The sequence below is a fragment of the Triplophysa dalaica genome, chromosome 9 (genome assembly GCF_015846415.1).
Source record: "Triplophysa dalaica isolate WHDGS20190420 chromosome 9, ASM1584641v1, whole genome shotgun sequence".
Classification (NCBI taxonomy): Eukaryota; Metazoa; Chordata; class Actinopteri; order Cypriniformes; family Nemacheilidae; genus Triplophysa; species Triplophysa dalaica.
In genome coordinates this window covers 5,920,938-6,056,992 of record NC_079550.1, presented here as the reverse complement: position 1 = coordinate 6,056,992, position 136,055 = coordinate 5,920,938, and the positions used below count along the sequence as shown (strand labels likewise).

General features: G+C 39.3%; 7 protein-coding genes across 21 annotated transcripts; 1 reads left to right on the top strand and 6 right to left on the bottom strand.

Moving 5' to 3' along the window:
* Window positions 1-5,060: 5,060 nt before the first annotated feature.
* Window positions 5,061-8,205, bottom strand: LOC130428837 (perforin-1-like). Of its 2 annotated transcripts, none has more exons than XM_056757113.1 (5): window positions 8,103-8,205; window positions 7,375-7,932; window positions 6,457-6,595; window positions 6,161-6,375; window positions 5,061-6,082 (listed from the first exon to the last, which is right to left on the bottom strand). In XM_056757113.1, exons 2-5 carry the CDS (start codon window positions 7,902-7,904, stop codon window positions 5,170-5,172), a joined length of 1,797 nt encoding a protein of 598 aa, XP_056613091.1. In that variant the 5' UTR covers window positions 7,905-7,932; window positions 8,103-8,205; the 3' UTR covers window positions 5,061-5,169. The 2 variants fall into 2 exon arrangements, with proteins under 2 accessions (XP_056613091.1, XP_056613090.1); XM_056757112.1 differs by having other exon boundaries at window positions 8,089-8,145.
* Window positions 8,206-28,255: 20,050 nt separating this feature from the next.
* Window positions 28,256-33,187, bottom strand: LOC130428922 (E3 ubiquitin-protein ligase TRIM50-like). Its single transcript, XM_056757219.1, has 6 exons — window positions 32,780-33,187; window positions 32,403-32,498; window positions 31,952-32,182; window positions 31,003-31,025; window positions 30,697-30,827; window positions 28,256-29,116 (listed from the first exon to the last, which is right to left on the bottom strand). The coding sequence occupies exons 1-6, from the start codon at window positions 33,185-33,187 to the stop codon at window positions 28,557-28,559; spliced, it is 1,449 nt and encodes a 482-aa protein (XP_056613197.1). The 3' UTR covers window positions 28,256-28,556.
* Window positions 33,188-35,314: 2,127 nt separating this feature from the next.
* atp1b3b (ATPase Na+/K+ transporting subunit beta 3b) lies at window positions 35,315-65,708 on the bottom strand. The gene is made up of 7 exons (XM_056756488.1): window positions 65,415-65,708; window positions 47,849-47,977; window positions 44,910-45,008; window positions 44,278-44,465; window positions 43,529-43,579; window positions 40,657-40,743; window positions 35,315-36,320 (listed from the first exon to the last, which is right to left on the bottom strand). The coding sequence occupies exons 1-7, from the start codon at window positions 65,518-65,520 to the stop codon at window positions 36,153-36,155; spliced, it is 828 nt and encodes a 275-aa protein (XP_056612466.1). The 5' UTR covers window positions 65,521-65,708; the 3' UTR covers window positions 35,315-36,152.
* Window positions 65,709-66,651: 943 nt separating this feature from the next.
* Window positions 66,652-94,605, bottom strand: tfdp2 (transcription factor Dp-2). Of its 4 annotated transcripts, none has more exons than XM_056756484.1 (14): window positions 94,470-94,605; window positions 87,094-87,172; window positions 85,055-85,115; window positions 81,152-81,240; window positions 77,515-77,645; window positions 76,593-76,640; window positions 76,452-76,484; window positions 73,304-73,466; window positions 71,639-71,785; window positions 70,652-70,720; window positions 69,740-69,891; window positions 68,783-68,949; window positions 67,835-67,877; window positions 66,652-67,637 (listed from the first exon to the last, which is right to left on the bottom strand). In XM_056756484.1, exons 2-14 carry the CDS (start codon window positions 87,106-87,108, stop codon window positions 67,526-67,528), a joined length of 1,230 nt encoding a protein of 409 aa, XP_056612462.1. In that variant the 5' UTR covers window positions 87,109-87,172; window positions 94,470-94,605; the 3' UTR covers window positions 66,652-67,525. The 4 variants fall into 4 exon arrangements, with proteins under 4 accessions (XP_056612462.1, XP_056612463.1, XP_056612465.1 ...); XM_056756485.1 differs by having other exon boundaries at window positions 71,639-71,782; XM_056756487.1 differs by lacking the exons at window positions 85,055-85,115; window positions 87,094-87,172; window positions 94,470-94,605 and adding an exon at window positions 84,056-84,287.
* A 3,363-nt stretch (window positions 94,606-97,968) lies between these two features.
* rffl (ring finger and FYVE-like domain containing E3 ubiquitin protein ligase) lies at window positions 97,969-113,961 on the bottom strand. 9 transcript variants are annotated; one of them, XM_056756154.1, is made up of 8 exons: window positions 113,858-113,957; window positions 112,962-113,018; window positions 106,673-106,864; window positions 105,841-106,224; window positions 102,988-103,059; window positions 101,168-101,378; window positions 100,094-100,117; window positions 97,969-100,008 (listed from the first exon to the last, which is right to left on the bottom strand). In XM_056756154.1, the coding sequence occupies exons 3-8, from the start codon at window positions 106,847-106,849 to the stop codon at window positions 99,827-99,829; spliced, it is 1,050 nt and encodes a 349-aa protein (XP_056612132.1). In that variant the 5' UTR covers window positions 106,850-106,864; window positions 112,962-113,018; window positions 113,858-113,957; the 3' UTR covers window positions 97,969-99,826. The 9 variants fall into 9 exon arrangements, with proteins under 9 accessions (XP_056612132.1, XP_056612133.1, XP_056612131.1 ...); XM_056756155.1 differs by having other exon boundaries at window positions 106,673-106,861; window positions 113,728-113,945; XM_056756153.1 differs by having other exon boundaries at window positions 113,728-113,944.
* Window positions 113,962-115,227: 1,266 nt separating this feature from the next.
* On the bottom strand, window positions 115,228-124,768 carry eif4h (eukaryotic translation initiation factor 4h). 2 transcript variants are annotated; one of them, XM_056756163.1, is made up of 8 exons: window positions 124,617-124,768; window positions 121,846-122,033; window positions 120,886-120,950; window positions 120,022-120,115; window positions 118,691-118,780; window positions 117,977-118,150; window positions 117,606-117,721; window positions 115,228-116,278 (listed from the first exon to the last, which is right to left on the bottom strand). In XM_056756163.1, the coding sequence occupies exons 1-8, from the start codon at window positions 124,679-124,681 to the stop codon at window positions 116,273-116,275; spliced, it is 798 nt and encodes a 265-aa protein (XP_056612141.1). In that variant the 5' UTR covers window positions 124,682-124,768; the 3' UTR covers window positions 115,228-116,272. The 2 variants fall into 2 exon arrangements, with proteins under 2 accessions (XP_056612141.1, XP_056612142.1); XM_056756164.1 differs by having other exon boundaries at window positions 118,709-118,780.
* Window positions 124,769-128,831: 4,063 nt separating this feature from the next.
* On the top strand, window positions 128,832-131,413 carry si:dkey-35i13.1 (uncharacterized protein C11orf87 homolog). Of its 2 annotated transcripts, none has more exons than XM_056757213.1 (2): window positions 128,832-128,986; window positions 129,494-131,413. In XM_056757213.1, the coding sequence occupies exon 2, from the start codon at window positions 129,632-129,634 to the stop codon at window positions 130,079-130,081; it is 450 nt and encodes a 149-aa protein (XP_056613191.1). In that variant the 5' UTR covers window positions 128,832-128,986; window positions 129,494-129,631; the 3' UTR covers window positions 130,082-131,413. The 2 variants fall into 2 exon arrangements, with proteins under 2 accessions (XP_056613191.1, XP_056613192.1); XM_056757214.1 differs by lacking the exon at window positions 128,832-128,986 and adding an exon at window positions 128,994-129,346.
* The last annotated feature ends 4,642 nt before the right edge of the window (window positions 131,414-136,055 follow it).

Genomic DNA, 136,055 nt, shown 5'->3' with positions numbered 1-136,055 from the left:
TCCATATAGTATTTTGATGAGTTTTCTTTAAAAAACAGCTGCATGGGCACACATGGACAATACTGCACATTGTGTTGGAAGGACGTTATTAAGCTTTAAGAGTCTCATTTTCTGCTGTGGTCATAGCATCACTTAATGAGATGGACTAAGGCGTTGTCATAGTATTACCATGGCAACTGTTTCCAGCCAGATTGAAGGCCAGCGATCGTTTCTTCCTGTGGAGAGGATGAGTGTGATGTGGGAGGAGTGGTGGGTGGAGAGAAACATCATAGAATTCACTGACTTCTTTTTTTCATTTCATTGTTTCAGTCTCTGTTAGCTGGATCGTTTAATTTACTATTTACATACTGAACTGTATGGACTTGGAGCACTTTGTTATGATTTCTGAAGGGAAATAAATAGAATACCTTGGCTTACAGGACATGTTCCTAAATCAACATCTTTGCAGGTCAAACAATCAGATTTAGCATATAGATTAGGTTTAGTTTGAGTTTAAAGCTGGTGTTATGGTGTTTGAGTATCCTAATAACAAATGACACTGATCACCTTTTCAAAAGTTTACAAACCGTATCTCATATTGTATCATTTGCTTCATATAGTGTGAAAACTGCATCTTAACATCATATATCTTATTTATATCATATCAAAAATGCTTAAAAGCAAAGAATGTGGTTTTTGAAGATTCGATCAGCAGATAATGGCACATCAAGACAAACAAGAGACTCAAAACAAATAAAGACCTTCACACTGCCACCTGGCTGTAGTAAAACACATGGATTTAAAGTGACAGTTCACCCAAAAATATGCAAATATCTTCCTTCTGTTTAGCACATCAACGCAATGTATACAGGTTTGGAACAACCTGAGGAGTAAATGAAGACAGATTAGTTATTTTTGGGTGAACTGTCCCTTTAGGCAGGTAAATATAGGACTTGTTAAATGTAGTTGTGCCATGTTGCCTTATGCCAGCTGGTGGCACTTTAACTCGATGTTGACATGTAGATGTGTTTAGTTCAGGATTCTTCTCAAACATGTAAAGTTTGGGGCAGATGGTCTATGCACTTCCACGTTTTGTGGTCAGAACCCAAGGCAGTTTCCACTTGGACAGACTTAAAGCAGAGAGAAAGGGAAAAATGATAAAATAGTTAAATTAGGCTGATGCTGTACATTGCGAGACTCTGCTTTAAGTCTCCCCAACCAGAAACTGCCTAGGGTTCTTCCTGTGAAATGCGTAGAGCCCATTGGATAGTGTTTATGTAAGAACAACTTCCAACCCTGCTGAAAAAAATAGAACCCTGCACAAACACAGTATAATGTTTAATGAAAACTATTATGGTACGTCCTGGTATTCGATTCTGTTGGGGTGTTACAGCAGATAAATCATGCGTGGCATTTTAATGGAAACCATTTCTGTGGTGGTTTCTATTGAGTTTCAATTTTTTCAGAAGGGAAGGCATTACTAACATGCTTTAACATTTAGCTAACTGTTACTAGCATGTTATTAGCATGTCGCTCGAAATGCATGACAGAAGGTCAAAACAACAGATCAAAACAATCACTTGAACAAGAGAATACAAGAGAAAAAAGTAGATGAAAAGATACCATATAAAAGACATGAACAATTTGTCAGTCATAATAAATTATCATAAACTTTACATTTATATTATACTATATTTTATACTATATTTTTTCAATTCCAGAGTTTAAAACTACTAACTCAGTGTAGACAACAATGCAATGTCATATGTGTAAATTAATTCATATTTATTCATAATATGTCACGGCAAAGAGAACACAAAATCCAATAGCAAGTACAACAACGTTTATTATAATAAAATGACCAAAGGCAAGACAATGAATGGATGTTGACAAGGTAAGTCGATTCCAGATGCAGCGATCCAATGGTAAACTGAGGCAGTGAACAACAATCTGACATTGAGCGTGGGAAATTGCAGGGCAGATATAGGCAGCCAGCAATGCACAACAGGTTTCGCCAAGCTGATTGCTAATCAGCACCCTGGTTGCTAGGGCAACATTAAACAGCAACAGACATGAGACAAACAAGCAGAAACAAAAACATGGATCCATGAATCTTGACATAATATTTCAAGTTTCGTGACTTCTTTTGCACACATCAAATCCCCTTTGAACAGGTGTGCATGACATCTGTAAATATGTAAATGCAAATATGATGTTTAAGGGCTCCAATCCCAGAAAATGCACTTTTAAATGTTAATCTACCAGAAATTGAGTCACCAGCGTGTGTGCAGAAACACCCTTTAATCATACAAATCCATCAATTCTTCTTATTGTAATCTACTTTAATCCACAGCAGTGACACAAAACAAGCTGTTGGGACTCCCCTAACAATCTGATGTCACATTGTTTACGCCTGCCCATGACCGCTCGCAGACTCAGACTTATGAATGGGTAGCTCCACCTTCCTCCAGAGACACGCTGTCAGCCATTTTCATGCAAGAGTAGATGTAGCCAATAGCCAGCAAACAATTGTCTAAGAAACCCTAAATGTGTGCTGTTGTTGGATGTAAAATGGAACATAAAAGGAGGCGGTGAGGAGACCTTCCAGACGAGCCCAAGTTTGGCCCACTGCGACCTCGGGGGCCGGTGTTTTTAATGATCGAAAGTCCCGGGCTGACGCCGAGAACTCTTCTTCCGGATTGACAAACCAACATTCACCGGTCCGTATCTCCGGTCCGGAAAGACGTAGAGAAACAAGCCAGGACTAGTTGGAAATGTCTCTATCCAGGGCATTTGAACGACGCTAACCGTGAGTCGATGCAACCCCGGTCGGGAGCTGGAGCTCCCGGTAGTCGGAAAGGTTGAAAAATAGAAGCTCCAGGACCTGGTGGCCCAGCGTCTCGAGGTGCTGCGACCCCTGCTGGTTTGTCGGTTTTGGTTGGATAGGGCATAACAGACGTAATTGTGCTTTCCGCCGTATTGCTTGTGGTGATGTCATCCAAAGCACATGTGTAAGCGCTCTACGTCATATTTTGCATACGGGGAGGGGAGCAGAAGCTCATTTGCATTTAAAGAGACACACACAAAAACGGCGCATTTTCCGTTTTCCACAAATGGCCATGTTCAACATATTGTAAAGAAAGATATGTGGTGTTTTTTCAGCTGAAACTTTACAGAGACATTCTGGGGATAACACTGACTATTTTTAGAATTGCAGAAAACACCTGGATTTGTGGCCTTTTAATGTTTCTTATATTTTATCATTTATTTTATTCTGTAAAATGGGCCTTCATATTTTATTATAATATATCTATAAATACTTATATACTACATATTCTTTGCTGTAGTTTTGCAGCAGGTTTGCCAGCACGTACTGTAGATTGAATTACTTTCCTATTGGCATTAGCAGCAACCAGAGGTTGGGGACTCGAGTCACATGACTTGACTCGAGTCTGACTCGAGTCACAATTTTCAGGACTTGAGACTTGCTTGATTGAAGTGAGAAAATGACTTGACTTTGAGAGCAAGTGACTTGAGACTTGACTTGACTTATAGTGGAAGACACGAGAATGATTTTTAACAAAGTTAAATAAAGTAATACAATTCGTTTTAAAAATAATGATTGCGACTCTGCAGCACTTATAAGCCCCTGTGCCTTTAACGCTGTACAACTCCAACCGTGCCAAACATGACATGCAACAGTCGAGCTCCACAATGGTCACGTTCGGCTATATGGACTTTGAATCTTGAAAATTGAATCTTTTCGGTCACACTGACATGAATAATTCCATCCTTCGAATCTTTAAAGTGTCATATTTGTTTTGTGTAGGCTATACTCACAATAACAACAAAACGTTTGTTGGTGTCAAATAATGAAACCAGTTGAAATAGAAAACAAATATTCTCAGATCATATATTACGTATTAAACGTGCATATTGCGCGTCCACCGCAGAGATGACAAATTCGGCATCAGTCTTCATCACTGGGCTATAGTAACACACATTTTATTTATATTCTGCTGAAATGAAAAAGATCCGTTCATTTTGATTAACAAGATTAAAGATCGATGTCAATAAAATGACCCAAGATTACCATCACTAGATTTAAATTCCCTACTGTGCCCTATAATGGACAGCACAAGTACAGCATCATATATATATATATATAGCATATAATAGGCAGATCTTCAGTGACAATACTTAGTTTGTAAGGTTCATATATAAATGCTTAAGTCTTACATTTTGTCATATACTGTATTTCCATTTCTGTGTCTATGCAAACATTTGAAAATGAACTACTGAAACCAAACTTTGAGCACATACATAGACAAGTGATCGTCACTTGAATGAATTCATATTTACAATTGATTTCCTTAATATACTGTATGTATATAAGTTCATCTTTTCTGCGCAAAAATAAACATGTATAAATGTGTATCATTTTACCTCTGTTTATTTTAGTACTGTGACTTGACTTAACTGGAAACTGATCAGTTCTCGACTTGACTTGCTTAGGGTGAACACTTGACTTGGCTTGACTTTCTTGATTTGTCTGAAATGTGACTTGAGATTTGACTCGAGACTTGATGGTTAAGACTTGAGACTTGCTTGGACTTGACCATATGTGACTTGACCCCACCTCTTGCAGCAACACACTGCAAAAAAATGAACTTCTACCTAAGCATTTTTGTTTTGTTTTCTAGTAAAAATGTTTTTAATTTCCTTTAATTTCCATTCACTTACATAACAAGAACAGTGACCTAAGATATTTAGTTTGTTTCATGAAAGAAAATATAAGAAATAGTTAAGTAAAATCTCCAGTAAGTTACAGCAAAGTTTTACAGTATACATATATTTTTTTGATTATTTTACACTGCCCTGATTCTGATTCAAAGTACTTACCAAAAGGCAATTCTACCTAAAGTTATTTGAATTATTTGAAAAATTTGAATAAGGAAAGTAATTTGATCAAAAAATGTTAATAATAGTTGCTGTCAGAGGTTTCCTCCCCCTCACTCTATTCACAAAAAAGAATGACACACAATTATTTGCATTACTGCTTTTGTTCTTTTATTAACCGCTGAAAAGCTCACACGTTTCATAAAAGTGTAAGGAAACACAGAGTACAAGTACAAATTGAAAGTTAATTATTGCTTATAGGAAGATGCAAATGCTGATGCAAAAAAAGCATTATTTCAGGTTTTCATACATTTTGCGCTTTGCTCCTGGGCCTTCAAAAATTGGGGTTACATTTCTAAGAGGATGACCTATCGAAACAAGGCGCTCATCCAACAGCACCCCCATTTTCACCAGCACATCTTTAGGAACAGGCAGTGCGTGTCGTGACACGTACATATCCTCCAGAGAAGAGGACATCGGAAAGCCGACATAATCAGAACATGAGGTGCCAGATAAACCAGGAGCACAAGTTACTGTGGTACTGTAGAACAGCCTACCATGGTCAAGTGAACAGTAGGAAGGTTTATTGCCAGCTTTAAGTGTAATAGAACATGTCCCCAGTAGATCATCATCCCACCCGCTGTCCCTATCCCAAACCTCTAGTTTCAACGTATCGACCGTTGACAAAATCTTCTCTCCAAGATTAAAGGAATAGCCCCATTTAGGAGAGTTATTATTCCATATTACTGCTGTACTACCTAAAGCTTTTTTGTTATTTGTCAGAACGACATAGCCATCGGTCTGGTCCCAGTAATCTCCACGTAGATCTGTTGCCCTTTCCACAACCACAGCTACCCGAGCAAATCCACGATGTGCAGGGCAACAGTTGGGTGTCACGCCTGGGTTGTGATGGCAGCTGCACGAACAGGGTTCCTTGGAGTTTCTTGCGACTCCGACTTTACACCGGGTAGAGCATTTCTTCACAAGGGCCCTCTGCAGTATGTAGTGACTGATGGCACTACGTAACTGTTTTCGCTTTGGGTTTCGGACCGGCAGCAACCGATGAAGGGGCGCCAATGAATAGGAAATAATATCTGGTTTTTCCGGTACAGACGAGAGCCACTGCTTGTAAGCGCCGGGGTCATTACGGGATGAGAAGAGAATAGAGGGGTCTTGGGTATGACCACCGGTGATCGTCATTAACCTTTTTAAAAAAATGGAAGAGATGAGTTCTTATTATGAACTACTGCATTGCATTTCAAATTGCTGTAATAGCACAAACCTGTCACTAAATTCATGAGAAAAACTGTGGTGGTTGAGCTTTTTGTCTTTCATCTGTTTACACTGATTGACTGCAGCGTCTACACTGACCGGCCCCATGCTTGCAGAAGCCTCCACACCCAGACACGTTTTGACGTCGTCCGCACTGATGTCCTTTAGACTAGCCATGCATTCTTTCACACTGGTCACGGAATGTACAGCTCCACCCAGTTTGACCTACGGTGGAAAGTGACGTACAGTTTGACAGATGCAAAAATATGCTGAGGAGTCTTTAGATGGAATGCATTTTTGCGCTACCTGTGTAATGTAATGAGTGCCAAACTTTTCGACAAGCGACCAGTAGATCGTTTTGGTTTCCTCATTATACATATCTGGAAGGCTGGAAAATTCATGACTCAATTCATGATGAACAGAAGATTTGATGGATGTCATATAGCTGTGGATCAAAGTGTATAACACTCAAAACACACATACAGTCAGTATATGAATGGTTATGTCTGCTAACTCAGCGAGTTATTATTATTATAAAGTATATTATTACATTATGTTATATTTTTTATATACATATATTGGAACGAGTGCTCATATTTTTTATTAAACTAAATAAAATGCAACAATTCTTTATGTATTATTATATATATTTTAAAATACATTTAATGATTTAACATAATTTGCAAAACACATTTTCATTAAATCAGCTTTGTAGTGTGGTCATTCAAGTCGACTTGAATTTTAACAAAATCAAACCTCACAGCAATGTGAAAGACGGGACAGCATGACAAGACACATGACAACTGTGTTAAACATCAAGGTTATGACATAAAATCATTTTATCACTTTTCCTAAACCTATGTAGAAATATGACTGGTATCGTATTGCATAAAAGTGAATATGAACTTCTTTCTTTGCAGTATTTGAGGTCGGAAAAAATATTTTGTATTATTTTCACCCGTTTCTCCGATTGTGATTTTCTGCAAATAAATGCAAACGGAAACCATATTTTTATTGCAAATTTGAGATGAATTAAACTTAGTTTTAAAGAGAAAATGGTGCTGAATGATTTGCTCATGGTTTGTTGTAAAGCATGTTAAAAACCGCAGGAGATACTTTAAATTTGTAACATAAACTACACATTGAAAACATTTCAATTTGTTTTTGACAGTTGCCAGAATCATGACATGCATCACATAGCCAATTAAAAAAATGTTGTCCTACCTGTAGTATTCACAGGACACCCCCTGTTTAACGAAAGTGAACTTATCCTTCTTGGTCTTAGCCATGGAATACTCAGCGAGTTTGGAGTTCGTGCCAGTCACCATCACAGATACTTTCTTTGAAAAGTCACCTACTGACAGGCCAGCCTTCCAGTTGTTCTCTATAGCGGAAGAGCTTGAACTCACCAGGGACTCACTGGAGTCATAAACAGTGCTGGACAATGACATATGGCATTTCTGGACGGCTCGCCAGTAAACCACCGCTATTGGAAGCTTCTGCTTTTTGCCCTGCATGAACGGGTTTGTGCACAGGTAACACGTGTTGTTTTCACGTTCCCATTTGCTCATGTCAATGGCATAGGCCCCTGTACGTTTCATTTTAGTAATGTCGAAGCCTTCCCCACCCAAGTCAGACCCTGGTAGAAAATCTGCATCTTGACATTGGGTTGCTTTGGCCCGAAAGCACGCTGGGCTGGTAAAGGAAGGAAGGGACAGAAGAATCCAAACGCAAAGGGGGACTGGGGGGATCATTGTGATTTTTACGTGTGGTATTATTCAGCTGTGAAAAACAGAAATATCAGTACAAGTTAAGAAACAAAGTAACAGTTACTTTTCGAAATAAACAGCACTTTGGAACTGTGAAACACTCAAAAAAGTCTATGTTTTTAATGCTTTCATCGGTCACACATTTACAATGTAATGAATTGAAGATTACATTTTTATGCTTACCTGGAAGAGCTTTTCAGAATGTCGATCATAACATGAGATTCTCCTGAATGCAGCATAAAAAGAGATGTTGTGTGCTGTGCCCTTATTTATAGTTACATGTCCAACCAATGCAACAGATAAACAAACAGTAAGACTCAAATAGTCATTGATGCATTATGTGTGAACAAAAGGTGTAAAAAGCTTAAAGGTGTGAACCGCTCTGCCTCAAATTAAAATATGTTGTGTCAAGATAAGAATGTGTGTACTTTATGCAAAGAGCTTTCATATACATTAAAGTGCCTTGCACCAATATAGGTAGCCTTGGTAATTATGAGCAAAGACGGCTGTGAATAAATATCTTTATTGTTTAATCTTTTAATTTTTTGGTTAAAAAATGTCTCTCATTCAAAAAATTCAATTGCAAACACAACACAGTTTTATCGGAAACAGATACTGGTTATTTTATAGGAATAAGGCAGAGTACTCTTTATATTAAATAACTGTATGTTTGCATTTTAATTCAGAGTTTAACGCTTGCATTTCAGAATGCTAGAATTGACAAATAATGCTACAAACTATAAAATCAATGTGACTGTTACTTGGCAGAATAGCAATACGTGTGTGTTGTTAGCAATGAAGCATCATAAATACACTGTCAGAAATGTTGTAAGATATGTGTGTTTCAATGCTTTTTGCTGTCACCAGTTCTAAATGTACAGTGCCTTGCAAAAGTATTCATCCCCAGTGGCGGTTTTAGGCACGGGCGAACCGGGCAGCCGCCCGGGGCGCCAAATTTTCACGACACGTGGGGGGCGGCACAAGCACTTGAAAAAGAAAAATAATCCGCGCCGCAAAGCAGGTTTCTATTATGTATAATATAACTGTCTGTGTGGGGAATTGGCAAATCGCCGCCCCTGCTTGCTGAGAAGCGCAGAAGCTGTGTGAAAACTGTAAAGGGGAGGGGCTGATCCCCTGATGGACAGTTCACCTCTCCCAAATGGAGCGGACAAGGAGGGGGGCCCATTTAGTGGGCTAAAATCAGTCACACCTTGACTTTCTTCTAAATAACGCACATTTCATTCATAATTTTAAAGCACAGGCCTATTTTTCCACGTTTTTTTTCTGCATTGTGTGTGAAATGGCTAATAAAAAAAGTTAATCCAAAACGATTATGTGGAGGTGAAGTGGTTTAGTCTTGATTGTCGAGTGCCAGATAAACATGAAAGCGATGGAGAGAAAAAGGTTTAAGCCGTCAGGTGCCCAATATAAGAAAAAATCAAAGTAGAAGCGGAGAAAGGAGCAAAAGATAAAGGTATGTAACTACGTTCTCTCTGTATGATTACGGTGACGTTATCCATCATCAATGAAGGGCTAATGTTAATGGGTGGTAACGTTAACTCTTACGTTTGTTAGCCTTCTTGCTATGATGCTTATACAACAATAATTCGGTCTTAACTCAACAAACACGAGATCTAATTTCACCATAAGATTGTGCTTTGCAACAAAACTGTTACAAGTAAAGTTATTATTTATTTCCATCATTGGGGTTAATGTTGGGCCCTGTAATTAGCCAACGAAATTAACATATGTCTGTGTGACGAGTCTCCCTTAGCACAATCAGCGTCGCCATGGAAACAGAGGGTTTCATTGAGGCGCAGCTGCCGGTCGTTAGGAAATAATGAGAGGCAGCATAAAAGCCTGACAAACCCAAAGCAGGGGGAGGTACGACTCCATGGTATGCAGGCTTTAACGTGTCTCTTCCCTTTTCGTAAGCAGGCTCGGACTAACGACCGGCAGTTCGCCTTGGGATCGAGTCACACAGGAACACGGGGAAGAACACAAACCAGCTGGAGATCACCACGAGCTTTACGAGCTCACCTCACCTCTAAACCTCCCGGACCGAAGTCACCCAGTCACGGACACCTGGGAGATCCTTCACGGCCACGGGAACACATATTCCTTTAAATAAATTCCCCTCCGGGGTGTGTGTGTTTAAGTTCTGGTGTACGTGTCATTTCTCCACCCGCCACACTGGTGGAGAATGCGGGCGTATTGGTGAGAAAACGACACGTACCAAACCATTAACAACTCTTTTCGTGGTTTGTTTTTCCAGATCGGTTCTCTCTCCTATCACCTCTGAATTATGGAAGACCTTGCCCGTCGACTCACGGGGATCAGTGTACGACAGCAACAGCTGGTCGAGGTTCTCACCACGAGACAAGACCGTACTGAGCGGGCCATGGAGAAAATGAGTGAGTGTATAGCAGCGCGGGTACCGTTACCAGAGGATCGGACCAATGCTCACCGTCTGCTAACCAAGTTGACCGAGCAAGATGATGTGGAAGCATACCTTCATCTGTTTGAGGTCATCGCGACTCGGGAGGGCTGGACTCGGGCAAATTGGGCGAAAATCCTTGCTCCATTCCTCGCGGGAGAGGCCCAACGTGCATACTACGCTCTACCGACTCCCGCCAATGAAGACTATGATACCCTCAAGGCGGAAATCATGGCCCGAGTAGGATTATCTCCGATTAGTGCGGCCCAGAAGTTTTTTCAGTGGACGTACGAGGAGAAGCTCCCGGTGAGACACCAAACCACACAACTTTCAAGGATTGCTCACCTATGGTTATTGGCGGACAACCCCTCGGCATCTCAAGTGGCCGAAAGGGTGGTAGTGGACCGTCTCCTAAGAGCCCTCCCTAGACGTCTATGCCACGCCGTTGGCATGCGAGGACCCACCACCATGAAGGAAATGGTGGAGTCGGTAGAGCTTGCCGAGGCATCAGCAGGCCGTGAGGTAGGAGAGAGAACAGGACCACCACCCCGGAGAATGACCCCGCCATGGCGACCATCGGAGGGCACCTCTCGACCAGGCAACAGACCGACAAAACTTAACCTAGAGGACGAACCCATGCCTACAGACCGAACCCAACCAAGCGCTCGCTCCTGGCTGTCGGGATGTGGACAACACGGACCCACCCTCCCTGGAGCTCCCAGAAGAATTGTCCACATTAACGGTCAGGCTATAACCGCCACCCTAGACTCGGGGAGTTCGGTAACGCTGGCCCAACCAGGAGTCCTTCCGGCTCAAGCTAAGAAGACTACAAGAATACCAGTCATGTGCGTCCACGGCGATATTCGACAAGTCCCAAGCTACCGAATTACATTGTCTACTCAACAAGGAGCCTGGGAGATGGATGTAGGAGAGGTCGAAGACCTTCCAGTGCCAATATTGCTGGGCCGGGACTATCCTGCGTTTGACCAGCTGCTGGCGGCATCCTACAAGAACGCCGATAAGGGGATGGGTCGTCGCCACCGTCGCCAACGACCGAAGCCGAAGGAACACCGAAAGGCGCTACTGGCTACGGAAAGCGAAAGGGAGGGTAAGTGGTCAGACCCTAACCTCTTCTCTACACTATTCCAGCAGATAACCGGAGGAGGATCCTTTGGTAAGGAACAGAGAGAGGATGACCGGCTGAGGAACTGCTGGAACCAAGTGAGGATGGTAGAAGAGGAGGTTCGATTACCGGGTCCCCACCCCCTCCCGTACTTCATTGTCCGGAACGGTCTGTTGTACTGCGTCGCACAAAGACGGGGGGAGGAGAAACATCTACTGGTGGTACCGAAGGGGAAGACTGATACTATCTTAGAACTGGCACACACCCACCCCATGGCCGGCCACCTGGGACCCGCCAATACAACGCAACGTATTCGAGACCGATTCCATTGGCCCGGCCTGGAAGCCGAGGTCAAGAGGTATTGCCAGGCCTGCCCAGTGTGCCAGAAGACTTCCCCTAAGAAACCTCCCCCCAGTCCCCTCATTCCATTACCCATCATCGAGGTGCCCTTCGAACGTGTGGGAATGGACCTGATAGGACCGCTGCCTAAGTCTGCCCGGGGACATGAACACATCCTAGTCATTGTCGATTACGCCACCCGGTATCCGGAAGCCATACCGCTGAGGAAGGCCACCTCTAAGGCCATTGCGAAGGAGCTATTTCTTCTTTTCAGCCGGGTGGGTATCCCCTCGGAGATCCTGACTGACCAGGGGACTCCATTTATGTCCCGGTTGATGGCAGACCTCTGCCACCTACTCCAGGTGAAACAACTCCGCACCTCAGTTTATCACCCTCAGACAGACGGCTTGGTGGAGAGGTTCAACCAAACCTTGAAGAGGATGCTGAGGCGGGTGGTGGCAGAGGATGGGCGCGACTGGGACCTTATGCTCCCGTACGTGCTCTTTGGAGTGAGGGAAGTACCCCAAGCATCCACTGGATTCACACCCTTTGAACTGCTGTTCGGCCGACAGCCAAGAGGACTACTAGATGTTGCCAAAGAAGCCTGGGAACATCAACCAGCCCCGCACCGAACCCTCATTGAGCATGTACAGGAAATGAAGACGCGGATAGACCGAGTGATGCCCTTGGTCCGGGAACACCTCTCCGAGGCCCAGCGTGCCCAACGAAGGTGGTATGACCGGACTGCACAGCCTCGAGAGTTCGTACCTGGGGATCGAGTGATGTTACTTCTCCCAACGGCGACTTCTAAATTCCTGGCATCCTGGAAGGGACCATATAATGTCGTCGAGAGGCTGGGGCCGGTCAACTACCGGATCCGTCAACCGGGACGCCGCAAGGAGGACCAGTTATACCATGTCAACTTGTTGAAGAAATGGGTAGCACCACCGACCCAGACGGCGGCGTTTGCGGAGTCAGGACCACCGGAAATACCCATGGGGGAACATCTATCAGCCCTTCAAAAACAAGACCTCAGGTCCCTGGTCAGTCAGTTTGAGGACGTTTTCTCCGAGAGGCCCGGGCAGACAAGGATTATTCAGCATGAGATTCGGACACCCCCCGGTCTCATAGTCAGGCAGCGTCCTTATCGGGTCCCTGAGGCTCGTCGGCTGGCGATAGAGGAGGAGATCACCAGGATGAGGCAGTTGGGGGTTATAGAGGCATCCCGCAGCCCTTGGTCGAGCCCTATTGTGATGGTTCCCAAGCCCGACGGCACCCTCCGTTTTTGTAATGATTTTCGTCGATTGAACGAGGTATCTAGTTTTGATGGGTACCCCATGCCCCGGGTGGATGAGCTTCTGGAGCGTCTGGGAAAGGCCCGGTATATCTCCACCTTGGACTTGACGAAAGGGTACTGGCAGGTACCTCTGGCTCCAGAAGCTAGGGAAAAGACAGCCTTCAGTACGCCCTCTGGACACTGGCAGTACCGGGTACTACCGTTTGGGCTCCATGGGGCCCCTGCCACGTTCCAGAGGATGATGGATGTCCTTATACGTCCTCACCAAGCATATGCCGCGGCCTACATAGATGATCTAGTCATCCACTCGGAGGCATGGGAGGACCACATAGATAGATTACGGAGGGTACTGGTCGACTTAAGGAAGGCAGGGTTGACGGCGAACCCACGGAAGTGTCACCTGGGGCTCGATGAGGCTCAGTACCTGGGTTTTCGAGTGGGAAGGGGTCTGATCCAACCCCAAGAGAGAAAGGTGGAGGCGGTCAAGAAAGCCCTCCGACCTCAGAATAAGACCCAGGTACGAGCCTTTCTGGGGCTGGCGGGATACTACAGATGCTTCATCCCCAACTTCTCATCAATCGCCAGCCCCCTGACCGACCTGACCAAAAAGGGACAGCCGGAGAAGATTCTATGGACGGCAGAAGCGAATCAAGCCTTTCGAGCCCTGAAGGAGGCTCTCTCGTCGTCCCCAATACTTCATGCTCCCGACTATAGCTGTCCCTTCATCCTCCAGACCGACGCATCGGACACAGGCCTAGGCGCAGTGTTGTCTCAGAACTACGGGGGTGAAGAACACCCGGTGGTATATATAAGTAAGAAACTCAACCCCGCTGAGACACGCTACGCCACGGTCGAAAAGGAGGCCCTGGCGATCAAGTGGGCAGTCCTGGAGCTCAGGTATTACCTTCTGGGAAGAAGCTTCACTTTGGTTACAGACCATGCCCCACTTCAATGGATGGCCAAAGCAAAGGACACAAATGCGCGGATCACTCGCTGGTTCCTAGCGCTCCAGGACTTCCACTTCACTGTAATACACCGAGCCGGGGCCTCCCATGGCAATGCGGACGGTCTGTCGAGGATGTGGTCAGGTTGGACATCCCGGTCAGGTAAGCGACATCCACCCCCCTTACAACCACATTCTTCCATGGATAGGAGGTCCCGCCGACCCATGACGACGCTTAGGGGGGGGGGATGTGACGAGTCTCCCTTAGCACAATCAGCGTCGCCATGGAAACAGAGGGTTTCATTGAGGCGCAGCTGCCGGTCGTTAGGAAATAATGAGAGGCAGCATAAAAGCCTGACAAACCCAAAGCAGGGGGAGGTACGACTCCATGGTATGCAGGCTTTAACGTGTCTCTTCCCTTTTCGTAAGCAGGCTCGGACTAACGACCGGCAGTTCGCCTTGGGATCGAGTCACACAGGAACACGGGGAAGAACACAAACCAGCTGGAGATCACCACGAGCTTTACGAGCTCACCTCACCTCTAAACCTCCCGGACCGAAGTCACCCAGTCACGGACACCTGGGAGATCCTTCACTGCCACGGGAACACATATTCCTTTAAATAAATTCCCCTCCGGGGTGTGTGTGTTTAAGTTCTGGTGTACGTGTCATTTCTCCACCCGCCACAGTCTGGATGTGTTCAAAGGCAAACATTTGCTATAACTCTGTTGCGTGACAAAGAATATAATTTGAGGCAGTAACCAAGGAGCTAATTGTTCCTCCCTTAGATTAGATTAATAAAGCGTCTAATGAGTCATGACAGACATTTGGCATGTAAGGGCATGTTTATTTAAATTTGCAATTCATAAGAGTTATACTGTAGCCTACTGTCTTTTGATGTCAATTTCAATTGCAAATTCATGGGCACTTCTAAAGTATTTTGGAGAATCCTCTGTCACTGGTCAGCCATCAAAAACCATCAGCCTCCTTGAATTTTATCACTTTTATGCATGATAAGGATCTATCAGAGATCTACCCCAACTTTTGGACTGCTCTCAGGATTACACTTACTCTGCCAGTCACTGTGGCTCAAGCAGAGAGGAGCTTTTCAAAAGTTGATCAAGTCATACCTGAGGTCAACCATGTCTCAAGAACAGCTCACTGGCCTTCCTATCATCAGTATCAATAACTCAATAGGGGGCAGATTTCGTATGATGACATTATTGATGATTTTGCATTAAGGAAGGCCAGAAAGGTCAGGTTTTAGTTTGTGTTTTCTGTTCTTAGTGCAATAGTGTAATAATTAGATTTGCTTTTGTGTGATGAAGGATTTGTGCTATTTAGAATATTTTTTCTATATTTTATTTGTATATTATTCTTAATATTTTAATGTTGTTGTTCTCTGGTCGTGTTACATCATGATACATATGTACATCATGTACATATGTTGCAACATTTATGTACATAGAGTATATTTAAGTTCTGATAACTTATACTGATTTGTGCAGAATTGTGTTTTTAAAATGTTCTGTTGAAGGATTTGTGCAATTGAGAAATATAAGGTTCGTCTTACACTTATATAGTTATGGTAAAACATGGCTTTTTTTCTCTCGGATGGGTGGGAGTAGATGGGGGGGCACCCAGAGCGGATCTCGCCCGGGGAGTGATTCAATGTAGAACCGCCACTGTTCATCCCCCTTCATTGTGATGCTGCCTTATCTCAAACACCCCTTTTTGTTACATTAATCTACTCTCCATGCACAATAGTGTCAAAACAGTCCAGATTGGTGGAGTGTTGAAGTGATGATTGTCCTTCTGCAAGTTTCTCCCATCTACACATATGATCATGGAGCTCAGCCAGAGTTATCATCAGCTTCTTGGTCACCGCTCCAACCAAAACCTTTCTCCATCGATGGCTCAGGTTGGACAGAAGGTCAGCTCAAGTAAGATAACAGGTGGTTCAAAACCTCTTTCATAAAGGATTAACGGAGGCTTCATGCTTCTGAGAACCTTCAATACGTCCGATTTTCAAAAGTCTTCCCCAGATATGTGTCTTCATACAATCCTGTCTCAGAGCTCTTCTGGCAGTTATTTTGACCTCATGTCTTGGTTTTTACTTTGAAATTCCATTTCAGCTGTTGCACCTTATATTGAGAGTATGTGTATGCGGCACAACTCCTTGGCCAAGCCCCTGGTAATCTCAAGGTAGGACTACTGCAATGCACTCCTTGCTGTTCTTCCTGCAAAGGCTATAAAACCACTCCTGCTGGTTCATAACGAAGCAGCACGCCTCGTCTTCCAACAGCCCAAAAGGGCTCATGTGACACTCCTTTTCATCTCTCTCCACTGGCTACTGGTTGAAGCCTGTATCAGATTCAAGTCACTAATGCTTGCCTACAGGACTATCACTGGATCTGCACTGGCATACTTTCACACCCTCCTACACCCCATCAAGATCCCTGCGTTCAGAAAACCAGCGGCGTCTTGAATTGCCTTCTCACAAGGGCAGTAAATCGCTTTCCCTGTGAATCCTTAATAACTCCTTCCTGGTAGAACATTCTTCCTAACTCAATCCGGTCAACCAAATCTCTCAAAACATTTAAAAAACAACTTATAACCCATCTCTTCTGTGAATACTTTACAGCCAAATAAAAATGTAAAAACAAAACACCAACCCTTTCTCATTCTCTCAACAGGTATTGTTCTGGCTTTTGTTGAAACTAGTAACTTTGTATTAGCACCTATTGTATTATTGCTCCTGTATGACATGTCGCTTATTGCTACCTGAACTCTCTGTAAGTTGCTTTGGATAAAAGGTTAACTCCACTCGAAGTGTAGAAACATCAACAAGCAAAACGAAACCGTCTGAGCAAAAATTCAAGTGTCCTAGAAAATAATTTATAGTTAAATAATTAATTTATAATATATAATAATAATTTAGTCATTTGGCAGACGCTTTTATCCAAAGCTACTTACAGTGCTCTTATTACAGGGACTATCCCCCTGGAGCAACATGGAGTAAAGTGTCTTGTTTAAGGACACACTGGTGGTGGCTGCTGGGATCGAACCAGCAACCTTTGATTTACCAGTTCAGTGGTATGAATGAGAAAAGGTATGAGAAAAGGTATGGTATGAGAAAAGGTTATGAATACTTATGCAATGTATTTATTTCAGTTTTTAACTTTTAATACATTTGCAAAGTTATCACAAATCAGTTTTTTGTTTTCTCATTATTGTGCACGGAGTGCAGATTCAATTAAAAAAATATTCATTAATGTAGATGAATATAAGTGTAGTAGAGTAGGCGGGGCGAGACCGTGGTTCGAGTCCGGTGAGTAATTGTGAATTAGCGGCAGCTGTGCGCACACCGGCCTCGAATCACGTAGGAGATGGGAGCATATAAAAGGAACGAGCGACCGGACCGTCGAAGAGAGAGGACTGGGCCCGAACTTGTTTTACGTTTGTATTTATATTTATATTTGTTGTTTATGTTATTTCGCCGGCGGTCGTCCGTGAGGGGCCGCCGACTATTATTATTTACATTAAAACATTGTGTTTAATGTCTGCCGGTTCCCGACTCCTTCCTTCCTTTTAATGAAGGTTGTTACAATAAGATAGCAACAAATGAAAGGGGATGTACACTTTCGCAAGGAACTGTAAGTGAATTTAAGATTTTTTGTCGTTTCTGCGAAAACATTTTCAAAATGTTCTCTCAATAAAAATGTTTTTGTTTTATTCGAAGAAAGAGTCAATTTTAATGTAGCCTCTGACGGCTATAGCAGTGGTGACTACGCCACCCCTTGGACCAGACTGGTAAGAGCAAGGGGAATATTTTACAAGCAGCACACACAGGCTTGGTCAACAAAGTAGAAAAGTACAATCTTTATTTTTGTTACAGTAAAAACATTGAGTCGCTTTTGGATTTCAATAAATAACACACAAATTCATCACTTGACATAACACTAAGCCATAAGGGGGTGGGCCACCGAAGTACAAGTTACTCAGGCCTAAGTTTCCGTACCACACGTGAGCTAGGGCACACCACTTTAGAGTAGAACAAACACTACAAACACTGCACAACAATGACAACCAGGCTCTTTGAGCTATTTCTAAGAATACACACTTCACAGCAGTACACTGCACACGTCGTGCTAAATGAGTGAAACATGCTAAGGAAACCAGGCAGGAGCCCGTTGGAAAGTCTATCCAGTGGGCCCAACCCACACGAGGCTAATGTAATGGGTGAAGACAAACAAACAACAAAAATATATATATAAACCGCTAGCCGGTGGCCACTGTCAGTTCACTACACACAGATATTGTAGCACACCGGCTAGTGAAAAAAAAGAAACAAACAAAACAAATAAGTGTCTAAAAAGCAGCACCTGCCCATTCATTCAAACACACTCAAAAGAACAGCAGCAGACAATCGGATTGGCTGAAGACTCTTTAACAAAGAAAAAGAAACAAGAGTTCTAATTAAGTGCTCTATACGCCTAAAATTCATAATCAGTATACATATAGCTACTAAGACACACTCGCTGACACCAGACCCATTAATCAAATGATCGCTTTACTTTTTGCCCAATACCTTATAATCAGAACCATAACATACCTTTCTGCAATAGCGATTGGGTGAGTAGACAGTGTTCCGACGCTTCACGCATTCACCCGTCACAAATGCTGGCGAGCATAACAACAGAGCCCTATTACACCCAAAACAGTAAACGAACAGGATACGCTAAAAGAACTAGATAAAAGTGTACCTCCTCTGTGCTCGTCAGTCCAGACATTCCATACGCGTTTCGGAAGCACACACACACAAACAGTAGTGCCGTTGGCAATCACTATGCAACCCCTTGCGCTACCAACACATCCCGGAACACTGCTGCCTCCAACACGTTAGCAGCTAACTTCAGTCTCTCGCTACAGGATGAGGACAACAGGTATATATACACCTGCCTGTTAACAATTACCGACCTCTCCCACCCACATTAGATGACGTAGCGATACGAGGAGGAGTGAAAGCGAGCGGGGGCGAAGAAAGAGGGAGATGAGAGACAGAGAAAAGAGTGCCTCAAACCCACAGGCCACAATCCACCCCCTCCAAATGAATCGGCGGCCCGACGATGACACCTCATGTCTGCGGGTCTACATCCTCTACTCCTGATGGACCATCGATGTCACTAATCGGCCGGGGTAGATGGTGGGGGTTGGAGTGCTGCCCCGCCGTAGACCTCGCTGAACGTCGCACGGCAACAGTGTTGTCCTCGGGCACCTCAGCCGTACCCTCAATGTCAATTTCCTCAAACGCTGTGGTGCCGGTTGGTGCCGGCGCAGTTTGGGGCTCTTGTTCTGCACCATACCAAATGATCATATCTCGGATATCACCATCGTTCCCGGCAGGGGGGTCTTTGGGGGCCTCCTCTTCCTGAACTGGACCAGGGACACCCCCTGGCCTGGGCCTCAATCCCGCAGGGACGGCATGCATTTCGGAACGATGCACCTGTCGAACAGTTCCATCCGCATTTGCAGGGTTCACAGTGTATACCGCTCCTACTCCAGAAGGGCAACGTACAACCCGATAGGCCACAGAGTCCCAGTAATCCTGGATTTTATTTCTCCCATGTGGATGGTTCCGCAGATAGATCAAATCCCCTTCTTGGAAGCCGGCATCGTTCACCTGATCATTATGGTTCTGGTTCCGTCTAAGGGCCAGTTCTTCTGATCTCTGTCTGACATGTTCATGAGTTATCCTGACACTTTGCTGGTGCTTTTCGACCCATTCTTCTAGGGTATTGGTATCTGGGGCAGCTTCCCTGGTACCGAGCAGGAAGTCAACTGGTAGTCTGGGATGGTGGCCAAACATTAGGTAATATGGTGTATGCCCTGTGGTCTGGTGTGGGGTAATATTATAAGCAAAGGTGAGCTGGGGCAGATGGTGTTGCCAACGACGCTTCTCTGTCTCAGGTAGGGTACGCAGCAAGTCGTGGAGTGTGCGGTTGAACCGCTCGCACTGTGCATTCCCTTGAGGGTGGTACGGAGTGGTGCGGCTCTTTTGTATACCGTACATCTGGCAAAGTTGCTGGATCAAGAGGCTCTCAAAGTTTCGCCCCCGGTCGGAGTGGATACGAGCTGGGGGACCGAACCTATGAAACCAATGCTGCACTAAGGTCCTGGCCACTGTTGGAGCCTTTTGATCCTTTGTAGGAACAGCCTGCGAGTACTTCGTGAATATGTCCGTGAGGATCAGAACATTCTCTCGTCCATCACTGGCTGGCTCTAGCAGTGTAAAGTCAAGAGCCAAGATTTCATTTGGTCGAGTGGCGTGCATCGTGCTCCAGTACGTACGGACCTTGGGCTGGACGGCCTTCCCCAAAACACATCGCTGGCACTGCTGGCACCACTGTTCAGCATCTTTAGTCATACTGGGCCAAAAACATCGGCTCCGAAGTAGCTGGAGTGTTCTTTCCGTGCCTTGGTGCCCTTGTTCATCGTGGATACTCCGTAGGACTTCTGCTTGCAGGCACTGGGGCAGCAATAACTGGAGAGTCTCTGGACCTCCCCCTGGTGTGTGAATCAGGCGGTACAGAACTCCCTCCTCATCGACCAGGCGATCCCAGTGTCGGAGCAGGGCTCTGCTGAACTTGGGTAACGCTTCACGCTCCGTTGCGCCTGGCCGTCGCCCCTCTTGGTAGTACTTCCTCAAAGGCCCGATGACTGGGTCAGCTTCCTGAAGCGAGCTGAGATCCTGAGGTGTACGTCCCGGTAAGGCCACCACCTCCCGGCATTGGCCCTCTGTGGACTGCATCGGCCCGAGGCTGGTCAATGCGCCCAATGCGGGGACCTCTGTCCCGAAGGTAAAGCGTTCCAAATACTGGCGAGAAAGAGCATCCGCGTTCTGATTGCTTTTACCCGGTCGATATCTGAGGGTAAAATTGAATGATGCCAACTGCGAAGCCCACCGCTGCTCAATTGCGCCCAGCTTTGCAGTGTGCAAATGGCTCAGGGGGTTATTATCAGTGAAGATTGTGAAATGGTTCCCCTGCAAATATTCTCGGAACTTTTCCGTTACTGCCCATTTTACTGCGAGTAGCTCCAGCTTCATGGAGCCATAGTTCTCCATATTCCTTTCAGCAACTCTGAGTCCCCGACTAGCAAATGCAACTGGACGCACTCTCCCTCCATGTTCCTGGGAGAGGACGGCACCCAGGCCTCCATGACTGGCGTCTACCTCCAAGATGAATGGCTTCTTAAAGTCAGCATATGCCAGCACTGGAGCCGAGGTGAGTCGCTCCTTCAGAGACAGGAATGCTCGCTCACATCCCTCATCCCAGGCCGATGCCAGAGGGACGGGGGGGGTCTTTCCCTTCCTTCGAGGCCCACTGAGTCTTCCTACCAGATAGTGGAGTGGGGCTGCCAACTTTGAAAATCCCTCCACGAATCGCCGATAATAGCTCGCGAAACCAAGGAAAGATCGTAATTCGGCCAGATGTCCAGGGCGTCTCCACTCCTTAACAACCTCTATCTTGGCGGGATCCGTGGCAACTCCCTCAGCAGAGACCACGTGCCCCAAGTAACCAACCTGGTGCTGGAAGAAACGGCATTTTGACAGTTTTACTTTCAGTCCCTGTTTTTGCAGACGAGAAAACACCTCTCCCAGTCTCTCCAGATGCTGCTGAACAGTGGCGGAAAAGACGATCACATCGTCCAAGTATAGTAGAACAGACTGGTATCTGCAATCGCCAAACATACGCTCCATCAACCGCTGGAACGTTCCAGGCGCATTACACAATTCAAATGCCATTCGGTTGAACTCAAACAGGCCAAAGGGCGTACAGAAGGCCGTCTTTGACTTATCCTGCTCCACCATTGGAACCTGATTGTACCCACTTGCGAGGTCCAAGGTGGAAAACCATTTCGCTCCAGAAAGTGCATCCAATGATTCTTCTATACGAGGAAGGGGGTATGCGTCGCGGCGAGTTTTTGCGTTCAACTGCCTGTAATCTACACAGAGGCGCAAACTCCCATCCTTCTTTGTCACCAAGACTATCGGAGAAGAATAGGGACTGCTACTTTCTCTGATGACTTTATTATCTAAGAGCTGTTGGATGTGTGCCTTTACAGTTTCATACTGGGAGGGTGGGATTCTACGGTATGGCTGCCGAACAGGAGTATTGTCCAACAGGGGAATCTCATGGCTGATTAAGGACGTACATCCTAGGTCTCCCTCCCCTTGGGAAAATATGTTACTATACTTGACCAGGAGGGCCCTGGCCTCAGCCGCTTGTTGCTGGGTCAAACCCGGGAAGTCTGTCGCCGCGAGCTCGGGGAAACTACCGCCCTCGGCTACCTCCTGCGTGGAGACATAAGCTTGACACTGTTCCCATGAAGGGTCGACTGATATGGAGGCCGCTGTTCCTGTTACAGTCGCCGCCACAACTTGTACAGTGCCAATGGGATGACGTGGGGGCAACCATACCTTTGTATTACCAACATTCACTACAGGTGCATATAGAAAACCCTTTCTAACTGGCACCAAAGTAGGGGACACCAATAGGCCTTCGGGCAACTGCTCCTCGTCAAACCCAAGGGCTCCAGTAACAATACTGCAGACTCAAACTGGGGGCCTGTAACCGGGACCATGGTTAGGGCTTCCGCCTCAAGACAAACTGCCCTTTTCCCCTGCACTTTCACTTTAAACGGTTTCGGTGCATTTACAATGGCCTGGATCTGTTCACAGTGTCTCAGTGCACGTCGGGCTGCCGGTGCCGCCGATTTCACGGGAGGGGAGTGGAAGAGCTGTGACCCATGTTGTTTAAAAAGGACCTGATAGCATTCCCCAATTACATTCATTCCCAGTATCCCGGGTGTTACGAGCTTACGATCTTTAAGAGGGCCACACTCTGGGTCCTTGACAACTAAAATTCCCCTCCCCGGAATGCATTGCCCCAGTACCCACACGTCCAACTCTAAGTAACCGATATAGGGAATATCCAAACCATTAGCGGCCTTAAGCCCAAGCCATCTACAGTCTTTCTTTTGTAAATGATGAAAGTGCTCTCGAAAAAAACTCTCGGTGATGGTGGTCACCATTGACCCTGTGTCAATCAAGCAGGGAACTGTTACATCTCCCATAGAAACAGACCATACCGGGCACGTTTTGACTAACTTATCATATGATTGAGAATACATTGAGCCAGACACCCTCCTCCCCAGCGTGTGGCTCTGCACACTGGGATTGGCTAGTTTCCCGACTGGCTAGGGAGGTTTTCTGGGCCTGGTGCTTGGTTAGGGGGGATATCAGGGGGCAAACGCGAAGCTAATCTACTATCATGGGTAGGGGGAGCTGCCTGACAATAGCGGGCTATATGGCCTGGTTGATCGCACCGCAGACAAATGGGCTGACCATTAGGGGCCCGTTTATATCGCCCACCCCGTTGCGGTGGAGGGGCCTGTGATCTACCACTAGGGTGCCCTAATTGCCTTATGAGCATGTCCAACTGAGCTTGCTGCTTAAGGACCAAGTCTTTTAGCTCAATGAATTCTAATGACTGAGGGGCTGTAACACATTGCGACACAACCTGAGCTTCACTGCTTGCCCCTGGAGCACGGTAACTACGATCTCGGTTGGACTGGCCCTCCTGCACCCACCTTATAGCTTCTTTCCGTACGTCTAAAAGCTTCAACCCGCTATCTGCTCGCACCAATCTCTTGAGTTCCCTGCGTAACATGGGATCACAGATATTTTCACAGAACTGGTCACGCAAAATGATATCAGGGTTTCTGATGGCACCTTCGTTTGACTGTTTTACTTTATCCAACAATTCCATTAAAACATGAGAGAATTCAAACAAACTTTCATTGTCCTTTTGCTTTCTGTTAAAGAAGTGCTGTTGCCAGTACACATATGATTTAGCACAGCCATATACTTCCCTTAAGACTTCAATTATTGACTCCGGGTTTTCACGTGTGGCTGTAGGGCGGTACTTAATCTCGTTTCGGGCTTCGCCCTCTAAGTGATCAAACAAAAACAAGGCTTTGTCAAAATTAGACATATGCATTGCCCGAATACAACTTTTAGCTTCCTCAATCCATTCTTCGACAGACAAAGGCCCTGCGGTTGCACAGCCAGAAAACTTCGGGCACCGCCGCTCTCGAGGTATAAAGAGTACTTGCTCCCATCGGACAGGCTGGGTACTAGTAGCACTACTACCAGCATTACCCGCTGTCCCTCCCCCCGAAAGGCTCTCATTTTCAGCCTGGAGTTGCTCCAGACGTTGTCGCAGCCGCTGTAACTCCGTCGCAGACTCCTCTCCATCACTCATATTGTTGTCAGCTGCTGTTCCCTATACACACCTTCGTACTCTCACACAACACACACACAGGTGCTGCTAAAATAGACTGTCCTAGCGACACAAATGTACCCTGCCGACTACGCCAAATTGTAGCCTCTGACGGCTATAGCAGTGGTGACTACGCCACCCCTTGGACCAGACTGGTAAGAGCAAGGGGAATATTTTACAAGCAGCACACACAGGCTTGGTCAACAAAGTAGAAAAGTACAATCTTTATTTTTGTTACAGTAAAAACATTGAGTCGCTTTTGGATTTCAATAAATAACACACAAATTCATCACTTGACATAACACTAAGCCATAAGGGGGTGGGCCACCGAAGTACAAGTTACTCAGGCCTAAGTTTCCGTACCACACGTGAGCTAGGGCACACCACTTTAGAGTAGAACAAACACTACAAACACTGCACAACAATGACAACCAGGCTCTTTGAGCTATTTCTAAGAATACACACTTCACAGCAGTACACTGCACACGTCGTGCTAAATGAGTGAAACACGCTAAGGAAACCAGGCAGGAGCCCGTTGGAAAGTCTATCCAGTGGGCCCAACCCACACGAGGCTAATGTAATGGGTGAAGACAAACAAACAACAAAAATATATATATAAACCGCTAGCCGGTGGCCACTGTCAGTTCACTACACACAGATATTGTAGCACACCGGCTAGTGAAAAAAAAAGAAACAAACAAAACAAATAAGTGTCTAAAAAGCAGCACCTGCCCATTCATTCAAACACACTCAAAAGAACAGCAGCAGACAATCGGATTGGCTGAAGACTCTTTAACAAAGAAAAAGAAACAAGAGTTCTAATTAAGTGCTCTATACGCCTAAAATTCATAATCAGTATACATATAGCTACTAAGACACACTCGCTGACACCAGACCCATTAATCAAATGATCGCTTTACTTTTTGCCCAATACCTTATAATCAGAACCATAACATACCTTTCTGCAATAGCGATTGGGGGAGTAGACAGTGTTCCGACGCTTCACGCATTCACCCGTCACAAATGCTGGCGAGCATAACAACAGAGCCCTATTACACCCAAAACAGTAAACGAACAGGATACGCTAAAAGAACTAGATAAAAGTGTACCTCCTCTGTGCTCGTCAGTCCAGACATTCCATACGCGTTTCGGAAGCGCACACACACAAACAGTAGTGCTGTTGGCAATCACTATGCAACCCCTTGCGCTACCAACACATCCCGGAACACTGCTGCCTCCAACACGTTAGCAGCTAACTTCAGTCTCTCGCTACAGGATGAGGACAACAGGTATATATACACCTGCCTGTTAACAATTACCGACCTCTCCCACCCACATTAGATGACGTAGCGATACGAGGAGGAGTGAAAGCGAGCGGGGGCGAAGAAAGAGGGAGATGAGAGACAGAGAAAAGAGTGCCTCAAACCCACAGGCCACATTAATATAAGTCCATTTTATGCGTATTGAATAAAAACAGCCTAAACATGTTCTTAACAAATATATTTCTGTTGATACTCAAAAGGTGTCCATATCCTGAACAAACAATTTTATAAACCAAGGGTTTAAATAGATCCAAATTTTCAATATGTCAATAATATTCTAAGAGCCCATGAATGCAACATGGAGATAAAAAGAGTTTATGTGCTAACTAACTTGTATTTAGTTAAATGTTAATAACCAGATAAACAAACATTAACACTTATACTGTCGCTAACAAACTTATGTGCTATATGTGTGAAGAATAAGTGTGTTCAAATGAAAAAATGTGGTAAAGGCTCCTAGGTGTGAAAAGTGCATCATGACGTGGTAAATGTGGTGTCAAATATAACAAGGACTGAAATTTGTATACTCAACAATGCGAAGCAGTTCATCATCACAGATTGTAATGAGTCAGCAGAGTAGTTGATGAAAGACATAAAATTTACACTAAACATAACTTATTTTTTTTAAGAACTCTTAGCATCAGTGTTCTGGTCCTTGAGATCTGCAAATACTGAAACCTTATGAACACACAACCTTGGAAGATTAAAGGAGTAGTTCCCCTTCGAAATGAAAATTCTTTCATCAGCATTTACCTGCCCTCCAGCATCTAATTTTTTTTTTTACTTTCTTATTCGATGCATCCTTGATATTGAGAACACATCCAGGTGGGTTCATGCGTTCTCTTGTTCTTGAGAATTGGAACAGGCTTTGATGGATATTGATGACGTAGAGCGAGAATACGAGGACACATGACCGCTGAAGAATGAATATTGTAAAGCGGCCAATAAGTACCAAGTTTGGTAAAACAACTCCACCATTGCAGCCAAAAGGAGGCGCTACCCTGACCATGTGTAAACTTTTGGACACACTTAGTGGTCAACGGATACTCCTATACTCCCCTCTATGGTTTTTATCCTTATAAATAACCTGAAGGTGAAACATGTCTTTGCATTGACCTGATGTCAAAAACATGTGACAAACAAATTGCTGCCCTGTCAATTATTCAGCTGTCCCAGTATTAAAAGATCTATTATTCAAGAGCGGGCAATGATTGACTGAAAGAGCTGTAAATTAGTCTCGAAAATCAAATATGCTTGTCCTTTTATCACAAAGACGAAAGAGAAGTTTATTCATTACGTCACCTCTCATTGAATAAAGCACCTGAAGTACTTTGATATAAACACGTTTAGTTCCAGATAACCCATACCTTGCTTTAGCCACAGCTGGAAGAGCGTCTGTTTATGCAACTCAATGGAGAGACATGTATAACTAATGGTTCTTCGTTAAGAATTGATGAGTTTTAAAGTATCCCTCTCTATTAAATAATAATGGACTATTGCGTAACCGTTTAAAACAGATTTTTGTGCACCTGCTAATACATCCACACCTTGTGGTAACCAGAGGGAGAGATGTCACCAACTTTCCACAGAGAACTAAAAATATGTGTGATATTGCTCAGAACGCTTCAGACTTTGTTGTAAAGGAATATTTAAACTGAAAAGCATTATTTGATTTAAAAACACTAGGGTAGATGACATGGGGGTCGGAACCATTGCATGTGGGTGGGACAGGACCCTCCCCCTTTTTAAGACAAATGATATTGGACCCATTAACTATTACCGTCTCTAATTTAGGGAATATGTTGTTCGCTTTTCAGAGCTCCGTCAGTCAAATCCATTTCACTTGAAAAATGCTTAATCTGTGAAACTCCAGACTTCCACACTGCTGCTTCCAAAAATCCATTCCACTTGACTCATTTTAGGTCCATATAAATTCAACTCCAAGGAAAAGAAAGTAATGTTGTACAGAATACATTAAACACAAATAATAGAGTATACTTTTTTTTATTTTATTATTGAATGGATGCCAACTTATTGGGACAACAAAGATCTCCCTACTTGCCTAACCCCTATTTTAATTTATATATATTTTCCTGTTATGATATGTGATGTGAAATGTAAAATAAATTTTGTCAAAAGACAGATTCAAATTTAAGTTGATAGCGTCAAAATTACTTTGAAATTAGACGTCATGCGTCTCACTTCACCACTGAAAATGTTGGTAAAGTGGCATTGTTTATACACTCTACATTTTTGTGATATGCTCCCGACGCATATCATGGACGAATAGCATATTTAAACCCGGAATGAAACCAAATAAGATGAGCCCTGAATAGGCAAACTTGTGCTTTAAGTCTTGCTGACACTTGATATAGTATTTAACTGTGTAGTGTATAAAAATTAGCAGCAACTAGTGGTGAGGTTGTGAATTGCAACCAACAGCTCACTCCACTCATCCCATTCAAAGCATTACGGTGGCTGACACAGGACTAAGATGTCGACACGTTTTCATTTCTTTTTCTGAAGGAGATAATGTATTTATGAAACACGTTCTGTAGGGCAGTTTGTCCCTTCACGGCTACTGTAGAAACAACATGGAGAATTCCATGTAAGAGGACCTGTGGCGTATGTAGATAGAAATAGCTCATTCGAAGATATTAAAAACACAGCGCTTCATTATGTAAGCTCTTTATATACCTTTGAAGACATAGTTATGTATATTATATTGCATTTATGTCAATAGATCCTCTCAAAAATGATACACTGGTCCTTTAAGAACCGTAACTTGAAAGCACAGTGTTATTATTGGACAAGTTCTAGCATCAAGCTCTTTATCTGTGAGTGAGTGCTTGTGGCAGGGAGAGGGGCAGCTTGTTGGCTCCGCGCTCATGCCAGCACACATCAAACAGCGGGAACACTTTGCCCTGCAGCTCGGCTTGATACGAGTAGATAAATCCAAGCTCATCTTCGCTGTCCGCATTATAGAAAGTGATCTGTCCGCTCTCGTAGTCCAGAAAAACTCCTAAACGCTGCGGGTGGCTGTTGAGGGGCAGCAATACCCGTGGAGAGGTGAAAGCCTCATAGAAGCGGCCTTCCCTCAGGCCCATCAGCCATACTCCGTTCTCTGGGCTTTTGAAGAGTTTGCCTTTCCGTGACGCGGTTCCTTTGATCAGTCCGATCCGCCATTTGGGTTTGGGGCCCACCTGGACTTCCCAGTAGTGTTTGCCGGAGGAGAAGCCCCGAGAAGCGAGCACACAGTAGCTGTAGCTGAAACGCTCGGGATTATTGGGCAGGCGATTGAGGAGGACGCCACACTCAACCTTGGTGCTGTCTTTACTGAGATGCAGCATGGGGTGGGCTGTCAACGGGTCGAACTTCAAGTGCTCTGGAGCTAGAGGAACAGAGTATATATGAGTACAGGATAAATATTGAATAATAGTTAAGCAGTAGTTTAATACATTTATGAGACCAGCACAGCTGACCTTAACTTAACAGTATTGGTGATAAACAAATCATTTTTGATATCAAGGGGATAAGATTTAGCGGCATCTAGCGGTGAGATTGCAAATTGCACTCAAATTCTCCCTCCACCGCTCACACCTCCCTTTCCAAGCACTACGGTGGCTTACACAGGACTAAGATGTCATCATGCTTTTGCTTCTTTGCCGAAGGAGATAATATATTTATGAAACCCGCTCTGTAGAGCAGTTTGTCCGTTTAGAGCTACTGTAGAAACAACATGTAAGGTGTGTGTAGAAATAGCTCATTCTAAGGTAATAAAAACATGACGTAACGGACATAGATATGTAAATTATATTGCATATCTGTTAATATATCCTTCAGAAAAATATTTAGTCATCCGGTTTCTTATTCTAGTTCCTGCGACAAAAGACATTTTGTAAAGTCAGTTTTTTAGAAAGTAATAGAGTGAATATATAACTCTTTGTGTTTATTATATATGACACCTGCCAATGTCATTCTTTTGTTAAAGTATACAGTTAATTCTGTATAAATCCAGGATACGATGTGTATAATGAAGCTTTGTTTGCCCTTCTATCAATCAATATTAAAATGGTTTCATTCTTTCTGATGCTTATTTCTTTCCCTTTACAAATGGATGACAAAAAAACATTGATTTGCCTGCCAAGTGAAATGAAACTCCAATCTTAATATTTTATTGCATTCTCAGTCAATAGTTCAGTGGAAGCACTTTTATTCTACCATTTAGATTGAATTAAACGCTTCCCACTGATGTATCTGTCACAGCAGCATGTACTCTACAACCAGCCTGAAAACACATGAGTTTTCTCCAAAGCTCACTGTGCTTAAGCTCAACAACTACATTTACACATACCATCGCTGTCCTTCTGAAACCTCTTATGGCTAAATTCACTGGTTTTCAGGAAATGGAAGAAACATTTAAATTATTCTTCATTACTTTTTAAATGATTATATGGTGCCAACGTTGACAAGCTATTTTTAATGCTTTTTTATTGTTTAGATATTTGCAAAACCCAGTCACAAACATAAAGAGTGAGTGACTAATAATAATGATTTAAGACAAAAAATGTAATCACTAAATATGGAAATACAAGGTTTCAGGAGGACAGAAGCGATATACTGTAATTTTTTACTACAGTATATATCTATGGGTCCTTGCTGAAGTAGAAGTCATGTTATTTTTTGTTGCTTCTTTCTTTAAAATAAACTTAAAAGTTTACTGTGTTGTCCCATAAATAATGCAAAGCTGCTTTTAATGTGTAGTTAATGTTAAAAGGAAAATATCAGTTAATGATGGTATTAACTAACATAAACAAATGTTCATATTACCATAGTTCTCATTGTTATAGTTAATTTAGCTAATATATGTTCTAATATTGTGTTTATCTATTCAATCTTATTGTGACGTGTTAGTACAGTCCAAAGATATTGTTCAAAGATATTTAGCACAGTGTGTAAGAAAAGTTTTACCGGGCAGGACTCTCCTGTGAAGTCTTTTCCACACATACATTTTAATATCATTGTGGCTGAATCCAGGATTAAATTGCATAGAGCTGTATATTTTCTCATCTCTTTGCTCCCTCTGCTGGCCTTCACGCAATCTGCACAGCAATAGAAACCGATAACACACAAAAAACAAAGAGATTTTGTTGTCTAAGGATAATATTGCACACTGCAATTACTCTTACTTTGTACCAAAAAAACAACAACACTCAACATCCACTTTTTATTCATTTAAAACAATCATATTCTTTTCTTCAAAATATAGTTTCTTACCTTGGAGCAATGGATCCATATTTCTGTAAGGAAATAAACTTTAATTGAGGCAAAGATTCTGATATGTTCAAAAAATTAAACTATTATTATTTTAAAAACTTAATTATTTAAGTACATAGAGCTGTGGAAAAATTAAGAGACCGTTTGTGTTTCTAAATTTACTATTTATAGCTATGTGTTTAGGTGAAATTATCATTGTTGTTTCATTCTGTGAACTACTAACAATATTAGTTCCAAATTTGAAATTAAAAATGTTATTTCTGTTTGCTTTTATTTGCAGGAAATGAAACTGGAGAAACAGGTGAAAATAACAGAAAAGACGCTCTGCATTTTTCAGACCCCAAATACTGCAAAGAAAAAAAGTTCATATTCACTTTTAAGCAATTTATACATATTTTTTATGTGATAACTTGGATTATTATCTCAGTTTTTATGTGTGTTGTCATGTTGTCTGTCTTTCCCATTGATGTTTGATGACTTTATGTCACTTCTGAGGTTTGATTTTGTTGATATTCAACAGACTGGCCTAGAATGGACACAATATTAGAAATGCTAAATAAAATAAAATTCGGAATGGAGTTTTATTTTTTTTGCGGCTGTATATGACAAACTTCTACAAACAATGGACCTAACCCTATAACATTTACCTTTTTTAAGGTTTTGCTTTTGTTTATATAGTGGTCTTAAACAGAGATTTCAGGTGACATATAGGCATGTGCAACAACATTAAATGATTAAATCTGCTTTTTTGTCATGTGTATCTCAGTCATTAAGGTTTGGCGTCGCCTTGTTTTCACAAAAGGTTTTATGTGTTCAATGGACTATTTTCTTGGAAATTATTATAAAGAAATTTTAAACAGTTTTTTGTAGTAAAGATATAGGTAAAGTATGTGTCTACAGACATTGATTTGTAAATATAACTCAACCCTGAGAAACAAGTCTGACTCACAGCGATGAACTCCAGATGACTGTCATTGCTCAAAGCATCTAGTGTGGCCTCAGCAGACTGCATCTTGGCCAGCAGTTGGTTCATTTGTTCAGACTGTCTCTGGATGGAGGAGATAAGGGTGGAAGCTGCGTTTTCCACCTTCTCCATAAAACCTGCCTCCTCCAGCTCCAAACAGCGGCGTAGCTCTCCAAACTCCTTCCGCACCACCCACTTTAACACATCTGATTCATTCTACACAACGACAAGGGCTTTTTTAATGTCATAGGTACAAATCTTATGGGAAGTTGGAAACTGAGACTGAATCTTAACCACCACAATAGACTTATACCTGCATATTTTGTATAAAAAGATCCAGAGCACATGAAAAGTTACTTTAACGGTTTTAAAGATAAATAACAGGAACAGTTTAAATCAGGACGCCTCGGGTAAAGTTTTGACAGTGACAACTCACGGTGATGCGAGATTTATTAAAGTCCATTTTACAGATCTGCTCCTCAAGCTTCCTCCCCTGAGTCTGAAACTCTGTCATCAAACATGAGATGTCCTCCTGTGAAAAAAATGACCACAATAAAGTTTTACTTCATGGCATAGAAATTAAACTACTGTACAAATGATAATCTATCCATCCTTCAAAAACATGATTACTTTTACTGAAATAAACCAGGATTCCTTCAAAAATCTGGTTTAATAAAATGCCATTAGAACACTTCTGCAGACTACATTGAAGATGTTTAAATATAACAAGCTTTGATTTATTTGAGATTGTCAAGTCCCTGAAGTAACATGAGATTTCTACAATTTGTATGTGAGGTGCACCTCTATTCTCACCTTCATCCTGCTGTAAACGCTGTGAATGGGCGTGACCTTGTGCGCCCGGTGCGCCCCGATACTCCCGCACAGCCCGCAGATGAGCGCCCGGTCCTCCTCACAGTAAAGACTGAGCGGGTTGTTGTGTTGAGCGCAGATCTCCAACGGGCCCTTATCGGGTGTGTTCAGGGTCCGAACGGCGTCTACGATTCGAGCCAGCGCTACATTGGGCGGAGGACAGTCTGCGTCCACTGCGCAGCGGCACACGGGACACTGCAGCTGCCCGAGCGGGTTCACGCTTATGGCGCGCACGCACCCGCGGCAGTACGACTGACCGCACTGGAGGATCAGAGGCTCGGTAAAGATCTCCAGACACACCGGGCAACGGAGCTGATCTTCCAGTGACTCCACACTCCAGCGACGGTCCATAAACGCACAGGAAAACAGCCTAGTTCATTTCTAAACAATACAAAGTATAGAATCATTTAATGTAAGAGTTTATTAAATACACACAAATAACAATATAAAGAGTTTATCAAAAACATATTAAATAATATTTTAGTAGTTTCTATTTTGAATTTAAACACGAAAGATGCCTTTAAACTATTTTAGTCATTACAATTAACTATGATATAATATTTAATGATCAAAAAGCTTGTCTCAATTTGTTATTGTAAGAAAAACATTAACACTGTACATTAAACATTAAAAACTGTTACCTGGTTGTCTTAAAAGTTTGAGTCAATTCAACTTAAAAATATAAGTAAAGTCAACGAGAAATTCATTGATTGAATTAAGTTGCAGTTAAATTATTCAGCATAAATTTTACCTTCTTAAGATTGTTGTCCTTCAATTCAGTTAAAAATGATCAAACAACTCAATGGTTTGTCATTGTAACAGTGCAAGTGGAAGTTCTTGGCACAGACGTTTTTCTACCTGTGAAACAGGCGTGTCCTACTTCACTTTATTTGACTCTGTGTTCAGAGTATTTTCTAACTGGCCACAAGTTTCCATTAAAAAAAAAAACCATTTACAGAAATCATAATGTACTGAATAGTTGTTGTGGCAATTGTATTGGTTTTAATGGAAACTATAATGGTCTCTGATTGTATTCACTGGGCATGTGTTGGCCACTATCAGTGGGATGTTATTTGGCTGATGGGAACCAGGGGAAAGCCCAACTACACTACAATAAATTTTGTAATGGTTTTAATGGTAAACAGCAAATGGTTCATAATGGTGTTTATATTGGAAACCATTGGATTCATCAGCTTCACTTAAACCTCACATTAAAGTTGCAGTGGCGGACACAGCTTTGAAAAACATCTCTACGGCTTCATGTAGCAGGTCTGAGATCAGTTATCAGAGGTCACCTTCAGTGTAAAAGCTTGTTTATCAACACACTCTCTAAAGGCACTTGATCAGGCCACTTCCTTCTCACAATGTTTGACCTCAAGTGTTAATGCTTCTGTTATCAAGAACAGATGAGATAACAATACTCCTGAAACCAAACAAAAGTCACAAGGATCTCTGAATGATATCACATGTTGCTTGTTTGCACTTTGTAGAGTGTGATGTTTCGTTGTTCAACTTCAAGCATATTTTAGTACTTTATCCAAAAAAAAACACATTTTAAATGAGACTGTAATATTATTACTTGGTGATGCCGATGGCAAAGTTCCAAATTTTCTGTATCTGAATCCAATTTTCTCTTTAAAATTAAAAACCTGGTCCTGTTACAGTAGTGACCGGAAAATGTTTCCAACACTGCCGTTTACTAAAACATAAAAGAAGTTAATTTAAAGATATATTTAAGAACTCAACAAAGATAGAAATTACCTAACACAAACCTTTTAGTTAAAAAAAAGTTATATTCTGTAGGTTTAAATTGTTGGGGAAAAGGTGTTATCAAATTTAAGGGTAACTGGAGGGTTAAAAGCAAATATTGTACAAATATGCTCTATAGACATCATTTTTGGACTGGGGTTTAGCCTGTCCCGGTCATTTAGACTAGATCCACTAGAGGGCAATATCAGCACGGGTTTCTGTCCTTTTAACATTACCTACAAGTGTTAGTAATGCACAAGGCAGTCAAAACAAATTACTTAAAACTATACAGTGCTAAATATCTATTCTGTGGGTAAAACTCTGTAATGTTTGATTACATGAAATTTATGATAAATTCTATACCTCATAAATGTAAAAAAATGTGGTCCTCTGGCACTATCTGGCGGCTTGCAGTTCAACAACCACTATCAAATACAATAGTTGCAATAAAACTAAATGTGCAAAACATTGCATTACAACAAATATCTTGTGGTATAGAATTATCTTTAATATGGTGCAATATTTTTATTGTTAAATCAGCTTTTAGTAATAAAATGTCATGTTTTAAAATGTATTTGAATATTTTTATTTCACATTTCATATTAATGTGGTAATTTATTTCTGTGCTCACTAAACAAAAGTAATAATTGAGAAACAATTGTTCTTGTGAGAATACACCTTAAAATAACTGGTTATAAAGGAAACACACTCCACAAACTAAAGCTTTGTTTAAAATCACTTTTATTTCAAGATTTTTCAACTCATACAGAGCATAAGGCATCTGCACAAATAACAGTTTCTGCAGAGGGTTTAAAAAATTACTTCCCTCAGATGAAGGACGGGCTTCACACAAGGTTCCATATAGATGTTTTTGGTGTTTTCCCCCTTCCCCCTCCTTAAACTTTTCAATAATCTTAAATTACAGCTATTATATAATTTCATACTCTTAATTTCTTACAGCAGTCAGACGCAGTGAGAGCAATGACAGAGAAAGAGTGTTTAAATCCATTAAATATGTACATAGAGGCTTCACGTCACGCGTACACACACACGGCAGGCTATACTATACTATGAGGGGGAGCGGACCACATCCACATGATGGGCTGATGCATCTATTTACAGGTCCCTATACTTACTACACGATGACACTCTTGTTCTCTCTTAAGGGTAGACGTCGGGTTCAGAATCGATGTGAGTGTTTGTTGATTTCATCCTTCGGTTTTTATTTTCAGCAGGTGAGCTAGGCGTTTATGATAACAAGTGATCAACAAATTAAAACAACTAAAACCATGAATAACCTTCAGACACACTTTTCCAGTACTGACCCCATCCAAAGCACAGCACAACGAGCGTTTGTATGCATCAGATTTCAGGGTAATCCAGGACGAGGTTTAACCGTAACCTTGGATTAGCAGTCGTACTGCGCTTGATGCATTAGGGCCCCGATCGAACTTCAGGACGGACGGGATGTATGGGTACGGGGCTGTGACAGGTAAACGTGTGATGAGAAAGGGCGGGGTTTGAGCGAGAGGAACTGACATCGTGCGTCTCCGGTGAACGATCCACACTACTTGAACACCTTCACCCGGAAGGTGACGCGGCCTAAGAACTTGTCACGATCATCGTTGTTACGGAGGTCCGAGCCTTCCACCTTGCACTCGATGATGAGCTCAGAATTATAATCTTCCTCAGCCAGCAGCAGCTTCACGGCTACAACCGGCTGGACATATTCTGGCTGCAGAGAAAACAAAAACAGAATGCAGAAATGGTTAAAAAAAGAGATAGAGACCTATTCAACTACCTATGGTCAATTTTTTTAATAATAATGACATGTCTTCATATACTGTGTTTGTGCAAATATAAGCTTTTCATGAACTGTAACAGTAAAACATGTCTGTTTACTTTTAGAAGAAAGATTATGAGATTGTATGTTGGTTATATCTGAATATTCTTCAGTGTTTGAGCATTTTTTCGTATAATAATAATTTATATAATTTACACTTTTACAAACTTAAAGGATTAACATAAATTACACTGTAATGCTAGGTTTCACAGACAAGGCTTAACGTCCCAGACTAAAGTTAAGGTTTGTGCTGTCCTAGCTGAAAATCATTTGCCCTGACATATCTTAAAATATGTCAATGCCCTAGTTTTGTTTCAAGATGCACACCAGTAATGTTTTTATGTCGGCAATTTAATAAAAGCAACTGAAATATCCTAATTCAACCAAGTCCTGGCTTAAACTAAGTCTCATCTGTGAAACAGTGCCTTAGTGCTTAAAGTCCCTGTGAAATAAAAAATGACAACCTGGCAATTCCAACGTTATGGACGTGACATTTTGCGTAATGGATGTGACATAAAAATACTCAGAGAATGAATTTGTTACAAATATATTGACCCATTCTGTTTATATTTTACTAAACCCTAAACATCAAAAAATGTCAGCCTATGAACAAATTTTCTATTTTAAAAAAGGAAAAAAACATGCGTTATGGATGTGACAAAAAAAGGACATGTTTTTTGGGAGACAACAAACTTTGTAGGATTTCTGATCCTGATGCCATAATACCCAATGAATAGAGAAGGGATGCCTCTTTATAGATCATAAAATAGTTACTTTATATTAATTTTCATGTCTATAAGGAATATGCAGCGTTATGATGTGACAATCCTGAAAATGACTATGAAAAATCATGCGCTAAAAATAAGACAAACGCTTTTCAAATTTGAAGAGAGATCTCATATCTCTTATCAATATTGCCGTCTGGTCGGCGCTACAGAGCACCAAAACAACCAGACACAAAAACAGCTTCTTTCCTCAGGCCATCTACCTCTTGAACAGTTAAATGTCTTTTACATGCAATTAAGAACTTGCGTGCAAAAAAATATGTGCATTTAACTCTGTGCAATAATAATAAAGTGCAATTTTAGATAATTGCAGATAATACATTCTGTAAATGATATTTCATTCTACTGTATATAACACATTCCTTTTACATCAATAGTCTATTCTTTTTTTTACTTGTACATATTTACATACACACATAACTTTACTCTCTATAGCTTTACTCTTATGTTTATTGTATTGTATTTCTTAATTTTTTATACCCATAGGCCCTGATTTAAATCATCTGTGTACTGTATTCTATTGTTTTATGGTATCTGTGTGTTGTTGCTGATTCTGTGTACTGGATGCTCCTGTCACCAAAACAAATTCCTTGTATGTTACATACTTGGCAATAAGGCTCTTTCTAATTGTGATTTGGGTATTTGAACAACCAAATGTTAAAATCAGTCCTGTTACCATAGGAAAGCCGTTGGTAAAAACTATTTATTGTGAAATATGGCAGCTTTTATTGTAAATAGTTATCAATGTGGTTCATTCTCTTAAAAAATGTGTGTGCCCTTGTAATCTTTAGTTAAAAATTGGAAAATGCACTTCATTCCTGCAATGACTGTACCGCGAGAGCGATTTTAAAAACAATAGAAAGTTTGCTTTCGAATCGCTCTCGCAGTACTTGGATGTCATCCGGCTGTCAGATCTTGCTGTGGCGCATCAAGTCGAACAAGCCCGCCAGGGCTGTTCTTATACATCCAATCAAATCACAGAGAAAGTCGAAAGCCACGCCCACTATTTTTCTCATATGAAATTCCATTTCACTCTGAAATGTGTAAAAATTTGGAAGTAAAAATTCGCAACATCCATTCCATTCCATTTTCTACCGCTTATCCGAACTACCTCGGGTCACGGGGAGCCTGCGCCTATCTTAGGAGTCATCGGGCATCAAGGCAGGATACACCCTGGATGGAGTGCCAACCCATCGCAGGGCACATACACTCACTCATTCACTCACGCACTCACACCCTACGGACAATTTTTTCCAGAGATGCCAATCAACCTACCATGCATGTCTTTGGACCAGGGGAGGAAACCGGAGTACCCGGAGGAAACCCCCGAGGCACGGGGAGAACATGCAAACTCCACACACACAAGTCGGAAGCGGGAATCGAACCCCAACCCTGGAGGTGTGAGGCGAACGTGCTTACAACTAAGCCACGGTGCCCCCTCGCAACATCCAGTTCAAGGTAAAAGGTTGTCACAACAGCCACAGAAAGCTCAGAAAACCTTACATACACCCAGGGCTAAGCAACATTATAAATAACACATTGTGTAAGAACTCAAATGTAATTGAAGGGGGCGTTTCATCGCAGGGCCACGGGGGGAAAATCGGCACACTGGAAGAAACAAAAACATCGCTTTCTCACTGCGGGATTGTTTGCGCGCACTTAGGAAGGTTTCATTGGGATCTATTGTTTTTATTTGTTTTTATCGTTTTTATGTTTACGATTTAAAGATGTTTTCTATTAGGCAGTGTTTCTACTAGGGGACCCTAAGAAGACTTGATATGATGTAGGGTCGTTTTCAAATAAACCATACATGTGTCCTATGGTGTGACAGCGAAATATTATTATTTTGTATCATTAATAATTATATTTATAATACAAAATGGAATAAGAGAGATTTATCTTCATTGATAGTTTTTTTTCTACATTTTTGTTGTCACACAATAGGACACGTTTGCATATTAGTCTGTCAACTATCAACTAAGATATAACAAAAAAAGCATTAAATTAAGCCAAAACAATTAAAGTCAAAAAGATCGAGAGCCTCTGCCTTCAGGGTTTTACACATGTTAATTTCTATCTTATTATAATTTTGCTGTACAATTCTGTTTTGTTTTTTAGTGACTATTCAATTTGTATTCATTTTAAGCCTGGGTAAGTTTACTTGTTATTATCGCGTTAACGTCTCAACCAATGAGAGCATTTGGGGTTGGGCTAAGACTGCTGAAGCCCGAACATATCATGAACCAGGAACACCAGAACTGAATTGAGAAAGGTACTGAACTCTGACATGGACATTTCGTATTAAATCTCTTCCAGACGGCGGAGTTGATCGAACCAACCACTCCATTTTGTCTCCCCTCCTTCAGCCATCCGCTTATCTATCAGTGCCCTTGCCCCAAAAAGACGTAATATACGCGGGTGTCAAAGGCTTATTTAATGCTATTGATGACAAAGCGGATGGAAATCATTGCCTGCAGAATATAAGAAATTCCCTGGCTACAAAACAGCAACGATAACAAATGTGTGGCGTGTTTTATATGCAATGTGAGGCTAAAAACATGTTTAAACATGCGCCCCTAGAGAGTCAGAGCTTCAACTACTAAACTGAGTATTCTTTCAGGTCTTCTTGCTCTGAAATGTTCAAATAAACACAACATTACGTTGTATTTCCCTTATTATCATGGGTCCATGTAAAAGTATCCCATTTTATGAACGTTAACAGCTGGGAAACAAGATGGACGCGTCAAAGTTCTTAGATTAGTTTATCTGTATAGAGCGCTCTTAAAGGGGCAGCAGCATAATAAATATCTCTGTTGTTCACTAAACAGCAAAGGACGGGCCTAAAACACTCACTCATATTAAAGGAAAGGTGTTCTACTTATATGAATTGTTAAGATAAAGAAAAATGTGGCATACAATGATTTGGTTGTTAAAAATGTGCAGTACACTTTAATGAGAGTTTATGTAATAGCAATAATCCTTATAACTTTTTCTATATCAAACTAGAGAGAATGTTAATGCACTGGCAGTGGCACATAGCTTTGGTTACATTAATGTTTAAATTAATATTTACAAGAAATATTTTTTTTAAGCACATTATTTGTTTATAGTGTTTGCAAACCAAATCTTTTTGCACTTCATACAGCAGAACTTTTAAAGAAAAAGTGTACAACTTTACGCTTAACAATGCAATTAATCACAGATTAAAATTAAAATTCATGCGTTTACAAGTTTAATCGTTGCCCAGCTCTAATTCATTTACATAGAGGGGTCAAATAAATCTTCTCAATTCTTTACAAAATAAATATTATATAGAAATGTCTTACTGTTTTGGAAATAAACCATTTTAGTTACTCACAGAACGATACGTTACATTTGTTTGAAACAATGTGCATAAATACATTACATTATAGCACATGAGGAAATGAGTGTATTGTACTTACTTGTGCTTTCTTGCCATAATATGGGAAGTAACTCTTGTCCAGCCTGCCCTCTGAAGGGAAATACTGCATCTGCAGGGGAAGTTCTCTCTGCATCAAGAGAGAGACCATGACAAAAGGTGAGATCACACCGATACATTGTACAGACAATATGTGTCATGTGACTCATCTGCAGTTGCCAATAGCAACAGACTGCCCTCACATCACTCGAACCGATGACACAAAGAAAAATACACAAATAAATCAAATGTGAAATACTGAAATCTCTGAACATCATTGAATACAAATAGTATCAGCCATCATAATTTTCTGCTCACTGCAGTAATATATATGGAGCAAAAGCGTCAGATCGTTTCCACAGATCCTGGAACAGTTGCAGGGGCCCTTTCCTTGTGCATTCAATAACCGGTTCATCTTTTATGAAGTGAACCTCAATGATATGGTTGCTGTAAGCTTTGAAAATAAATGTGTGTCCAGGGACAGGTCACAGTTATGCATGCTTCTATTCTAATGAAAAGAAAGGGTCAAAATGCTAAAAGAAAGGTGTTTTGAAGTCAGTCATTTAGAGCCAATAGCCTGAGAACATCATAAATGATTTCATAATCAAATGATGTTTTATGTAAGCATCAGCACAGAAGCAATTGTCAGTGAGTCATTAGGGTGCTTTCACACATGTTTATATATATATACATATATTCAAATACTTTGACCTCTTTAATCATCGTGCGAAAAACATCCAAATTGTTGAAACATTGAGAGGGAAATAAAATGCTGTGTTTAACTTGCCTGCTGATCTAAAATAATTTTATGTGCGATATACAGCAGAAAATTCTGCTAATAATCCGAAAGATTTTCGTACAGTATAATTGTGTGAAAGTCCCATTGAAGCACTGCAAGATCTCTATTAGTATGTAGTAAGAAATGGCAAGATTAAAACAGCAAGAACCATCTGCACAATTTGAGAGCAAAAGCGTTAAAGACAGAGATCCTAAGGAGCAAAGGGCACTTCCTCGTGTCCACTGTATACCTTCAAGGGTCACACTTGGGTGAAAGGCCGTGAGGTTTGATGTGACGAAATAATGACAAAAAGTTGTAAACGGGACAGGTCTGATATGAACGACTCATGTCCGCAGCACAGAAGAAAGGTCTAAAAACAGGTCAAATATTGCTCAATCTAGCCCTGATATTGGATCTGATTCTGTAGACACGTTAAGGAAATTCTTGTCTTTTTGACCTCAGTGTTATGCAAAGAAACATGTTACGCTACAAAAATGAATTGTCCTAGCTGAAACACAAATGTAATGCTTTACTAGGTCATGCTTGACAGCTTATGAAAAGCAATAGATATTACAGTAGGCCCCATTGACACATGAATAAGTCTTAGGTTATGTGAACGCAGGTTGACAGGTCTGCATACAGGTGTTAATGGGGTCCAATGCAGTTTGTGATGATCGGATCACTCTAACACCTTTCAGAGGTACACGTTATCAGAAGTCATGTTTTAAAAACTGAGTGATTCAATGAACTGGATTTGACAAGCTTAGTGACATTAAATTGAAATAAAGAGAATTTAAAAAAGTCAACGTAGTAAACTCAAGTAAACCGTAAATAACTGTAAAAATCATATCCAGAATATACATCATATCCAGAATATACATCATATCCAGAATATCAAGCATATCCAGAATATTCATCCTATCCAGAATATCAAGCATATCCAGAATATACATCATATCCAGAATATCAAGCATATCCAGAATATTCATCCTATCCAGAATATCAAGCATATCCAGAATATTCATCCTATCCAGAATATCAAGCATATCCAGAATATTCATCCTATCCAGAATATCAAGCATATCCAGAATATTCAGCATATCCAGAACATACTAGTAACTGATTTCACAGATAGTTAACATTAATATTAACATTGCTGTAGTCTCAAGATGTATTTTGCACAAAAATGGATACTGTTAGAAAAAAATGTTTCTCATTAGCTTTTCATCTGATTGTAAAAGTAGGATGTACAAGTCAGTATGGAGTAAAGCACCGGGTGCTGGCGTTTTTAAAAGTGTGACGCTTTCATTGCAAAACAACTGTAAAAAATATGTTGGCCTTGAAAAAATACTTTGGTGGACACATGGCCCATGGTGGCATCATCTATAACAGTTGGTTACTGTCAATCAGATTATTCCTCCCAGACTAAGGGGTGGTTCTCAACCAAAATAAAATTCATTTAGTTCATAGTGTTTGTTTATGCCAAACCAGCTATCCTGTAAAGTTTGTGCCAAAACAGCAGTAGAAAAAAATACAGCATAATGTATATATTTGCGCATGAGTCTTTTTTCCTTTTTAGTATACAGAATCTTGCATTGCCATGCAACAATATATATAATGTAAAAACACTATTTTTACACTACAGATAACACTATTCCAATTCAAAGGTCACACAACAGGTGTAAATTACAGTTTGTCTTGAGTGACAGATGTTAATATACAGGTATATGCTTAGGGCATCGCTGTGGTTGTCGTGCTGTACACACACCACGCTTTTCTCTATGGCTTGGGGTTTGAAGGTATACATTATGTCTAGAATGATGGCAGATTTAAGCAAAAGCAGTACAGGAAGAGACAGCAAAGAGATTGAAAAGGCCCGGGGCAAGGACCCTGGTGACCCAATGGGGGGCTGAGTTCTGACATCTTACCCACCATTGAAACTGCTGGCCCTATAGGCAGCGTGGAGAGAGACCAGATACAAACAGATGTGTGAAAACGCGAGATGGAAACACACAATCAATCGCTTCAACTTTTACTAATACCACCACTTCATACTCATCCTAACACGCACATGAAGCTGGAGTATAGAATGTGTTACCTTGGCAGCGCAGTTGATGTGTGGATCTCCTTGTGGTTTCAGCCCGATAACCTACGTGCAATACAAAATATATACACTGAACAAACATCTGTAGATAAAGACAACATTGGACATTTCACAACCTTGGTTTAAAATGTTTGACCGTCTACAGGGTGAACCATGTGATTTAACAATTCACTGAAGAAATTCAGAAAGATAGAAAGGAAGAGGGGCAGACAGACAGCAAGACTGACACACAAATAGAGTGACAGACAGAAACAGGGACAGACAGAGAGACAGAATTGAAGAGGGGCAGACACACGGAAAGACTGACACACAAATAGAGGGACAGACAGAAAGAGAGACAGACAGACAGAAAGGAAGAGGGGCAGACAGACAGAAAGACTGACACCCAAATAGAGCGACAGACAGAATGAGAGACAGACAGACAGAAAGGAAGAGGGGCAGACAAACAGAAAGACTGACACCCAAATAGAGCGACAGACAGAATGAGAGACAGACAGACAGAAAGGAAGAGAGGCAGACAGACAGAAAGGAAGAGGGGCAGACAGACAGAAAGACTGACACCCAAATAGAGCGACAGACAGAAGAGAGACAGACAGACAGAAAGGAAGAGAGGCAGACAGACAGAAAGGAAGAGTGGCAGACTCTGTGACACACAGAAAGATTGAATGACTGATCGAATGACAGACAGACAGACAGAAAAGTATATGTGACCGTGGTGGTGAGCATAAGAACACACAACTCACTCGATTCATTTTGACCAGGATGCATGGCTGACCCTCAGAGTAACCAAACGTACTATCAGCCAGTCCAGAGCACTGTCTCAGCAGACTTCTCTTAAACCTGCACACCTTCTTCTCCTGAACACCATCCTGCTCAAAGTAAACGCCCTCAGGACATTGCTCATTCTTGTCCTGCACAGACTCATTGTACTCTGAAGTGACAGAGAGAGAACGGAGATGCATGGAGTCACAGACACTCAGCAAGAGTCTCACACAAACATGACTCATCCCAACACAACAGCTTGAAGACCTCATGACACTCTGCTTTCCTGTACTGACTGACGTATTTTCTACTGTAACATGAAGTTCATTCTAAAGATATTATTATTGGACAAAATAATTGCTGATTGTTTCCAAGAGGAAGACACATTAATGAAATTCAAATGTTTTTTATCTGTATGTATTGCTTTTACATGAATCATGTTTGCGCTATTTTGTCATTATTTCAAGGGGATGATCTTTTAACTTCATGTATTTCAAGAAGCTTTACATGTAAATCAGTGCTAAAAGTTAAAAAAAAAACATAGCTATAGTGTTGTGTAGTAAAGCTGGAAAGCAAATGTACTATATAGAGATGAAGAGTGATTTATACTCACGCTTCAGGAAGGACTCCAGGTGCGACACGTATGTGTTGTATTGCTGGGGAATGGAGCGGTTGAACGTAATCTCCATGTCCTTTGGCCTGATCACCAGCCCTGAAGATGCAACACCAATGCATAACATATATTACACAGATCTAATGCAGATTCAGTCACCAACAAGACGAGTTAAAATTCAGTTTCACAGATATTTGGGTAATTTGTTATACAGGTATGTCAGAAAATTGTATAGATTGTGATGCTATTAAAATGGTTTGTTTGAGCACTCTGACATGTCAACGTCTGCCTCAACCAATGGGATAGGTTAAAGGTGGGACTATCTTTTAGTCTGATGAATGACAGATGGGCTGAAACCTGAACAGAGATGAAGAAATGCCATACTTCACTTTTAATATCCAAAATGATGCTTTCCATCATAAGTGTCATATGTTTTATCATATGCTGACGCTTTTGCAACGTATAAAAACTTATTCCAAGACCTTTGGATCTCTACTGGCATCTCTGTCAAAACACAGCATTCTTAAAGTCAAATTATATTTCCCGCAAAATCCATCATAACTCTGCATTATAACATTACTGTTATGTGCACCGGAGACAGTTGTGAGCACTTATCTTTTACGCACTTGCTCTATAACTGTTGATTTGTACAACAATAATGTTAAAGAATGCAGTTTTTAAAAACCCTTCAGGTGGAATAAGTGTGCCAGAATGAGCGCTCATTAATACCTGCTTAAAAACAAGCTGGGTCCATTGACTGTTCTGATAATTGGACCACATCTTGTCTGAAATGAAGTCCAACTGTGACTGTACTGAGAACATTCTGTTACTAAAAGACGGAGGGGGGCTTGAGGAGGGGAATGTGGGAGGAATAAATTGACACTTTGGGAATGATGAAGGATAGAGAGAGAGAGAGAGAGTCTCACATTGGCGGGATTAACAGCGCTAGAGGACAGAATTGGAGCACTCTCATAGTAAGCACTCTTCACGAGTGTGCGTGTGTGTGGGAGGTTAATGGATGATGTGTAACACACTGCTGAGACTGCTGTTGTGTTCTTATGGCAACAGAGGTAACTTTAAAAATAGCGCCGAATACATCACATCCGCTATTTGGAACATCTGAGTGGGGGTCAATTGTGGATTTTGAGGTGGGAAAATAATCGATAAATTGATAAGCTTTTTTACTTTAAACGTATATATAACTTAAAGGGATAGTTCACCCAAAACTGAAAATGCTGTCATTATTAACTCACCTTCAAGTTGTTGCAACTTTCTTTGTTCTGATAAACACAGTGAAAGATATTTTGAAGAATGCTTGGAGAGCAAACAGTTCTGGGGCACCTTTGACTATCAATGTATTTTGTCCAACTATGGGAGTCAATGGGGGGCAAAATCTGTCTGGTAATAAGCATTCTTCCAAATATCTTTCTCTGTGTTCATCAGAACAAAGAAATTTATACAGATTTGGAATAACTCAAAGGTGAGTAAATGATGACAGAATTTTCATTCTTGGGTGACGTATCCCTTTAAATGACGTTAAACACACATAAACCTACAATCTGACATCTGAATATATGTGTAAAAAAACAACACTAATAGTGTATATATCTCCCCCTTTACATCTCACCAGAAGCGCAAAGCTTTTTTTCCATTATTTTCAGCAATATTCTGTAATCTCAGATATCTAATATTCTGTATATATTGTTCATGCAGCATTCCATGTGACTGTAAAGATAGTTTAATTTTGACATAAAATAAAGAAAACTATATAAGCATAATAAATCCATAACCATATTAAAGGATAATAAACAAAAAAAGTTATCCACAAAATGAACCGGACAACCCTTTAAATATGATTACTTTAACTAAACATAAAAAAATTGAGCACTATTTGACAAAATTTTGTCCAGGTACAGTCTGTACATACACATTACATACTACACAATGGTATGGTACAGTACGCCGTATTGATTTTATAATAATCAATGTATTCCCACCAACAGTGCTTAAAGAGACAGTTCACCCTAAAATGACAATTAAGTGTATTCACTGTTTCAAATCTGTATGAATTGATTTGTTCTGGGAAACCGAACAGTTCTGGGGCACCATTGACAACCATAGTAGTGAAATTTCCTACTATAGCAGTCAATAGCGCCGCAGCACTGTTAGTAGACAAACATTCTTACAAATATCTTCTTTTGTATTCAGGTTAACAATAAAATGTGAACAGGTGTGAAACAACTTGAGGCTGAGTAAATGATGACAGAATTTGTAAATTTTTGGATGAGCTCTCCCTTTAAGAGACATTCTTAGGTAAGCAATCTTCAGAGATGATTGATTTCTGAATTATTGAGCTCAACTTGGCAGCAGACAACATTTTTTTATTGAAGCACACTTTTAAAGTCCCTGTGAACCGGAACCATTTTTATTCCGTATTTTGAAACATTTCCAGGTGAAACAGCATTTTAAATGAAAAAAAAGTGGGCATGGTTTCTTTTTTACTTCTTTTTTTAATTGATTGGACGTATAAAAACAGATGTTGCATTTTAAAATGGAACTGGCAGCAGACTGACAGTTGAAGGGGAGGAGTTAACAGAAGCCAGGCCGTCTAACTTGATGTATAGTCACTAGAGGGCGGAAGTGCATTCTCAGATATTAACTCAAGATTATGAGGGCACATGAATTGTAAAAAGAGAATGACCCATATTGGTAAGATATTTAAAATATACAATGCAATATTTCATGAAAAATAATAGGAATAATCATTTTTTACTTCACTGGGACTTTAAACTTTAGAAAGCACATTTAAAAGGTATTCCACTTTAAAAATGCTCTCAACGCAATGAAAAAAGCAAATGGCATTTAAAATCACTTAACAAAAAGAGCATAAATCCTGCATCACAATTTTTCACATCGTAATGCATCGTTGTGGATGTTACCTGGATCGGCCACTCGGTCCCTGTACTTGGGAGTGTAATCGTCCAGAGTCTGTAGCATCACCCACATGGTGAGAGTGAACATGCCCGCCAGGAATCCATAGAAGACCAGATAAAAGAGGAAAATAAGAGCTGTGGACAGAAAGAAAAAAAAATGTATTCTAGAGTTCATTCAGAATTGATGGTTGACTTTTATTTTAGTGTCAAACAACCAATGGATAAGAATTAGTTTTCTTGTCATAAAAGCCTCATGTTATGTTTCAAAATCACTTGGTGCAGAGCATCATGTAGTCAGTTACAGGAAATTTTGGTGTCAGTAAGGCATTCATATAATAAATATATTCAATAAACATCTTGTAGATCACATAACAGTACAAGAGTGTGGACTGGATGAAACTACAATAGTTATGTACCACACCATGGTCACAAACGTTTGCGTGAGAACAGACGCGTGGTCGGGGAGGAGGTGAAATGGTAAAATGAGAAATGTAACAGCTGAACGGTTTGAATAAAGGCCAACAGGTGGAAAGAAAATGAAAAACAAGGCAAACAATCTGTTCCAGTACAGGTAGATATTTTAATGTGTTATCCTAGAAGATTTGAGGTCCAGCACTTCTTTTGCGACAATTGCAGTAATAATAAAATAGTCCCTGATTGACTGTAAACAGCAATAGAGTACGTTTGTGTACTACAATAGAGTAGTGTTTGGTTTACATTGCTGAAGGAGGATTTTTACTTCAGCGTCATAACTACGGCGGGCTTAGTTTGTACCTGTGCGCCGTTGTCCGCGTCGACAGGAAATGACCACTAGGCTTCAGTGTTGATTGTGTAACAAAGACAAAAGCCAAAGAAGAAGCGGTTCATTGTGTACGCTGTTTGAGAAGCATTTATCAGTGATAACAGCAAGTCATTTTGCAGCTTGAGTTGTTAAATGTAGAAGAACACCTAAGTTTAAATAATTCGTTCGGAGATGTGTATGACTAAACCTTATGCTTTCGCTTAGTTTTTTGGACTGAAGGGAAGGGGGTTCAAGCAGACCAATCACAGCGCTTGCGGTCCACGTCATATTGATGTCGTAGGGTACGCCTCTCTGCGTAGGCTACGGTGTAGGACCGACGGAGAAGTAAAAATCGCACTTAAGGGTGGTAGAGATACACAGTAGGGATTTTGCGGTGATGTAATTTTTGCAATGGGGGGTTTGCTGTGGGGTGGTAGAAGATGTGGCCTGTCTATGACGCATTTTACTTTCAGTTTTAAAATAGCGGCAATTCGGGAACGAAAATTGCTTGAATTAATGATGGGTTGAATATCTTAATAAAAACTATAAGATAAGTACAATGACATTTGCTTATATTAAACACACACCTTAAAAAACAAAATAAAACATTTACGTTAGATAAGTTTCTAACATTAACAAAACGAGTTCTCACAACAACAAATAAATAAATAAGCAACAAATAAGAAAGGAATACCAAATGTAAACGTTGGCCACGCTCTTTCATGCATTCTGACTTCTTTACAATGTTAAACGTGCTGTGTTCTCATGCTCAATATGATCAACTTGTCAAAAAAAGAGTTGGGTGTATTACGTAGTATTTCTGAGCCTGATACACTCCCCAGCGATCCTACATGTTTCGGAAAGTTTTTTTTCCGAAAACATAAAACTGTTTTGTAACAATTTTTCATATTTCCTTATTGGACAGTTCTCCCGGAAGCAGGAGAGAGAGAGAGAGAGAGCATACGTTCGCAAAGTTCAGGTGTTTGTTTGTTCACTGCATTTGGGTGATGAATGTTATATAAACTATATATATAATATATAGTTTGGAGATTGCTTGAAACTGATACATGGAGCTGTCCCAGCACTAAGATGCCAGACATGCAGTGAGTGAAACTGATGTCTGTGTTTTGTTGACAATTGCGTGCGCACGTGCTTTGGTTCAGCACCGGAGACACAGACTATCGCAACATGCCTAATACACAGAATCATTAGATGAAGCGGTCAGATGTGTTTTATTATGAATGACGCTCCGTTTCAGCATCTAGGACTTGAATGAACCATTTTTAATAGGGAATAATTAACCACAACTGGAATGCCACAACTGGTTAATCAGAATAAAGTATTCCAGAGCGGCGTGTAATAAAGCATGTTCATTTTCATTTCAGAAGATTTACAGAGTACTTTAGAGACTCCTCTGGGAAAACAATGATATTCTCATGAAACATGTTTGTAAACCACAGGAAAGACTAAGACTATAATACTAACAGCAGCAGTAAAATAGTGGAAAGTAAAGGACTTTGTGTGTTGTAAGATGGTGCGAGAGCCATTAAGGGGCAGTGGTGGTGCTAATTTTAGATGCATTTCTTCTTTGCTGTGATGTCTCTGAGGTAGACTCAGGCTGAATCCGAAATCGCAAAACAGTCATACTATATAGCAGGCGAAAAGCAGTAGGCGAACGAAAAGTATGTCCGAAACCTCTGTCTTCATAAAACAATAGGTGAGAATTTCCCAGCTAGTGCACTATTCCTCGCGAGATATGGACGTGCGTATACTACTGTTGCGTCCGAATACGCCTACTTACCTACTGCATAGTATGAGAAAACACAATAGTATGTCCAATTCCTCAGTATTCATAAAAGAGTAGTTGAGAATTTCCCGGATGGCTTACTGGTTACGCCCACATTTTGAAGCACCCAGATAGGGTGATAGGGACAGATACTTGGGATACTTATCTATCCCATGAGCCCACGGGAGAGGATAAGTTCATACAGGAGCATAGCGGAGAACTGTGAGACAGGTGTTTTCAAAAGTGAGTATTACTAGCCAACAACGTGTTTCTTTGCGTAGCAGTCGCATTTCTTAAAGTGCTGAAGTGTAAGGTTAACCTATAAGATGCTACATAGTAAAGTGTATTTATTATATATTTATTTAGAGTTTTTGTGCTTTTGCTGTGAAAATGCAGTGTTTTTATATGTCTATCTTAAAAGGGAATTCCAAAAACACACGTGTCATCGAAGTAGACTTAACGTTACATACATTAAAACCATACGCAGGTTAAAGACGCTTTTTATTGACTGTGTAACATGTGACCTGTCATTTTCTCTTTAAGCATTGCAAATGAGCGATCACAACATGAAATACATATCACAATAATGTAGCTCATGTCTGTTAATATGAGGTACAAAGCACTGTTCAGTTTGCATAGATACACATTAGTAATGTATAAACATATTTAGTAACTAAACATAATGTATATATTTTATTTCTCCATTAGTACTGTTGATGAATTAAGCAAAATTTGAGTTGAATAAACAGCGAGTTAACACATGTGCAACTACCTCCACATTAAATGCAGTATTGAGCACAAATCACTTGAATCTTGTTTGACTGTTACAGGGACAGATGAGAACACTTGTTAAAATCACGAAGGTGGCGACGCTGGTCAACTGCGAGATGGCAGTAGGATGTGGGGTTCAACGCCTATAGATACAGGATCATTTGTTACAACAATAAATTGACATAAGGCTTTGATTTATGTGATGTTTCCTTGTATATGTAATGATTAAATTCATTTATTTTCCTCCATCAAATTTATGTCTTTTTATTCATGTTTAGTCAATAGTTATTTGTAAATAAAACATATTACATTACTTCATGCATTATGTCATTGCTTCACTGTAAAAGTATGCAATCACATTTTTGTAGTCTGTATTAATGCATAGATGGCATATGGCAATACAATTCAATACAATTAACTGATATTGTAAATGATAATACAATATATAATTTTCAGGAAAAATAATAATAAGTATTGGTCATGCACTCAGTGGTAAGAGCATTGCGTTTACAATGCAAGGTTGTGGGTTCGATCCCAGGGGATTGCAAATACCTATGTATAAATGTATAGGATAATGCAATGCAAGTCGCTTTGGATAAAAGCGTCTGACAAATGCATAAATGTAAAAAATGTAAATATTCCTTGACAACAAAATAAGGTAAGGTTAGCATTAGGGCTGCAACAACGAATCGATTAAATCGATTACTAACAGAGTTGGCAACGAATTTCATTATCGATTCGTTGTGTCGCGCTACGCGAGACGTTTGATTATAAAAAAAAAACTTTATTTGAGCGCGGAGCGAAGTAAACACACTCGGTCTCTCTCGCGCACTGATGCTAGCAGAGTTCGGCGCCTCATAGACGGGGCGGAGCAAAAAAAATAAATAAAGCGGAGTTAGAGAAAAGATACATGACGGAGGCAGAGAAATCAACGAGAACCAAGTCATCAAAGATGCGGGAGCATTTCAAACTTAATAAAATGAAATAGTTTGTTAATTGCAATATATGCAAAAACGACATGGCATGGCACGGGAGCACCACTGTAATGATCCAGCACCTGAAACGGAAACATGTTTGAGTCTGTGATGAGGAGGAAGGGAGTTCAACAGCAGGTTAAGTCACTACAGAATCCTACTTTTGTTCCGTTTTGAAGTGAGGAACGTTATGTCCCTGGTGCTGGTGTTTACTCGTTATCCAGATTGACAAGTTAGCGTTAGCTCGCTAATAACCGTAGTGAAGCAGGGCTGGTATAGTTACTTTGCACTTTGCATTGCAAGACTAAAGACACGTTTTTATTCAAAAAAAGCTTTTCTTAATTAGTAATTTTGTCTCGTTTTCAGTCCAAATTTCTTAAATCAAGATTAATTGACAAGAAAAATTAAGTGATGCTTAAAACTTCTGTTTGAAATTATATCTCATTAAGATTATTTTTCGTACCCCATTGGCAGATAATTTTGCTTGTTTTAAGCAAACAATCACTTATTTTGAGGTGTTTTTTTCAGAAAACAAGACATAATTTCTTATGCTATTTCATGTGTCTAGTAAATGTATCTTGATTTAAGATTTTTTTGACATTTGGACTGACAACAGGACAAAACTACTAAATTAGAAGAGCAATTTATGCAGTGTATATTCTGTGCTTTCTCCCATATAGGTTATTATTGACAATATATGTGTGTGTTATACTTTTTAATTTAATTTTAAAGTTCTTTTATAGCACTTGGTCATCTTAAGCTGTGTTTAAATGTGGTGTATAAATGAACCTAAGCTTCAAGTGAACTTGAGAGAGAGCGAGTGTGTGTGTGTGTGTAAGTGTGAGAGTTTGTGCATCTGCTAGTGTGTGCGACTGCAGTGTAGTTTAGAGAACAAGTTCTGACATTCAAACAAATCCTGCTAAATTTTCTGATTTGTATTGTTCTTTATTTTTTATAAATTATTAATTGCTCTGGCAGCTCAGGTGGCAGTTTATTTAAAAAAATTTTTTTTGGCAAACACGTGTTTGTTGTGTTAGTCAACACTATTATTTTATTTTATTATTATTATAACAGCTCAGGGATGATCAAGGAGCCACATGTTTGTGCAGTTTCTAAAGATTCTAGTTCTGTTTTTGAATAAAGGGTTAAAAAGGAATGCTTTTCTTGATTTTGGGTTTTTATCCGATTCATCGATTAATCGAAAAAAAAAAAAAAAACAATCTATAGATTAATCGATTATTAAAATAATCGTTAGTTGCAGCCCTAGTTAGCATTACTGATGTTAATGCATCTGTCTATCATAACTTAAATTGGTGCGCTTGTTATTACGTCGCATGGTTAATCTCTGACCCATGTACACTCCAGTACTGTAGGTGGCGGATATGAACCACAAACGTAGTTTGCTCACTGCCATTAAAAAAGAAAAGAAGATCATCAATATGGCAGACAATGGCTTACCGCATTTATACTACACACGTTCACGGAAAACAGTACAAACCCATTTAGCCCTGTTCAGAATGTACCTACTGAAATTAGTACCTACCCATTGAGTATGCGATTTCAGACTCAGCCGCTATAAATAGCATCTGGGGGCGGACGCTTCAGATGGCAAAGCACTGGCCTGAGGAGATGGGTGCTTCTGCTCTCTGTCCTAATATTCCTAAAGTGGGTGCTCGCACCCTAGATGTGCAAATTAACTGCCATGAGGACATCTCTCCAAAGCATGTAGCGCAAATTGAAATGAATACAAATTGAAAATAATGTCATCATTATCTTCCCCTCGGGTAGACACGAAAGCGTATGACACAAGATTGATGTTGTTTTGTAGAATGAACAAGCTGCTCATTTTTAAAGAACAAAAGGGCATGAGGATGAATGTTGTCAGTCATGCACTAAAATGACAATAGAAAGTTAATGTGATTGACATCCCAACATGTTATATATTTATAATTTCCAGATTCTATAGCTTTGAATGAGCAATTGAGTTCCTAGACAAAATTTTAAACTTTTTTTTTGGCTAGTTCACCCAAAAATGAAAACTCTGTCATTTAAGTTGTTGCAAAACTATAAAAAAAATTGGTTCTGTTTAACACAAAAGAAGATATTTTGAAGAATGTGGAAAACTAAACAGTTCTGTAACTAAGTAGGTTTTCCAGTTTTTTTTTTTCAGACATGTGACCCTGGACGACAAAACCAGTCTTAAGGGTTTTGAGATTTTTACATCATCTGAAAGCTGAGGAAATAAGCTATCTATTGATATATGGTTTGTTAGGATAGGACAATATCTGGCAGAGCAACAAATGTTTACGAAGCTGGAATTTGAGGGTCCAAAAAAGGCAAAATATTGAGAAAATCGGCTTTGAAGTTCTTAATCACAGGCACTGTAGCAGCCACCCCCTCACAAAAATAAAGTTTTTATACATGTAAGGTAGGAAATTTATAAAATATCTTCATGGAACATGATCTTTACTTAATATTCTAATGATTTTTGCCATAAAATAAAAATCTGTAACTTTTACCCATATCCTGTTTTTTGCTGATTACTAAAAATGTTCCGGTGCTACTTAAGACTGGTTTTGTTGTCCAGGGTCACACATGAAAAGAGATATAAAAATAAAAGCGCTAATCAATTCCCCACGGCTTTTTTATCATTAAACAGATTATCGATGGTGACATCACTGCACGCAAAACACCTGGCAAGTCTCAAATTACCATGCAAACACGGTTTATTAATATGCATGTAAACATGCGAAAAGGGGTTTCTTTTATAAGCAGATTTTGGACGGATATCTGTTTATTTTGTGCATGTAAACACACTCATTGAGTAAACATTTTTGTTTGTGTAGGTCTATCCTGAAAAGCAATTAAAATGGTGTTCTCCTGGCCAGCAGATGCAAATGCGAGCTGATTTATCAGTAAATTAAGACAAATAAACAACTTTCATTCTCTGAAAGTTAGTCTAGAGAAAACATATAAGAAACTGAGGATATTTAATTTCTAAAAACAGCTGACACTGGGACATATTTACATTTTTTAAGGATTTACCTCCTGGGTAAAGCAGGTTGTGACGATAAAATTCAGACTTTCAGGATGATTCTGTTTGTCACACGTTATTCCTGTAGACAGCCGGTGTTTACTGGGGTACTCTTCGAAACGTTATACTGAAGTTGATGTGGGAAGATTCAAATGTGAAGAAAAGACAACATGATGTAGAGATGAAGTCATGGAGGATGCTTTTTAATTCTCAGAATCCTTGTGCAGTGTTCACTATTCACCTACACACACAAAGCAGGTGATTTCAGTAGAAGTTCACTACACATGTGGATACTATCAGATGATCCATTTCCACAAAACATTAAATTGCATGTTACTTTCTGAACACTGATTATTATACTTGATAGATTTTTTAAAAATATTTTAACTAATAAAGGTAAGGAAAGCAGTAGATAGCATGTGAAGCACACTTAGCAGGACGCTTTCAGAGGTTCAGGATGTACTCAAAGAGCAAGTGGGATGGGATATCAATACTTTGACAAGTAGCTGGCCATTAGTATCAGGAAGCTTTCCAAGTCATAATCAACCCCCCCCTCTCTCTCTCTCTCTCTCTCCCTCTCTTCCCCTCCACTCACTCTATATTCATCACTGCTCTTGCTAATGGCTCTTAAATTGTGTTCTGATCTTACTGGGTCAATACCAACAGCAATTAAATACACAACAATTAATGCATGTTCTGCTACACAAATTGTTTTATTATTGGCCGATAAGTGGTCATTTTTAATGATATCTGCCGATAACAAAATTTAGGGCAATATATTATACCCGATAAATGATAATTTCCTGTGGTTGAACCACTTCAGCTGCACGCCGCAGTTTACAGTTAAAATCCAGTACAGTGCTGTCTTTCTGTCGTGATCATTCACTTACAGCTATTACCAAAACATTGTTGATGTTGGACATAGATATTTATGAATGTGTAAGAAACAAAAGCGTAATGTTTGAAGCCGACTGCAGTCTGAATGGTTTCTGTCTTGAGACCTGTTAGACTTGAACATCTTTAATAGGTTTATACCATATATACATTATACCAGAAAAGTTTAAATGTTAAAGAATCTTTAATTTGTCGAAAGTGGGCTTGGTACATGATTTTCAGGGGGAAAAAATCATTTTCAGTGTCGAAAAATGTGATATTAAAATTACGATACTGTATATCGGCCAATATATCAGTTATCGGCTTACAATGTTCAAGAACAATTGGTTATCATTATCGGCAAAAATATGCATATCAGTGCATCCCTAATCTGTTCATTGCTACATCAAATCATTTGCATCATGGACTGCACCCATTCAATTCAAATTATACATTATGGGAGAGGAATTATTATTTTTAGACGCAACATGTATCAGTGCCTAATATTTAACATCTGATTGACTATTTAGATTATAGGTGAGCAATTCATCTTTTTCATTAACAAAATCTTTTTTTTTAAGGAAAATTTTTAATGCAAGTGCAATTTATTTATAATTATTTTAGGTATTTGTACATATTTGCCCCAGTAGCATCACAAGTTTTAAATTGACGCCATTACTTCTTTCAAACTTATGTATTACTATCATTATTTCAAAATGGTGCTGCACTTGAAGGGTTGACCCGCTCCAATGCAAAATATAAAAAAATACTTTCTATAAATTGAACCATTAGGTGCTAATATAATGTGATTGGACATCATTTTATTTTAATATTTTCTAAATTGTTGTTTGATAGTCTAAACTGTTTTATACCAGTATATTTGCAGATATAATATTTGTAAATTGTTTGGAGGCTGACTGAGGACTATGATCATTGCTGCACTTTGACTTGTCGAATTCTTGTTAAAATTTTTACAATTCCATTCGCTGCTGCTGGTGGTGCAGAAATAACACTGCACTGAATGTTTTAAACTGTGGCAGCTATGCTGCGGTACACTCCATAAAGTTCATACACAGCAGCGTGCTAGTTCACAGACCACAATAATTTCCCCCTTAAAACCCTTCTTACAGCAAAAAAGAAGTATAGGGCGATGGGCAGAGATAAACATGGCTAATGAAAACATGGTGGTCGGTTAATTAGAACAATTTAAGAAATGGCACAACACACAATCACATCCACAATAAAAGACAGAGACAATAAAACTCCACAAGAAACACCTCAATTGGTCTCATGTGTATCTCTCAGCTGTTCAGAAATCAATCTCCTCTGAACTACCAGATACTTGGGTTAAAAATACTTTCTCGCTGGCGGCTGGGGTTAGGGGTGAGGATGTGTGCAGTCACACGAGGGTCCAGTTCAGGGTGTTGTGGGGGTAGATTAGGGTACCGCTGCTGAGAAAGTGAGAGCACCTCCCATCTGTTTTTCTGTAAGCAGATCTTCTTGAGCTAAATCCTATACTATTACCCACAACACGACCAGGACTTCATATAAACGACTTTATAAAAGATGTGTAACTGTATGCTAAAGACAGACCATTCAACATTTCATTTAAGGTCATGTGTGCCTAGAAAAGTGAGGAAATGACTTGAAATTGAGTCGCAGGATTGAATATCACATAGGTCTTGGACCAGTTTTTTTTTCTTATAAAACCAAGAAAAAGTGCAGAACACATTTATGTCTAATATTTTCTTCTTGCTATTTTGAAAACATCCCTTGCAAACATTGTAAGTGTAATGCACATTAATACAATTTATTCAACTGTACCGTCAATGTAAAGGCAGTCTTGACATATTGCAATAAATATCGTATCGTGGAATCGTACAGTAAGATTTTGATATTGTTAAATCCCAATGCAAATCTAAATGTGGCTCATATGATGTAAACTTAATGTCAAAGAGCACAGCTGTAATACACACATACTTATGACTTTACATCTCAAAATTTAGTAAAAATGCATTGAGTCTTCAGTCTGGCTAATTAACTATTACTCGCCATTTTTGTCAAGTATTTTTCGATCAATAGAGTTGAAGTTCATGTCTTGGATTTTAGGTTGAAAAACTAACTTTTAAAATGATTTGTTCATTTGTTCTTCTAAAACACAACCTAACCCAGTGTAACATGCAGTCATAATTGAGTCATTCATAGGCCGTCTCATTGAAGAGTCTTAACACTGTGAGTCTGTGGTGTTTTCAAACAGTGCTCTGTTTGTTTGAGCAGTCTGATGCGTCATCTACTGCCACAACCAATGACATGAGAGATTTGAGAGAATGTAAGTGACAGAGCTATTCTACAACCGTTTTAAAGGCTAAGAAACAGCAAGTTTCATGTGTGTTTAACTACTTCCTTACATCTGCCAGTGTTAATGGGTCATTCCGGGTCAACCCGGCTCAAATGTATTTTTCTGTTTTTACAGAAGCAAGACCAACATCAGTAGTCATGAAAGCCAAAATATTAAATCCCACCAATGAATAGGTATTAAGGAATCAATTAATTGGAAGAGGGAGGTAAAAATAACACTTTTCTTCTGAAATTTTGAGCCATATTAGATGTATATTAGAAATTTGCCAGCATCCTAATTTTATTTTTACAAAGAGATTGGTATGTCTGTTAAAATCTGTTGCCTTTAGCTATCCTTGATGCATTTTACGCCAAAGGTGACAAATCAAAAATTAAGAAAGGGCATTTTCTGTGTTCTTTTTACAAAATGTGCATGCCTGCAATTCCAGAACCGTTTGCGAAACCTAAATGTCCTTTGAGTTTCTTATACTTGACCAACCTTTCTTTTGGAAATATATATTTAAAGCCCTATAGAGTTCAGTTCCAGAGATAAGGGGATCTAAATACAGCTTCATGTTAAAACTGATAAAATGTAAACAATTTCTGTCATCAAAAAACAAATGTGGGTCATTTTTCAAAAATCTGGTACTTTGTTAGAAGAATGTCTAAATTTGGTAGAAATATCACGGAACGAATCATTTGAGAATCAGTCAAGAAGTAGGGTAAGAATAACTGCCTATTTTTACGACATGATAGTGTTTTTTACACCTTGTATGTACATAAACTTGGTGTTGGACACTCCATAAAGTAGGACCCTAAAAAGCGTATGTTACTTACTCTATAAATGTTAAAACGGCCCCTTGCAGTCACATCAGTGAACACATAATCTGTTTGAAAAGGAAATTCTACTTATGACAAAACTACAGAACTTGGCGTTACAAAAGCTTCCTGTTTTCCCCAATTGCAATCACTAAATAGTGATTTTTGTATCAGCTCAGCGTGTGATCAGCAGGAGGTAAGTGTAACAGCTTGGTTCTGGATGTGGGGGGGAGAGAGTGATGCAGGAACACCAGTGATGGTGTGAGGAAGAAGCGCTGGAGAACAGCTGAGACTCCCAGTATGACGTTCCTTGCTGCCAGAATACCTCCTCCCTGCAAAACACGGAAAGCTCAAGTCCCTCATTCTACTGCTAATTCATTCTCACGCTCATAATAGCACCATCAGCTACACTTTCTCTGCTCCAATTGGTAGATCTACATAAGGAACAAGAGACAAGATGATGTCCTGTACCTAAAAGACTTTCATCCTTCCATCCTTCTAAACAGAGGTGTATAGTACCTAACTCTTTCACCGCCATTGACGAGTTATATCGTCAATTAAAAAAAACGCTTCCCCGCCAAAGACGAGTTTTTACGGCAATCAGTGTTAGTACTGTTTTACAGCAGGTGGCACTGTTACACACCTTTGGGAAAAAGTACAGAATCCCAGAACCTAGAACGTATATGTTTTCTTCTTTTTATAATGATTGTTCTGAGTGTAATCTGGGCGGAATCTTTAATCAAAAAACGTTAATTGTCTCAGCTGTTTAATCAAAGTGATGCACTTTTGAAGAAACCTACCCACATCTAAGGGGTGGTAAAAAAAAGAACAAAGGAAGATAGAAGAATATGGTTTCTTTTGTTTAAAAGCTGAGACTCTGTTCTTTCATTTGACATATTGTTTGTCCATATATTCTTTACAGAAAATTTACTGTGAGCCATTAAATTTGTGTGAAAATGTTAGAAAACGCTGGCGTAGGCTGGCAACTTTTTTTTTAAAAGGCTGGCATCGTATGAGTTACTAGTTACTAGTGTTTTTAGTTTGGAAATGTTTTAAATCCATACATTATAAAGCATGGCATATATCATACTTTTTCAAGATCAAGAGAAACTCTGACAGCAAGCAAACATTGACAAATCAACTCATCTTAACATTGATTCAATGTAAATGGCTTTAATCAACAATACTTTGGTTTAATACATGATTTAATGTAGAAAAAATGTTGACATTTATCAAATCACCATAACTGTGATCAGTGTTTGCTTTAGTTGAGCTCTTGACTCTTATTAATTTAGTTCTCTCGCTCCTCTTTAAGTGCTTACAGTAGTGTTTCTGTGAGAACACGTTTGCATTTATAAAGAAAGAGATATTATAAAACAGAGATGGTATAGGATACTTTTATTATGAATCTATAATAAAGATGAGAACTCCATAATCTTGAAGCTGATCTTTTACAGTTGATTTAAGTGTTCTGCTTTACAAGTGAAAAGTTAGTGTGACCAAATAAATGCAGTGGACACGGTTAGACATCAACACTCTTCATACAAATCTGAACAATGGTGACAATCCCCGATTAGGCCTAATTCAGATACACAGATCAACTGCATTGCATGATTGGAGTCATGAATGAGTTTTGTACTAAAATGTAACCAAGCGTCCCAAGTTTTATTTAGTTGATCATCACTGTTGTTTAGTTTCATACACAGATTCCTCATGTCTAATTGAGAATATTTTCCTGTAAATTAATACATGTCTGACAATTCAAAACACTGATCACAATAATGTTGGCTGACAACAATACATTGACGAACCAACAGTATTTTACATTGATTCAGTTGTTTTCATGAGGGAAGCTACAGGCAGGTGTGTTTGATTTGTTTTTATTAGGGTTGAAGCTGATCTCTGCTGGATATTAGATCTCCAGGAGCAGGATTGGGCACCCCTGCTATAGACTATATAGAAGCAGAGGTGTATAGTACTTGAGTATCTTACTCAGGGGTGCCCAAACTCCGCCCTATAGGAACATTCTCTAGTCCTTCCAACACTCTAGTGTCATTGAGGCTAAAACAGAGAGCTTAAAGAGATTTACCGTACGAGATTCCTCTAATGGGTTTCAGACATCATCCAATTAAATGAGGAAAGATGCCAATTCCCACCCGCTGTTCAGGCATTGAGGACAAATGGATTCAAGCCAGTTACAGTTGAGGGGATCCATCCCCAAGAACTTAAAGGAACAGTTCACCCAAAACTATATTTATCATTATCTTCTCATCTGCTTATCCAATAAATCTTCATGCTGTGTTAAGGCTAACAGCCTTGTGGACAACAATCTGACATGCAGATCAGCTATTTTTCAGCGATCTGAGGACGATTACAGGCTTGAGTCCATAACCAATCTTGTTTCCCTCTCTCTGTCCTTTACTTTCCTGTGTTCAATAATGTCTCAATATAAAGCAATAAATTATCAATGAATAATAGGGCTGTTCGATTATGACATAAAAGATATAAATCACAAATATTTTGCCTAATGTTGAGTTCACGATTATCTGGAAAAAGCTAATAACTAGATATTTATAATATTTTAGATTTATTATCTTAAATGAATATATATATTTTTCAACTTAATAACAAAAAAATACATTGAAAACATTTTTCTTCAAATAAGATATAAATGCATACATTCAAATAAATAATTTAAATATAATAAATGAATAAATTACACAATCTTTGCAAGAAGGAATGTGTCACAATGATTGTTGTACCTCGATTATAATTGTTTGATGCCAAAATTAAAATTGAAAATCGATTATGATTAATTGCATAATTACAATATCACCTATAATATGTGCGCTGATATTTTTTTCCTTTGACCACAAAAGGAGAATTTTATTTAACTTTTACATATATTTACTGCTCATGGTGCCCATCTGTGTGTCTTTAAAAAAAAAATACATAAACATTATAGCACTTTGTTCCTTTAATGGTGCTCTAAAGTCCATTTGAATCTTGACAGTCATGAACACTATAAATGCTCTTTGTATGAAAAAGAAAACTCAAATATGAGGAGAATTGAACTCAATAAAGAGAATAAAATCCAAACCACATTCGGATTCGAAACGCATGTGGATGAGTACAGAAATACTATTCCAAAGTCAAGGGAAGGTCCAGGAAGTCCATTTAACAGAAAATGTGAATGATAACCTCAGTTGTGCATCGGTTACTACGCTAAGATGCCAAACATGCTCGAATCATAACAAATCCCTGTTAATGGTCCAAACACGAGTGGGAAGTTTCATTGATGAAACCAAGAAAATAGGTCATTGTTGATTTTATGAAAGCATCACTGCCACATGGCTGGTCTACAATTGGAGAACAACGCTCCTTTTCATCAGTTTAAACCGTCCGTGGAAAACATGCCCTGAGATCTTACAAGCTGTCTGATGAACGCGACTCAGGGTTCCCTGTCCCACCGCCAATTCAGTGTGGACAGATAAAATAATCTGGTTAAAATCAAGCGTGGATTGGGAGGCGTTAATCTGGGCTAATCCAAACGGACAAGCATCAGGGTGCAGATGTCTCCAAGAGCCCGACCTGTCCATTAACTGAGGTCTGATCCTTTTATCTCTTCACAACCATCCATCAATCTCAGCATCCTCACCGTTCTCGCTGGAAAAGTAAGAGCGGCCCGGAAGCAGCAGGATGACGGTCACTTTTATGGGCAAAATTTGGTCATTGTTTCTCTAGTGTGTAAAAAATAGGGCTATTAAACGATTAATCGCATCCAGAATCAAAGTTTACATAATAGACGTCTGTGTTCTGTGCACATTCATTTTGTATTTATAAATACATTTCATTTAGTCGTTTTTTAATGGTCAATATATCTTTATGTACGTAACAGTCGTGAATCATTTGCTACTTATAATGCTGCAGTATACAGAGACAAAGGAGGTACTGGAGGAGATGTGCTCCCATTCAGGACAAAACATTTTACACACCAGTCAACGCAAAATGAGTCTTGACAGACTTTGAATGTAAATCTAAAAATAACTGCTGTAAATGATTCTGAGTTAGAAATGAATGTTCTTAAAGCTAACAGACTTAAAGCCGTAAATGACTAAAAGCCATAAAATTCCCATTTGGAGGTTCATTCTAAGAGAATGAATCACGGCCAGCGCCATACAGTCAACAATTTTACACATACCATCAAGAAATGTAAAATAACATCACACTGCATGGACACATTTCATGTAGATGCAGACTGGCCGATACACCGGCCAATATTTGGCCTTTTAGAGATGATCCAAATCTAGATGAACAATGTCCAATTGGCTGATAAACAGAAGCTTGTCCAAAATAGTCTTGCCAATAAATATATATATAAAAAAATTGAGTAAGTGTATTTTGTAACTTTATTGCAGTATTCAATTCAGATCAATAAGATGTATTAAATATATCCGCGTTACATAAATGAATATTGATCATCCGCTAGTAGGCCTACATCAATGCTTGTGAAGAAAGAAAACAGGCCTAGAGGTGGACAAACGTAGAATGAAAAAGAATGAAAAGGTCCTTCTTATAATATTTGAAACACAAGCACTATAAATGAATAGGTAAGATTGTTTTCAACATGGCTTTCTTTCAAGAGGCCTCTATCTACGGGAGCGGTCGGAGAACCGCTATGACCTTGAGAGGAGGGGGAGGAAGACAGGGAGGAGGGGTGGCGTGGAGCTCACGCATCAAGGAACACCCATCCCGGCAAGAAAGAGGTACTGCAGAGTTTAGCATTACAGATCCGGCCAATGACTTGACCGAGGCGCATAACTACTAGAAACCTTGCTCCTCAACCCCACCAATAATCACGGCCACAGGTTCTTTAAAAAGATATCACACATTGAAGACATACAAATATTCCTCTCAGAGAAAGAGCACTGATGCATCTTTTCGTAAGCATCTCCTCATCCCCTCCAACAACCCCGTGAACCAATTGTCTAGGGATGTGGAAATTTCCTCTCATCCTCTCAGCAAGCTTGTGAAGCACATCAAAGCTCATTTGCATATCTAATGAATGCGGATGCGACGTCACCGTGTCCGAGGCTGACTGACAGCTGAAACATTCCGTAAGAACGCCCTCAGTGACACTTTACCGGCGCGATTAATGGGAACGACGCTGCGTAACGAGATTTCACGACATCTCTTTAATTAAGATAACGACACCTATGAATCCTTCCAAACATGCGACTCTCATTGGACTTAGCGAACGAATTATTTACCGCCATGAATCGTCTCAAATCTGAAGGGCCTGACGTGGAGCGCGATGTGATATCCATGAAAGCTATTCATAGACCTCGATGCTCGTGTGAAACTGTACATTGTGTACAGTCGCAATATGTACAGCGAAAAATATGATCAAATATTATTAATAAAACGATTATTCCATAAATCATTGCGTCTAAAGATCTCGCAACAGGACGTATTCAACATGTTAAGATTTAGATTCAAAATAACGGTCACGTAAGAGATTTTCCCCTCATCTCCTAAATAGACGTTCAGCAGTATAGGAATCAGACGCATGATGGTTTATAGACGTCAAAACCTCTTATATATCTATATACATATCTATATACATATCTATATACATATATATATATATATATATATATATATATATATATATATATATATATATATATATATAAAGCAGGTTCAGTTATAGCTGACTGTACATATTTTCACAGAGCGACGCCTCGTGAAATACGCGATCGATTGCCAGGTAACGTTGACGTTCTACTTGAAAATAACATATTATGGGATATCGTCAAAATTAACTGTTTAAATATTGACATGAAATTGTATGATTTGACACGGACACCCGGCGGGGTGCGCGGTGAATTGCACGTAGTGTCACATTATAACAGATTGTTTTCGAGGGCACAGTGACTTAAAGCCGGTGGCATTGCTGCTTTACACTACAGGTCAGAAGTATGAAGGGAGAAATGACCGCTGACGTCAAGAAAAAACGAATATTTACTGAGTTTATTCTTGCATGAATGTAATGAACCGCTGCAGATCTGTAACGTTATTTCGAAGCCACGAAACACACAGAGTTATGCAGGTAACGTCAGTTGAATGCTTGTGTGGGTTTCGGACGTTGTTTTTTAGGTCGTGCTGTCGGCACTTGTCAAATAACTAGGACTTACCCCAACTGCTCGCCGTGCGCCCGATGAATTCCCCCGTGCGCGGGTTGTAGATAGCATCTTTCCAACTCGACTTTTGCTCGTCAGGTTTCTCCTCTTTGTTGGCCATGGCTCGAATAAGATGTATAAACCAGTTTGAGGACGATGGACGGAGGCAAATCAAGACAGCGTTGATTCGGGCTTGCCACCTTCGCGTTGGGAAATAAATGAGGTGTGCAGTCCTTCCACGCGGCTCGAGACTGCAGCAGTCGTCCAGTCCGACTCTTCGCTAGCGGCGTTTCATGCGCATGCGCAGTGCGGCGGAACCGCAATTCTAAAAGCCGCATCTAAATGATGAGCGTTCAACATCATTTATACAACATTTGCCAAAGAACTTCGTTGTTTGTGGGTTGCTATGAATTCGCATAGGTGTGACTAAACCTATATATGCGGGGTATGGGCTGACGGGCGTGTTTCTACTCTAATAATTGACCCTCATTTTATTTTCTCCAGAACATTTCTGCAGGCACCTTGAAGTGTTGAATACAGAAAAGCTATTGAGCATTTCCACCTGCAGCAGGACATGCTTGCGCATTTTATGGGGCACCGAAATGCCTAAAAGAAATTGTCATTCATAAATTGTTTTAAATAATACTTATGTTAAACAAACACAACTTTAAACAATCTAATATATCCTTGGCGAAATGTGTACATTTATATATTTACAAAAATCCTAGTTTCCAAGCATTCACATCAAAATACAAAACTCCTGCAACAGAACACGGGAATTTTATTAAATTGACTTTTGAGTCAAAGCTAGTGATCCTTCAAACAATGAAGATCATTTATAAAGAATAAAATGTTTTATACAAAAGTATCCAAGATGTGTGATATTTAATTGAGTAGTTGCCTTTTTAGAATGTATTGTTTTACATGAGAACAGACCGGATGTCGGTAAAATCGTTTCTTTATAAAGCTCTTGGCTTATTCTCACAATTGAACTGTGATGCACTCCTCTTTCCATTACACACAACTTAATCTCTTCTGAACAGAAGATAGAAGAATTCATAAACAAATATTGATTTCATATCCAGCTTCACGATCTCTGGTTTAATGCCATCATGGAGGATTGTATAGAAGGTTTAGGTATATGTCATTTTATTTACACGTGTCAAGGGTTATTATCTTCATGTTTAAAATGTGTATACCATATATCAGAGTTTTCAAGGGTCTTTTTTTGTAAACCACACCACACCAGAGGTAACCAAAATTATATGTTTATATATGTATACATGTACATACAGTTACAGTTGCGAAACCAAAAGTCATACGAGTTATTCTGTTGATTGAAGTCAGTTTAAAATGCGACCTGAGTGGATCAGGGAAGTTTCCCCTTTGGATTGGCCACTCTGAAATTCAACAAAATGTTTTCATCATCACACTCACACAAAGACTACCAAAATCTCCTAACATGCAACATTCAGACAGCTTAAGCAGAATGCTCTAAGCTACGTGAACCCAGAACAGCTGATGAAAACCATCGATACTGTCTTTCAATAAAGACAGTCAATAAACTATGTAATACAACAAAATCCACTTATATAAAATAACAATTTTCCGTTTTGAATGCGGGTAGCTTCCAACTCCAATCCAGGCTTCCCATGCTTATCCGATCCCCACGGCGAAGATAATAAAGTGGCACTAGCCCACTCATATATTGTCATATTCCAATATGACCGAAATAAATACATTTTCAGAAAGAATCTGAAAGTCTTCAGGATGAGACGTGGAGAAAGTAAGAACAATGACATTAAGAAAAATTAAACTGAGGATCTTTAATGACAAATGTTAACCTTCACTTTTTGTCCCCTCCTCTACAGCCCGACCTGCAGCTCTCACATTAACTGCTAGCATAGAAAAAAGCACTTGAGAAACACACCCAACTGTTTCTCCGCGAGCCAAAGTCTTCAGCCATAAACTGAGAAAGAGAACGTGACCGATTGTGAGGGAAGTTAAAAATATTGTAATATAGCTAGGAGTGGCAGCTTATTTCCTGTGTGGTGTTCCTCCCCGGCACTGCTCGGGAATCCTGTCCCGGTGTAGACAGCGAAGGCTGATGTTCCGCGAGCGGACGCTCACTCTGGGGAAGAGGGATTTTCATCTTCCTCGTCGTCCTCTTCCTCGTTGAAGGAGCTAGGTGTGTGACCCCGAGACTCTGAGGTGTGTGATGGGGCAGTGCTGCTGCGACTGTGGAGAGAGGTGGCGTTATCTTAAAGTGAGTCCAAATAGTAATTATTGTAATAGTGTGATCTGGATATTTATGCAGTGAGGGCTGCCCCGTCTGTCCAACTTAGCAAGTACCGCATGTATTTACATACGAAAGAAAATATATTTTTACTACATTTAAATGTTGTGTGTTTAACAGAAGCTTGCGTTAAACATACTTTGTGTGACTGAGAGGTGTTCTGTTGGAGTTTCTGGCCATTCCTGTTGGGATACAATGACATGACATTAAATAAAAATCCTGCGTTACAACCAAGATCTCCACAGAAACAATTTCTATTGTCATTTCCAACCCGTACAACTTTCTTTTTTTCTGCAGAACCCAAAACAGCTTTTAACCATGTTGGTTTGAGCGACATGATGGTAAATAATGTTTTTTGTGGGGGGGACTATTCTTTCTTCTGTAGAACACAAAAAAAGATACATTGGTCCCCGTTGACTTCCATAATATGAACAAATCCAAGGAGACATTTCTCAAAATACCTTCTTTTGAAAAACAGAAGAAAGAGTCAGGTTAGAATGACGTCGTGGTAAATAAAGTTTTTTTTAGGGGGGAACTATTCTTTCTTCTGGAGAACACAAAAGAAGTTACAGAAGACTTCCATAATATGAACACAAAACAACCGAGACATTTCTTTTTGTCACCCGTCTTCATATTGTTATTTTTGTGTGGCAGCCCTAATGCCAAGAATTGGCTTCCACGGAGTTTTAAAGTTTGCTGGTCTAGTTGTCACATTAATGTAAATGTGTGGCCAAGTAGTAGTGAAACCGCAGTACAGTATAAATGCTTGAACTCAATAAGAGAACTCAATGTCTCTAATCAGGTGTTTTTTTTCTAGTGCAGACAAAAAGCTTTTTACATTGCATGCATGCGACTACAAGGTTGTAATGGTTAATTTGAGTTTCTTATTGCCTGTCATGTAATAGACAAATACAAATAGAAAAGATAACAAGTGATATTTGGACTAATAAAAAGCATCTGTGGCTTTAGGTGCCAGAATTTGCACAAGATACGGAATAATGGAGTGCTTGTGTCAAAACAAAATGACCAAATGTTATTGAAAAAGAAACAAAACAGAAACCGTGTCACAAGTTTTTCAGGAACCCACCAAGGACATACGCTTCTAGCGACTTGGGTACTAGAGATTTGGCCACGTTGAGGTTCTCTGAAGAGCATGTGCCGTTCTCAAGCCCCAGAGACATCCCCATTCGCTTCAGGATCTCGATGTCATCGTGGATCTCAAATGTGTTGTCGAAGTTAAAGAGGTATTCACACCTGTTTGGAGGGATGAATGGGAGTTAAGTTTGAAATTCTTCAATACAGGCTTTCAAAATCAATGTGAACACATACATGTTTTGATCTATTTTACCTCACTATTTAGCTTCGCTTTCGTTATATCAAACAGATGATCACATTCCCATTATATTTCAACAATGTTTGAAGAGTTTGGTTCCAAAATTGTATATTTTTTTTAGTATGTTAACATATTTTATTGTGTTTTCTTATGTTAGTTAGCTGTACTTTTTAGTTTTTATGGGTTATATCAAAACAAAACTGCAGTTCGATTGATATTAATTGGAGATTTTTGACTAATTTAAAAAAGTTATCTCATTTTGGAACCAAACTGTTCATCTGCATGTCAACACATATATGATGTCATTAACTTTGGTTCTCACAATTAAAATAAAAAAAGAGGTTGTTCTAGATAAAAAGCAGCACAGATACTATAATTGGTGCTCTGCGTATCCACCAAAATAACCCCAATTTTAGAAACAAGTGACTGAACTTTATTTTAAGCAAAGAAAGGTTCAGTTTTTTGATGATGATTTGATTACGGAGGATTAAAGTAAGCATGATAAACATGTGTTTCCTTGCTTAACAATACAAGTGGCCCAAAAGTTATAAATAAGAATAACAGATGTACTGTACGATATGACCCCTCATGTCTCAGTCTGTTACGTCCATGCCTTTATTTAATCGGACATTGCTCCAGCACAAAAAGGGCAGCAAAGACACAAACACTAATATTAACAGATAGACAAAATGGTCGTGGAAAATCTCGTACTTATCACTAGAGATGGAGCAGTCGATGACGGTGCGGACGTCTGTGTTAAGAATGATAAAGGGAAGCTGGATGACAGATCCTGGAGAGGGAGGCGACTGTGGGGACGCTTCGTTGGCCTGGTTCCTCTGTACCAGATTCTTAAAAGCGATCTGCTGCTCCAATGCAAGAAACGCACAAATCAAAATATACATATACAAAGAGCCTTTCAGCAGTTTCATTTAAACAGAGCCCATTAAACAAAATTAAATCAGACACCGTTGATCATTCAAGAGCTATGCATAATCGTAGCACAACATATGCGCATTCATAGAGGCTGGACATGGACTAGAACCGAGCCAATGAGTTTTATTTAGCAGCACTCGAAACCTGATCGATATCCTAGCACCAAACATCTATGACTTCATCGCTCTTATCGACTGCAGTACAATATGCATCACTTGTACACGTCTGAAACGCAAATTTTTTGTGCTACTGCGCTGAAGCGCAAGGGTCGAATGTCTTACAAATAGAATGTGATGATTAACTGTGATTGTGTGGGTGGGCAGGAGATGGATGGCGCTTGGGTGTCTTAGTTTCTTGGAAAAACTCGATCAATATTAGGAGATTCCTGCTTTCCACAGCTGGTCCCAGTGACTATGGCTCCTTCCTCTTCTCATCTGCCGTTTAATGGTCATCCTTTCATTTGTTGGAATGGAAGAGTGGATTGAAGCTAGTTTGGGTTTTGATGCTAACTGGCTGAAGAGTTCAAATTGTGTGTCGCTGATATGCACTGCACGACTAATATACAGAATAAGTTATAATATTTAGCAATTTAAATGTGAATGTTATGATCCGTTGTCATGGTTCATATTATTGTGTCAAGATTTATCTTAGAAGCTACTCTAACAAATCACACACAGGTGTAGTACAAACCTGTAATAACAGCTCCTCTAGCTGTGCTCTTTTCTGCCGGATTCTTTCCAAGCGCTTCTGTTTTTCCAACTGAAAGACAACCACAGACACACAATTATGTCAGTAGAAATGAAGAGAATATATTCTTTATAAGCCTACTGTACATCTCCATAATACACTGAACTCAACTGTTGCACAATATATCTCTAAGTATCGAGTTGTGAGGATTCAGTAACACACAGATAACAGTTTTAGATGGCCCACATCTTTGAGTAAAGATGCATGTGCGTGTTCACACGTGTGTGTGTTTGTGTGCATGCGTGCGTGTACGTTGGCTGCCCTCCCCACCACCCTTCCTCCTCTCCATCATCACTCTGCCTCTGTCTGTCAGACTACCACAGATGTGACACTAACAGATGGTGTCAGAGGGATCTTCAAAAACACACACTTCTACACACTTGTATTTTATTCCAGCTTTATCTAAAGCCCAACAATGCAGGAAAAAGCATTACTATTTTTAAATGATCACGGTTTTGTGTACTCGTGTGCACATTCGATGAGACAGAATGCTGATATACTGTATGCATGAAAATTAAATGTAGGTGTCAATTAAATCAATTCTGTTTTGTTTACATGATTTATGATTTATTTGCATCAAAAACATTAACTCCATATAGCCAAACTCCAATACAATATAACAGAGATCTGAATTATAAATCTGGTGTTTTTATGCATTAAAACTATTTTGTGCCATGTCGAAATATTGTTTGGTATATTTATTTATCTATACACATGTCCAAACTAAAGTACTATCAGATGCTACAAATACAGACGCATGGGGAAAATAAACCGGTCAACTATATATTTTATGCATATGTTTATTAAAATGTATAAAAAATAATCATAATGCTGTGGAGCATGTAAATGCTTAATCAGAATAAGGATCTTAGTTATATCAGAAGTCATTTATATTATGTGAATCTGTCTCTGAAACACACACACACACACCTCTAGGTTGTGACACTCTTGGGCTGAGTTTGTGGGCAGGCCAATCCAGCGGATCTCCTTCTTTTCTTTAGAGATTATGTTCATGGCCATCAACACGTTGAGCGCATCATAAACGCGTCGACGGATGTTCTTCTGGTCGTACACCTGCTGTGTGTGAAAATACACCTTTAATATCATCACAAAGAGCGGCGCAGTGTGTGATCATCTCTTCTGCACTTCATATTTCCGTCTCTCTGGTTGATCCCCGACCCTCCTAAATCTGCAGTAAAGTCTTGGTTAATTACACTTTTTGGCATTTCACTGCGTGTGCTGTCAGAAAGCATCTTGTCAAATATTCACTACGAGCCATTCTTATAAACTGATCTGAGGTCAGCAGTCAAAACACAACCTCAAACTCCCATTATACGAAAGATGTCATTTGAGAGCAACACAGAGTTGCTGTTTTTCCTCAGGCTTTTGGCGAGAGGTGGAGATTGCGCTTACAGGAAGTGTTCACTGCTCTTCATAACTCACAGACAGATAAATCACAGTTCACATTAACATGAGAGGCTGCAGGACAAACCTGGAGAGCTCTGCTGTTACTCTGCTGTGTAAACACACATTGACTAACTGACGGTCATTTTAGGTGAGGTGTAACCATGACTGTATACATCTGTTATTTCTGAAAGATCAGCCTGGTAGACGTAGTCAACGGCAGTGTTTACTGTAAGATACGCATTAGGTATAAACCATTAAGTGTCAAAACTAACTTATCAGAAGCGGCAATGAGAACATGACAATGAAGCAGTAATTTTCCACACATGTCGAGTCGTGGTGCTGATGGGAGACGGATTTGAATTGTTCATAAACATAAATGTATATGAACAAACAATGTGTCTCACAGATGTGTTATGAAGAAGTTTGCATCCTTTTAAAGCCGAAGGACAGAATCCCAGCTCTGGTAGTGAAACAATTTCTTCATGCTTTGATTCTGTTTTTTTTTCATTGAGACGGTGGACGAGTGAAGGATGTTAAACATTGGCCAGTGGGAACCACATTCATCCCTTCACAATTGTATGTGTTAACATAACTACAGCTTAATATTTATTTCCAAAAATGTATGATGTACGAAAGTACTTTGCCCGGCAAAATATCTCTTCTATGTTTACTGAAATATCACTCCTCTCAAGTACAACATCAGCTTTGGAATGCTACAGGTTCAAAAGCCTGTGTTTTATTTCTCAAATATTTACACCGCGTTGAGCTCACTTTATACGCTCCGTACATACATTTTCAATTTATTGGAACATTTTTAATGTGTGACATGAAAGTTGATTCTTTACTTTGTTTCCTGCCGTTGACAGTATTCAGAGAATCCAAACGACTGATAAACAGGCCACGTTATTGTGCCTTTTTATGCATTCATATCATAAAGGATCCCGTTGAAAGCCTTCATATATTTAGTCTTAATCTTAAAGACTGTCTATTTGTGACTGATATGCGAGGCATTTTGATCAACAGTGAGTACTCCTAACTTTACAGATCCAACCAGGATTTATACAGGTGAACAAAAAACAACAGCTTTGACATGCGACGCAATAACATTTACATCTGTGACACCTGCACTGTTTGACGTCATAACACAACCCTAAAAACGTCTTAAGTCTGTCGTTCACAGACACTCACCGAGTCAGTGGGTATCAGGCTGCTGGCGTGAGTGAATTCAGTAACCAGCTCGTCTGCCACCTCGTTGTAGGATGTGGTGCCTTTCTTCTGTACCTTCTCGCACACCTTCATGGAGAAATGCCTTAGTCCTTTACCGTTCTTATCTGCTCTCTTCATTCTCTTACTGCGGAGAGAAAAAATGTGATGTTTCATTTACAGACACTGTCAAAAACATGCTTTGTGCAAATACACAAAATCTCACCCCTATTCAAAAGAAAAATGAAGCCTATTTTATGATCGTTGTTGCATTATTGTCATGATAAATTAAGCACATTTTGCACCCAAGTTCACATTAGTGTCAAGAAATATTTGTGTATACATATTACTTTTATTTATACGTTTTAAATCTATTCTGAGGTAAATAAAATATCCCACAATATTTTTCATCATAATTATTATCTGCTTAACATTGAATTATTCATGCAAATCAAATATGAATCCTTACTGAAGACACTCAATTATAAAGAAATGAAACGCGATGAGGATCATTTCACAGGCTTGCTGCTGCTCTGGCCTTTCATTGCAGTGGATTCTCAAGTCAGATATAACCAAACTGTGTTGTCAGTGACAGGCACCTTTTTTTTCTACTTGCAGACCTGTGTTGATGATGCTTTCGATTCATTTTTTCCAGTTTATTTAGTTAATTTGCTGATTTCAGTGTGAGATCTTATAAACCTGTGTGTGTTTTGGATTTCACTGGGTCTTATGCCTGGGGTCGTGTCACACAGAGAAGTGAGAAAACACGTAAGCTCACGACATGTGTGAACGAGGGAAAAAAAACGTGTGACTAAACCAACTTAATGACTCCACCGCCGCAAGGGTACAACACTCATCCACTTCATCTAAAATCGATTATAGTATATTTACATTTTCAACAAGTTTTCCCGTGCAAAACCATGTCGCCAGGAGCGTTGAACTCTACAGCATCCGAATACATCAAACTAATTCACGTAACAGGCTGCTGTTCCTCAACGCCGCACAATTTGAGATCAACATGAATGTTGGGTAAAATTCAGAAATGTAATGCTTTGAGTTTCTGTAAATCCTGGTGAGGTGCAGACTGCACCATCAATGAAAAAGAACAAAAAATTAGAGACACCGCAAGGGACGAGAAGAACAAAGAAATAAAAGCTGTTACAGGTACCAGCAGGTTACATAACGGCTCTGTGCTGGTGGAGTGAGTGAACATAAGCGTTTCTGTGCCGCACTAACTGAAACCTCTCACTATTGGTTAAGCATGCTGTGACGCATCTGATGTCACGCATGCCAGCATGTTTATAAGTGCCGCAGGGCCTGTTTCACTTAAAACAAAAGGATGCCTCAGTTTTTCAATGCTTGCCCAGATGTGAATGATCGGTAGAAAAATGTATTCATTCATCTATTCTCACCCCAAGTATACAGAGCATCTACACTGTGGGGTGAGTTATGTAACCACTGCTCAATGGAGTCCGGAAATGCAGACGAAAAAGAGAGGAAAAGGGGGAGGGTACAGTTGTAACAGTTTAAGGGTTCCAGTCGTCAGCACAAATTAATTTCAGAACAGAATCTGCCTCTAATTGAGTGAAGCACTGCAGTGTTGTAGAAAGGACACACACACACCGCTCTCTTTGTACATGTGAATGCCAGTGTGACACGCGTATACACGTGCAAGTGGTTCTCACGGGTGCCAGTGTGTGAAAGACATCCACGCATGCACATTTCTGCTTAGCAACAGTGTCGAGATGTGCTCTCCTCTTGTGAAGACTGTTTCAGCATTACAGAAATGCAGTCCAAGTACAGAAGAGAGAGCGTGAGAGAGAGAGAGAGAGAGAGAGAGAGAGAGAGAGAGAGAGAGATGGAGGAATGAAAAAGAGGAAGTGTAGGGGGAATAGAGGGGGAGGGAGGCTCGTCTGACCTTTTGCAGGAAAAGATGCATCTGCCAGAATGCAGAAACAAGAGACTCAGGAATCATACAGGCAACCAGGTATGTAAAAGGAACTGAGGTACGTTTGTTACATTTTTTAAAAAGGCAAAAGTGAAAAGCATTCTATCATATCTGAAAATAAATTCAAAGAATTTCTCATTTAGTTAGTAAGTTTTGATAATATTAGTAAGTGTGCATGGAAAACAACAAAAAAAGTATAATTTTATGGCAATTATTTACTATTATACCATGTTGTGTTTGAATACTCGATTCTGATTGGCTGGTAGGTGTGCATTACAACCGTTTGATACACGGGTAGTTCCAGTCAGCTGGATCAACGCTTGAAAATAAAACATAACTTTAAAGCCTGATCAAAAATGATACGGTAAACATCAATACTAGCTTTAACTTGGTAAAGTACCATGGTATAAGCAGGATAATCCACGGGTAGCCGTGCATTAAGTAAGGGATAATGTACGGGCAGCCAGTGGTTATTTCCGAAATAAGCCCCAACATTGTGGTCAGGACTTGTATCACACTGAAGAAGCTTATTTCGTCACAACAGCCCACTGCTTGTACATTATTCCGCTTATTACATTGCTACTTGCCACATGAGAAAAAAGCAGATTTTAAATATTAGTTTAGCTCATTTTTATCGAATGCAGACCTTCCACGAGGAAAAGTTCAAATGTCGCGACTGGCCAATCAGAATCAAGCATTCCAACGAGCCGTGTGACAAAGGATTTTCTAAATAATACAAATTTAATTTAATTTTAGGGGCCTACAGTCAAATTCTGAATATATAACAATATAACTGCATATAAACTAAATACATAAATAATGAATAGGTTCATAGTTTAATGATAGAAATGCATTACTATATTTAACTATATATATATCTTTATATTGATAAGAACTTCAGCCTTCCGTATAAGATGTTTTACTGTTTGAGCTCCTTCTGGTCCATGATCTGCATCATCAATACTAATGACATTTTAGTCATTATGAAGAAACTGAGGTGAAGGAGAGGTTGTGTGTGTTTGCGTGTTATATGGAGAAAGTCATTAGGGACACTGAAACACAGCTGGAGGTGCAGCTGTGATCAGCCACTGTCCCGCACAACATCTGAGCCTCATAAATCCACCTAAAAAACGAGCATTTGTCCCACAGGCATGCCTAGTTTGTTTCCCAGATCTGCTCACTTACCTAGATGGGGAATCACTCGAACACAGTCCATCCCTGCAAAACACACATTTATATTTTTTATTTTACACATTTAAATATGACATAAATGCTTTAATGATTTTTATGATGAATCAAATATCAGTGACAAAATGAGATGCCCACCTGTCTGAGTAATAGGAATCGATGTAGTCATGTGTCCTTTTTTGGTTTCTGCAAAGAAACGGCAAGTAAAACAAATGTGAGTTTGTCCCAGTTAATCTGGACACCAAGGGCCCTGTGTACACCTGCTGCTGACATTTGCTTCGGCTGATCCCAACACGAGTGGACAGGCGAGACAGAGAGACGTTTATCTCTAGTATTAACAGGATTCTTAAATGTGTCTCCTGTGAGCACTTGGGATCATGAGATTATATCGAAGGAAGTGTCAGATTTCAGAGCTGAATGTACGTCAAATGTTGATAAAGCCCTAAAATGACGGCACACACATATGCACCCATTCAAAATGATTTTTCATCCGCATAAAATATGTATTCTAATTATCTCTGTAAAACCTCAAGTATAAAAATCTCTTAAAGGGGTCATATGACACTGCTAAAACTAATATTATTGTTTGTTTTACATGTAATGCAATGTGTATAAATTAATTGGTCGAAAACTGCAAGCTTGTGACGGGAAATGTAAATCTTCATACCATATTTGGAACATCAGGTTCCAAAGCAATTGAACTGACAGGTACCTTAATTGCGAATACATTTGTGGGTCTTAGTCAAATCACACCACGAACTGACGAAGATTTGTGTGGGTGTGGTTACAGGAGGCGTTTCAGGCAGGTTTGGTTAACCATTTGCTTTCAGATAAAATGGATCATTTGTATCGACACTTTAATATTTGCAATTTTACGAATCTAATACATGCATGGGCTACTTATAACACACCAAAGACACAGAAAAACTCGTATTCGCTCCATATGACCCCTTTAATTTCAAACCCCCATACACTTATGGAACAGTCAGTGGCGCGCTCTAAGAATCAAGATTTCACATTGAAGTCTGTGTTATAAATAGGAAAGTGTATGTTAGCTCACCCCGGGGTCCACTCATTGCCCTCGGGAAGTAATGCCTGAGTAACCATGGCAACCGGTGTCGTGTGCGGTGTGAACGGGCTGCCAATGAGGATATTTCCAGGGTGAGACAATCTCTGTGGTGTGCTTAAAATCTATAAGAGAGGAGAAAAGAGAGAAATTTGTGATCAGAGGAAATGCTAATTGAACATGCAGATGATGAAAGGTACAGTTATATCTCAAGTTATATCTTATATATCATTTTCCAGTGTTAACAGGAGTTCTTACATAGAAAGATCAGTCACACTGCATTTACAACTCAGACGACGGCTCAATTGCAAAGCAACAATGACATGAATCGCCGACAAATGACTCCTTGCTTCTAGCGAGACGCAGTCTAGTGCTGCCTGTAAAAAAGCTTTGACTCCAAGAACACACGCGAATTTAGACCTGGTGTCTTCCTGTTACACATTCATCGCTCTCTCAATGCTAACCTGAATGTCTCCACATACGTTAATGTGCTCCATCCTCTAGGGAGAGCAAACAGGGCCTACTAGAGACAAGAACAGCAGCCCTCATCCGTCATCACTGCGTTTCAAGAGATAAATCCTCCTTGCTATTTCTGGAACGACACACTAGCGTACTGTTGCATAATGCATCATGCATTTTGTGCATAGTGTGTACATTTTCTGTATGCCTAGAATATTGATCACCTACTGCAGCAAACCATATCCCACAATGCTCTCAACCCTTATGTCTAGCGCGATGATTGAATTTATATGCCACGACTTTATATTAAAGAGATCATGAAAATCCATGTCCAACTATTTATGAAACAAATGTATTCTGTATGCTTTATCTTGTTTCAAATATTATTTTCACAATACCAGGTAAAACGCAGTAAGCTAGTGTTTCATGCCGATTTACAGCTTCTCTTATCTCCTTATTCCAGCATACCATCATTTCTATGGCACCATGTTATCGATATGCAGGTGACATCGTGTGTGGAGGATGTGATTTGCATGAATGTGTTGAAGAATTATTCACTTAAAAAGGAATCTGTATGTAAGTGTGTGTGCTTGAGGTACACATCAGTGAAGCGAGCGAACGAGATTCTTAATGAGGGCCTCTCGTGGCATCCACTCAGTAATAAGGCCATTCGCAGAGACCCTTCTGCTTCACCTTTACAGTGACAGAATGTTGACGGCAAGGTAAAGCGTGTCATAACACAACAAAACAAATGCAAAAAAGTATGACACGTTTAAACGAGTTTCCACATCACTCCTACTGCCCTTTCAACCCTGTTCTGTACTGTCCACCCTGTGCTCTACTGTTCGGCCAAACAGGTTGAACTGCAATAAAAAAAAAGTCATGGCACAGGGGGAGCCAGATGTTAATAAATCCTGAAAACATTTGCATTGCTTGGTGATTTTTATTTGTCTGTTTGCTTCATCACTACAGCCGTACATACCCACAAACACCATCCTCTTTCCATCCCCCCATGTGTCATCTATTGTTCATGTACAGCAGACAGAACCACATGACGTTGTAGTGTATAGAGCTGAATTTAAATCTCAGTTTTCTAAGGACATGACTGCCCTCTTCAGGCCACAATGTGAACTGCAGAATAATATCTCACATCCACATGAAAAGTTTTTGCAAAAGCAGTGTTTAGTAAATTGTTAAAAGAATAAAAGACCTGGATAATATTTGGTTGTCAGAAATGATACTCTATATACACTGCAGACAATATAAAAATCACAAAGATAGTGAATATTGTTAGCTGTTAATTGCAAAAAATAAGTTTGATTTCAAATCTTGATAGCAAAGATGGAAGAAGAGTTGGGAAGTTTCAATCAGTCGCTTTCAAATAATTTAGTTTCAAAACTGAATTAACATTTAGTTTCCGTCATCACAAAAAAATGTAAACTTTCCAGTTTGCATTTTATTTCTAATTTCTAAAACAAACGGTAAGAAATGACTTAAATGTGTATTATCTTTCTAACAAGTTAACAGCTGTTTATTTCAAACTATAGTGTCTCTCCCTTATGGAAGCAAATAAGAGACATAATGTTTTGAAATTTAACAGCCTATGAATACTTTGGAAACCATGTATCTGAATTTATTTGTTTCGAATTTACCTCTATGAAATTTAAATATGAAAATTCTTGATTTCCAATTTAAAAACCTGAATTTAATGCTCACAAATTCAGATAAAAAAAAAATCAACTTACAGAATTTCAGATAAAATACAATCAGATTGATCTATTCAATCTACATTCAGATTGATCTATCGGTTCAACCGAACCATTGAACCGAACCAATGAACCGACGTCGGGCGGCCTATCAGAGCACGACAACCTGACTGTCTGTCATGATCCAAGAAGAGGCCAAGGCACGGATATTAAACCTGTTAAGAAGATGACTTCTAGGGAAAACGAAGGCGCTCCGGTAAGTTTGCTGTTTATGTACAATCAGACTCTACAGAACAAAAGTATGTTGTTGCTAATTATTTTTTGGAACTATTATTATTATTATTTTTCGACCGACGTCGGTTCGGTTCATCGGCTCGGTTCATTGGTTCGGCACAATGGTTTGGTTCAATTGCAGACGGGCTCTGGGCTCAACTGTTTTTCCTATCCTGGGTAGCCCGGATGTTACCATGTGAATATTTAACTTGAATTTTTCGATCTGAATTTGAGCAGTCGAATTAGACATATGTTTTCTTTGAAAAGTATTAACTTGAAATTTGAGATCTGAACAAGTGCAATCAAATTTGATCAATCTGAATGTATTTTATCTGAAATTCTGTTAGTTTTTTTTTTGTATCTGAATTTGAGCATTAAATTCAGGTTTTTAAATTGGAAATCAAGAATTTTCATATTTAAATTTCATAGAGGTAAATTCGAAACAAATAAATTCAGATACATGGTTTCCTAAGTAAAATAATTCAAAATCAAGTATTCATAGGCTGTTAAATTTCAAAACATTATGTCTCTTATTTGCTTCCATACTCCCTGCGTCACAAATCACCTACTTCCACACTATATAGTAGGCGAAAACAAGCATGAGTCACGAATGGGAGATTTGTGAGCGTGGATCAGAGGGACATTACTCTATCCCATGATGCATTGGGAGATGAGCAACGATAAAATTTCCTGATTATAAATCCAATAAAAATAGTGCAAAACTGAATTAAGTGCCTATAAATGAGTTCCTCGTTACTAAATTATGTTTCTATCAGCGCATACGTACAAGTTGTTGTTAATACGTCATAGGTCAAAAGCCCAGGGGTCATATGACCATAAAACGGATGTAGTATGTCTGAAATGTATTACTCCTAATCATACCACATAGAACGTGCAATTTTAACGGTCAAAAGGCAGGTACTTCCCCCCGTATTTAAATTCAATACGTACTGTCATTTCGGATGCTGCGATTGTGACCCTTAAGCCATTTCAGAGCAAACACAAATACTGTCAAAAATCTGTCAAACAGCATTAAAAAGAGAAACATCAAAATATTTAGCTATACTGTCCAGCCCCAGTCGTAAACCTAGTTGTGTTAGGCAGGTTATGAACTCTTGCTTTCCGTGGATGTCTGGTTGCATGTGTTTAAATAATTTTTGCACAGTAAGCTTGTGTGTTGGTGTGACACTAACCATCTGGGCTCCCACATTGGAATTGACCGTTCCTAGTGTGATCTTGGTGGTTGGGCTGTAACTGGACGGTGTTACCAGGGAAATGTTGCCTGCAAACACATAAACACAGTCAGCATTGTGTGTAGAAACAGAGCTGTGAGGAAAGTCTCTACATAGAAGAGCAATAGTTTATGGATTGTGTGCTTTCATAACACATTTCATCACCATTGACTACCATACAATGACAATGATAGTCAACTGTTTGCTTTCTTACATCCTTCAAAATATCTTCTTTTGTGTTCGACAAAACAGAGACGTTTATAAAGAAATGTGGCCATAGTTAATGTAAGGAAGTACATCTTTGCTTATTTTTCTAGCCGAGGAAAGCTGACTTTAAACATCTAATAAAATTCACCCGTTTGGTTTTAGATTTTGTTACGTAATGCAATTGCTACATTTCTATGCTTGGCTAGAGTATCCAGATACTTTAGAGTGCAGTAAATGTCTCTAAACAAAAAGTGTCTGTTATCGTGTAGTAATGTATGAGGGAGGGTTACAGTACAGTCACAGAGGGCGAGGCATACTGGGAAAGATCCTGAAACAGACGTTCCTTTTTTTAAATTCTGTGGTGTCTTTTAAATAAAGATGCAAATCACTGAAAGATTGTGGCTTATCAAATGCAAAGTCATGCAAAGTCATGCAAATCAGCTCCGCAACTGCGCACAACCGCACATTCACGCACAAGGTTGAACACACCCTGTACTGTCTGAATGAGACGACGCATGCCAAAACTCCCACTCAATGCATGCCTGCAAACAAAAACTCTCCATTTTGAGTAAAACCTCTGCGTCACAGTAGATATTGACCAATGTAAATGAGCAGATAAGACTGTGTACTGTGTTAAACATGACTGTAACAGGAGAGTCACAATTTTTTTACATATAAATTAATTCTGAAACAAACCTCCAACACATATGATATGTGACTACGCTCTGATGGTTTCTGTTTTGATTTAATACTTAAAATAAAAAAATAAGTTTGCTGTGTCCTGTGACAAGACTCCAGTCCATCCTACAATTTTGCCTCTATAGCGCCATCTATGTAAGAAAAAGAAAATAGCAGGTTACTTGATGTTAATGAGTAGTTGATGAAAAACTTGTGCATTCGTCCTATGATGTGACAGCAAAATGAAAAAACGTTTAATATTACATGTTTAATAAAAAATGTTTTATATTATGAATATTAATATTTATCATATCAATTAGCATAAAGGACATTTATCTTATGGCTGGAATACTCTACAAGACTTTTAAAATCTGAATAGATCATACACTTGCAGACATACACTGCAGATAGTTTCAAATAGAAATACACTAACTGATCAAATCTTCAGACTGGCACAGACTTTCTGCAACAAGTCCTGAAAATCTGGGCATAATCTGAGCAAAAGTCTTGTAGTGTATTATAGCCTTTAAATGTTTTTCAAAATTTTTGCAGTCAAACCATAGGAAACATTTGTAAATTAGTCTGTCAACTACCCAAATCTCTTTACTTTCTATGTTCAAAATGAGAGGTCACGGATTGCAGCTTTAAGTTTGAATTCGTTTCTTCCATGTTTATCTTTAGTAAAGAGGTCAAGCAGTGCCGTTTAGACCAGTGACGTGTTTGGCTTTGCGAGGTCAGAGTTCACCATACATTTACTTTCTACGCAGCGAAAGACAAAAAAACCTCACATATGCTTGCGTTCCCGCTCTCCCGCGCTTACACTTCCATTCATAGGAAATGAGAGGAACACAAAGTCTAGTGTGACCAACGGCTTACAATAACATTACGTACCAACCATCAATTAAAAAATGATTTCTTACTTTGACAAAATTCGACAGCAGTTTTGACCGTCACTCTAACGAACCGTGAAAATTGAAATAGAACATGTTACCCAAAATCCCCAATCCTACCGAAACAAACGAATATAACGAACAGTTTTGAGGTCAATATACTCTTGATATGACTGCGTAGAAGACAGCAACCAGGGTTACAAAATACCCACAGTAATAAACCTATCCCATGATAGCGGCTAAGAAAATGTCACAGCTGGTGTAATGAATGACTGTATGGCAGCAGGTCTGCAGTGTCTGAAGGGCCTCAGTGTGAGAATGCGTCAGTGCCGCATGCTCTTCAAAGCAACAATGAGCAAAGCCACATTAGAATACAGCTGAGCAGCAGTCTAGCACACACACACACACAATGTGCTCAGTGTTTGTTTGACATTATAATCTTCGTTATACCAACAAAATACACGAGACATCAAGAATGACTTCTATACATTGGAACAAGCAAGAGGAGACACACACGAGAAAAACACACAATTACTACCTGGGGTCTGCCCATACAGATGCCAGCACATGCAATGGCAAACATCAACACGACTCGAAACAACATCAGTGCCTGAGAAACATCTCACCAATCGCCCAAAAACTGATCTGCAGCTATAAAGAACCCACTTAAACGCATAACATCGCTCTGACAAACACCTTAGAAATAAAATAATGGAGAGCTTGAAATAAAAAGCATTCCAAATAAAGCTTCTAGACCTTCATCAAAATCCAGATGTACCTGTTCTTTTCTGATGGGGGAGAACGAGCACTTCCATCCTTCTCACATTTAACTATTTCTCCTATGATCTGATGAAAAGTCCAAGTTCGAGCCCCATGCACAGACTGGGACGCCCCCACTACCCCTCCCCCTAAACAGAGCCGTGGAGGAACTTCCACAGTGACCCAAAAACAGAGAGAGAGAGAGAGGCTAAGACTTCCCCTCTGCTTGCCATCCAGAAGCACGTGCAGGTTTCCCAGCTGTTCCTACACAACCTCTGAATGAAATGAAATGGGAGGGGGGGGAGAAATAAAACAGACATGTAGGATTTACCTGAAGAGGAGTGGAGAGCATGTTTCAAAGCCGCCTAGCAGGCTGGGATCTGCTGTCCCTCTTTCTCTCCCTCGGTCCCCTTTTGTTACCATTCATCGGAAACTTGAGAGGCTCGCTAGGCATTGCCGAGCGAGCGCAGAGGGAGTCCACCCACCCACACGTGGACTTTCAACCATGCAGACTGGGAAACGCGCAGACGGCGGACACGTTCACTGAGAGCGTGTCTCGGCCTGCGACGGACTTCCTCTTTCCAAACACAGGCGCAGTTGTCTGCGTTCTAACTGCTTGTGCCGGCTGCTCAGGGGATGGGCGCTCGCTTGCTCTGGCCTGATCTGAGAGCAGTGGAAAGCCCCAGAGAGCAGAAAAACTGAATAGATGAGTGGCTGCACAATGGAACCGCCTGAACACATGTTCTCACACTGAGCTAACACGGTAATAGTGCTTTGAGCTTTGATCAGAACTTAATGGGAAAATCACAGGTGGATGAGTGCTACAAACTTAATAAGTAACTGAAGCCAAAGTTTTATTGATAACCAGCATATAGAGCAATGATAGTAAATGTAACTGAAAACAAAAAAAATGATTCGAGACCAGGTTTCCAAACATCGCTACCAGTATTTCCGAGCCCATCTGCACACTGATGTGAGACATGAGAAAGCAATGCTAATATCTGATGCTGGTTGATGCATGTACAGTCTGTCTATGGGGTATAATAATACTAGTAATTATTTCCTTAAAACCCATTTTTTTCACTTTGAATAACTATTACAAGAAAACAGCACTGCATAAAATTTTACTGCCGGCTCGTAATTGCCTGTTATTTCTTTTATTGCCTGTGCATGACTGTAAATAAAAACAAAGGGACTCATTCCATCGTGAATGAAGCTCTGATTGAAGAATCAAACTTTCGTCAAGCTTATAAATTATTTCTCAGAGTATGTATTGTATGGTAATGTTTAGGAATGACGCTCATGCTATGATACAAATGTTGACTTTTACCTTTGGTCAGGTTTTGGTGTAGAAAGGCCTTGAGATCTCCACACAGAGCTGCAGCGCCAACCTGAGATGAGGAAGAAATTTGAAAAGTGAATCATTTTCACGAGTCACAACTACTAAAAGCGAATTGGTAAAATGTACAATATACATTTCTTTGTTCATAAACTTCTTTATGTGAATTGGTTTGCCTGAGGAGTATGCTGTCTTTCTTTTTCACTTGATTTGATACGGTGTTATCTAATGTGATGATATCCAGCCAATACATTTTTAAGTGTCATTTAAAGGTCCAGTGTGTAATTTTGGGGGCAGTATTGACAGAAATGCACTGTAATATACATAACTATGTGTTCAGTAAGGGACAAAGTAGAGGCAGACTGTTGTTACAGCCGGCTGATTGTACATTATCCTGCTTATTACATGGCTACTTGCCACATCAGAAAAATATTAATAGACATGAAATGTGAATTTGAAATATTTATTAGGTAAATTTTACCAAATGCAGACTGTTTACTGATAACAGTATCGTTTGTCATGAAGCTTAACACTTAGAACAGTGTTTCCCAACCCACTCCTACGTGGCACCCCTGCAAGAATATTTTTGATCTTTCCCTATATGAAATACTTATTTAACTTGAGCAACATTTCAAAGTCTAGAAGCAAGAAAGAAGGTATTGAATTCGGTTCTCATGGCCTGTTTAAAATGCACATTTAGTCTGACTCTGAACTATCAGTAATGTGTCCCACATGGTTCAGATCATTGAATCTATAACAGCTGTCCAGACTGTAGTAGGATAGAGGTCTGTCTCTATACTGATAGCATAATGTCTCAACGCATCAGAGTATAAAGTAGACCCGACTACTGCTGTGGTAGGTCATAACTTCATAACCTAAGGAAACAAGTTCTATACACTGTATTCCGGGAGCACGACACCGCTATATTTAGCACAAAACATACAAGCAAATGTCTTCCCAGAGAAATTATAACCTCATCCTCTATGAACATGTTAAAACAAGCATACGAACTCTCGATCAGAGGGCTGAATCAAATCTGTGGTGTTAGCCACTGAAAGACAGAGAAAATCTATAGCATTCAGCGCTTTAAACGGATGAGTAAACAGATGTCGGCAAAGTTTACAGAGACATCTATTCAGAACGGTCGGAGGTCGCAGAGAATGTCACTATGATTTCGTCAACATGACGTCCCGGAGGATGATTTAAAGGAATACTTCACCCAAAAATTATATTTGGAAGAATGCTTATAACCAGATAAGACTTTGCCCCCCATTGACTCCCATAATAGGAAAAAATACAATTGTAAACAAAAGTGCACCAGAGCTGTCCTACATTCTTCAAAATGTCTTATTTTGTGTTCAACAAAACAAAAAAGATGATAAAGTATTTTTTCTAACTATGAGAGTCAATGGGGCAAGATCTATTTGGTTATGAACATTCTTCCAAATATCTTTCTCTGTGTTCATCAGAACAAAGATATTTATACAGTTTTGCAACAACTCAAAGGTGAGTAAATGATCACAGAATTTTCTTTTTTGGGTAAAGTAACCCTATTAAAAAACGTTCGAAAAATGTGGCCATGGGTTCCCCGCGAGTGTTAGACGCAAGATTTCATACAAAATACTGCATGATTAAAAGTGAGAATAGAAACTATCTTCTGCCAAGGAACACCTATTTAAAGCAGATAAGGAAAATCAATGATACTCTTTAAATTACTATACTTCATTTAAAGCTGTCCCTCTCAACTTAACACTTTGAATTATTTCAGACGATCATTATTTATAAAGTTAGTGTAACATTGCCAAGATAAAAGGGAGATTTTAGCATGAAACGACATCAAAAGGCTTCACCTTCAAAGACTTTCTTTTTTCTTTTGTTTTCGAAAACAACAACGGAAACAAAGTGCCTTTAACATGCGGACACTTGAACTGTAAGTGACTTGACAAAACCGTGAACTGTCCCTTTAAGTATACTGCAAAACTTGATCTTTACACATCGTCATAAACACAGACACACATGTTGAAACTCACCGCATTGGCCATCATATTAAAGATGACGGGGGACCTTCGTTCTGATCAGATCCCCTGATGCTGAGCGCTGCGCAGTCCCCTGCAGAAACACACGGACATATAGGTGAGCAGGTGAACGTGTCTTTTGACCTGATGCTCAACAAGAAGGTCGCTAGAGGAAAGGGAAGCCCTCAGTGAGGATGGTGATAACACTTCTGACCAGAGTGACAAAAGGAAAAAGTGAGAGCAGGAGACATCCCACCCCTTTCTGAACCCCTGCTGCATTCCACATCCAAACTTTCTCCCCCGTTGGGTAAGTTGTTTGCGTGCGTGTGTGTGTGTGTGTGTGTGTGTGAGAGAGAGAAAGATACATTTGGGTTCTATGTATCCAAAACTCTCAGTTATACAGAAACTATAGTTGAACCAGAGTAAACCAAATCAGGCGCTATTCCCAAGAGACCACTCACATTTTTTGTGGCTGTCCAGTGCATTGGTTACCACCAGAGTGGGACTATAGAGAGTATGGACGTGTCGTCACTTCATCATGTGAACATTACGTGAGCACGCAGGTGGTAAAACACTCAACTGCTTACAATATCAGGAAACACAATTCCGTGAAACATTTCAGTGTCCAGGAACACCTGATTCCTTTGTAAGACGTAGGGAAGTCATAATTGGTGCTTTTCTACTGCATACAGCACGGTACGGTACAGCTCACTTTTTGGGGTTTTCCCACTTTTTTTAAGTAACAGCTCCGTTGAGGTTCCAATGCGAATCGTAACGATAACAAAATGTACCATGTTTGCACAAAGATCACTGATTGGTCAAAGAGTAGTAATTTCCAGCGTCACTGGATTTAAAACACAAGAATACACATTTTAATGTGTTTTTAGCTTTTAGTTGTAAGAGTTCCCAAACTCTCTGGAATTTTTTGCAGTATTTTGTTTTGCTGCCAACCGCCATAAATAAGCTCCATTGCTCAAAATAATAAAATATGTTTACTCTTACTGGCATCTTGCTTAAAAACGCTAGCATGGAAAGAGTTAAGGTTTATGAAGACAAGTTTGAAGCGGTCTTATTGTAAAGAGTAAGACAGTAAACAACATTGCCACTGTAAAGTAGTTTAAGGCCCGAACCTTACAGAACACGTATGTAAACTTGCAAATTGTTGCATTTTGAAATGCATTTATAAAAGCTCATACAACATGTCGCATTCTCAGCATTGGTTGAGCATTTTGGGAATCACAACTACTTGGGATTGTCATACAATTCTATTTATAAGTCTTTCAATCATTGACTGAAGGTCAACTACTGTCATATCAACTTAGTATGAATGAATAAAACTGCTGACATCTTTATAGCTAGCACATTTAGTTAACTGGCACTCAGATTTTGTCACCTTGAGTATCAAGGTTTGTTGTCACAACATTAATGCAAGAACACAGGTTAGGCATGTACAACAGAGTCGCAATTGCTTTGCCAAGCATCTCCTTACATGCACAGAGTACACTTATGGCCCAAAACATTGCCAACACAACAACAGCATTGCACCAACCCACAGGGAGTTTCACATTTACGGCAGCTTCTGTCTACTTCACAAGGTATTTTAAATACTGCTGAGTGTACAAGTGACTTTTGTGAAGTTTCATTAGTTTCCGATTTGTACGGCTGGTGTGGTGAACCAACATATGCAACATGTGACCTTTAAATTCAAGCATATGCACACCACAAATTGTAGGTCATCCGCTTAAACAGCACTCTGATGTTCTTGTAGGCACAATGGCACACTAAATATGCACCTTAACGCACATAAAGTGTGCAAACATAAGCGTGTCATTGAACATCCATCCACCTGATCAATGCTGCGTGCGAACACTTTTGTTCATTCTAGTGCATGACTATATGTTTGTGAATTTGCTCCACCATTATTTTCAAAGTCCAATAAGTATGGTAATGCTTGAGTCCATATAAACTGCTGTGTGTGTGTCTTTGTGGCTTACTGGGAGAGGCGTAGAGCAGACAGCTGGTAAGCCTGGCTGTGGTGGAGGGGGTGAGGCAGAATGGACTGAGCAGATCAATAGACTGGGGATCTAGCCCTGCCGCCCACCGCTCCAGTCCCACAATACCCCCTACAGCTCCCTGCCTGAGGTTCACATAATGGCCTTTTGTCCCACGGGGGAAAAGCTCGACACAGGAACCAGAAAGAAGCTTCAAAGTGGCTGGAGGTCTCTCCATCTCTTTTCTCTTGCTTTTCTATGTCATTTGCCCTCCCCCCAATTTCTGTTTCACTGTTTTACTGGGTAAGGGTGAAGCCACCCAGTATATGTAAGGCAACTTAGCATACCGTGGCTTGACACGCTGCTCTGGTGACATGACACTAAAGAGAACTTGTTGCTGAGTAAGAGTATAGACAGGGTGGACCAGGACAGCACAGTGACCGAATAACGACTGCATTTACACAATGTAAATCAAGCCCGTTGTTGTGCTTTGTTTCCCAAATCACAGACAAGTACTTCAAAAAGTACTCTTGAGATTCCAGGCGATTTATTGAGGACCGTATTTCAATAAGATATATTGACCTTCATTTATTGAAACCCTTGAGCTTGCTTTCAATCACAACAAAAAGTTGGTTTGTCTAATTAGTGGTGTTTGCCCAGGCAAGTATTACTGGCCATACTTAAGGTTAGGCATTAGTTTATGTCCTTCAGCATTAAAGTATGTGCACAGCACCAAGTGATTCACTAACTGTAACTTAAACAAGTCTAGAGACAAAAAAACAATAATTCAATATAAATCTATAGAAAACAAGCAATAACTATAAGTAAGAATGGTCTATTGTCTTACGTAAAGGAAGTTTACTGCCATGCTCATTTCAGCACAGTCATGTTGTGGTTTTCACATGCCTGATGGTTCAGCAGAAAAATGCTTAGAACGCATACCACTGTGATGCATTCACAAATGCAAAGCACAAAACAGAAAAAAGTGATGCTTTAAATGTGAATATGAGTATGCTCACTAGATGAATTGCAAAATCCACCAGGAAAAATATGGTATGGTTATGATAGCGTGGTTGTCCGTTAAAGAAGTTTGAAGAAAACATGTCTTTTTCAGTCAACTGCTACTTTTACTGCATCCTTTGCCTTACTTGCAGAACCACAATGATATGCAACCTTAAGACATAACCTCCTTACCATAAGCCCCCGACACCCCCCTGTCTTCTCCTCTATTGTCTTTGTCTTCCGTCCTGCCATAAATCCCCAAGCTCTTCGTCTGTCAGCCTGACCTCTCTTTCTCTCCCCCATCTCTGTTTCTTTTATCCTTCTCATCACTGTCCTCTCTTCCTTCTCGATCTCCATTATTGATGGAGCGAAGACCAGTGACCTGGAAGAGGCGATTCTGCCCCAGTCTGAGACTGACACAGCACAGGAGGGGGCAGGATAGACGGACTGCCTTTGATAGTTTTAGAATAGTTTAGGGGAGTGGGGTCATTGATCTAGACTGTGGGGTTATGACTGCTTGACGGTTCTGGTGTACCTGTTGTATCTGTTGTTGACCCACGTTGATCCAAGACCTATTCGACTCAACAAACTGTTTGGGTTTCTAATTATGCCTATTCTATGTTTAAATTTACAAATATAATTTTCATCCTACAGAGCCAGTGCGAATCTAGTCAACTCACTTAAGGAGGGTTGGGTCACTAAGATGCACTTGTCAGCTTTTTCAACAGTGCAGTGGGGTTGTTGCGTCCTCTAAGACAGACCACTCCCTCTACTTTCCGTATCCCTCTCCATCTGTCACTTGTATGGCTCGGCTCATCTCCATGGCAACAGCGAGGTCATCAACCATTTAGTGTGGGACATATAGTAAGACGTGCGAAACAAAGTGTGATGATATTCTCATGCAACGCATAAAATAAGTTTGACACAGCAGATCAGAGTCTTTGGAGGAGCATCCCATTTCACTCCTTCTGTCAAAGCTCTGTAGCTCTGCAGGAGGCCTCTGCTACTATAGCCAAACTGATTAGCGTGGGCTACACAGAGGACAACAGAAGGAGGAGGGTGACATTTGGTCTTCTGAGGGAGCGTGTGCGTGTGTGCGTGTCTGAAATACAAACAGCTCCGCAACACAGTCATGTAGGGTCACTGAAAAAAGGAAGCGCAAAGCCCCATGGAACAAGGCGACAATGCAGTGTTTTTACAGAAGACCCTACACCTGCTCAAACTCCATTCATGCATGTACATGAACAAAAACACAAGACATAGGACCCCGAACGTAGTCTTAGCAAGTATGAAACGATAGGTCTTCTGGGCCTAACGTAGAGAATGTTAGAAAAAAGAATAGATTTTACCTTTGGCAAGGTCCATCTGGTGCAATTATTTAATTTTATTAAAGGGATTTTTACTATAACTCATACCTCTGAACAACAGTTATGATTAGAGGATAAAGAAAAGAGAGCGCTTATGGCACGTTTCCAAGTCATCATTTGTCATTTGATTTTGAAACATTACGATAAATACCGTACATTATACCAATCTATTAGAAAGGTATTATCGTACAGTGAGTACAGTAATGTTACATCCCTAGTCCTTAAGCAGCCTGTTATGTGCATCGATAACTGACCAGGGACTTTTCATTATGTAAAAACAGATCAGATTATAAACCTCGCACCATTACAGTAAATATACTCACATGGGTTCAGAAGGGCTTGTCTTAAATACTCCGCTTGTCCAACTTTCCATAATTCAGATGCTCAGGATTCCTACAACAGGAAATGCTGGAGGCTCTAACAAGATCATCTATCCCTCTGACCCATACAAACAAAGTTTGAGCTGTTCCAAGTTAAAAAAAAAGTCAGAAACATATTTGCTACTTTAACGATAGTAAAGTTTAATCATTAAAATTATCATAATTTACTCCCCAAATAAGTTATTTTCTCCCAATGAACACAAAGGACATTATTTGCAAAATACTGTAAATCATACAATATTGTGACACAATAAAGTCAAGTGTTGGGGATTGACATCTCCTGGACTCTTTTTCCTGGCATTTTCATATTTTGATAAACTACTGAATTATGCTAGCCAGCTATACCATTTCTCTGTAAAAAACATAATAGTGTAAATCACTTGCCGCAAATATATGTACTTATTTTGAGCAATCTAGAAACTTGATGCTAGATCTCCTGCTTCCTAGAATGGAAAGTGCAGTGTTGCAACATGAATGGAGAAGGTTAAGTTTAGTCTCCCAGGAGAACTCAGCCTACACATACACAGCAAGATGCACAAACACAAACCTACGTTCTGTTAACACATGCAGCCTGCGGAGCGCTAACTGTATGCAAGCGTGTCCCAAGGGGCATGTTACAGTGACACTAGAGTACACACGACCGAGTAGGACAGCTGGGAAATGGCGCCAAAAAGGCCTGTGTTTTCTCTGTCCTTTCACTCTCTTTTGTGCGTGTGCAAATAAAAACACACAAAGCCAAACCGAACCCTCTCACGTGACAGCTGTATCACAACAATGCAGTATTGGGACAACAGATCAATACATTTGAACTTTGCATTCAATGTGTTCGGCTGCTAAACTAGCGGACACAAACTTTATCTGCAAAATATACAACCCCGAGATACAAAAAAATAAACAGATAAAGGTATCTAGAGGGCCACCAGGGATAGAAATACATGCTCACAAGCAGGAGAACTTGCTTGAGGTGCTCAATGGCAGCGGGACACCTGTCACACACACTGTGAGGGTCTCATTCACCCTCCTCCTCTCCACTGCAGGGATTAAATATCCAGACCGTTTGTGCGGGACCAACAGATGTCTGCCTCAAATCTGACACAGCCTTGCCTGCAATCTCAGAGCTCAAAGCCTAGAAAAAAACCCATGACCTCACACACTGGAGCTTTCTTTCCCAATTACCACACTATACTAATACTCAATGTTTAACACCTGCTCAAGCCTCTTTATGTTTTTCTTGTAGGTGTTCTTGAATGTTTACTTCACAGCCTAGTGAACAAGCCCGAGCAACAAGGCTCAGGTGTGTCATCGCAAAAAGGTGCAAAACACCACAAAAACAGACGGTCTCAATGGGAATAGAAACCACAGACAAACACAATTCACATCAGAAACGTGCCTGATCATACTGCCAACTCTCACATAAATCGCAGTGACTTTAACAAACAAAACGTTATCGCAATACCTTATTTTTGAACACGTACCTTGAAAAAGGTTTCTGGTAAAAAGCAGGTTTTTTTTATACATGGTAATAGTATGGTTCTGTGGACTGGACACGCAATAACATGTAAACACCATGGTTGTCAAAATAATAATTACTGATAAGTCCCACTGGTATTATCATCACTGTATCATAGCATCACCATCACTGCTTTCAACACAATGGCAAATGAGGATTTAGATGATTATATGATGATTCTGACTCATATTATTGAGGATTTAGATGATAATATGATGATTCTGACTTATATTGTTGAGGATTTAGATGATTCTGACTGATATTGTTGAGGATTTAGATGATAATATGATGATTCTGACTGATATTGTTGAGGATTTAGATGATAATATGATGATTCTGACTAATATTGTTGAGTATTTAGATGATTATATGATGATTCTGACTGATATTGTCGAGTTTTAGCCTTGTTCTACATAAAATACATGTTAAAAAAAACCCAAGCTGGCTGAAAAGTGCAGCATTGCGTGCGCGAGTCCACATCAATTTAACTCAGATCTTCGGTGACTTCAAACTTTTATGAATAAATCAACAATGACTTGTCTGACCATTCCGATCCAACTCTTCTGAAGCAGGTAAGACAAGAACCGAGAGAATGTGAGGGTCTTATCATCGAGAGCTCGTCGGAACCGAGTCCTCGAGCAGCGGAAATGTGCAAAAGCTGCAGAACAAACCGACGGCGCAACGCCCGGAGCTCGAGCAGTGCGCGTCCTCCTCACACACTGACAGCTCGCGCGCTCTGCACTCAACACAACCGCAGTTTATATGTCATTGTCTCTCACTGCGCATTTTATTACTGTACATGAAGCCATCATTTAAAAAGTGAAGTTTAATGTTACCGCAAGACCTCTTTGGAGAATCTAAGCGCTGATGTGGAGAAACTGTATCGAAAGTGAACTGAACGGCACTGTTTAAATCGTCGTTCACGTTGCTTCCAGCTAGCTGCCTGCTATAAACAAACGAATCAAACGCTGTTGTTTTTGTTAAGCGCAACCTTTTAAAGTGCATTGTTTACTTCGTTACTTGTACAACTATATAAACGCTGCTGTCAAAGTGACACATTTGTCCACAATTCACTTAAAGTGCGACGTCCATTCACATCTTCCCACATTATCTTTATACAATTTCCTAAAAGACATCTTACCTCTCAATACGAGTCAAAATGCGTTGAAATGATCCGTCAATCGGACAACTTCTGTGCGAATGGATAAGAGCGAAAGCACTGAGCAGAGAAACTGAGGGCCCTGCTCGCACTTCCTGAGTGACTGCCGAACTCCCGCACACAAGCTTGGCGGTGGCAGTCAGACGCTTCTTCTGATTGGTTACACCTGCCGGTGACGCCAACAGCAGGTGGAAGATGATTGGTTATCGCTAGCGGAATTTCGACGTAATTGCGCGTGCTACGCCAGTGTAAACAGATGCATAATTGTAAAAGCTTTATTGGTTTTAATTAGTTATTGCAGACAAAAGGAAAGCGGCGGGAGGTTCTGCTCTATTTGGGCTTGGAGTGGTTCGGGGGAGCCATCTGGTTGTTACCATATGACATGATAAAATGACGTATATTAATGTTAAACACTTGTTTTGTTGAAACTGTAAATATATAGAAGGCTGTTTAAAAACACAGTGGCGCTGTTTCCCAATTTGATTGCAAAATATTTTTGAAATGTTAAAAGTTTCTCAATTATTGAAAGAAGCACGGAGCAATTTCCTGTGGAAAGTTTTCGCTCAAAGACATCGTCATCTCCTATCGACAGTCAGCATAGCAACATGTTTACGTCACCAAGACATTCTCATCTTTTCTCAGCCCGACTCCTAAAACATATTTTGCCATATCCGATGCTCTTCGTCGATTATTTGCATTAAAGACAAAAATAAGATCTAATGTCAAAATACGTCTTACTGGCTGTTGCTCGTTTGAATGAGCAAGGACTAGATTACTGGGTGGGTGCAGATAGGGATTTGGTAGAGAAAGACGCTATGACGAGCCCACAACACCCAGGTGCACACCTGCTGCACATTTGTTTAAACAACCACCATACATGCACAAGGATTTTTAGGGTCAACTTGGGGTGCACTTGAATAGGTGCGATGAGAGTGGATGGAGACTGCGTGTGTCCTGATTTTGCCTATTGTGTTACTCAAAAGAATATGAATAAATTATGACATACAGGATTGAAACACCATTAGTGTGCGTAAATGTTGACAAATGTTTCATTCGTTTTAAGATACATTTGAGGTTATTAAAAAAAATGCATTCAGTTTGATCGTTTGGAGGCTTGTTTTGGCTGTAAAGCTACATATAAATGATAAGAGGAAGCATCAAAGGAAAGTTAACAACAGTAGCCAACATCATCTTTCTTTAGGGCTGACCCATAATTCATTGAGCAGAGGATTTCCTGTGAAGACGATCACAGTGCCAAAGCCCCGATCATCACAGGGTGTGGATCCTTAACAACAACACGTTGAGTTAACTAAAGAGTTTCACATCGTTGGTTTTCTTGCAACTTCTGCCTATGTGATGCCGAGATCCACAGCGGAAACACTAACACTATTACAAAATGCTTATTAGGTGTATGTCAAATTTACACAGGATAAATGATGTAACATTTTATTTTGTCTTTTGGGAACATCCTGTTTAAAAGTTTAATGTCTGGCAGTTGCCCAGCTACCTTATCCCTTTTTGCTATGATATGTTAGTGCCATGTATGCAGCATTGCTGTCTGCAAGATAAGTAACCTCTGCTCTCAATTTGAAACACATAAAAAGTGTTTCTTCGCAGGTGCAGGTGCTTTACAGTTGATGCTTCTGTAACCCAGAGTTAAGTTGCTTGTACTGCTGCCGGTTGCTGGTACACTAACAAAACTTCAGAATGTGCATCCAACTATTACTAAATTTATGGTATCCTCATTGTGTCCTCATTTATTTAACTGCAGCAGACCCTAAAGCAGAATTAATCATATATTTAAAATATTTTGGTTGTTAATGTGATAATGCACTTACAGCACATTTTTTGTCAAATTGCATTAATTGTCAGAAAATATAAAGCCAAGTGGCATTTATTTGAAAGCACTATATAGACAAGAAAAATAATATATATATATTGTTAAAAATATGAACTTATGTAACAGAAAATAATATTTTGACATTTTCGTGTTTACGGATGTAAAGTTGAGGAGAACCAACTATTATCAATCCCCTTAAAAACACTTCCAAGTTAAAAGTTATGGACAAAATTGCATTAAAATGTGAAGTTAGGATTGAGAGTGTATAATGCAATAACATCCATATTAAATTAGCCAAATATACACTTTACAAAATGAATGTGCTACAAAAGAATATTAACAGCAATGCCAAGCGTTGTGGTACCCTAAAAACCCAGAGGTTCTTAAAAGGAGTTTTTTCTTAACATTTATAGTCAACAAAGAACAAAAACAACCGAATGGTTCTGTTAATGTTCAAGGTTCTGTACGGACAACCATACAGCCAAAAATGGTTATTCTATGGCATCGTTCAGTAACTTAATTTCTTAGAGTGCACTTTGAGCCTATATGGCATTTATTATGTATGCAGCAGGTGTAATTTATCTACCGGAAGAGTGAACTAGACTGAGGTGTACTGTAGAGGTTCACCCTGTAGCACTCAAAGGATCAACGCTTGGTTGCGTTGCATGCTGTGTTGGCCTAAAACTATTACTGAAATAAAGTGAGTTGTATTTGACAGTGGAACCATGTAAGAGGAGAACATACTTACTTAAAGCAGTTTATAGTCTACTTATATGGCTGGTGTATATAATGCAAGAGTATATCATTGTTTACCAATTTCCAAAAAGTACTATTATAATAGAACAACGCTCACCATAACAGTTTGAGTGAAAGATTTTGCCATAACCTGATCTTTTTTTTCTTTACATTTATTTTTAAAGGCTTTTTTAATTAAGACAAAACATCAATGAATACTATTTACTTATAAATAAGTACCCAAGTAATTTTCTGATATTTTGTAATAAAGACTGAATAAATGAAATATAAATGCATTGCTACATTTATCCACCAGGGTTCACTGTTGACTAAAACTAGGAAGCTTGCTAAAGGGATAAAAGACGGATACTAAAGCATTTTATGATTCAGATTTACTCTCATCTAGATTGATACTACACAATTATTCAATAGTGATTGATTCCATTAGAGATGTTACTTTTAAAAACCCCATAGCTAACATTCATACTTGTCTGCCTGAGCAAAAAGACCCCTGAAAAGTATTCAAACGTGGTATTTCATTTGATAAACAAGTAGCATATTTCACAATAAGCACCAACGTTACTTTATATGACTACACCGCCGCTGTTGTCAAAAAAGCATCGTTATGAAATGTTTATTTGCTTTATTGCGCAAAGGGAGTTTGAACCCAATGGGGACGGCCAACAAATCCGAGCTAACAATAAACTGTTCAGTAACTCAATAACAATCCTCCTCCCGAAGGAGGATACTTTGCTCTTCACGTCACGTTTACTCTGAGACGGTGGAGACAACAAGGAACTAACAGCACGCGCACAAACCGGAAGAACTCGTTCATCCGCCTCTAGGATGACATGAGAACATCCATTAAGGTTTCTTTTCTTGAGAAATAAAACAACCAGACACAAGCATTGGAAACATATTTTAATACAAAACCTTTTGAACGACGAAACACACAAATCTAGTTTGGTGTGTGATTTAAAATAAAGTTCAGATTTGGTTAAGAAATGAAAGCGTTTGCTTCACACCATTAACATTCACACAACACAGGTAGCCTATTGGAAATGGAAGAATGCCCTTATACATCAATGTCCAAAAGAAGATGAAAACAAATCAAACCGAAACCCTTTTTGACAGAATGCGTTATCTACAATTTCACAGTTAAAAATCAAGTTTTCAATTTAATAAGAAACTTCCTCGCGCCCATCCTGCATTGGAAATGTGAATGCTGATATTTTGAACAGATCGCCTTTGCCTTTGGAAAAACTATGTCATTGGTTGGCAAAGCTTATATTAAGAAAGACACTTGACCTTGACAAAAAAACTAAGAGAAAACTGCACTCATAACTCACCACATAAACTTCTCACTTACATTTTCATCATTGAGCTTCATGTTAGTCCATCCTGACCTAACATTATTTTGCTCATCCAAGGAACAGAATGTCTGAGTTCCCCTTTTTTTATAAGTGTGTTTCGTTTTATACACTTTAGCTCAACAAAGAATAACAAATATCCAAGACGTCTCATGCCCTATCTTCCAGCTATTCGAACAAAAATTAAGTTGTTAACTGACAATCCTATTAAATCTCACTTGTGGTGGCATCCACATAACATTCCCATGCATTTCTTTATGTGTGAACTATTTCTTTAAGATTAAAGCCTGAAGATTAATTTTCCTTTTTAATCTCCACTTCTGTTACAAACACAATCCCATGGTCATGCTTTTGAGATACACATCTCCACCACTCTCTACGCATTGTTTGGAGCTAGTCAATTGTAACAAAATTGCAAAGCCTGAAGGGAAGGGAGGCACTCCGGTGTATTAGCAGGTTTTTACTTGTCCTACGATCTCCGAGGCACCACGGAAACCCTTAGCAGGAGCGTTAAGGCATGTTCACCTGATATTTCCTGTCTTAAGTGGTGTTAATGTGATTCCTGCAGATCTACCACAGGCCGTACTGAAACAACACCTTCAAACTGCTTATTGGCAACAGTATGTGAACCTTGAATGCGAATTCAATTACTGCAGTGTAACATGCAGTATTTGTGAATCAAAGCCACTCAAGCCAACAGCATGTGACTGATGGTCATACCTCACCTGAGAGGCTTCTCTCCACCAACACAACATGTGTGACAGCAAAACAGTAAGAGATAACCGACAGCAGACAATAAAGATGAGAGAAAAGCCATGAGAGGATTTATTTCTAAATGAAACCTGTAAGTTGTGAGCAGTCAAGACTTTTTAGTTGCTCTTATGAGATGAATCGACTGATTTAACCGACTAGACTTGCATGACTAGTATGATTCCTGGTACATTTTCTTTGTTTTAGTTAGTGTGGTAATGGAGGACTTGTTTGAGATCCCATAAAAAAAAGGTAACGTGATAAAGATCAAGTTTGCAAGAAAAACAAAGGCAGTGACATAATAAGCACACCTGTGTACCTTCCGAAGATCAATTGTTTACAACAGTACACACAGCATGTGTGGGTTAATACAATCCTCCTCTGGTCAGCTCAAAGTTTACATTCAACATATTTAGAAGGCACACTCTGGACTGAAGAATAAAACCAAACCAGTCAATACTGGTTATTGCTTGAAGATGGAGCATCTTTCACAATTTGTTTAAAGTGCCACAAGATAATTGTGCAAGGATAAGAGACCGGTTTCAGTTTCTACTGTAAATTTTAATTCCATTGTTCAAAAGAACAGCTTAGATATATATGGGGAACGCTGGTGGTCTCGGTGTTTTGTAGATGGACAATGGGGTTCAAGACCTGAACACGTGCACTGCCCGCACCACGTACTGGCGACATATGGGGCATTCATTCATGCGCTTGCCGCACTTGGTGCATGTGACCATGTGTCCGCACTCCAAAAGAACACAGTCAATGGGTGAGTCCATACAGATCTTACAAATGTTCTCCTCACCAGGCATCCCAGTCCCTGTGTCTGTACGAAAGAAACAGAAAGACACATCTTAGATTTCAATAAATCACACAGACGTATGTTTTAAAGTCATAATCACCAAACCCACCTGTGCCTTCCATGGCATTTGATACTGTAAAATAAAAAAAAGATGCAAGTTACTAATATTACAAAGCAAATCGTTTTTGCTCATGCAAAAGTTTCTGTCATAATGCTAGGGTGGTGTCAGTGTTTCTGTTTGAAGGGCCGGCTATGTTTGGTATTGATGTGTATAGAACTTCTTTACGAGTCATATGATTTGAGGTGTCATTCATATCTGTATCACAAACATGCAAAGTAAGTCATGTGCCAAAGTTTAAAACCTAAAGGTACCTGAACAAGCAGAAGAAAGCATGATGTTAGCGATGTGCCACTAATAATGCTCATTATTCATAGGGATACACGGAAAGTCGAATTTCGAAGTCGAATACACATTAAGCAGTTCGAATACCGAACACTGAACATGGAATTTTGCATTTCTTCAATTTATTTAGCCAATTTTTGCACTATTGCATAAACTGAATTGTCAAATCTGCTTTTTATATTTAGTCTTGCTTTTCAATAGAATTCAATATAACTTAAATAAAATTGAGCAAAACAAGTAGGCTAAATAAAAAAAAAGAATCCCTCTCCCTTCGTAAATAGCCAATATTACGCCTACAACTAACTGCTGAATAACTGTAGGATACTGTACTCTGCACCCAAACAACAAAACACCCTTAAACTAAAAAGTGTCATTCAACATAAGCTAAAAATATGAATAAACAAAAAACTTTTGGAATATTATAGGCTACACTGCAAAATGATTTAAAGGAGAAAAAACATCCATGCAAGCAATTCTGACCGACAACCATTTCAGCTCACGTCTCTCCTCTCATCGAGTCTCTCAACAAGTCATTGCTTTTTTGGTTGCCGAACATTCGGTGCTTCCCTAATCATTACAAGCATGAGATCTATTTCCCACATTTCACACCAGTCAAAATCTAATATACAACAGTAAAAAAAAAGAGAAGCAGGCTAAACTGCTAGAGAAAGCCTCATTTAGCTCAGAATTACTGTCACACATGGAGGTCAGTTTGAAACTACGAAGACGAAAGTAAAAACATCAGGCCTTCTATCAGTCCTCCCAAAAAAAATGCTTTACTTATGGTTTGCAGGTCTTTCTGGTCTTGGAAGAGACGCTTGACTCTCTCCATCAGCTCCCACTTCTCGCAGCATCCTTTGTAGTCCACAAAGTTTCTTGCCAGAATCTCCTTCAACTGCCGGACACTTAGATCTTCGATATCCTCCGCTGCCCTGAGGTCTGACAGTGATGCCCGTCGCCCGGGGGCAAACACCTCCTCCGAGTCTGACGACTAACATGGAGACAGACAGAATGCAAACAAATGTTTTTACAGAGCACTTATTCATGCCTATCTAGCATGGGCAGGGCATGCAGGACGTTTGCCATACAAATAAAGGCAGATCATGTTGTATTGAGAGTGAAGGTAAACCGGGTGCTTCTCACACGCTTGTGCAAAGGAACTGACAAGAACTTTTTAGTTTCCTGTGATGACTCGAAATTTATATTTAAGATATTCAAAATCATTCTTAATATACTGTAGCACTGTCTGTGTAGATGTTCTTTACCAATTTTGTTGGTCGCCTGAACATTGAACTGTCAAAAAAGACTCCATATAATATAAAAAAATATAATATCTCACAGCAAGTCATAGAACTTGTGGTATAATTTAAGGGATACTTCACTCAAAAATTAAAATTCTGTCATCATTACATTTACTCAGCTTTGACTTGTTCCAAATCTGTATACATTTATTTTTTCTGATGAACACAGAGAAAGATATTTGGAAAAATGCTTATAACCAATCAGATCTTGACACCCATTGACTCCCATAGCAGTAAAAAATACTCTATATTTTTTTGTTCTGTTGAACACAAAAGACATTTTGCAAAATGTAGGACAGCAAACAGTTCTGGGGCACTTTTGACTACCATTGTATTTTTTCCTACTATGGTAGTCAATGGGTGTCAAGATCTGTCTGTTTATAAGCTTCTAAATATCTTTCTCTACGTCAGAACAAAGAAAATTATACAGCATTGGAACAACTCGATGGTAAATAAATAATGACAGATTTAACCAACCTTTAAAAGTTATATAGGACAGGGGTTTCGAAAAGGAAGTGGAGATTTTTTTAAGGTTTTCCACTAACCTCAAATGGATTTCAATTTAAGATAGCACATTTCAGCATATATGCTCCATTGCGTGACATGAAACTTGAATAAATTATAATTAAAGAGACTGAATAAGATCAGTATATCACAGTGGTGGGTAACTAAATAAATACAAAAACTTCAGATGTTAATTCACTTTGTGCTGAAACTAAAAATCTAAATAAATCACTAAAAGATCCATATTTTTTGCGAATCAGACACTGGTAGTACTAGTTGCTTGTAGTGTTCGCTTTGCATTGACGCTACAGATATAGCACTGAAAAGTGGTACCGAAAACAGTGGCATATCCAACAGAAATGACACAAATTTTTTATTTTTGCTTGTATTTAACTGCCCATTAACTATGCATAACTCACCACAAAGACCAGATTAAACTACACAGTAACATGCAAGGTTTCCAATTTAAATGTAAAAAGTGGAGGTGCAGCCTAACTTTAAAAGATACATTTAAGAGATTTGTGAAGGTTTTAAATTAAGAATAAGTTTGATATGAGATTTTTCAAGCACCAGAACTTCATGCAAGCCCGCAGGAAAGCATTTCTTCCCATTCCAAGCTGATCTCGCTGGAAAATTGAATCAAATCTGGGGAGAGAAAACCTTCATTGCAAGAGAAAGCTTCAAGCCTGACTGGTGAAGTCATGGTCACTTTGATATCTCCTCCCGTTTTACACTCCAGACAGTGTGATAGTAAATATAAGAGGAGGAGGAGAGGAAAGGAGCTTCAGGAGGTACCTGCAACTCCTGCTCCACATGCAGATCTGTGTCCATGTCACTTTCAGTTGTCACCTCTGCCACTGACAAGCTCTAAGGGTCAAATTTCACACAGCCAAAGTAAGTTTAACCCAGCTCCCTACCTCACACATTCCTTGAGTCCATGCGGGTTTTCAAGCACTCTTTGATGTTTGTACTTCAGGAGTTACGAATGATTTGTTATCGGAACGCCTTTTGGAGAGAGTAAATAAGCTTCTGCGTAGGCATGGGGTAGGGTCTAACCTAGCTTTATAGGAACTACCAGGGACATAAGTGTTGAATTTGCTAAAAGAGAATCAGGAAGCTAAGGTTAACCGCATTTACCTTTGGCGTTTGTCTGAGCGCTGTTGCAATATGCACAGTCTCTTGGTCCTCATTTTTACTCTTTCAATTTCATATTTCATTTCCTGTATTATGGAACGCACGAAAGACAACAAAAACAAAGCTTCAAAGTCGGCTACATTTTTGAATGCCTCACTTGACACAACAGTCAGCAGGTTTACATTACCATGGGAGTTCCTATAGCAGATGCAAATACTACCACGATAATGTCCCCAAGAAAAATATAGTTCACTCTAGTTCCAATAATTATGCAATACATATTTTACATTTATGAACACACTCTAGCACTGTCATCCTTAATTAGTGGACCGAAGGCCGGATCCGGACCTTTGCTTCATTCCATCTGGACCACGAGACACATAGGCTGAAAAAACATTCAAAACATTTGACTATTTTGGTTGTTTAAATTGAGCCACACGTCTACACAATTGAGAATCATATCTCACACGCTGTAATTGATCTTTTGCCGCTTTATCTTCCAATATCTTTATCTAGCGCCAAACATGCTTCGTTTTCGGCATGGAAAGGCTAATACAGGAAGTAACTTTGTCTTCTGGTTATGATGAGAGAATTTTAATTGTTAAATTACATTTGCTGTTTGTATGTTGTCAGTAGATTTTTTCACTGAGAAAATATTAAAGAATAAGTAACATATGATTTTCAAGATACTACTTTGGTTTATGGAGTGTCCAACAACAAGTTTATGTACATAGGTGTAAAAACACTATTATGTCGTAATAACAGGTGATTATTCTTAACTTACTTCTTGACTGACTCTCAAATGATGCGCTATCCGCTTGCCTAGTGTCAAGTGATTGGTCAGGTGGTGTAGTCTGCTGTGATTGGTCAAACGTGTTTGTATTGAGTAAGGCGGGACGAGAGCGAGTGATGATAATGAGTGTCAGCTGTTCTGCATAGGTATCGCATCTCTTTGGAGGAGATCGGAAGTCTAAAAGGACGAGCGACCGGAGTGTACGACGAGAGAGGACCAGGCCTGGATTTTATGTTATGGTTTATGTTTGTGTGGCCGGGAGTCGACCGTGCGGGACCTGCCAGGATTTTACTTTCGTTTTATGGTATTTTTTATTAAAAGTTGTTGAACGTTAGCCAGTTCCCGCCTCCTTCCCATTCCTTGAATTTGTTACAGCGTTTATCATGTGTCGCAAATGGAACGCTTACCATCATTGCTGGATTACGGATTATATATTCCCAAGTATAGATAGAGATGGCAGGGATTTTACCTTACCAGTTTGAGCCAGAGTCTGACGAAGAAACATCCGAAGAAGATAGTAGATAATAGATTGAGAGAGTTTATAGCTAAACAAACTGTAATACCCCAGAAATAATGGCACATGTTAACGTTAGTGTTATATGTTATATGGGTGAGATGGTGGTCTAGTGGGTTAAACCACTGAACTGGTAAATCAAAGGTTGCTGGTTCGATCCCAGCAGCCACCACCAGTGTGTCCTTGAGCAAGACACTTTACTCCATGTTGCTCCAGGGGGATTGTCCCTGTAATAAGTGCACTGTAAGTCGCTTTGGATAAAAGCGTCTGCCAAATGACTAAATTATTATTATTAATTATTATTAATTATATGCATTAGCTAAACACAGACATAAGAAACACAAATATGTCACACTAACAGATTGTAATACGGTGGAGCTGACAGGTCCAAATAAGGTTGGAATTTACCCTTTTCAAGGATAGTCTACATAACTTGCAGTTAACGTTCAAAGATCTTTGGTGAAATGACTCACGGACAGTAAACCCTGGGGTTATACCCCTTTGGTGTCATTTGAAAATGAATTGAAACCATTGTTTCCTCAGAAGTTCTTCCTTTGGTAGTTTAATAAGGTGCACTTAGTTTCACATCGTAGAACACAGGTTTTAGACGGCACACGCATCAAGAACGAGCGACTGTGTTTTGGGGAGGAGAGAGTGAAGTTTTCGCGGCCGTCCTATGTCTAGTGACGTAGATATGCGGCGGTTAGAGACACGTCTCGTTTGCGTGATTCAGAGTCGACTCACTTTCTTACAAGCCAATAACTTTGTTATTTTTTCACATACAGCTTGGCAGACTGCTTACTTTCAAACACGGCAACATAACACACTGCATTAAATGTAATTTTCATGATCTTATGCTACTTGCTCTTTAATATCAGACTTCTATTAAGAGGGCACTCCCCTAAAGCCAAAGAGCCTACAATACATTTAAACTGTGGATATCAGAATATATATAATAGATATTATATATATTATATAAAAAAAACAGTTTTAAAACAGTATATCCAACTGGACTAAATTGTTTAGATTTTTATTTTCAAAAACATTGTCAGGACCTCCGTTTGGAAAAAAATATGAAGATCAGACCTCTTGGAACTTTAATTGAATACCACTGCTCTAGCACGTCTACGTGAATGCAAGCGCGTTTATGTACACAAACTCAATCTTACGCAAACAAGCATACAGAATCCTCCACTTTCATGCTTACCTGTTCATCTTCAGGTGCTTGATCTTGGGGTCCCAATTCTGTGACACCATTGTTCCCCGATGGGCTAGCTGTTATGACTGGAACACCAGGGGTCTGCTGTTGATCCAAGTGTATGTTTGTAGGGAGTGGAATGTGCATCTCGGATGTGGGCGTGTGCTGGCCGAGAACCAGCTCAACCAGTTCTTCTTTCTCCCGGCACATCTGCGTGGCGATTTCATGCAGGTGCAGGTAGTCTCTCAGGTCTTTCACTTTAAGCTTCATCAGCTCGGCTCGCTGGAACAGGATGCCATGACAACGCTGGCAGGTGTGGCAGAGCCATGGCTGGGGGTCCTGCTGAGCGGAGCAACGGCTGCAGTAACTTTTCTTGCAGTCCATGCATGTGTGCTGCAAAGCATGATGGGAGAGTTTAAAACCAGGAACACAATGTCTAATCTGGCTAGTCAAGTTAGTTTAGGTGTGTGTAAAACCATTCACAGGTTATATTGGAAATAGGGTCTAAAGTTAGAAAACTTATCTAGATGTAAACTTTGAATCCGAACATAAACATGGCAATGGAATAAAGCTGCGGACCTACAAAGGCAATTTAAGTAATGAAAGGGGTGTGTTAGAGGTCAAAGGAAAGGCTTTAAAAGATCATTGTATGACTAAGCTCATCCTTTTGTCTAATAAACACTAAACAGTACATGTGGACACCATTTGTTCTGAAGGTGTGTTAACCTACACGTCCAATGATGTACTGGTCCATGTTTCACATCACAACATCATACTGCTGTTAAGCTAAACATTCCCTGACTGCTTTCTAATGAGCCATGTCAGACATCAATTAGCCTACCTTCATGGTGAGGATGTCAAATTGACCTCCACATGCCTTGCATGTGGATTCAGGTGCGGGAGGAGACGGGGAACTGCTGAAGCCCGAGTTGGTGAAGGCCTCTTGACGTGTGCTACTTCTGGTTTCCACCACAGTGGAATCATCCAGGCAGAGCCAGCCGCAGCAACTGGCCCACATACTCCACGCCTACTGCTGGTGTGAGAAAGAGATACGCACATTACAAGCCATTAGTGGTGAAACGGATCACGGATGCTCTGTACGAATCATGCTCTATGGTTTGGAACACACGTAAATCCACACTTAAGAACTGCATAAGCAGCAATGGTATGTTGAGTCAAAGCACAAATTACGCGATTCATTCGCAAACGTGCACCAGTTCTGCAATTTTGACGCGCCGCCCACTCATGAATAAGTAACGCATTTAAGAGAATGAGAGAAAGTCGTTTGAGATAGGTGTTGTGATGTGGCGATCTCGAAGTAGGCCTATCACTTTTATAAACTGATCTCTAGAGATTTCAGCTGTTAACACGTTTATATCATATTTATTCATACATATCAATATGCATGCATAATGCATACTGTATGACATAGCCTAGTATATACATAATAATGTTAAATAATCTGTTAAATGAATCAGTTGACATCTCCAGGGTACTTTTAAACTCTTAATTTTTAATCAAATCATTTAACCCCTATAAGCGCCCCTTTTTTTAAGCATAATTATACTTATTTTTATTATAATATTTATTAAAAAGTTATGATGAGAGCATTAACATTAGCCGATCGGAAAAATGATCCAATCCATGACCCAAAATCTGTAAATTTGATCCAAACCGTGAGTTTTGTGATCCGTTGCACCACTACAACCCATCTACTCATCAAACTAAAATATAGCCAGACCACCTAAGGCCTAGAAGCCAAATATGCGCCATCCAAAAAAATGGATCTCCGCCGATCAATAGATCTTGAATTGAACTAGAGACATAATAAAGTTCTTTTGACATCAGTCAGGTGGCCGATGAGCTCTCAGCCGGAGTCACCTGGCTGAAGAAATGGAACTTCCATCATTTATTCATGGTGTGCCGTCTAAAACACAGGAGCTTTGCAATACTCCTAGTAGGATGACACCGTATCCTTCCCCCTCACACACAAACTCCCTTTCTAACCCACAGCCAAACAAAACCTGTCTAATCCTGTAGCGCTGCCATGGTTACACCTCTCGGCGTTCAGGTAGGGAGTTTGAATAGACAGATAACATGAATTCAGGGAAGGTTACCGCAGTCAAAACATCCACACTTGGGTAACTCCCTCTACTGTAGTATGACCATTTTAACTTTTTGATCAGATTATGTGAGATGTCACTTTAGAGTTCAACAAAAGACCTGTAAAAGATTTGTGGTCAAGGCCTTCGCAGTTTGACTCAAACACAAACAAAAAAAGCACACCTGAAATTCCAATGTACGCCCGTATGATCAGCCATGATGTCACAGTTTAGGTCAACACAATGAAAATACTTGTGCACAATAGTGACAGGAATAGTTATGAGGATTAAAATAGAACACATAAGATTTATTTTAACATTCACCTTACAGCAGACTATTTTATCCAAAGCAAACCTACATTTTAGAAATAAAAATTACAGAGTGATTACAGAGTGCAACTCATGTTCATTTTATCGGGATGACAGACAATTTACAAGCACAATATGAAATCCTGAAGTAAATGTTAAGCAAACTGAGATGTTAAATAACAAAAGCACAGTCACACAACAGGCCTAGCCGACTCCCTGGGGTGACATGTGAAATCGTATTTTCTGACAAAGTCAAATATGTTATCCAATTTCTCTATAATGTAAGCATAATTACCAAAAACCTTTGATTTTCACTCCAGTTGAAAATGGGCACACAGAGTCAACTAACACGCACAAGAAAATAGAGTATTTTTAAGCATGAGCATCTGACAAGCAGCCAGTTTGTTGACAACAATCAACTGGATCGCCAAAAATGAGCAAACGAACAAGCTCTGTGAAAACATGACACTACCAGAACCCTTTAGCCTCCTGTGCCACCGTCTTCCAGAACTGAAGCCTACCTGAAGTAGTACAGCAGACAAAGGTGTCAGGTTCTCAGAGAAATTACTAAACCAAGAAAAGGCGACACCAAACCCCCACTTAAAAATGAAATAAAATCACTAGATTGTTCTTTCTTATTTTCCTAAATGTTAAACAGATCAATTAGACAAGAGTAACTCATGACAGACCAGGTGGCTAAATAACAGATATGACAAAGTACCTGTTCTAGTCGAAGTGACAACAAGGTGCATTTTTCAGGGCAGATGTCGATATAAGTTATTAGAGATCAAGTAGACCGATAACCGATATTTATCTGGTGTTAAAATGAAAAATATGTTCAAAATTAAGAAACCCAAGAGCTCTGACAAAAACTTTGCCCAAAAACCATGGTTACTACACGACACCATGGTAAACATTAAGGACAGAAAGAAACAATACTCTTGAAAAAATGCGCTCCACTTGATGCAGTCGCTCAATAAAAATCTGTTTATCCTCAGAGTGGTGATTTAAAAAAAAAACTAATGTAAACCTTTTCTCATTGCCAAATGCACAGCAAAATCAACATATTTGACGAAGAATTTTGCAGTTTTGTTGTGCTATTGTTTGGGGCTTGCGCAGATCATGTGAAATTTACATTTTACATTAACATTTAGTCATTTAGCAGACGCCTTTATCCAAAGCAACTTACAGAGAGTTCAGGGAGCAATAAGCGATATGTCAAACAGGAGCAATATGCAATGGGTGCTAATACAAAGTTACCAGAACAATACCTGTTGAGAGAAAGAGAGAGGGTTAGTGTTTTTTCTGAAATGGAGCGCTCTGCGCAAGGATATGATCACAGTTGATAAGAGAAACTGTACCTGTCTTTCATACACAGTACATGTTCAGACAATATCAATATTAATGCGATGATTTAAAAGTGGACACTTAAAGCTTTCTTTAGACGTATGCTTTACGTTTCTTTGATGAGTATTCTCAGAGTTTCAGTCTGTTTTAATGATGCATTTCAGAAAGATGCAAGCGGAGAGAGACGGCTGACAGCACAGCCTGTATATTATCATTCTTTTATAAAAGCAAAACATTTTGTAGATAATGAGTACACACAAATAAAAGTAGACCAATCACAGTTTCAAATCATGTATTAGTCTTATTTGTATGACCAAAATTACTGGAGTATTTAAGTCTTCCTCCACAGTAATACAAATAGATGCGGCTGCATCAAGGAATAACACTTATTACAGATACTTCACATTAACTAACTCAAGATAATCGACTGTGCGTACCTGTATACTGGCCAAGACGGGCATTACAACGTGTGTGTCTGAACATTTATGCGTAATAAGTTGCGAGAATAACTCAACCATCTTGTGAGAGCACGCGAGTACTTGATAATGTCGATTGAAAAATGTCGAAAATTGTGATAATTACCAATGCGAGATACAAATCTCATTGAAATTGATCTCACTGATATCACTTCAAAAGTAAAGTGAATTACACATTGCATAATAATCCACACAGGGTAGTTAAATAGTTTCATAACGTGCATAATGTACAAAACACAAAGGGATTAATGTGATGATGTGTTGCTTGCTCATGCTGTAGTTCCGTCCCACTCTCCCCACTAGTCCCACCTACAACAGCTCCTGTTTCTCCGGAAATAATCATAAAGCTGTATCTCTCTTTTCAAAATTTAATCTAACTAAATACTCTTCAAAGAGACGACGTATGCAATACTACTGCATAGGCACACACATTAATATGAGATTTCCAGAAACTGCCTGTGATATGCGATCTTTAAACTTTGCGATGCTCCTGACTTAAAAACCTCTCTAGAAGAACCTCAAATCAGATGTCAACATTCAACATAAATCATCACGTTTTTCTAGGTTTGGCACATTTTAGGATATGAAGATGAATTGTGATAGCGGGGATGACAAAATAAGATCTACCTCCAACGGATATAGAATATCACAGCTCTAAACATGAATGAACAACTGTCAAACTCGTATACTATTTGCACAGGATGCCCGTTACCATGACAGATTTAAATACTGCACATTGATCAGCAAAGTATTATTTATTTTTACACAAAAGGTTGCATTGTAACAACAATATTAGGTGTAATACTATCTGCAGTGCTGTACTAGAAACCAAAAGCAACGCTCACATGCATGCAGTATGTTACAAGAAATCTGGTGTTGCATTGTGGCGTCAATGAACGCTTGTAGACATACTGTAGCATGGTTATTGTGTAGACTAGATAGATCTACTGTGCGAAAAAAATTACGAAGCAGTTTACGGTCAACTCTGTGCACTAATTAGCATCTTTAACGTTACGGGGAGTGACGTGTCGGACAAATAGTTGTCCAGTACGATTCCTTTTACACATCAGGGCTTCTCCGTAAATTTGGTGATAGCGGTTGGACTTGTCACAGTGTGTTTATGCACTTACCCAATATTATGTTTCTTGGGTCTGCTCAGTTCCTTTGAAGGCAAACAAATCAGTGTGCCTTTACCTGTTGCTTAGTGACGGTTGTGTTGAAGTAAGTCAGAAATGCGCAGCTGCTGCGCAATTCGACTACATGTAATATTGAATTATGAGTCGAGTAAGTGCGCTCAATCTGCGCAGCGTTCAAAACATAATTGGCTAGTGATTTCATTACCACAACATCTACACATGATTCTCATCATTTCATTCACCACGACCCTCCCCCAAAGACTCAACCCTCATTTTCAAAAACTTATCGGATCTAGACAAATCCAATAATGACCCAATTTTGGATCCAAAAATTCGCTGAAGGTGGCAAGTTGGCATCCCACCATAGTCTGGTAAGACATTTCAAAGCAACTTAACGAAAGACGCTATTGGATGGCAACAGTAGAAGTAACCAAATTCATAATTTTCTCAATCCTATAATATTCACGTCTTGTTTTTTTTTGCAGTTTGTTGACTTTGGCACTCTCATTGTAACTTCAGTAATGCAATTGTATGAGTTTCTCATGTGCATTCTTGTGTGCTGTACACTTCTGATCAGAGATCAGAGTATTGTTCCAACAAATATCTCTGTATGCCACCAGCAGCCTTTATTTAGTAGGTCGTATTTTGAAAACATCTTGGAACACATGTCTTGCTACGTTTTTCCAAATCTAATATTTAATTTGTGTCAAATCCAAGGAGCCAACAGCAAACAACGTGTTGTTCCACCATTTAAAAACAAAATGTGTGTCGGGCAAACATGGCCGCCCTTGCAAAGTCAAAAACAACAAATGGTCCAACAGGCCCCTCTCTCCAACTGACAGGACATTGTCATCACAGGGCTGTCATAAAAACCCTCCAACAGCCCACAGTGCCAGGAAATCCAAACAGTAACAGGCCAACAATAGCTGCACTGTGACTAGACAACATACTGTACATGGAGGAGACTCTCGCCAGCAGGACACTTGCATTGCCTGAAGTCACTTGTGACACGTCATACAGTAATGAACAGAGTCAAATAAATTGTTTAATAGGATTGCCACGTTTCGGGGAGTATTTGATATGTAAAAGCATAAAGGACATAACAAGACCTTGTTCCTTGAATAGGTTTACAACTCACACAGATTTGAAATACACTGTCAAGTGGGAATCGCGTCAATTCATTGTTTTTGTCTGATATTTCCCTGTAAGGATGGAAATTTAGGAAGAGAAGTTCAATCTGGCTTCAACGGTCTGAATAAAAGAATTTAAGCATATGACACCACTGTCTTTAAGGTCAAATGTTAATAAACCAAGCCTTACTAATACTATAATAGTCAAGAAAGAACATCACTACTATTATGTTGTAATTTACCAAACCACACTGGCGTGTTAAGCCATCAAAAGGCTATCTTCTCAGTGGAACGCACCCAACGCTCAACAATTCAAGAATTAAAAGGGGAAGGGGATTGGGAAGAAAAAGTGGAGACACCCGGCTGACAAGAGGCCAGGCCGTTTTAACATCACCAGGTCAGCATTATGAGGTGTCTGCGTGGAAATTCAAGCAAATTTCTCTACAAAATGCCAAATAAGCACACAAACAACTGTTAGGTGACATCTATATGTTAAACTTTAAAAACGTTTAATAAGAATAAAGTTCATTAAGTACTGCACTGAGATAAAAATAAACTCCCCACACAAAGTATGAGATCACATTTCACTTCTATAAATTGAACTACTGTAGTGTTTACAGTCGTTCTTACCTTGAAATTGAGTGACTGTAAACTGTGCCCGGGATATAAAATTCAAGCCATTGACATCTATAAAGACAAAAAGATAGTAGCAACACGTTTATGAGTAACATTTACTGCGGTTGATGGCTAACAAGCTTGCATCTTACATCAAACTAAACTGAATGAAGTGACCTGAACACAATTGTATCAAATGTTAGGATTTAACGTTACAGTTCGCGGGGTGATTGTTTTTTTTTAACAGTTTAAACACATTATATATTATATTTTCGTCCCTGTCTGCAGATTAACAGAGTCAAAGCTCAACCTCAAACATCCGTGCGTAGCTTTGCAAACTTCCTTTAAATGCACACTTTGTTGAACAATCTGTTCACGTCAACACTGTCATGAGCTTTGTGTTTTACACCCATTCAGTGCCATTATAAACCCACACTGCAGAGAAACAAATTGCAGGCGGATAACTTACTTTTGCCAATATCACGTTTACACGACATCTGTCAAAAATCGCAAAAATGTCACTTAACCTAATAAGAAATTATCTTGATTATAAACCGACTTCGTAGTATCGCGCGACAAATTTAAAGTTAACGTTAATTGTCGCGAGCGCAACGCCGAGAAAAACAGATTTCACATTACAAACATTCGTAAAAAACACACACAATCAGTGGGAACTCTATGCAGCTACACAATAGTGTTAGTAAAGAGAAGACATATCTTAGATATAGATTTAACGTGTCATCCGCTTCCTTCACTCGAGACGCTGTTTAAGTGAACTTACCTCAGTTTAAACGAAGAGAAGCGCGTAAAAACCAGACGTTCAAAACTCTGACGTTACCAGCAGACTTTATCAAACATAACGACTCTCAACAAACCATCCGTTTGTCGTCTTAGATCTTGGACAAACTTACACTTCTGCTTTCCTGAATTGCGAAGTTCATTGATGACGCGATCGTCTGTGGGGTAGAGTCGTTGCCGTTGCTCGAGCACGTCGACTCTTTCAAACCTCGAGAACGCGCACGTCGAACGTATCACGCTTTTATCGTATGTTGAGCGATTTGCCATTATGTGCTAAATGATTATGAAGAGAACATGAAAATACTGAATTGTCTCATAAACGATAACAATTTTAAGTAATTTTAAAGAACGTTGAAACTCAACTTGTCATTATCTGTCTGTCTTCCATTAATGAGAAAATTGATGTAGCTTGCCATTCATGTCCGTTTTAGATTAATTGCCTATATTCCTAATTTCTCATCTTTTCCATTTTTTTTCTTGATTAAACTAGCACAATGGAGGCAACGTATAACGATAGCACCCCCTGTTGAAGACCCGGAGCTTGTGCACCAGTTGTCAACTCGTAGGGACATTTACTGTATAACCCGGAAAAAAACAGAATTTTTTGAAATTTTTTGTCGTCTTTTCTAAGAGGGTTATTTTTTTAACCCATATTTATCAATAAGGTTTACGTCGGAAATTTAAGGAGTTGAACAATTCATTTAATTTCGGTGCTATTATACAAGCATGTTCATATTTCTTGTTAATTTAAAGTTTAAGACCGAAGCCTTGTTGTTCATAGAAGTCATAATGAAGAACAAAAGATAATATATTAATTAAATAATCAAACATAAAAAGCATGGACATCTTTTCTAATCCCACAATTAGAAAAAGCCTAAAATTAGATTTTGAAGAGCAGAATAAGTATAAACTATGCAAAAGTGAGTATCAAGAAAAAAATCACATTTTCCTTCTTTAAAATCAGTTTGTTTTCAGACATTATTTAAAACCTACTTGCATATCATGACAGTATCTGCGGAGATTTTTTTACCGGTTTGAAATAAGAATTTGGGAAGGAAATACAGAAATATTCATATTTTTTTAGAGCGGCTCACACCCAAACTAACTGCTCCTCACATGCCTGCTTTGCATGTAGATCATTTGACATCCCCAACCCATGGTTTCCTCTTTAAATCCTTTATTCGGTACATTTGAAGGACAATCACCGATCGTGTTTTTCCAGTAATGATGATGATGATAAAGACGTCCTGTGTGTGTCTCAGTTAGTTGCCCAAAGAAGATAAGACTGTGTACAACATTGGAGTTCAATTACCTCGTTCTTTAGAAGCGTGTAATACAATTTCTGAAACGTAACAAAGATGCCAACGGCAAGAACTCGGAGGGTAAGTTTTGATAAAACTGAATGCAAACAGTTAGCTTCACAGGAGTCCTTGAATAAATCCAGTTCCCGTTTCCTGTGTCAACACATTCATTTCAAAAACTGTAAGATGATACAATTTATTGCCATAAACAGTGTAGGAAAATGACAAAAAAAGAATAAAAACAGCCAACCTCTATATAATAGTACAATAAGAAAAAAACGGAACTTCCTCAAATTTATATCCAGTAGAATGCAACAAATAAAAGGGCCACAACATGGTTTTTCCATGAAGAACTACACTCGAACCACATGGAGACAAAACTACAGTGCCTAGTGTCACCCTGCTTGAAAATGTGAGAGCAGTTAACTTTTGTTCAATAAGCTTCATATGGAAAGGTAGTACAACTGGTGTTAAAGAATGGATCATTGTTTAAATTACCTTCTTCTTTCTCTTGTAATACGTTGCTGTAAAGCTGTGAAGGCTGACGTCGACTGTAGACCCATGTGTCACCAACCAAATCTATCATGCATACGTGTTGCTCTTCTAAATGAATGAAATGATGTGGCTTATTGTTCCTGAAAGCTCTGGATAAGCCAGACGAGCTCGAAATCTTTCCTAAAGACACTGCCACCAATTAAAACAAATTCAAAATGCTCTTCTCTTTGAAATCGTTTAATTAAGACAAGCTCAACGTTTTAATTTTTTAAACACAGTAAAGAAATTTAAAGAGCAAAATATAAAATGACACTGCAGGTTTTGCTCCTGCGTGCCTACAAACTCGACACGTCTGGTCTCAACACAAAGATACTTTCGAAAGGGGGGGAGAGAGAGAGAGAGAGAGAGAGTGAGATCGTGAAGTCCTTAAACAGAATGGAATCGACCTGGAGATGTCGTCCTCCAAGTTTTGGGTCTTTGAGGTGTTTGGGCGGAGTCTGAGAGAGGGGAAGACAGGGGCAGAGTTAAGCCTACGCTCCACCCCCTTTCTAGAGGCACTACACCTCTGTGCTTTTAAGCCAATGAGAAGAGGGCATCGTTTAGGATTCGAGAGGAGACCGGCATCTCGTGCCCCTGCCTGCGTGTCACTGGGAGAAGTCTTTTGAAAGATTTTTGGTGATCAAAGCCGGTCCAGTATAGCCTTCCGGAATAATGCAGCCACACTGACACACATTAATTCTTAGAGAACGGAAACAAAAGACAAGAACAAAATGGTTACACAGGGTCCGTTCGAGGAGATGTTAACATGTGTACATGAACATTAGATCAAAGGCTATATTAGAATTAGTTCAACACAAACAGGAATTAAAGCAGGTTGACAAAATGAACTTGGGTAGATCTACCAATTAATATCGGAATTGACTTCTGCGCTGTTCTGTGGTTTGACACACCGACATACAGACACCATAATAGGGCTGCTCGATCATGACAAAAATAATAATAACGATTATTTTGGCCAATAATGAGATCCCGATTATTTAACACGATTACTCATAATTACCTTTAAGAACAACATAGAAACTGAAAAAACGTGTCTTTTAAACTGGGAATTCAACTGATTTTTTTTTTTTAAATAGCACAGCTGAACCACGTGGAAATGGGTGCGCTTTATATTCGGTTAGATAAATGTATAAATATATATATATATAATGCGGTGGATTTCTACCACAAGAAAAGAAGGGATCCATTCAAAATGGAATGCGGCCCAATAATTGATTTACCTCGATTATTTAGTTTTTGTAATTGTTGAAGGTCAAAGTTGAGGATTAGAATTAATTTTTGATTAATTGCACAGCCCTACACGTGTAAGCACCACACGTGCAATTTGGCGTGCGGAGCCCGCTGTTGAAACTTGCAAGGTGCAGTCTATCAAAAACCCGGAGAAGAGAACAAAATCGGTGGTATTGATCAACCCCAAAAAATCTCAAAAATCGCTTTCCGCCAACTATCAAAACATCAGCTAGCTGCCCTGTGGTAAAAAATTTGCGTTCGAATCGGCACTACAAAAGGTCTCGACCGGCATACTTCAATCTACCTTAAGCAGAAAGAAACAAAAACTTTTTAAATCAGAGAGCAGCTCAAACCCAAAAAAACTTTCCGATCTCTCGATGGATGTGAACGTTCCCCCGACGAAAACTACAGTACAGAGTAGGCACTAAATACAGGGACGCAAAGGTGGACGTAAAACCACCGTGAAACAGTTTGCCATGCATTCATGAGCTGCTCGCTGGTACGTGTAGGCGTCACACCGATCGATGTGGGCGTGGTCTTTTTTACTTGAATAAATATATATACTCGGGCGGTCTGAATTCAGAAGTAGGGATTCCATTCATCTCTAACAGATAGGAATGATGATAAGACGCCTTATTGCATTCCCATTGGCATGGTACACTTATTTTGGTGTGTATCATCCCGAAATTTTCCCCCACCAGACATCCCCCCACCTCCTTCCTGCTGAAGCGCAGAGGGAGGCTGCAGTGTCTTAGTGTTTGTCTTTAGGAATTACCTCCTCCCTGGGTTTCGCACCCCCAAAAATGGCCGAGTTGGGGTTGGCCACTTGGTTGAGGGGACCTGCCACCGTACGGGGCTTCAGCTGTAGCCTTGGTCTTTGCGCTCGTTCCTCTGCAAAAGGGAAGCGAGAATTATTGAAGAGCAGGTTTTATACACGCATACCATAATAGCATAACTCAAGTCAACATGACACTGCATTTGCAAACCCAATCTATCCAAAAATGAACCAGGAACTTATACAATCGGGAACTAGTTAATATTGCTTTTACACACACAAAAATGCAGAAAGCGGTAAAAATGTGGATATCATATTGACTTTTATATAAGGTACTTTATAAGTTTTGTGAAAGAATTAAGCTCTGCCACCGTCAGAGGGTTCTCTGAAGTCTGTCTGTCCTACGCGAGGAGGTCCATCTTTGTAGCGCCCCATGCCTCCGCCGGCACCGGCTCCGCCTCCAACTCCACCTCCACCACCTCTTCTGTCACCAGGACGACCGCCTCCTCGACCCCTCCCACCCATGAAGTCATCATCTCTAAATCCTGCAGAAAAACGAAGAGTGTAAAGAAACTTGTCCACTGCTCTCCCAATGCACAGTACAGCTGTAGCAAAATACTGGTCCAGGATAAGCAATGTGCTGTGTTTCATTGTGATTACGGTGAAACTGATCCCAGACCAGTATTTCCAGACAACTTGAATTTGGGAGAGGGCTTGAACACTGTTGACAATGTGACAGATGAAAATTAGATGGAGTCCTTGAAAAATCATGAATGAGTCAAATTAACTTGAAAATACACAAAATGTACCCCGTTTAAATCAGTTACTAGGGAGTCTAAAGTGTATAAAGTCTGTGACAAGCCGTCATTACCGAGAGGCAAAAAATATCAGCGGTAAAAATGAACAGAAAAAGTAGTAATAAACCACTTAAACCAGCTGCTCGTTTACACAAAGCGAGAAAACACATTGCAATATTCTGCGGGGTTTGAGCAGCATGGCACATATACGTGAATGTACACTTTATTGCATCTTCAAGTTATTAGTTGATCATCTACAGCTAACACTCCAAAGGTTCGTGTTCTTGCCCAATTCACTTGTCGCACCTCCTCCGGACTGGTCGTAGTCGTCTCTGGGTTCACGTCCCCCTCCTCTGGCCCCTTGTGAACCACCGCGGCCTGAAAGGGACAGTGGGGCTCGGTTTAATGGGACAGGCATTGAAAGCTAAGATCAGGGTGAAGGAGAGAGCCACCCCGAAATGGTTCGATTGAACCCATCGCAACACTTCTAAAAGGCACTGCAGTTGTTAGTGGGGTAGGAAAAAGTGCTAAAAGTTGTTTCTATAGAGGAAAGTGGTTTAAAAAATAAAAAATGTGCACATGAAAAATGATGGTGAAAACTCACACAAAATTATTCATATTACTATGGATGCGATGTTAAGAAATGTCCAATTATCCCATACTCTGTTCAGCAAAATATAGGCAAGCAGAAAGATCCAGAATGAGAAACAGAAGACACAAAGTTCACAAATCAAGCTTTACTTAAGGATAAGTGGCATGACCATCATTACAGTAGGATATGTCGATATCGCCAAAACTTAGCCGGAATTGCAGTATCCAGGAATAAAAACTTGCAAACGGCACAGTTTCGTGTACTACATGCGTGACGTTCAAGTGTTCACCTTCTGTCTCGCTCTATGGGGACGTGAACACATGAACTCCATCACCAGAGAGTTTATCTCATGAGTATCTTTGTGGCAACCCATCAACATAAAAGTCAGGTTAACTTGAACAAATTGTGACAGACCCAGATTAAAAACCCTGTAGTACACTATATTTACTCCAGTAAAGTGTTGTAATTGTCATAGTAAAATTAAATTAAAATAATTTTGTCAAACAAATAGAGAGAAAAAATACAGGTAAAATTGTGGCTTATATTAACATTTTTACATGATGCCATGGTTTTGTGTTTTTTTTCCATAAGGATCAACTGCAGTTTCCAGTACTAATTTAGTATAATATAGTATTTATGCTTAAACTATTAAAATATCTTTGATGTGGCCAAATGTGTTACTATTGTGTAGTAATAAACTGACAACAAAAATGTCATAGGGTATGGTTATATATCAGCCGCAAAAATTCAATATGCATGTAAAATTGGTGTTTCTTTTGTATTCCCAGAGGTTTCTCTGTCTGTATTTATGGTCATACCGCCCAGAGCTATAGCATTGCTCAATAACTTGAGAAGAAATCACTGTGAGGCTGAAACGATTATAAAGCATTTCAAAGTGTATATTAAACAAACTTATGTATCTGTAACAAATCAAGTGTTATTAAATCAAGTATATTAGCACAAAACTATTAAAAACATCAAAGTAAACAATGTCTCGAGAAGACCAATATGCGAACTAATTCAGTACCTCTGTCGTCTTTCCGGAAGCCAAAGCCTCCGGCGCCACGTTCTTGCTTTCGGCCCTCTGCGATGTCCACCCTCAAAGACCGATCTCCTAGTAGCTGTGTTGCAAACATATTAAACCCCATTTACACACAGTATATCTACACTGATCAAGCGATCAGAAATACAGGTGCAACAGATAATATTAATTTGTTTTGTTTTACTCAAGCCTATTTATTTGGTTTAAACTGAAAGTTTAAGAATATCACCCCTGGCAATGTAACAATTCACTGTGAGCAGGTTGAAAAATCTATTAAAGTATGTGACGAGTTGGTTGAGATGTTAAATGAATGGCGATACATGGTTTAAACACCAGAGGTCGGTGTGTTTGCTACAAACTTGGAAAACCTGGACATACTGTTTTCTTGATTTTTTTTATATCCAAGTTAGGAAAAAAGGCATCGTTTATTTATATTAAAGAGACTTTTGTATAATTCATTTTTTATTTTATTTGGAATTTGTTTTAAAATTGGAATTTAGCTATATTTTTGACAATGTATTTACATTTATGCATTTGACAGATGCTTTTATCCAAAGCGACTTACATTTCATTATCCTATACATAGGTATGTGCAATCCTCTGTGATTGAACCCACAACCTTGTGCTGTTAACGCAATGCTTTTTACACTGAGCTACAGGAAAGCTTTTTATTTTACTAAGAAATGTGCAGCATTTAAGAAATAATTAAAGGGCTCTTGTTCATTTCTAATTCGTCTCTACTCCTTTTGTAAAAAAAAAGGAAAAATTTAAGTGAATTGTTATATCCCTAATCACCCCTTGTTTTATACCTAGTTATGACAAGTACAAAGTAAACTTAAATCTACTTACAGCGCCATCAAATGTCAAAGCCTCTTTAAGAGCTTCCAAGTCGTCGAACTCCACATAACAGAAACCTGGAGCAGGAAGCAAAATAAAGTTACATAAACACAAAAAAGATGGCCATTAAACTGGAGATCGACCGATTTATCAGCCGACTTTTGATTGTGCCGCAACCTAGTCCAATTAACAGGCCGGTGCATCTGTGAGCAGCTAAGAATTTCTCTCTCTCTGAGGCTGCCTGTGAGACGGAGCAACTCACACTCTGCAGTCATGCCTTGTTAAAAGACGAAACTTTTGGCTAAAACGTTCACGTAAACTTTTCTGCTTAAATTTGTCTGTGGGTCGGACTCTGTTGATACTTGTTTTTCTTTCTGCTGTGACAGCCGCGAGACACGCTGAACACTTAGTGTTCGTTTGAAATCCGAAATGGGGTTTCGTCATTAAACCATTTAAGTCTACAGCCAGTTTAAATCCTGAATTGTTTTTTCACCTCGTTTGCGCATTATGTCCGTCTGAGGTCTTTTGTGGCTGAAGGAAAAAGACTAAATATAACTAAAAACGCTGTTACGAGCAGCAGGTAATACAAGTGATTTTTTATTTTTGTTTTAACTTAGACTATGATAATTTAACTAATAGCAGTGTCTGCCAACTAACATAAACAAAAGGTATGCTTCAGAACAGTTACTGAAGGAGCTTAAAAGTTTTGAGCAATATAATATTACTATGAATTAGACTTGTACCCTGCAATAAAACCCTCAATCTTTCTCAATTAAGTGCACTGATTTGAAAAGAACATTTCTACAATAAATGTTTAATTTAAGCAATATTCTGTATAACTTTTTTACATAATTAAATTTAATGAGATGAAAAAAAAGACCAAACTTATCGGCCATTGGCATCAGCCAGAGAAAAACCTATATCGGTCGACCTCCACATTAAAGATGACTTTTATTGTAGAAGGCAGCTTACCTTTGAACTTGTCTGTTTCTTTGTCTCGGACTAGCCGAACGCTCCTGATGCCGACGTCTTTGAAAATGGCATCTATGTCTCCTTGCACTGTGTTGAAGGGCAGGTTGCCAACGTATGCGGTGTAGGGCGGCTCTGTGGGGAGTTCCTTCTGCTTTCGGGGTCCGCTTGGGCCACCACCACCTCGGGGTCTGCGATCCAAAACAATAAACACCTTAATTTGCCTTTCAAACTCACTAACTACACACCTATGCAAGTAGTATATTGATATTGTAAACAATGAGTTTCATGGAACCACCTGGACAGCAAAGAAAACAAAATCATTAAAGGGATACTTCACCCAAAAATGAAAATTCTGTCATCCTATACTCAGCTTCGAGTTGTTCCAAATCTGTTTAAATGTCTTTGTTCTGATGCACACAGAGAAAGATATTTGGAAGAATGCTTATAAGACAGATTTTGCCCCCCCATAGTAGGAAAAAATTCAATGGTAGTCAACAGTGCCCCAGAACTGTTTGCTTCCCTACATTCTTCAAAATATCTTCTTTTCAGTTCAACAGAACAAAAATAAATGACTTGGGAGTCAAAGGTTGGAAGTTCTGTTTGGTTTTAAGCATTCTTCCAATTATCTTTCTCCGAGTTCATCAGAACAAAGACATTTATACAGATTTGTAACAACTTGAAGGCGAGTAAATGATGAGAGAATTTTCATTTTTGGGTGAAGTATCCTTTTAAGGTTTAAAAAAAAGGGATTCTAATACATGAAACCCAGCGACAAGGTAATACAAATGGGTGAAAGCAAACGAAAATCTGTTTTTCGATTATTGTTCTGAATCTAATCTGAACATAGTCTTTGACAAAACAATTCTGTTCAAAATGTCAATAATAAAATACTAAATGTTTGCATATTTATCAAAAAAAAAAAAACATTCAAGGGGTCAGAGAGTTTTGTATAAGTGATCAAAAATGTTCTGTTAGTCTACATGATATTTTCATTTGTGGCCTTCTCAGACTTTATGTACATAAGTGTAAAACTAATGAACACAGCAAAATGTAAGAGTTCAGAAGTTTGAAGAGCAATAATGACAAAAGTGTGATTTCAGCAAATCCCATTCATCACTGAAGTCATTGCAAAGCAAGGTTAAAAGATTCTGATTGAAAAGGTCAGAGACATTCCTCCGGTGTCACACTGAAATGAAGCTGTGTGTAAACCATAACTGGCAACTCGGATCAACTGACAAAAATCATGTGGCACAGTGCAACAACAACATTTATTAATGCGATGTGGTGGAGTGTAAAGTATAACGCTTTAGACAGTAGTTAAGTATTTTCTCTTGATTTAAAAACACTGATACTATATATTAAAAAATGTTCTGGAAAGAAAATACTTAACTGCAGAAAAAGCACTAGTACCGCAGTCATCTCTGTCACTGACAACCACCCCAAGTCTCCCCTGCTCAACAGTCCTAAACTACTTTATCAATACAAGTGCTTAAATGTTCAGGAAATGTTTTTCTTGACCTTACTTAGATCTGAAAGTGATGGTTCACTCAAAATTTTAATTCTGTCATCATTGTCTCACCTTCGGGTTGTTCCAAATATGTATTATGTACCAGTGCAGGAATGCTTATAACCAGTTCCTGGACCTGATTGACTACCATAGTAGGTGTCATTAGTATATCCTTTTATTGTTCTGTTGAACAGAAGAAAAGATGAAATTTCGAAGAATGTAGGACAGCAAACAGTTCTGGCACACTTTTTCCTACTATGGTAGTCAGTGAGGTCCAAGAACTGTTTGTTTGCAAGCGTTCTTCAAATTTGTCTTTCTTTTTGTTCAACCAAAGAAATGTAAACAGGTTTGGGAGAGCTAGAGAGTGAGTTATTCATGACAGAATTTTGGGTTAACTGTCCCTTGAAGACATATGTTAAAATTTTGAAGACAAATAATTATTCAAACATATTAACGTTACTTTCTTTGAATTCCTTTGACTGGATTATTCAGAAGCAGCAGTCTATTTGAGCCCACCATATATCAATATTTTGATACCAAACAATTTGACTTGTAGTACAACCATGGCTAATTTCCATAAGGGATTGTATACAGCATACAATATCCATTTTACTTTTTGAGGGTTTTACATTGGGCTTTTTGTTTGGATAATCCTGCCACATGAAAAAAACTGAATTACTGGTTTGACACGTTTACTTTCTCTTTCTATAATCAATAACTGATAAATGCCACACAATGTGAGAGGCAGTGTGCACTTATGCATACAAAGCCATCTGTAACATCTGGGGAGGTGTGAATTTCAGTCCATAAGTGCCTGCCATCAGGTTCATTTCTTAATTTATTATCAAGATAAGTCAACTAGAAACCAGTTATGAATACAAAACATTACTGGTAGAAAAGTTCAAAACAGGTTTAAGGCCCAATGCATCGATTGTGCACCTCTACCGATTTCTAAACCCTACCAGCACCAACTCACACTTATAAAAGAACAAGTGTCCTATTAATAATCATATAAGATACAATTATAGACGCGGGGTGTTACACAACGTCCACAGGCGCACAAACCGCTGACTCTGCCGTCAGACGTGCCCATGTGGGTTGAGTTTCATGCCCGGCCTTCCATTCATCATAGCGGGAGTGCACGCAGCTGCAGCGCGGCCTACACCAGCTCGATCTCCCGCAACCATGCACGCAAACGCTCCGGCCATCTGTCACATACGGTCGCATACGCGCTCTAACGAATCTCTGAAACACTCTTTCATACCCTCTTCCTCCACCAAAGCTCCCGTAAGCCCGATCCCGGTCATCGTAGTTGTCGTAATCCGCCATTGCCGAAGATGCTGTCCAGAGAAAGCAGCAGTCTGACGCTTAAGGACCCCACAATATACGGCGCTCAAGTTAAGCTGTCCTTTGCCTGCCTGAAGCGCGACACTCGCGGAATAAAATAAATGATGTATATATTAATATTTTAGACCCATTCGAGATATTAGAATTTGATAGGTGTATGTTATCAATTCAGTATAGATGATAATACACATTTTAAAGGTAACGGTGAGGGTGTTTTATATCAGGGAACTGCGTGTGAAGTCGAGGCACGAGCTAACGTGATATAGTACCGGTTATTTTTTAAGTAGAGCACGTGATGCATCTATACAAATTTACAGATTCATTTAGATGTACCTGTCTTGTACACTGCCTTGTCCATGAGAATGTAGATATATATAAATATAAAATAGTTATACTTTGCAAATAACTGCTGTGATTAAAATCAGCAGGCTGGGAAATTCAAAAACACGTTTAGTTCATAAAGCAGCATGGTTCATGAAACAGTGAACTATAGAATAAGAGGACTTATTTTAATGACAATAATGTTCATGTAGTCATTAATATGTCAATTGTAAACATAACATAATATAATAAAAAACGTAGCTACTTATATATTGTATTGTGTTATATTATATTAAAAGACATTGTGGAGTCAATATCAACCACGTTTCCATTATCTGTTCAATTCCCTTATATGGTCTGTATGCTCATGTTCTACTATAGGATCAAATACACTGGAGTTTTACATTGGTCAACTCTTGTGTGACTGAACCGAACTTATCGTCTAAGATACATTTCTAAGACAGCTAAAGTTTAAAAAATGTTAGCTAAACATGTTCTATATTTATTATATTGAGTAATGCTGATAATATAACCAGCTTCTATATAATTTGATGTCATTATTAGTATTAGTGGTCCCAGAACCAAATCATTAAACGTGTTGCTTTTGTGAATGTGTCATTACAGTAACCCTCCACTGGATGGAGACAGAGTCCACTGAGATTCGCATTAAACTCAGACATATAAGCATACTGTTGTTTGGTATAGCACACTATAGCATACCATTACTAATTGTGCAGTACTAACAAGTATAGTAGCTTACTACTTACATCAAAACACGATGGCTTCTTGTACCTTTAATATACATTGACAGTGTTGAATCACAGCTTATACTCCTTTACAAGCTTTAGATGTGAATGAAATTAATCTGCATGAAGAGAGTGATGCAGAGATGTGAGTGGATCCTCTTTATTTTTTATTTAATGTTAGCTGCCCGATATAAGTCTCCTTAAAGAATGTGTTGCATTCTCTCACATGGCAACCTATAGCACTGTGACTGCTGTAGAACCTCATAAATAGAAAAAACTAAAAGTTATGTGTCAAGTGTTTAAATAGTTCATTCTTAAAGCAAGAACACAGTTAATTTCCAAGGTGACCATCATCTTGTATTTTAATTAAAACTATAATAATATTTAATGCATAAACATTCATTTCATGTAAAAGTCTACAGTACTGTCACATACCAGCATCATGGCAGATGTTCTGCAAACCCATCAGAATAATAGCAATGCTCTCATGTCCTTGACATCTGATAATTATTTATTTTGGGCTGAAGGCCCAGGATCGATCTGATGTGTGTTAAGGTCAATGGGGACTTTGTGCAGGATGGATGTACCACTGGCTGCCCTGGCAAAATATTAGTCAGATGGTTTCAGTGTGCCGCACATGTAACTAATGCCATAGTTCTGTAAAAGATAAAGTGACCCATTTAATGGCAGGACATCAAAACTACAATAAAAGGGAATTTTTACTAACTGGCACCAGTTGGCACTTTACTGGGTTCTTGCTGTGAAAAAAAGAACCCATGATATGCAGGTCCCTAGACACCGCCGAGCTGATCCTTAAATGTAATTCTGAGGGGATTTTTACTCATTTCATCACCAACAAGGAAAAATGTCAAATTAGAGTCACAGTTTTTCTCCTCAAGATATCATTTATAGTGCAGCTGTTGTTCAAATCTCCAACCAAGGAAGAGTTATAATTACTTCAGCAAGCAATTTGTCCCCTAAGTAGTTATTTTTCTTTCTTTTCTTTTATTCACAATGAATTTATTGAGCACATCTTTCAAAAGGTATCAAGACCTATGTAGAACATTTTTTACATTTTTCATCACAATACACTGCAAATGTATAGAGTTTGTGAGAAGTGTACTGAGTAGTTTAAGAAGTATTATAAAACACATTGGTTTGTCCAAATATAACTGCATAGGAGGCGTTGTTTTTGTGTGTGTGTGTATATTAATGCTACTGACTCTGACTAACCTGAGTGATTGACCATAAAAGCCGGCTCATTAAAATTTGATAAACACATGGCAACCAAAATCTATTAAATATCTTAATCTTCACCCCAACCCTCTCCAAGTAGTGAACGAGGGGTTTGTGAATTAGGCAAATGTATTTTATTGATCCCAGGGTGGAAATTCAATATAGTTAAAGGCCTAATGATTACCTCTATTTAGGCGCTGCCCAGGAACATTCAGATGTTCTGATACATCGCTGTTATGTTGTTATGATTATTTTGGTGGAGTTTTATATGTTTAGTCCCCATATTGACCAGTGATATGAGGTTATCAGAATAACTGTACTCAGAAAGATGAATGTTTAAAAAGTGCTGAGTGGTTGAAGTGATAATGGAGGTCACTTTAGTAAGTACAAATGATGTAGTAATTAATCTCTATAGGGATTGGTGAGGCCGCCTACAGCATAGATTAGCAGCACAATTAAAATGTTCTGTATCTTTGGTGGGAGTACATGAGGGACGACTGTGTATTACATTGTGTTTTAATAGAAATCCTTAAGGTGAAGGGTGCAATTATAACCCTAAGCATATGGCCAGAAACATGCAGCTTTGAGGGCCCAACACAGTTTTGTAGAAAACAATCGAAGGTGAAATATTTCAATTGAATTCAAAATCAGCAAGTGGGACCAAAATGCTAGGACTAGTAGCAAAATCAATGCAAGTCAATGGGGCGCTGTTCCTTTTTGTCAAATATCTTCTTTTGTGTTCTACAAAAGAAAGAAAGACTTAAACACTTGAAATGAGGATGAAATATCATGACAGAATTTGAATAACTTGAATATAATTTATGGATAATGTGCCATTCAATCTTTAATGTATTCTAAAAACACAAGACATTCATCTTTTGTGTACCACTGAAGAAAGAAAGATACAGTTTGGGATTGCACCAACATGGGGGTAAATGATGGCAGAATTTTGGTTTCTGGGCGAGCCACTGGCACTACGACCAAAGATGTAAGTCTAGCACATTAACATTGCAAAACAATTGAGAAGCAGTGCAGTGGAATGCTCGGTCAGCACAGTTTACTCAGCAAAGTCAGCATGTGCAGTAGCTTGACCTGTCAGTGGATTATACCTTTTTTTAACAATCAATCAATTTTACCTAAAAAAGATCCAATATATAATAAATGCATAATATGATTGATTCAATCTGTATAGATCAATATAATGTTGTATGTAATTGGCAACATACTGCAAAATGTCCCATTAAAATTATGTTTATAGGGATGATGGTTGTTTCTTTTAAAGGCTTTTATGTCCCAGTGTATGATTTTTTAAACTTATATATTTATGATTTATATTCCATGCAAAGTTTTAATCTCAAAACTTCAATTTAATTGTGAATGGAATCTTGCTAACGGCTGCTATTCTACCACACACTGCATGTCTTTGTGTGCTGAATCATGTGGTTAGTTCATATCTAAGGGATGAAATGGGGATTTTCATTTGACAACAAATACATTTTTAAATCAAGCAGTGGTGTGAGGATGTATCCATTACAAAGAACCAATCAAGTCTTGTTTCGTGCACATTGACTATACGCTACACTTCGTTTCTCTAATGAAAGGAATCCATTAAAAACCTCCGAATCTCATTGATTCTCCTTCTTAATCATAGTAAGGGACATAAAGTTGTCGCATCTCATTCCCCTTGTTGTGCGTAAAGTTATCACAAGGAGATATGTGTGTGCAGCGCACAAAGACATGGGAGGATGCGTTTGTTGACATCATTCCATATACTCTTATTTCACCCTCAAATGTTTTACCGACAAACCTCCAATTGTCATCGAGAAATCTGTCTGAATGAGATTGCCGGATCGTTGGTGTGATCAAATGCTATACGTCATTGAGAGCTGCAGCCATTGGTTGAATTCAGCTCCTTTTTCTCCAGAATTTGCAACCACGACCTGTCTTCGCATCCGGAGCAGCGAGATCCCTACAGTAGAGGCAGGTAAACCACTGCTTTTAATGTAGATCTGTGCGTATTTATTTGATCGATGCAGCCAGAGATCGTAGGGCACAGAGTATCCATCGCGGGATAATTTACCGGGTAGCCTACTAAACGTTTTATTAGGACACAATTTGATGAGCAGCCTTCGCTTGTGGCTGGACTGAAGGAATGCCGCATTTGAGAATTGAACGCTGAGACAAAACTAATTTTCATGTCATCGTAAGAGAATAGCTTCGTAAAAACTGAGAATTTTACGCGGTGTTATTTGCGCACGTACGCAGCAAACTTGGCGCCCAGTGCGCCCAAAATATGATCTTTCTTTTGTCTCAAACAGCAGCATAGATCGTGAATGCGTCAAAGGTGGGGATTTGAAAGTATTGTTAAGGACATCATAAGCGTTTTTCACCTTTCAAACTGTAACGTGACTAGAAATGTAATATGCCCTTTTTGCGCAAAAGACCGCATGCTTTTGTCTTAACGCTGGATTGTTGATTGGATCTATTTCAGGTGGACTCCCTTGGGAACCATTCCACTCCAGAGAAATGAATGCAATATAGCGCACACGTTCGCAGGGGTGGAAATTTATATTCGCTTTCATCTCCTCGATTCTTCCTTGCAATATAGACCATAACCGAACCGGACTAAATGAGTGCCCGGACCTTGGAGAGACCGGCGCTTTCCATTCCCCATTGTGCCTTAAACGGAACCGCTCGGACCAACAATGGCACCTGCTTTGACCGCGTGGATCAGTTGTTTCAGGCGTTTTCCTCCACGGTCGTGCTTTTCGTGCTCATCGCGTTGATCGTTGGGATAATTTTCGTCTCCATCACGACCTTTCATTTCCACAAAAGTAAGATGAAGAAGCGCAAGATACTGAAAGCCCAGGAGGAGTACGAGCGCGACAACTGCAGTCCTAAAGCGGCCAAAGGGAAGCCGGTGGTCAGGCAGTGCGTAATGGTGAGACCCCCCACGGCAGTGCGCAAAAGTGATCCGAACAACGAAGATCCTGGCGTGACGCCTCAGATTCCAGAGGATACGAGGCACACGGGACAAGTTATTGATGAGAACTTGTTGGAATCGGTAGCTGTATCTTGATAAAGCAGTGGTAGCTTTTCCTGAACGCTGTAAATACAACCTCTGTATTCATATGATATTATCCACGGAATATAGAAATCATTTGTATAACTTTTCATCATAAGGTTTGGCAGGAGCCTCTGAAGGAGATTGTCTTCAGGTTTAAATGGTTTCGGAGAAGAAAAGATTTGTCAGAAAACCCTAAAAAATGCTAATAGTACTATGAGCATTATTTGGAAATCCTACTGGAATTGAAAGAGAATCCTCTAAAAATGTAATGAAAGACTAAGATCAAAATCCTACATGATAAAATGTAGTTTTGGGGAAAAGGCAGGGAGCAGTTAATCCATAAAAGATGCCACTGAAAGCTAAAAAGGAATATTTTAGTCCTTATTTGTAGCTAATCCTAATGGTATTTAAGGAGGATCTATTAAGCATCGAATATGTGATTAACATCAAGGTACCCCATTTTATATTTAATTTAATTCAAATTATTTTTAGTTTATCCAGTAGGATCATATCTGATGCTTTTTTATTTTATGCATTCAATAAGCCCTCTTTTAGGATTTTTTGACAAAAAAAAACTATGGACCTATTGACAAAGTATGGTTATTAACTGAACAACACGCTGTAAAACATCTCTTTTGTATAAAACTTGTACAGGCGCTGTCCAATGTTTTGGTGCTGAAACAGTTTCCCAAACATCGGTCTGGTATAGACTCTCCACTTACAACAATTAACATTTGTTTTGAGAACATTTTTAGATGTTACACTAAGGCAACATTGTTGTTTCTTTTGACTAACAAGTTTCCAATCTGGGATTTTTTGTTTGTTTATCTCAGTGGCGTTTTTCAAGATAGATGCTCAGTCGTGGCATGAATAGATTTAGTGTTTTAACCCCTTTATCCCCAGACTGTTATAATGTGCAATTGCGGCTGCTAGTGGTAGTTTAGCCTATACTTGTTTTGTTCATGGCACTGTATAATCATAGTAAAACTTATGTAACCTGAGGCATTTTGTGTTACAGCTCTGTATTGATGCTCTCTTTTTGCCTTTTCGCTCTAGAGTAATATAACGATCAAGTGATATATTTTTACTTTAGGATTCTAAACTAGTATATCAGTCAATCTACAATAGCCTAAATAAGAGAACATTTTAAAAGTAATTTCATGCATTTCCTTGACGTTGTGTTGAACCAGATATGGAAGTTATAGACAGCTATCATGTATTGTATGACAACAGATATTGGAGTTTGAACCTTGGTTGTAATTTATTCCATGCATATGATTTTGAATTACCAATAAAGTATTGTGGAAAAGGAAAGCATGTCTTCCATTATTTTATTATTTTAAATTAATTTACTTTATTTTTCATATTTATTATACATTTTTTTACTATGGTTTTAATTTATTCCATGCATATGATTTTGAATTTCTAAATAAAAATATTGTGGAAATGGGAGTGTGTTTTTAATTATGTTATCTCCTCAACATTTACTTTTTCATCAATACTTAATTAACTTTATTAATTATTATTTTAATATTGCTTTTTTGAATTTGGCTTTAATTTATTCCATGCATATGACTTTGAATGACCAATTACATATTGTCAAAATGTGGTAATACCAATTTGTAGGTGCTAGTTGTAATTTATTAATAAATATAGTGATTTCCTAATAGTTCACGTCTGATACTATATGTCACAAGTCATTATGAACTAATATTCTTTTCCTTGTAATTACTGCCAAATACCATAGAAGAACCATTTTTGCCACAATAGGAACCTTTAACATGCACAATACTGTTCTGTTTCACAAGGTTCTTTGCAATGGAATACGGTTCTTTAGAATATGAAAAAACAAGAAATAAAACATTATTTTAAGAAAGTTTGTTCTTTGGGGAAGCAGAAATCATTCTTCTATGGCATCGCAGTGAATAACCTTGTTTTTAAGAGTGCATCATTTTTTAATTCCAAAAATTACTACATTGCACACTCCAGTCATGCCACATAGAAACACATGAAAGATAAATGCTGTCAGTTGTCTAAACTTCACACTGGAACTGAATCCAATCACCCTTCACAAATAAAATCATTATCATCTGTCCATCTCTGTCAAAAGGTCAATGGCTTGGCTGCTATAAAACCCACTCTGAACGGGATGTGAACAATGGTGAGCTTCACTGGGTAGAGAGAAAGAATACCACTTCTCATCAATTCCTTTTTAATCAAACGTCAGAGTACAAACAAAGCAAGTAGGAGATCTTTGTATCTCATCTCCAGCCAATCAGAGATCGTTTGAGCTGGATACACCTGTGTGTTCCCACACTGTACGCTGTGCCAAACTTGTGCCCACTGCACAGCCCACTCACTTCTCTATGTCTCATTGTGCGTGGGCTGGCACAGCCATTGGCAGCGTATTCTACACGTAACAGCTCTGTCTGCCCACATCATATCAATTTGTGATATTATTTAGTGTGAATAAGAATATTAGGGCTGACTGGGTGTAATTAATATGGAGTTAGAAAAAATGTGTTGTTGTCCCTGAATCCATATGTCTAAATCCACATTTAATCCCAAATGATGAAACGGTTTTCAATCCATCACCAACAGCTAGCATTGTGTGCAGTAATGATGTGAATAATTGATTGAAAATTATGTAGCTTCCAGGCTCAAAGATAAAGTTTTTTTTATTTTCTACCATGTATTGCCCCCCACTGAACCCACTGAATATGAAATATAATATTTACCCCCAAATAGAGTCCCCAAGGAGTCTCTGGTTATGTACCACTGGTTAATGGCCTGATAAAAAGCTCCAGTCCCTGTTCAATACACTTGCATTGAAAAAAAGCACTCTTTTATCATTAGTATGGTGTTCATGTGTTTATTCAGCCAGTGTTTAGTGCACCCACAACATTATTCGTTCTTTATTAATAAACATCTTTGAAAATGAATGTAAAAATACTGTACAGATACTTTACAGTTTACTTTATCCCAACTACAAGCAACATATACAGTATATGACATGAATATTTGTAATTTGTAAATGAGTAAGATCAGCTGCTTTTTCTTTTTTCTCTTGAGTTTTGAATTAATTGAATCTTGATTAAGTATAACTTACTGAGATTGAAAATACAATGAACCATGTCATTTTTAGTAAACATTAGAAATAGGTCCCACCCCATAAGAAAGGGAAAAAACACAGAGGAGATATCTAATATTTGTGGTTGCATCACACCACTTCAACTAGCATGCTCTCTTCACCACACAGCTGAAACCCCAGACGTTATTGCTGACGGCAGAGATGTTGACTGCTCATCCGCAGGATAAACTCCTGGATCTACATCCTCAGTGGCCCTGCATTGATCTCCCTGTGGCTAAATTTAGACTTTTACTTGCTGCACAGTGGGTTATCGGTTCTTACCATGCTTTTACATCCACATTGTTTTTTCTTAACAGTGAATACTCCTGTTCATTCTTACAAGATATTTGCCACAAGTGCTATATTTCAGCATCTATAAGATTTTGTTGGAGATAATATTTATGGTAGACATCAAGGTGATTCAATGAAAAGCAAATGGAAAGATTTTAATTTGTTCTGTTGAACACAATATATACTGTTTGTCTGTATGTATATTTATGTGGGAAACCAAGGAGTTATGGTGCACCGTTGTCGTAGTTCTACTAGTCAATGGTGTCACATGACTGTTTGGCACCAAACATTCGTTAAAATATCTTTGTGTTCAGAAGAAATTTTTATTGAGGTTTGGGACAAAAATTATGAAAGAAAGAATCAGTTTGCATTTTTTGGGTGAACTATCCCTTAAAAAGCATCTTAAATGTTTCCATTAGAGAACTCAACAATGTCACAAACTGAGCTCAGATTTTCCAAGTTCGCAATCAAAAGTACATTTTATTGAAGATCTCAACATAAACGCAAACATTTCTCATCAAATTTAGCCAAATCCAGATTATTTTACCTGTCCAGGCTAAATTCATTTTATACCTCAATACTTTTCATGGATTTTAGGAATTCGGACAACTGAGAACTCCATCAAATCTCAAATGAGCCATGAAATGTACCTCTGAGCCAATTGATTTTCCTCAGGGACAGACCTGAACATCACACAAGGGTGAAATCGAAATCTTCCCTTAAGTTCTGGGAAAGAGAGAAATGGGTTTGAAACACAAGGGTATATAAATAACGGCCATTTTTTCATTTTTGGGTGAACTGGCCCTATTAACAAAGACGCCATACATACTGCCTGGCCGCAGGATGAACAATATACAAATCGATGTTCCTTGGAGTGATGATATAACATGACGTGATGAACTCATCCCTCGGAGCTGACAGTCATGAGTGATGTCAGTTCAAATGGCTCTCTGCACCTCCCAAACACATTCAGTCTTGCTGGAGGGAAGCTAAATGAGAGAAAGCATAATTACCCAGCCAGACAAGGCAGCACGTCTCCTGACTGCTGTGGCAATCTGTCAGCGTCAACACTGTTGCTATTGTCCTCTCTCCGTTGCACTGGGAATACTTTCTGCACTGCACTCAATTACTATTTCAAAGCGGCCTAATGGAGCCACCTAAGGGTAACTAGTACATGCCCGCTTGAATGTTATAGCTAATTTAGCATTGTGTAACTGCAACTTGCATACTACCCCATGCCAATTTTCAAGTTTTGTTTATTTACAGTAACTATTACATCATTCTCCATTCGGTATGTTCAAACTTTCGTGCATCACAATATCGTAATATCATTTGAATTACATTTAAGTAATAATGTAATATTACTTATATCTTTCTACAATGGAAAAACACCAGTATAACAAGGTACTGTAGATGCCAAGGCACAGATGCTCAAGGACCAAATGTATGGTTGCATCACACTACCTCAACTAGCATGTTCTTTTCACTACACATCTGAAACAACAGACGTTATTGCTGACAGCAGATATGTTGACTGCTCATCTGCAGGATAAACTCAATTCATCCTCAGTGGCCCTGCATTGATCTTCCTGTGGCTAAATTTAGACCTCTTTCACTTGCTGGAAGGTGGGTTATCGCTTCTTACAACGCTTCTACATCGACATTGCTTAACATACAGGAAACACTGCTTTCATTCTAACAAGAAATTCTATCTACATACACCGCAGGTCCCCTTACATGGAATTCACCATGTTGTTTTTCTGTAGCCCTAAACGTACAAACTGCTCTACAGAGCGCATTTCGTAAACTGGGGGTGTTTCTGGAGTCTGAAATGTATATTATAAGGTCAACAAAATTGCATAAAGATATTAATCTGGAACATTTTTATTTTTGAATTTGTAATTTAATATAGCCTGCAGGAAACCTTGAAAAAGTGCTGCGGTAAAGACATGATGCAAAATTACATTTTTGCTAATATTGCAGCCAATTGGAAGCTAGTAAGGTCTTAGCACTCTTAGCATCGTGATATACATGAATTAAAGAGTAATTTAAGGTAAGGACACATACTAAATACTGATACAGAAAAGATATTTACCTTATATTTTTGGGATCTTGTGAGTGAGGTAGTGAGGTGGCCTAATCTGACAGTAATGTGCTCATGTGGTAATTTCTGTTTCCATAGAAACTAGACTTGTTTGTCTTTGATATAGCTTCATTATAAAAGCCTTTTTCATTGTTATGGTAAGGACTCAAACGTGCGGGACAGGCACATTTACTTCAGAAAATTATAAAAATGATATAGAAAAACATTTGCGATTCTGTAAATTAATACGTACATTAACAATTCTATTAAAAATATTTTCAAATTGTAATTCACTTTTGTGATCAAATATTGTAACCAAAAACGGTGTTTGGACCAATAAATGTTCAATCATTTTATATTAAACACTTTAATCATTATTTATATTTTTGTCAAGGTGTTTGATCATGATGACACTGTTATTATATTTATTAAGCGTCATATGACAAATTTTGACATTAATCAATAAATGTCAATAAAATGTC

Excerpts from the sequence above, each read along its gene's own strand:
- LOC130428837 (XM_056757113.1), bottom strand. The coding sequence starts at position 7,904 with ATGATCCCCCCAGTCCCCCTTTGCGTTTGGATTCTTCTGTCCCTTCCT. Across the intron at positions 6,596-7,374 it reads GTGTCCTGTGAATACTACAG|CTATATGACATCCATCAAAT; the intron begins GTAGGACAACAT and ends TTTGATCCACAG. Across the intron at positions 6,083-6,160 it reads TCTCATGAATTTAGTGACAG|GTTAATGACGATCACCGGTG; the intron begins GTTTGTGCTATT and ends TTTTTTAAAAAG.
- LOC130428922 (XM_056757219.1), bottom strand. The coding sequence starts at position 33,187 with ATGGACCGTCGCTGGAGTGTGGAGTCACTGGAAGATCAGCTCCGTTGC. Across the intron at positions 32,183-32,402 it reads TTAATAAATCTCGCATCACC|AATGAATCAGATGTGTTAAA; the intron begins GTGAGTTGTCAC and ends GTCGTTGTGTAG. Across the intron at positions 29,117-30,696 it reads TCACAGGAGAGTCCTGCCCG|CTCCAGAGCACTTGAAGTTC; the intron begins GTAAAACTTTTC and ends CTGTTCCTCTAG.
- atp1b3b (XM_056756488.1), bottom strand. The coding sequence starts at position 65,520 with ATGGCCAACAAAGAGGAGAAACCTGACGAGCAAAAGTCGAGTTGGAAA. Across the intron at positions 47,978-65,414 it reads GCGCACGGCGAGCAGTTGGG|CTCTTATTTTCCTCTTTTAT; the intron begins GTAAGTCCTAGT and ends TTCTGTCCACAG. Across the intron at positions 36,321-40,656 it reads ATTATGGCAAGAAAGCACAA|CCAGAATATGTCCAGCCGGT; the intron begins GTAAGTACAATA and ends TTTTCTCTGCAG.
- tfdp2 (XM_056756484.1), bottom strand. Across the intron at positions 76,485-76,592 it reads GATTCCTATTACTCAGACAG|GGATGGACTGTGTTCGAGTG; the intron begins GTGGGCATCTCA and ends TGTGTTTTGCAG. Across the intron at positions 73,467-76,451 it reads TCGAGTGATTCCCCATCTAG|TAAGAGAATGAAGAGAGCAG; the intron begins GTAAGTGAGCAG and ends TTCTCTCCGCAG.
- rffl (XM_056756157.1), bottom strand. The coding sequence starts at position 106,849 with ATGTGGGCCAGTTGCTGCGGCTGGCTCTGCCTGGATGATTCCACTGTG. Across the intron at positions 103,060-105,840 it reads AAGCACCTGAAGATGAACAG|AGCTTGTCAGTGGCAGAGGT; the intron begins GTAAGCATGAAA and ends TTTGACCCTTAG. Across the intron at positions 100,009-100,093 it reads AAATGCCATGGAAGGCACAG|ACACAGGGACTGGGATGCCT; the intron begins GTGGGTTTGGTG and ends TCTTTCGTACAG.
- eif4h (XM_056756163.1), bottom strand. The coding sequence starts at position 124,681 with ATGGCGGATTACGACAACTACGATGACCGGGATCGGGCTTACGGGAGC. Across the intron at positions 122,034-124,616 it reads AGCTTTGGTGGAGGAAGAGG|ACCCCGAGGTGGTGGTGGCC; the intron begins GTATGAAAGAGT and ends TTTGGATCGCAG. Across the intron at positions 118,151-118,690 it reads AGGTGCGACAAGTGAATTGG|GATTTAGAGATGATGACTTC; the intron begins GCAAGAACACGA and ends GTTTTTCTGCAG.
- si:dkey-35i13.1 (XM_056757213.1), top strand. The coding sequence starts at position 129,632 with ATGAGTGCCCGGACCTTGGAGAGACCGGCGCTTTCCATTCCCCATTGT.